The sequence below is a fragment of the Sminthopsis crassicaudata genome, chromosome 1, assembly GCF_048593235.1.
Source record: "Sminthopsis crassicaudata isolate SCR6 chromosome 1, ASM4859323v1, whole genome shotgun sequence".
NCBI lineage: Eukaryota > Metazoa > Chordata > Mammalia > Dasyuromorphia > Dasyuridae > Sminthopsis > Sminthopsis crassicaudata.
In genome coordinates, this window is record NC_133617.1 from 204851168 (window position 1) to 204995346 (window position 144179).

Here is a 144179-nt window from a genome sequence, read left to right on the forward strand (position 1 = left end):
AAAGATTAATGACAATTTAAAAATCCATAATTATTTTTTTTTGGCTGGTACCTGTGTCTAGAGCAACTCAAGAATTCAAAGATTGGAAATTATTTTTTGGCTCCCTATTATCTGCTGATAGGCAACTGGGAAGTTAAATATATACATATATATATTTAATTTAAATGGCCTGATTCACTATCAGCATGCTATCAGTGCTCTCAAAGGTCAGCCTTATATTTCATGATAAATGATGTATGGCACAACATTTGAGAAATTACTTGAGGTTTCCATTTTATGAAGAAAAGAAAAAAAACAATTTGTCTCATGGCAGAGGACACAGAAAATACACATGACATATTTGTGAAAACGTTATGAATGATCGGTAGAATGAAGGATGCTTACTATATATTATTAGGGAAAACTTATAATTTCAATTATTTTCTTCATTTATTATTTTTAAGAAATTTAAAGAAAAGTATCTTGGAACATATTTTAAATCATTTCTAAATTTATTAGTCACCAAAACTCAATGTTATATGTTATCATGTTCTTTAATTTAGGTGGTTGGAGAAAAGTCAGAGATACATGATATATAATCAGTAAATGAGTATTATTCATCTGTTATATTTCAGCAACATGTAAAGGATTTTCAGAATTAAAAAAAAAAAGAGATGGCCTGGAACTCATGGTTGAGGAAACACAATTAACACTCATAAACCAGTATTAAACAAATCAAGAAAACATATAATTAAGGGTAAAGTTCTATAATATAGGCTGAACATACAATAGAAATTCAGATGTTAATGAACTGTTAATATTTTAGGTTTGCAATTGGCAGGCATTTACTTCAAAAAATTTTTTTGATATCAAAAATCTCTGTTTTTTGATACCAAAAATCTCTATTATTACTTTATAATTAAGCCAGTGTCAATGATCATTATCCATGGATACATTTATAGTTGAAAGAGAAACGCAGTAATCATTCCTCTATCTACTATTTGAAAATTTTCATCCTCAAAAAGTGGGCAATATCCCACAGCTTCTCCCTTACAATTTATTTTATCTGTTATATAGTTTTTAATTAAATTTGTAATATCATTTATAAATTAATTTTTCTTCATACATATATATATATATATATATATATTCTTCCTATCACTGTCAACCTGATATGTTTTATGTAGTAGGTTTGCAATTAATAATATAAATGAATATGACATCAAAATGTCTAGCTTTTAATCACTTTATAAATTTAAATCATACTTTTTTACTTCAAACATGCATATTATGAATTGTTTTAGAAATTAATTTCCATATGAAAATAACAAGTATTGGGATCTAACAGTTGTATGAGCGTAATTATATATTTTTACCAAGTTCTATAGTGATGAACTTTGATTTGATAATGGTATTATTTCCACCATAGTCAGAGAGTCAAAACTTACTCCTTTTCTTACCTCTTTCTAAATGGGCAGAACACTGGCTCTGTTATCAAAAACTCTTATGTTCCAACTGACCTCTGCTGTTTTAGAACCTAGTGTGACCTTAGACCTTAGACTTTAGACCTTGGATTCCTCATTTCAAAATGAATAGATTGGACTGGAGGGACTCTGAGATGATTTCCATATTCAGAACAATGGACTTAGAATATGGAAGGAAGAACTCTTGGTTCCTGCCTCAGGCATTTACTAGATGTGATATTATGGACAATTCACTTTACCTCTCTCAATATCTGTTTCCTTCACTGTAACTTGGGGATAATAATAATATTACCAACCTGCTAGGATTGTAATGAAGATCAAATAAAGTTACATGTAAGGTTCTTTAAAAACCTTAAAGTGCTTTCTTTCTGCCTTTTTCTCCTTCTACCTCTTTCTGCGTCTCTGAGTATAAATGTGTACAACACACTTGACACACAGAGAATGATTATGAGTGTGTGTATACATGCATGCATTATATGTGTGTATACACCTACAGAGAATGACTAATTAAATGTGAATATGTATGTATGTGCATGTGTGTTGAGAGAGAGAAACAGAGGTGCAGAGAGACAAAGAGAGAAAACTATGTGGTTTGCATATATAATATGTATATATGTGTACATATATAAGCATGTGTATGCATATATATATATATGTATATAAACACACACATACTGGTTACTTTGGATCTAATATCATACAGTGATATTACATTTGTTTTTTGAGAAAATTTGGTGAAATTCCATCATAGTATCAGTAAGATAGAGGTTTATTGTCAATATGTTAATGAAAATAATTTTTTAATGAGTAGGAAACTGAAAAAAGAAGCATTCAGATATATATTTTATCAAATAAATGCTACTATGTTATGCAATCCTGTCCTCAAATAATAAACAACTCTCTGATGTTTTGGGCAAAGATGTAATTTATATTTAGGTAAATTAGTAGTTAGACAATTTTAAGTTATCCATTTACCCTGTAAAAAAGGAATTAGGAACAAAGTTCACCATTTTTCTAGGAATCAATTATACAAATTGTTTAAATTAAATTTCAAAAAAGTTAACATTCATAGGAATTTGCTTTTGCTAGGATATGATTATATATATATATATATATATATATATATATATATATATATATATATATATATATATATATCTTGCTTAATGAATAGAATAAGCATTTATAAAAAGAAAAAATATAAATTGTTTTCTGCCTCAAATATTATTTTTTTCAATCATAAAAGCATATTTTTTTTCTAGTAAGTAAAACTTTAGCAGAGGATTGCAAGTGAATCTTCTTTTACTTCTTAATAAAAACCTCATGCATTTGGGCTTTTGCTTTAAAATTCTACCATAAATACAGGGAATCTTAGAGAAGATTTTAACTAGAGGCTTTGGAGTCTTTCCTATTTATCAAGGTTTCACACATGATTTACTATATTATATCACTAGATGATTTAGATATAGAGCTTTACATTTTTATTTTCTTCAACAAGATACTGATTTTCTCATTTTTTTAAATTTGGATTTATACTGCATTATCAATCAAGTTATGTTTTGCTTCATTTTAAGCACAGCAAAACTAGGAAATGAGGTATTCTCTTTTTCCTACACTTGAATTTTTAAGGTAATAAAAATCAAATCTAATTTCTTCTCTATTCTCTCATAACACAGTAATGTCTCCTATGATTCCAACTTTAGCCAGTTTCTCTATTTCTTCTTCATCTTCTCTACATTAATAACAATATATAGCTGGACCATCCAATAAGGACAAAAATAATAACCAAATAGAAGCCAAAATGAATTACACCCAGACTTTATCCCTGGGGAGGTTTGGCATCCACAATAAGTGATATAAGAATGAGAAAAAGTATAATTTATTTTCATTTAAGCTACTCAAAATTTCAAAGAAGTTAATAGGCTGAAATTTCTCATATAAGACTTTTGTGAATTTGCCTGTGACCTAGGATTTATCTTTAAAATTTCATTCTTTGTAAATCCATCTACTCTATGAAATCCAATCCATTTGTCTATCCATTATTTAATCCATTTCTTTAAATGATTCATTTCTCATCAAACCTAACATTCAGGGGCTAGAGGATAATTACATCCCTATCACTGCAATGTACTATGTACAGTTACATATTGATCTTTCTTGGACCATCTCTGGTCATTTCATGTATTTATTTAATTTTATTTATTTGCTTCCTTTCTTATCATTTTTATGACTCCCTATACTTACAACTACATTTAAAGAGGAAGTGGTCAAGATGAAGCAGGTTCAGTTAGACTAAAAATAAGAATTTCCTATTAGCCTCATTTGTTAAAATATATGTAAGAATTTCAACTTCAAGTTAATTTCATATCTAAGCTTCACTATAAATAACAGTCTTTAACTTGGGATCTATGAGCTTTATTTATTATTATTTTTTTTTGATTAATGTAGTTTTCCTTTGTAATCTATGTGTTTTATTTTATATTTTTCAAAACAGTCCATGAAGGTAGTCCATAAACTTACAATTTTTTTTGTTTTGTTTTGTTTTGTTTTTTTATTAATTTTATAATTATAAAATTTTTTGACAGTACATATGCATGAGTAATTTTTTTAACATTATCCCTTGTATTCATTTTTCCAAATTTTCCCCTCCCTCTCTCTACTCCCTCCCCTAGATGACAGGCAATCCCATACATATTAAATGTGTTACAGTATGATCTAGATACAATATATGTGTATAAATCCAATTAAGAATTGGATTCCGAAGGTATAAGTAACCTGGGTAGGAAGACAATAGTGCTAATAGTTTTCATTCAATTCCCAGTATTCCTTCTCTGGGTGTAGCTGTTTCTGTTCATCATTGATCAACTGGAAGACTCACAAAATTGTTAAAGGGCCTAAGATACAAAAAAAAAAAAAAAAAAAAGTTTAACAATCCACTACATTAGTGCTGAAATCATTATATTTTCATTATAAATATCTGTCTTCTCCTTCTGAGTTTATGCTTTTAAAGCATGAGTAATTGAGTTACTGAGGAAGCACCATTATCACTAGGCTAAACTATTGTGTTTTCAATAAGTGTACTCTATGCATGACTATCTCAATATAATCCTAGAGGCTGATTGTTCTATTTGTGTACAGTAGAGAAGAGAGAGCTAGTATCCCTGGACTAGAAAGAAAGGATGAAAAACTTACTTTTCCTGTGAGTTATGTTTTCAGTCTCTGCTGTGAAGGTCATTCCCTTTCTCCTAAATCAAGCCTCTTTAAGCTTTCCTATATTTGGACTCTTTCTTTTCTAGGGTTATTATTATCACTATATTATATTCTGTATATATGACAATCTTTCCCATATTACATTTTGCTTCAATATCCAACACAATCTTAACTACTTCCATAATAGGCCTCTGTTATAAAATATATTTTTTGTCTTCTGTAGTTTATCATAGTATATTTTTATAATAATAATTAAAAATAAAAATAAAATAAAACCATTTTTTCTACAACTAAACTAAATCTTCATAGTCCGTTATATTGGAAAAATATTGTTTTAAACAAATAAAACTGAAAAAGAGTCATTCCTTTCCTCAGGATTTTTAGTTGGCAAGATTAAATCTGAATGAAATTTTGGGTATCACTCTGATCAGAAATTGCATTCATTAACAAGTTCTTATCTTCATAATACTACACCCCAATACTGTGTATAATCATGGGTGTCCTAAAATCAGAGACAGAGTATTCATATTCAGCCTTCTTTAAAAATGAACAAGAAACCCAAAATACTCAGGAACTTAACATACATTCTAAATGCATCATTCAAAGGAAGTTGAGCCACTCATTAACTGAAACAAATATTGTGAAGAAATATATCAAGACAAAAGATGTGGAAAATATTAACTCAATTAGGGAAAAAATTAAAAGATAGGACTAGAATGTATTTATTCAATTTTTTATGAATCTAATCTTGTCCTCTGCTGAGTAATAAGGAAGAAAAATTCTAAATGGGATATTCTGTTGATTAGAAAGCTCCCTGCCTTACTTATTATAAGTAAATCTCCTAATACCCCAAGGCTTATTTTAAAGAAATCCCATTAAAAGTTTATACCATTTTCAATCTTTTTCAAATGCTTTCATTTATTTTCCTTTACTTGTATTTTTCCTCAAAATGAATCTAACCAACTTAGAATCCTTTCTCCTGATCCATTCTTTGCTAGAGCAATTTAAGTCCTATTTTCATTTTCATTCCATTTAATAATTTCAGTAAGCTAACTTAAAAAACAACAACAACAACAACAACAATAATTCCCCAGTTTTTTCTATCCATAGACAGTGTACTTCTATTCTGTAAGTATGCTAACACAAGTGCACATTTCTTCAGTCAAGGACATCATATACTTACAGCTCATATATTTTTAATGACATTAAAATCCTTAACAGCAAACTTTCATCACCTCAGGGAAAAATTAGCTACCTAATTTGGAAAGAACAGACAACTGTAGGATAGCATATATGTAGATTTCCCTACAGACTAGTACAAATATGCACAAGAAATCTGAGACCATCCTAAATGAAACTCATTAGGTACTGCTAATACCTTTAGAGCAAATAAATTGACCTTGCATATTTTATACTTTATAAATAGAAATTTCCAATGATAATTTTGCAAAGCAGAAATTCCAATTAATGAAGCAGGCAATAAGTACTCTCAAAATTTATGGAATCTTAATAGTTAATTCAAATAGTCTTGATGAACTTGAGTAAAGAATGATAAATTAAATGATTTCTAAGGATTTCTTCTAATCTTGTGATCTTCAAAGAGAATTAACATATCTTAGTGGAAAGAGTGTTAGATTTCAAGACAGGCTAATATGTTGTGATATGGGAGCCACTTGCCAATGGCTACTTGAGGTCTAACCCAGACCTATATGCTCCACATTTGGGTGCCATATGATATGTGCTTTCTAGAGCCTCCAAACTGGGGTGCCAAAATATACTGTCTGGACTAGCTCTCTGGAGGATCTCAGGGCCAGCCTTGGTCTTAGTAGAGGCATGCAGAAGGCAGGAGACTCACAATGATGCTCAAAGATGGAATCATCATTTCAAGTTTTCTTAGTCCTTAAATACCTTGGTATGATTATGTAATTTCAGCACACTATGTATGTGCCAACTAGAGAACCATTATATCATCACATTATACTGAGCAAGTGCTAACTATAAGCACCCTACTATTGACATGATGATATCTTTCCTTGCTTCAAGTAGAACACAGGTGATCAGGCCCTCCTTGACTTCTTGGGAAAGGTGAAAGCACCAAAGGGAAATGGTCATGCCCTCCCTGACTTTTCAGGAAAGGTGAGAACCCATAGGGGAGATGGAGAGCCAAACCAGACATTGTCAACAGGTTCACTCTGGTCTGAAGGATATACCTTACTCAGAGTTACCCCATTATCTGCTACCCTCTACACTAATATGATTGTTAGTCCTGCCTTTCATTCTTGCCATCAGTGTGTCCATAAAGTCATTAAACCCCTCTGAGATTATAAAGTCACTTATCAAATGAGGATCAAAATAATTACAAACTTTTATCTGTGAGGCTCAAGTGAGATAATCTATCTCAATCAAAAAATATTTAAGTGCTTACTATGTCCCAGATACTGTGCTCAAGGCTGGGAATACAAAAAGAGATAAAAATCAGTCCATAGTCTCAAGGAGTTTACATCTAATGAGGGAGACAACATGCAAAGAAATAAATAAAAAGCAAGCTATATACAAAGTAAATAGGAAAATAATTGACAGAGGGAAGGCACTATAATTAAGAGAGGATGAGGCAGGCTTCTAGTAAAAGAAGAGATTTTATTTGGGAACAAAGGAATGTAGGGAGGTTAAGAGGTAGAATAGGGGAGGGAGAGCATTCCAGTCATGGGAAAAAGGCAGAGAAAATGTCTAGAGCTGAGATGGAATGAATCATTTGTGGCACGTCAAATAAGCCAATGCAACTGGATTGAAGAATCTATGTCAGAAAGTAAACATAAGAACAGTGGAAAGGATGGAAAAATTAAATTGTGAAGGGTATTTAATACCAAACAAATATATATATATATATATTTTTTTTTTTTTACTTGATACTGGAAGTAACAAGGAGACATTAGCATTTATTGAGTAAGTAAGTGACATGGTAGACCTGTACTTTAAGAAAAATCACTTTAGTAGCTGAATGGAAGATACATTGGAGCAGTAAAAGACTTGAAACAGGCAGACACGCAAGCAATCAATCATAATATTCCAGGCATTTAATGATAAAGGCCTGCATTACAGTGGGGGCAATGTTTAATATATAAAAATGGTAACTGTTATCAATATCAAGCAAAGTTGGACCAAAAACATAATGTTGGCATTTTAAAAAATGGAATTATATCAGCCTATACTTTGTAAAGAAACGCAGCATAGTATAATGAATAGATACTGTGCCTCAGAATCTGGAAAGTCTGTGGGCAAGATATATACCAGTTATATATAAACTTGGGTAACTATATATAAATATATATGTGTGTATATATGTATATACATATATATATATATGTATATATATATACATGGATATATATATATAAATTGTAGAGAAGTTGCTGACTTTTATTAGTAGAGGGAATTTATTCACCTGGGATTTCTCTATACAAAAGAAATCACAGTTTCAGCTTACATTTATACATACTCATACACATACACTTACATATAAATCTAAACACAAATATAGACATACAAAGGTATCACACAAACATGTATGTGTCTTCATATATACATATAGACACATATAAATCTGGATAAAATATAGACAAATATTTATATACATATATATGTATAAATACAGATACACATATTATAATGTATTTTTTTCATAAATGGGATAATATCAAGTTTCCTGGATTAAATAAATTTTTGTTCAAGAAATGAAACTATTCACAAACAAGAATGATCTCTACCTTAGTGTTGACCTAAATGATTTTTAACAGTGTCATTAAATTTCCTTTGATATCACCTCTAATAGAAAGAGTATGTGATAAAAATGATAACTAATAATAAATAAAAAGGATTAAGTTGCTAAGGAGAAAAGATTGAACCTCAATTGTCTTAAGAAAAGATAGAAAAACACTTTTAGAGTTCTTATTAACAGTCTGTTGCCAAACAATTTAATAATCCATATTTTATTTTAGTGACATTTCTTAGAAAACATACCTCTCAGTCAAAACTGATCTTTCTTATAGCACTGTGTCCTTCTTATGCATTTATTAGATATTTAAGAGTATATCTTATCCTTTTACTAAATGAAAATAACAGTAAGTAGTAGGTAAAAAATAGCTGACAAACTTTTATTAGGTGCTAGCTGTCTACAAGATACTGTAACAAATACTAGAACTTTTTTGAAAAATTCTTAATTAAAAGAATTTTTATTCTATTACAACTATACAGTGCTTCAATATTGACAAATAACTTGTATTACTTTTCTCTACTTTGAAACGGGTAGAAGGTAGCATTATATTTACTTTGCAAATATTAAAATAGAATTTCTGTAATTTGCCTAGATTATTCAGTCTGTAATTATAGGAGCTTGGGTTCAAATTCAAATGGCCTGACATAACTTCTAATCTTGAAGGCCTTTTTTTTTCCTTTCTTTTCTTTTTTATTACTTTTTTTTTTTTAATTAAAGCTTTTTATTTACAAAACATATGCATGGGTAATTTTTCAACATTGACACTTGCAAAACCTTCTGTTCCAAATTTTCCCCTCCTTCCTCCTACCCCTTCCCCAGATGGTAGGCAGACCAATACATATTAAATATGTTAAAATATATGTTAATCCATTATATGTATCCATATTTATGCAGTTATCTTGTTGCACAAGAAAAATCAGATCAAGAAGGAAGAAAAAAAACCTGTGATAGAAAACAAAATGCAAGCAAACAACAACAAAGAGAGTGAGAATGCTAGGTTGTGGTCCACATTCAGTTCCCACAGTTCTCTCTCTGCGTGTAGATGGCTTTTTTCATCACTCAAAAAGTGGAAGTAGCTTGAATCATTTCATTGTTGAAGAAAGCCACATCAATCAGAATTGATCATCGTATAGTCTTGTTGTGCATAAAGATCTCCTGGTTCTGCTTATTTCACTTAGCATCAGTTCATGCCAGTCTCTCCAAGCCTTTCTGAACTCATCCTGCTGGTCATTTCTTACAGAACAATAATATTCCATGACATTCATATACCACAATTTATTCAGCCATTCTTCAGTTGATGGGCATCTATTCAATTTCTGGTTTCTAACCACTACAAAGAGGGCTGCCATAAACATTTTTGCACATGTGGGTCCCTTTCCCTCCTTTAAGATCTGTTTGGGAAGACCTTTTTCTTAAGGAATCAACATTCTGAGAATCTAGCACAATATTCTTCACTCAGGAACTTTTATAAATAATCATGGGGCTAAATGATAATTTTTAAAAATAATAATAATACAAGCTTTTTATTTGCAAAAGAAATGCAGAGTTTTCCTCATTGACTTTTGCAAAACCTTGTGTTCCAAATTTTTCTCCATCCCTTCCTCTCAACCTCATTCACCTAGACAGCAAGTAATGCAATATATGTTAAAACATATACAATTCTTCTACACATACATCTAGATTTATCATGCTGCACACACATAAAAATTCAGATCAAAAAGGGAAAGGTGAAAATATTATGTAGCAATCCACATTGGATCACAGGAATTGGACTGAACCACCTCATTGTTGAAGAGCTAGTTGATCATAGTTGATCATGACATAATCTTGCTTTGTACAATGTTTTCTTGGTTCTACTCATTTCACTTAGCATCAGCTCATGTAAATCTCTCCAGGCTTTTCTGAAATCATCTTGTTAATTATTTCTTATAGACTAATAATATTCTATAACGTAAATATACCATAACTTCAATACCTATTCTCCAACTGATGGGCATCCATTAAGTTTCCAGTTCCTTAACACTATAAAAAAGAACTGCTACAAACATTTTTGTGCATGTGAATTCTTTTCTATTTTTATGATTTCTTTCCGATACACTCACTAGAAACATCACTATATCAAAATGTATGCACAGTTTATTAGCTCTTTGAACATAGTTCCAAATTGATCTTCAGAATGGTTGTATCAGACCACAACTCCACAAAGGGTAATACCCACTAAGAAGGTATTACTGTCCCAGTTTTTCCCACATTTCCTCTAACATTTATCATTACCTTTTCCTGTCACCTTAGCCAATCTGAGAGGTGTTCTACTTTAATTTGTTTTAAAGAAAAATCTTTCTATGTTACCCTCATGTTTATTTATCCATTTAAAAGGAGAGCATTAATGACTCATTTAAAATTTGCAAATCCATAGTATAATAAAGAGGAAAATTACTCTGATATCTAGGGGTGTCAGTTCAATTCTTGTAACCTTGACCTAATTATTTAAACTCCCTGTGTTTCTGTACTGTTATTTGTACATGAGGAAATTGAAATCAATGCACTCTGAGATCTCTTGTAGCTCTAAATCTGATTCCAAAATTGAAAACCCCAGAAGTGCTAAATTTGAAATCTGAAATCCATGTTCAACCATGATTTTACAAAAGAAAGGTAAGATAACAAACAGCATACTACCTTGTCCTTAGGTATTATTTAAATTTTCCTCTCGTTAGAGGATACTTGATATATCCAAGTTGAAAATTTAAAAATATATATATATGTGTGTGTGTGTGTGTGTGTGTGTGTGTGTGTGTGTGTGTGTGTGTGTGTGGTTGGATGTGTCTGTATGTGTGTGTATATACACATTCACATATGCGTATATGAACTTATTTACTTGTGAAAGATGCAAAGCCAAGTAACTTTATGGGAAAAAAGAATTTGCATTCATTTTGAACTTTAAATCCTTTCTTTAAAGGCATCCTTATAGTTCATGATAAAAGATTGTCTCCTTTGGTTTCTCACTACATAAAAGTATGGCAGAGTTCAATTTAATAATATTTCTTTTGGCTCTGCTCACTTATTATTTTTTCTTATGATTTCTTCTACATAGACATCTACATAGAAAATAATGTGTTCATTATTTGTTCTTCTCATTAACAGAAATAGGAGTTTTTCTAGGTAAAAATCAACCTTCAGATTTTAGTCCAGAAAGAATTTTCAGTGGATATTCATGTATTTGTAAAAGGAACAAATGCAGCATTGAACTGTCCCTCAAATCATTGCACCATTGACTTTGTGTCTAGTTCATCTTCTGGATCAATTTCATTTGTTTCCCTGGAAATCAACTGTTTCTTGCACCAAGTCAAGTCCTTTAATGTAATGCCAGAGAAACTGAGGCAAGCTACAGATTAGAGAGTTTTTAATATTTTATTTGAGAGATAATATTATATTGAAAGAGAAGAGATTGTGCTAGGGGCAAAACAGGATCCATCTTACTCCTAAGACTGAATAAGTCTCCAAGTATCCAGCAACGAATGTAAGTTTACCATGAAATATATACTCTAAATAGTTGGGTAGACCAAAGTATCAGAGTAGCCAGCTACAACCCTAATTACCTCAGTTTTAATGATCAGAAAAGGAGGGGGTTGCACCCAGGGGGATTGAAGCAGAACAACTCAAGGAACTGAGGCAGAAAAATTAGGGAAACTGAGGCAGGACAATTAGGGAACTGTGGCACAACATTACTATTCTCAACATAGTACTTGTTTCTAGTGAATGTATATACCTTGGCTTTGCTTTATAAGACCATGACCTTATGATAGTCTTTTTCTCTTTAAAACATCTAATTATTTCCAAACAAGTGAGACAACATTCTACCTTGTTCATATGTAGATTTGACCTTTTTCTTTATTCCAAAGATGCTTTTATAATACAAAACTGTTTAAATTCCATGTGAAATGTATGGGGTTTTTTGCTCATTATGTTTTTTTTTTTTTTTAATTAAAACAGTAAGATTTTTAAAATTTAAAACTTTAAAATAAATATTTTCATGTATACAATTTTTCCACTTTCCTTACTAAATTTTCCATATGATAGGAATAGCATAAATACATATATATAGATACTTGCCTTATGCTTTAACTAAGGAAAAAAATCATTGCCTACAATTTTTGCTAGAATCATTACCTTTTCTAAATAAATCATTTGTTGTCATTGTTATTCTCATTTTGCTCTTTTAGTATAGTTTGCTGGCCATTGTGCACAGCTACAAAGGTCTTTTGTTTAAACAAACTTTAAATAAAAAAATATTAATTATCTACTTCTCCAAATCCCCAAGAAGATCTTAGTCAGCTGGAGAATAAGTTAATAGAAAAAGAAAGTGCTCATATTCACAATAAGCTTGAATTAATGCTTTGCAAGTAAAAAGCAGTCCCTCCTCAACATGGAGCAGGCAAAAGGAAAAGACAAACAGAGAAACAGAAAGGGAAGCACTTCCAGTTCTCATGGAATCAATTTTTACAACACATTTTTTAAGTGTCATTAATCTTCACATCAGAAGAACTATACTCAAAGGTAAATGCAGGTATATATAAGAAAGCCAAACAAAATTGTGGCTTCAGTTATTTTTATAGAGAATTAACCACAAAGTTGTTCCATTACATTAGCTTATTTAATGAAAAACAGCATCATAAACTATGGCTTTCTTTCATAAGCTTTTTATACAACAAGGAATCTTAGTAAAAGACACTGGCTAGAGAAATCCACTTTGATTTGCATTTAAAACAAATGGATGTTACCCCCTTTTTAAGCTTTCCTTACTTTTTCATTAATAATACTTATCTCTATGTTGTGACTATTTTCTGTGACATTTTGCTATGAGAACTTTGCCAATTTTTTAACGGAAAAGAGGAACAAAAAAGTCCTCTTTTTTACTTTTAAATATGCATAATTTTAGTGTCTCTGAGGAAATTGCACCCATTTTATTCAGAGAAAAGACAGCACCAGGAATAATAACCTTCCTTATTGCCCTTTGACATGTCTTCATAATTTTCTTTCAGGCTTTAGGTACATAAATATGTTTGTACAGGAGCAATTTTAGTTATATATATATATATATATATATATATATATATATATATATATATATATATGAGTAGCATTTACATATTATTTTGAATTTGCGAAAAGATTTGTAAACATTTTCACATTTTATTCTCAGAACAAATCTGTGAGGTGGATGTTATTATCCCCATTTTAAAGATGAATAAATTGATGAGAAAAGGTGAGAAAGTTTGAATTCATTGGAAAGAATGTCACACAGTTAGTAATTTAATAAGGATCCTGGAATGGATCTTCCTAAGTCTGCCTTTAGCATTGTGCCTCCTATTTGCCAGCTTCATAGGCATAAATGTTCATAGGATATACATGCATTCATGTGTGTTTATATATATATATATATATATATATATATATATATATATATACATATATATATACATACATATATATATATATTCTTATATATATATATACATATATGTATATATATATATATACACACACACACACACACACACACAAACATTTATGTATCTACATGCACATATTATGATGTCATACAGCATATTAGTTAGAAGACCAGTTTAGGAATCAAGAATAATTACATTGAAATCTGTTGCTGACAGCTATTAACAGTTTTGGAGAAGTAACTGAAGTTTTCAATGGTCCAAGCATCTCTTCTATCATAAGCTACAGATGATCTACTAATATGTGTTGCTGCATGGAGAGAACTCTAAAGTCCAGGATGAGGAATTCTCTATATTGACAAAATCATATGTGGACATGATAAATAGCTAGCTAGCTAAATGGATGGATATCATATATACCTCCATAAATTAACATTATATTTAGCTCTCTATATATTTTAATCTTATATATGCATAACAAGAAGTAGCTCTAAAGAAACCAAAGAAGAAAACAAGAAAGTGTTTATTTTGATTCACGACAAGCATATAGATAGACTGACTACTTTTTGATATTCTATTCTACCAGTAAATATTTGAATACCTTTTTATGCAAAATTTTGTGTACTGTTCTAGGATCGCAAAGATTAAAAAAAATGAAAGTCAGTGACCACTTAGAGGTTATGTACTAAGGGAAAATAAATTGAATATTTGATGAGGGAGCTTTCAAACTTGGATGGACAAAACAAAGAATGAATTAAGGAAAGCCTTGGAAAAGAGGTTGCACATCTCAGCTAAGTATTAGGGAAAAAGGACTACAAAGATATTAAAGCTCTTAGACAAATATAACTTAACAGGAACCCTATATTTTAGCTTAAAATTATAATAATTACTTTTTACAGTTTTATTGAATAGCAGTATAAAAAGCAAATGCCAGTATTATAATCACAAACTGCCAGTGAGGCTTCAGGAAAAACTTTTATCACTTTGTAAAAGAGGTCCCATTATCCCTACCAGCTGGCTTGTTTTATATATCCTTAGGTCAGAAGGACACAAATTTGGGACCAAAGGTGGTTATGAAATTTATAACTCCAATACTCCATCTTATGATTGTAAGACAGATATAATAAATGAAATCATCAATATATTTTCAGTTGTGGAGACTGGGGATCATCAGAGAAGGTAAACAAATGAGCTGATTACATTTAATATAGGGACATGATTTCAGGCAGGAGTTTGATTTAAATCTGAGAAAGGATAGACAGGTTCATTAGTAATGTTGAATATAAAATTGGAATTAAGATGTAAAGGACAGACAGGAAAAAGGAAAAATGCAAAACATGTTAATATTTTGACACTGGTGATTATTTCAACAGCCCTCCTGAGGATTGATATTATTTATATTCTTAATTAAAAGCTGCTTCTCTTGGCTGCATGCAAATTCTCATGAGAATTCAAATGTTGTACTAAAAAAGCAATGAGCAATCAACTTTCATGGCTTTTACATATGACAGGCAATCCTTACTTCCCTTTATAAAGCTTCTTTTAAATGTCATGAGATAGGATATTATTTAAATAAGTTGCTAAACTCATTGTTGGTGTTCTGAGTCCGACTTTAGCAAGATGAATACAGCACTGATCTTGAAGTCAGAAGATCTGGTTTCAAATATTATTCCTGATCCTTACTTTATGTTGAACTTTGGACAAGTACTTCACTTATCTCTGAAACGTCCATATAAATACATACACTAATCATAGTATAAAGATATAATAGAAAATATGCAAACCTTAAAGCATTATATAAATTTAAGCTTTTTTTCAGAATTTAACAGAAGCCCAAATACAGAAGCCCTTAACTTTTACTTTATTTACCATTTATAATTATAGATAATATATATCTAATTATAATTGTAACAATTTCGTCCCATTAATCTCTCCAAATAATGGATGACAAAGTAAAAAAATGTATTATGTTTGGAGTCAATGGATTTGGATTTAATCCCCAGTTTTTCAATATTTTACAGGAGTGACTTTGGTCAAGATAATTTATTTCTTTGAATTTTATCATCTATAAAACAAGATACCTGAACTAAGGAACTTCTGAATTTAACTCTATGAATTGCACATTTTGCTAATGAAACTTTTAAGAGTAAAAAAATAAATCCAATGCCAAATTGACTTTTATGTCTTCAAATTGTCATGAAAAAAGCAATTCCCACAATCCTCTGGCCAATAACAACTTATATTCTCTTTTCTCATATGTCAACCCCATTCTGCTTTAGTGCACTTTTCTAATATAGTTCCAGAATGTTGTATAATATATAATTTGGAATTACATCCAACCAAATGGAGAAACCATGATGGAGATAGTTTTATGGAGTAATGTAGAATATGAGAAAAACTGGATTATATATATATATATATAAAGAAAAACAACTTGAAAAGAATTTAAAATTCTTATCAATGCATTGTCAATCACAATTTAAAGGACTGATGACAAGTGGTAGACTTCTTTTATCTATCTCTATCTAACTATCTATATGTCTGCCTTTTGATTTCCAGTCAAAAGTATTATCCCACCAAGAACAAGTATGTTCTATGAAACAGAAATTAGCCTCTTATAGGAAAAGCATACAATAACAGATTTAGAGTTGGTAAGACCTTAGAAGTCTCAAATTTAAAGATGAAAAACAAACAGAAGTCCAGAGAGTTCATGTGACTTTACTATAGTCACATTAGTAAAAGTGGAAGCTCTAGATTCAAATTAAGGTCTTCTGATTCCAATTCTCATGTGATTTTCACTCTGCCATGGAACCTCCAAGGGAAAAAAATGAAAACAATTACCAAAAAAAAAATGCTAGCATATATAAAGCATTGTTCTGTTATTGTGATCTCCATTTTACAGAAAAAGAAAATTGAAGGCTAAATGCCTCAGGAATATCACATTAATAAATATATGAAACTCCCAGCTTAAAAAACAAACAAACAAGCAAACAAACAAAAAAACAAATAAAAAAAAACCTGGGAGGTTCGTATATTTGATTGATGCCATGCGTTTCATGTATAGTTTCTCCTTCAAGGTGAAAACAAAACTCTTAATCAGAAATATAAGAGGATTTTTCCATAAATAATATAGACTCAAGTCATCCTTGTCTAGTTCAATATCAACTTATCACGTTCATTTAATGCCTAAAATATATTTTAGCTGGAATTATAGATTATCATTCAGTTAATTCCTTAATAATGTATTAATGATATTTAGAAATTTAAAAAAAAGAGGCTCCAAAATATCAAAATAAGTAAAACATACTAGATCATTATCTGTTTAAGTGAGAAATTCCCAATGACATTTTTCCTGATAGTTTCTAAATTATATATTGATATAATACTAATATCAATGTTTCAAATGCAGCTGTTGCTTTAATTATTCCTAATTTATCAGATTCTTCATTAATGAGACACCTGAATATAATTCAAGAGGTGGCTTTCTGAAAATAGTTTAATTAATATTATAATGAAGGAAAAATGCACCAACTGACAAGAATTCATTTAATGACACTATTTTTGCTCAGCTATACATGATTCATTTTCTACCTGTCAGTACTCTTCAGATTGGACTCCATCATGGCCACATCCCTGGAACTTCATCAGGAAAACATTCTGTGATATTGTATTAGCCTTGGTACTCATACTTGATCAATAATCTCAGCATTTAGGCCCTGTTATTAGAGACCAGAGTAAAGAACTCAAAAATTCTTAATTTAAAGAGGACTCCCAGACCAATCAATTTTTCATTTCCTACAGTTCTACTTTTTTGGACTGGCCTCCATTATGATAATGTTTTCCTGCTGGGTATCTCCTCCTTTGTCATTTTCCATGTTTCCATTTTCTTTTCCCAATAGATTGTATACTCTTTGAAGGTAGAGAATGATTTTTTTTTATAATTTTATTACTATAGTGCATTGAATCTAGTTGTTACTATAAATGTTTATTGACTGACTCTAGGTCCAGCGCTAACACTTAGCTGCCTTTCTAGTGACCTTAGTGATGTAGGCTAAAAATTTGTACTGGAATTCAGGTTTCTTGATTTCCAATCCAATCCACCTTAATAGAGTCTCTTCATAGTTTTTTATTTCCAGTTTTGAAATTTTGTATTAATTGAAATGCTGATGAAAAATAGACTACCCTGATTTAATATTGGAGTGCACTGGATATGACATATATTAACAAAGCACCTGCTGTGCTCTAGGTTCTTAAAGAAGGAAAAGCACACTGCTGTGTCAGCATATCTTTACTGCCTGTATGACTTAACTACCTCTGTTAGCAAATCCTTATAATTATAGTTTGTCCATTATGTTTCCACAGACAGCTTTGACACCTGGTTTTAAGAATTGGTATTCTGTACATTTGGAATCTCAGTAATAATGTACTTCAAGATCTTGTACAGCTATCTTTTCAGCATGATTCAATTGAAGCTGACCAAGTCTACTTACATCTGATTACTGTTTGTTTGTTTTTTTTTTTGTTTTTTTTTTAATTTCCTTGACCAAATTAGTTATGTGACATACAGGAAATGTAGAAAAGTATCTTCTCTCTGAATTATATAAAAAAGTGCCTAGTCAATGTTGTAAAAATTTCCCATGCATATGTTCTGTCAATAAAAAGCTATAATTAAAAAAAAAAAAAAAGAGAAGTTCCTAAAATTGAAGTCCTATCTCCCTTGGAAGTAAGGAAAAAGCACTGGACTTGGAATCAGACAACATGAGTATGAATCATGGCTTAGATCTTTTCTTTTCAAGCTATGAAATTAAATAAATCAGTCCCTTCTCTGCATACCAGTTTCCACATATATATATATATATATATATATATATATATATATATATATATATATATATATATATATATATATATATATATATATATATATATATATATATATATATAAAATTGCACAATTTGGTTTACAGGGCTATTATAAATAAATCATTTTGGAAATTTTAAAGGTTCATATATTTCCACATTAAGGAAAGTATATATATATTTGGATTCCCTCCCCCCATGGAAATTTTGACTTATGGAAAATTTTGTAGATAGATCTTCAGACATTTATCTAGTGATATCTGAAGTTCAGAAAAGTTACAAGATTTGCCCCAACTCACATAATTAGGAAGTAACACAGGAAGGATTTAAGGATCTTCCTGACTGCAAGTTACTTCTCAAAGTAAATACACATAATACATACATTACTATACATATTGTTCTCTGAAATAATCTTTTGTTTTTTTTATTTTGTTGGAAATTATCTTTTTGAAATATTAAGATTTATTTTTCTTTGAAATTGTGGAATTAAAAAATGTGAAAAAAAAGGAGAAGAAATCACAAATTGAACTCACAAATATACCTAGTTTGAAATGAAATAGATGGGGCAAACACAGAAATGGCTGAAGAAGATGGTATATTGGAATTGAAATAAGAAGATCCATGTCAGACTATGGTTTAGCCACTTGGCAGGCAGGTGATCATGTTTCAGTCAATTGAACTTTCTCAATCAACAATGTTCTCTTCTTTAAGATGTTTGTATCTTTAAAGCTGTGACTCTTAAATTTTTATTTAAAAGGAAAAAAGGAATGTGCAAAGATATTATATACATGTATATAATGAAATATGTGTTCCACATATTTAGTAATTATATCGTATAACTGTCTTTTTAATTGAACTTAATTGTAGCTAACCATGAAATGTTTATATATGTATATATGCATATCTATGTGTATATATACACATAGACATACAAACACACATTCATATACATGTAAATATATAATTCACATGTAATATACATTATTTTGTTTTACATACATAATTTAGGATTATATTTATGCCTAATATATGTGTATATACATTACCATATTATATATAATATTTAATAGAAAAAGGGAATTCATCACATCCACTATACCCTATAGTAATTAAATTATATGTGGAGTTTTACACTAAATTCTAGGTCCCAGAGTGGCAATGTTCATTGATATTTTGTTATTCATCCAGAAAAAGCCATTAAGACTCATTAAGTAATTAATAATTACGAGGTATAAAATCATATTACATAGTATTGATGAAATAGTTATATTTAAATTGGACAAGTAGAGAATCATAGGACATTGATTCCTTTGAAGGATTTTTCTGAAGACTTGTAGTTCTTAAGGGAAGAAGAGGTAGAATAGCAAAAATAGCAGGGAGGTAAATTTTAGCTCAATATAAGGGAGAAGTTCATAAAATTAAATGGGCTGAATTGTGAGATTGTCCATAGCTGTCACTATTTAAGTAGATATAGGATGCTCATTTCCCAAGGATATTGTAAAAGGGGTTAATGCTTCAAAATCTTTTCTTACTATGATTCTCTGCATATTTATAGATGAACTCATTAGAAATATATTTTACCAATGGCCATTTAAACAATCTAAAAAGTAAATCTCATTTATTAATTAAATAATAGTATTTGAATAAAATATGAGGAGGAAAAGGAATGGTATAAAAATTTTCCAGAGAGCTAATAAGTAGAAATGTTTCCAAAGAAATTATTATGTAAGTTGGGAGATGTAGTAAAGAGGCCTATCACTTTATAAAAACATTATACATATAAATTAAAGATGTAAAGTATTAGATAGCATCATCCCTACCTTCATCAATGGAGATAGTTATACTATATACTACATGTATTTTCCTTTTGCCTCGATGTATTCATAAGGTATTTGGGAGGATGTCAGGTAGTAAAAGAAAGGTAAAGTTTGATTTGTATTTGAGAATTCAGAAAGAGAAAGAGAAAGGAATTTTTGAACTGAGGATCTCATATCTGTGATCTCTTCAGTGAAATTTGTGGTTGTTCAGTCTGTCCTACTGGTTTGTCATTTCTTTATCCAGTATTTAATGCAAACAAATTAAGCAACTTGCTTAAATCAGGCAGCTAGTGAGTGTCTGAGATTGATTTGTACTGAAGTCTTTCTGACTCTAGGCCCAGTGCTCTATCTACTGAGCCACCTAGCTGCCTCCAAAGCAAACAAGTTAAATAATATTCCCACAGTAACAAAATTAATAAGTACTAAGGCTGCATTTGAACTCAGATCTTTCTGACTCTAGCCATAGGACTCTAACCACTGAGCAATCTATCTGTCTGTATATTATGGATTCCAAACCTAATCATGTTGTCCAATTATTGTCCATATGTTACTATCAGTTCTTTTTTTTTTTTTTTTTTTTTTTGCTTTTTTTGCTTTTTTGGGGGTTAAGTGACTTGCCTGGGATCATATATCTAGGAAGTGTTAAGTGTCTGAGGCCAGATTTGTATCCTGATTTCAGCCATCTAGCTGCCCCATTACTATCAGTTCTTAAAAGGAATTTTACTCACTAGACCAAAAGTTTTTACCTAAATTGCATGTAGGAAAATGGATGGGACAGACAGTGTCTGTCAGTTATGCCTTTCTCTTGTTATATAAATAAACAAAAACTCTTTTTTCTAGTCACACTTCCCTCTAATGATATCTTTTATTCTACTTCTATTGTGCCACCTGCTCATACTCACCATGTGCCTCTTTTTTATCTTGAATATATAACCTCAGTTATTTCTAACAGATCAAGGAGTAGACTTGTTATCAACTCACCAAATTTCAGCACTCTGGGACATAATAATCCTGACAAGTGTTCCCTACTTCAAATTATATAAATAGCATGCCATTTTTAGTAAGGCAATGAAGCTATATTACTTCCTAGTATGACTTGTCCAGACTACAATTAGGAGACTTGGTTTTAAGCCTATTTCTGGAAAGTTGTCAAGGAGTCTCAATTTTTGTTGACTACTCTGTAATATTGCCACATCAACAAAGATGAAGAATTAAATTAGCATATATGATGTTTAAAACATCTCACCATCAGCAGTAGTGCATTTTCTTTTCATCTAGAGTGGCTTGCAAGTTAACTGCAACTATAACTACCACAACAGCAAAAATACTCTTTTTTTTCTTGTGAATTTCTTTTTTTGGTAGTGTATGAATTTACATCTCATTTGTGACAAATGGGCAACTGAAAAGACAAAGCATTCCTACCTTAGAGATAGGGATTCAAAAAATGTCAAGGAATTTTATAAGACTTGGGGAACAACTAAGATAATGAAGGAAATTTGTCTCATCTAATTTTTCTATTTTCCCTAGCAACAACCAATACAATGTATATGCTTAATAAAAGCTTGTTGTCTAGGAAAAAATTGGATTAAATTGACCTAAGACCATTAGCAAGGGGACAAGTAGAGAAATAAATCTTTGTTATAGAATTTCAGTAACCTAATATGATTGGAATACTTACCTCTATCAGAATTAAGTTTTGGGGGTTTTTTTTGTGTATTAAAAGACTAATTCAGGACCATCCTCAGTAGCCAGGATCTAATATTATTCTGAATAGTCTTGTCTACTCTTGAAGAAAAGCAGTGGAAAAAAATGGAAAACATGGGGAACAGTTCACTGAAAATGAATTAGAATTATCACACCCCAGAAGGTTGTTGACACACAAAAGAGATTCATACATTTCCAGGAATACTCATGTAATGCAATAGGTCAGAATATCAAATAATTAAATTTAGATTTGTTGTAACAAAATAACGTGATTTGTGCAAGGATAAAATGGACCTGCTGTGCGAGGTAGTGAACTCTCTATTGCTGGAGGTCAAAGCAAAGGTTGGCTGGCTCCTTCTTAGGAGATGATGTAAAGAAGATATCTGTTCAGGTATGAGCTAGATTAAATACCTCTGAAGGACTATCTTCACTGAGATTATAATACTGATATTCTGTCTTTGCTAGAGCCTATGGTATAATAGATTAATATTTGAGATACTGGTAAGTCACAAGATCCTTACACAAAAAAAATGTCAGCAAATGAATTTTAGTTTTTTTTTGTTGTTTTTTTTTCCCCCCATCCTTTCAGATTATGTAATTCTTATTCCCTCCTACTTCACTTGGAACTCAGAAAAAACAACAACAACAACAACAACAACGGCTAATTATTATTTAATTACATTTTTCATCAGTTTTCACTTCTTATACTATAGTTCACCCGAGACCCAGGAAAACCCCTTATAGAAAACTCATGATCCTTCAAGGTGGAATCAGCTTTGAAATTCACTCTTCCTCATATCCTCTGTCTCTAACTAAAGAACTGGAGAGCCCAGGGAAAACTAAAACTAAAAAAAAAAAAAAATCCAAAAGCCTTCATTTAAAGAAGACTCCTCAACCAGCTGTCTCCTACTAGTTTAAACTCCTTGGACTAGGTATTATCAGGCCCTTATTTCCAGTACCTTCTTTTTCAATCCTACCCACTCCTACCATTTCAGGTTCTTATTGTGTTGTTTCCCCTCAGTATTTTGTAAGCTCTTTAAGGGATAAGACTTTTTCATATCTTTATCATCAATACTTAGTACAGTGTCTGGCTGTAGTGGGCACTTAATGAAAAGTTACTAGTTGACTATTGACTCATAGTTAACTGTAAGAAAGTTATCTTGGGTCACTTTGTCATTGTTGTTGGGAATTCAAAGGAGACAGAACAAATGAGTGGATCTAAATAGATATGGATACATGCTATTGTTGTCATGCCAAAACCAAAGATGATAGAAAAAAATCCAGACTAAAGAAAAATACTTGAGATCATTTGATGATGACATTATTTACTAATGAGATTACTTGCCTGGAAGCTTCTATTCCATATCTTAAAGTGTACACAACTTTTGAAAGAATAAAGAAAGACATTTTACATTTTACAAGTTCAGTTTATATTATAAAATGTTTAAACAACACTGAAACTTTTCCTTCTTTTTCTTTCAGCAAGTAACTTAATGAGCTAGAGGTTGAATTTAGAAGTTAAAAAGCAACCTGCCTGGAGTCTAGGTTCTCCACTTCAATCTTCTAGTTAAATGACCCTAATGAAATTAATTCTTATGATCTAAATATGTCTGATTCACTTACCTTCTAGTTTAGGAGTCGATACATTATGTAGCATTTCAAATTGACTGAAAGATTTTGTGCAAATTGCAAAAATGACCCAAAGTTGAAACATATTAAAAATAATGTCTTAAAAAATCAGTCCTTGAGTTGTTTTGCTATCCTCAGTCAAGAATATGGTAGAAAAATAAGACTATAATTATTATATATTTAAAAATGAGCTATCAATATATCCTTCTATCTGGACATTGTGCCGAGCATCTTCTAACATATTGACACTATCTTACTCGATATTAATAATTAGGCCATTCCCAAATAAAATGACTTCTTTCCTTGTTTTTTTTTTTTTTTTTTTTTTTTTTTTTTCCCAAGAAAACGTTCACGATTTCATCATGTTTGTGTGCAATACCTTATTGGCAAGACTTGAGAATGATGTTTGTGCAGCCAAATATAAGTTTTAAATAGGCAAGAAATAATAACCTCAGTTGTCTTGTATTCTCTGTGTTGTAGAAGCAAATGTGTGACTATAAAGCTTTGGTTTGATAATAAATCTCCCCAAACCTACCTGTTCACTTTTTATTTTAATTACCAATTATACTTTTCATATAATAAATATTAAGATATATTTACATTTCTTAAAAGCTTTAGAAAGACAAGAAAGTAGACTTTATGATGACAACTTATATAATAGCATTCATATATTGCTTTAAGGTTTCCAAAGTGTTTTATAAATTGTATCTAATTTTATCCTTATAATAATACTGGATGCTATTATTATCTCCATTTTATTGATAAATAAATTGACGCAGGCAGAGGATACTTGATTATGATCACAAAGCTAATAAAGTCAAAAGATGATTTTGAATTTAAGATTTTCTTGACTCCAGGCCCAGTACCCTCTCCATCGTATCATCTAATAATTTCTGACTCTAATTAGTAGTTATTAATATTTTATTAGTTTTTTATAGCATTTAGGTATTGTTTTTGTTCAATTGTTTGAAAACCTATAATTTTTTCTATTTGTTATTTTCCTCTTTGATCTATTTTGTAAATCGATACTTCACTACATTCTTTTTTTCTTTTTTATTGTAGTAAGTTTATTTTTAATTCCATTGCTTTGTGATTCATGTTGGGAGAGAAAAATCAGAGAAAAGGGAAAATCATGGGAGAATAATATCGGATTTATCAATGCAAAAGAAGTCAAAGTAAATTTGGAAAAGGACTTTTTTGAAGAATAGAAGATAGTCTGGCACACACAAAAATCTCATATGAGCTGTCTAAGCATGAAATAAAAAACAGGACATTAAATGATGTAGAAAAATTTTAGTTAGTTAGCACTAGGCCAAGTGACCCAAACTTAAACAATGACACAAACTGATAAAAAACTAAGAAATGAAACATCATGATTTTAACAAATCAAAGAACACAATACATGAACCTGGAGTGAAAAAAAAAAAAAAAAAAAAAAAATATATATATATATATATATATATATATATATATATATATATATATATATATATATATATATATATATTTAATAATTGATTCACCATATGCCAATGACAGTAAAAGAGAATAGAATATTTACTCCTTAGATTTTAAGGAAATTCAGAAAAAAAAAAAAAAAGATTCTCAAGAATAAGTGGAAAGCAGAGAGAGGAAGTGAAATGAAAGGTTTTTTTTTTTTTTTTTTTGAGAGCAATTTAATCTCATTGATTTTACAGTGATAAAGAAAAACCTGTAAAGTGAGAAGAAAAGAAGGACTCAAGTAATAGTTGGCCAAGACTTAAGGAGTTAAAAAATCTTTTAGTTTCATTTCTTTTAGGATATTGATAATGAGAGAGAGCATATTGAGAGGAAGGATGCAGAAATAAAGAAAAATGAGAGTTGATTACTCCCAGTAAGGGGAAATGAGGTGAACAAAATGAAATGAACCCCTCAGATGAGAATACAGGTAAGTTTTCTGGGGAACTTCAGTAGATAAGATTTTTCGGTAGAGTCTAACATGTCTTGGTATGAAGTCCCATTTGTTTAATTGAAAAAATTTCCAATTTGTTTTATATTCATTTTCAATACCAGTGTAGCGAGTCAACCTCTGAACCTCAGGCAAATAATTTTCCATTTTTTTTGTCTTCAATTTCCTTTTTTATGAAATCAAGGGGTTGAGTTTTTTTTTTTTTTTTTTTTTTTTTTTTAAAGAAAAAATAGAAAATGTTGGAGAGACTGAGATCATAAAATCACAATCTGGAAAACAACTTGAAACTACATTGCAAAAGTCACTAAACTATGAATACTCCATAAGTCTATGACACTGCAATTTGCCAAGTATCCCCTCCAAAATCAAAGAGAGATAAAGGACCATATAAACAAATTTTATATATAGGCACTTTTTGTAGGAGAAAAAGAAGTGAAAAGAAGTGGGCAATGGCCAAGCAAATTATAGTATATGATAGAAATGGAATATTATTTTGTAAGAAATTATAATGTTATGTAATTTAGAGAAGCCTAAGAACACTATGAATTTATGCAGAGTGAAATTGCAAGAACTATGAATATACTTTGTATAATAACAATTTTATGAAGGGAAAGAACTTTGAAAAGCTATTAAAAACCTTATAGAAAGTGTTTAATCATGATTTCTTATGATTGATGATGAAAGTACTATTTCCTTCTTAGTAGAAAAGGGAGAAATTAGACATGCAGAATGAGACAACAATGCCAATAAATTTGTTGCTGGTGTGTATATATTTTATGTATTATATTTGCAGTTTTAACATCTATATCATTTTGATTTTGTATTATGGCCCAGGAACACATCTTTTCAAGAGTTATGATTCTGGGCCAGCTAGGGAGTATAGTGGATAGGATACCAGCCCTGGACTCAGGAGGACCTGAGTTCAAATCTGGCCTCAGACACCTAATACTTCCTGGCTGTGTGACCTGGGCAAGTCACTTAACTCCAATTGCTTCAGTAAGAAAAAAAAAAAAAAAAAAGAATTATGATTCCTGTCACCTCTTCAAAGGTAAGTGATAGACGAGAGATGCAAAGGGAGATATAAATTCTCAGATATAGTCAGTATGCTGATTTGCTTTGCTTAAATGTATATTATTAAAATAATATACATTATTGGATATTATTATACTATAGCATATTAAAATTATATACATTTAATACACAATAATTATATATATATATATATATATATATATATATATATGTATATATATAAAAAATATACCTCTCTTCAGAGATGGAAGACAGAAGAGTAGATAAACTGATAGTTACATATTTGAAACCTAAAGACCACCAATTAAATACATTAAAATGTTGAAAAATAAAAGTGCAGAGGACAACAAAAAGAATAATTTTGTTACTGCTATGTTAAATTGGATGATAATTTTATTACGTTTTTCCCATTGTTTTCTAAAAACAACCTATTACTGTTTTTCTAATTTGTTCTTTAAACTAAGTACTATTCATGGAATTAATTTTAGTCTTCATAGGCATATCTATGATTATCTATAACTGATTCTGTGTTAAATAAGTTGAAATAATAAGATGGGAAGTGGTAATGGAATGTAGGAGAGTCCCATTTCTTGAAATGGTCCATATTCCAAGATTTAATGCCAATTATGGGAGAGGTTTGTCACTGTGATGAAATCTTTGAAATAATCATTCAGAAGTCCTTATAAAATGTCACCAAACACTAAGTACAGAGACAGCAACTGAAATAAGGAACAAGTGTATTCCTTTTCCAGCTATATGTATATGTATATGTATATATATTACATATATATGTAATATATATATACATATATATATATATATATTCATATGTATAACATATGTATATATGAGCCTGAGTATGGATATAGGTATCATAAATGATTGGTAACAATGTGATAGTTTTGACTTTTTAAAAATATTATAGCCCTCCCTAGATCTTCACCCACATTTTTTATATTGTAATACAATACATCAACATTCAAACCAACTGTTGAATTTCTTATCTATCATTTTTGTTTATTTTTTTTTGTTTTGCCAGAATTTCATTTAAAATTTTTCCTCTGATGTTTTATTGGTGTAAAGAGGTGATATTAGTTTCTCAAAAGGTAAGTCAGTGAAACATAAGGTCTGGCACATACTACCAAGTTTGAAAAGCTTCAGATATGTCTGATACATGTGACTTTGTAAATCAAAAATGTTTAGATTTTTTTGAAAGTCTTATTTATTTGCTGTAATATATTTGTTGTAAACTGATGCTGAGTGAAATGAGCAGAACCAGAAGATCACTGTACACTTCAACAACAATGCTGTATGAGGATGTATTCTGATGGAAGTGGAAATCTTCAACATAAAGAAGATCCAACTCACTTCCAGTTGATCAATGATGGACAGAGGTAGCTGCACCCAGAGAAGAAACACTGGGAGGGGAATGAAAATTGTTAGCACTAATATCTGTCTGCCCAGGTTGCATGTACCTTCGGATTCTAATGTTTATTGTGCAACAAGAAAGTGATATTCGCACACATGTATTGTACCTAGACTATATTGTAACACATGTAAAATGTATGGTATTTCCTGTCGTCGGGGGGAGGGAATAGAGGGAGGGGGGGTAAATTGGAAAAATGAATACAAGGGATAATATTATAAAATATATATATATATATATAATAAAAAAAATATATATATATATTTGTTGTAAGATTGTATGGATTTATGTGTACACATATCTATGTTGTGTATGTGTATAAAGTACATATACACATATAAATGTGTATATTATATATCAATAGATGTATACATATTTCCCTTTCCCCTACCCCATTACAATCTGAAGTTCAGAGAAATATCGTCAGATCTAAAAGAAAAAAACAAAGGAGAAATCTAATGGGTGAGATCTGGTACAATAACCAATCAAATGAGTCATTGGAACCAAAAGGAAAAGTTTTTCACACATGATACAGCATGCCTATAAATAATAGTCAAACATTTTGTTCCATTGACCAGAAATTTTAGAAAGCTTGATTTTCTAGGTGCTTTGCTCTGGAATTATCTATACTTACTATCCTTATTTCATTTTTCTTGCTTTTCCATATTTATAGTGACTGGGATGAATCTATACTTCCATTCTTCTCATGATTTCCTTAAACGTATTCATATCATTCAAGTGTTAATTAAAATAATACTCTGATTGTTAATCCTTCATCTTATTGAAGAACAATAATCATTATTGAGTCAGAGTTAATAAAACTTATCTATTCAACTTAGCTTCATAATATAGGTCTTCTTTGGAAGCTCTGTTTTTTTTTATAAAAAATGTTTGAAGTATGATTTTGTATTTTACAACTGAAGTTTCCTGCATTCTTCCTAATCTTAACTGAATTTATTTTGTCTGTGTAAACTATTTTTAATTTAATATAACTGAAATTATCCATTTTATTTCTAATGAGTTTATTTTTTATTTGGTGATATATTCTTCCTTTATCTATATATGTAATATGTAATATTTCTAGGATCCCCTAATTTGCTTACATCACCTTGTATGACTAATTGTCCATTTTGACTTTATATTGGTATATATATTGGTTAGTACAATGTTTGATCTTATGTTGTCATGTGATACTATTAAATAGATATTAGTCTATGCCTAATTTTAATTAAATTGCTTTCTAGTTGTCTCAGCAATATTGTCAATTACTGTCATCTTGCCCTGAAATCTTGGATCTTTTTTATTTTATTTATTTATTTTTATTATAACTTTTTATTTACAAAACATATGCATGGGTAATTTTTCAACAATGACCCTTGCAAAGCTTTCTGTTGCAACTTTTCTCCTCCTCTCCACCCCTCCCCAGATGGCAGGTACTCCAATATATGTTAAATATGTTAAAGTATATGTTAAATCCAACATATGTATACATATTTATACAGTTATCTTGCTGTACAAGAAACATTTTATTTAGAAAGAAAGAAAAAACCTGAGAAGGAAAACAAATGCAAACAAACGATAACAGAAAGAGTGGAAATGTTATGTTTTGGTCCACACTCATTTCCCATAGTTCTCTCTGTGGGTGTAGCTGATTTTCTTCATTACTGAACAATTGGAACTGATTTGAATCATATCATTGTTGAAGACAGCCATGTCCATCAGAATTGACCATTGTATAATCTTATTGTTGCCATGTATAAAGCTCTCCTGGTTCTGCTCATTTCACTTAGCATCAATTCATGTAAGTCTCTCTGAAAGTATTCTGCTGGTCATTTGTTACAGAACAATAATATTCCATAACATTAATATACCACAACTTATTCAGCCATTTTCCAATTGATGGGCATCCTTTCCAGTTTCTAGCCACTACAGCTCCCTTTCCCTTCTTAAAGTTCTCTTTGGGATATGAGCCCAGTAGTAACACTGCTGGATCAAAGGGTATGTACAGTTGGATAACCTTTTGAGCATAGTTCCAAATTGTTATCCAGAATGGTTAAATTCATTCACAATTTCTCAATAATGTATCAGTGTCCCAGATGCACCCCATCCTCTCATACATTTGTCATCATCTTTTCCTGTCATCTCACTTTAGTCAACCTGAGAGGTGTGTAGTGGTATTTCAGAGTTGTCTATATTTTCATTTCTCTGATCAACAAATGATTTGGAGCACCTTTTCATATGAGTAGAAATAGTTTCAGTTTCTTCATCTGAAAATTGTCTCTTCATATCCTTTGACCATAATCTCTAGTCCCTGGGCTACATAATACCAAAGTTCTAATTCTAGGGTAATTAAGCCTTCAGCAAAAGGCCCAACTGGCAAGGAGCCGTCATTATATATTATATTATATTATATATTTATATATACTTATGTGCTTAATATAATATTGTAGTACTGTGGAATATATTTACTAGACATATAATACTATACTAAGACATAGTAATATAACACTATACTGAGTGTAGGCTCTCCCCACAGTTCATATATCTAATACCAGAATCCACAAACTAAGGAAAATCAATTGGAGAATGATTTGATTTCTTATAAATTTGAGTGAATTCTCTATATATTTTGAATATGAGGCCTTTATCAGAACTTTTGACTGTAAAAATGTTTTCCCAGTTTATTGCTGATGGGTTTGTGCATACTGTTTCTAAAAAGACCCTTCAGAATTAGTAGTTTTAAATGTAAATGTGGATAGGGGGAACTCTCCCATAAAGCAGAGGCAGATAGCAGAGTGGATTAAAAGACAGAATCCTACAATATGTTGTTCACAGGAACCCCATTTAAAGCAGAGTGGAACATAAAGAGTAAAATTTAAAAGCTGGAGGAGAATCTATCATGCTTCAGGTGAATTGCAAGGGTAGCCATCTGGATCACAGATAAAGCAACAGCAAAAGTTGATCTAATTAAAAGGTATAAGAAAGGAAATTATATCTTAAAAGTTACCATAGATAATAAAGCAATATCAAAACTTAGCATATATGCACCAAGTGGCATAGCATCTTTCTATGTTCATAATCTTTTGCTGTTGTTTTCTTGTTTTCCCAGCCTTACTTGACTTTAAATCTTTGTTAAAGCAGGACTCTGTTTCCAAGATGGAAAGTGTAATGTCCCAAATTTCAGGGATTTTGTGCAGCTACTTTCAGAGATCTTTCTAGGGACCTCTAAGTTTTCAGTTATTTCAAGGTATTATGATCCAAGTAGAAGTATGTTTAAGTGACAATAAACACTCCCTTTTGTCTTGAAACTGTGAGGAGGGTCCCTGCTTTAGTGTGCCAAAACAACAGAATCCTTCCTCAATACTAGTAAAAAGACTTCCTTCTAAACAGTTGCATAATCTTCTTACCATTTATGGGTTGAGATCTCCTGAAGCTGCCACTGCTACTGCTATTGCCACCACCCCTACTACAACATTTGTCATCATTGCCTATGGTTTCCCAAAGCTCTCCCACCCTAGAGGGACAAAGCTTTCCTATCTACCTTCCAATTCATCTTTTGTGTCTCTAAGCTAAGAGGTCTAGAATCTGCAAATACTGTCAGTGATTCAGAGGCTCCTATGCTTACTCCTCTTTTTTTTTTTTTTTTTCCCCCTGAGGCTGGGGGGTTAAGTGACTTGTCCAGGGTCACACAGCTAGGAAGTGTTAAGTGTCTGAGACCAGATTTGAACTACAGTCCTCCTGAATTCAGGGCTGGTGCTCTATCCACTGCGCTACCTAGCTGCCCCATCCTACTCCTCTTTTTCTGGGGCTGGGGCGATGTTGGTATGGACTGCTAAGAGAGTGCACTGGACTCCCACTCTGAGACAACAGATCTTTCCTACTGACCTTCTAAATTGTCTTTGGCTGAACTGTTCCACTCTATTTTGTGTGTGTATTGATGATCTAAAGTTTGTTTAGAATTATTATTTAAAAGATTTTAGAGGGATCTGGGGGAAAAGTTCAGATGAGCTCCTGCCTTTACTCTGCCATCTTAGCTCTATTTCAAAAAATATAATTTCAATAACTTTTGTTTTCATATCTCACTCTCCTCACTGGAAACCATTTAAGAAAAGGTTTGACTTAGAATCTCTTTATTATTATTATTATTATTATTATTATTATTATTATTATTATTATTATTATTATTATTTAATTTTGACTTACATTTAGGGTGCGTATGAGGAAAACACTCCATGAGATTTTTCCATTCCATTAATTAGATTAGCCATTAAATGATTACAGAGGTTATTTCACTTCAATATTATCTCGTAAAGTAAAAGTGCTAAATGTGAAATAATGTTGTGATCTTTTAATTTTTAATTAACCTGTTAGATAATTTTACTATTTAACATCATTAGTTATTTTTAATATACTAAATATTTTGAGGATTTTAAATTTGATTCGATATTCATAGCATACTACCCTAGTTATATTAGTGAAAGTGCTGTTAAAATTAAAATACTTGCTCTACTTTTACTTAGTATATCAATGCTGAACTGGATTTCATTCTAAATCAATGCTAAGATAGTCTTGTTAGTTTCTGCTTTAACCAGCAATAATCTCTGTACAAATTTTATTTATCCTATGTAATTTATCCAATCCTTTTCCTGAATCATTTTCTAATGAAACATACCTGATTTGCCATAATATTTCCTGTCATATTCTTTAGTGTCAAACAGGGGTAATGAACTATCTCATTTATCTATGTGAAATTTCTTATTGTTACATGATCATCCAACTTCTTTTTCAAGTTATATATCTCAAATAATTTTAGTGCTTTTTTTGGTACAAGATGTCATTGGAAAAATATCAATACAAATATGCTATAGCTTATTTGTGAAGGGATATGGGCTGTACAAAAGGATTAGCATCTCTGATGTGAAGTTTTGTGGAGCTCTTTTCAAAGCTGCACATTGACCTTTGGTGTCCATCTGACTTATCCAACCCTCATCTCTATTCCTAAAAAGCTGTAGCCCTTCCCAGTGGTCATACCATAATAAACCATTTTGCTAGATAAGATGAACCCTGTTGAGGGTAACCAACAAAACTCAAATCTGTTGGTGAGTTTAGGGGAATGTCTACACCAAGAATATAATAACATCCCTGGTAGAAAGGGTTTATAAGAACAGCTTGTCCAATGGCCATGAAGATAGCTAAGGCAACTTGCCAGTCATTTTTTTTTTTTTTTTTTTTTTTTTTTGTCCTACCTTTGGACTTTGATAATTGAGGAAGAGAGAGTAAGGCTGATTTCCACCTCACTTAAATCGAATTCACTCTAGAGTCAAGCTCTGATGTCACTGGCCCTCTTCCAAAACAAAGGACAAATAAGTATATTTATGCCATCCATTTTTCACTATCTTCATTTGGGTTAATTTTAATTCAGGACAATTGATCATCCCAATTCAAATAGGGTTTTTCAGTGTGCTTTTGATTATTTTTTATGTCTTCTTCTTTAAAAAAAAAAAAATAGAACAAACCATGTCATAAGTTTGTCGTTAGAATAATCTTTTATGGTCACCCCTCTCAGCCATGGCAAAATCCTCAGAATTGTCTAAATCCTGCTATGAATCAAACTTGATATATTATTGCTGCTACCTCTCATTAAGCTATATAGCTCACTCTGTGGTCTTTGGTCTAAGCATTGGGATCTGGACATTTTAAAGCAACCCCCCCACTCCACTATGGGGTGGGGGTTCAGCACTTGTTTGCAAGTCATTTCCCTCACTTTGAAATTAAATTTTTGTTTAATTCCTGACTCTGCTATTATTAGTTTGTTTTGTTTGATTCTGGATACATACAGGTTAGACGCTATTTTTTTGTAATTTACAGAAACTGGTGTAGGAAGCAAGATTGGGAAGCAGCTAGATGGTGTAGTGGATAAAGCACCAGGCTTGGAGTCAGGAGGACCTGAGTCCAAATCTCCTCTCAACACCTTACTTTTACTAGCTGTATGATCTTGAGCAAGTTGCTTAACTTGCAATTGCCTCACAAAATAAATTAAAATAAATATTAAATAATAAATACAATAAATTAAAAAATAAGCAAACAAACAAAAAGCAGGATTAGGCATGAAACCAGGACATTAGATATCCAGTAGTGGTAGAAATGGATTAGGTGCCACTGGATATATATTTCTCTGGAGTCTGACAGTCCCTCATTAGGTGAGTTATCTGCCCTTGTTCATGCTTCAATCTCTGAGCTCCTGTCTAGTTAAGCTCTCCATTCTTTGTAAAAAACATGGGGATTTTTCAGTGACCCTATTTATCTTGGGTCTCACTGATAAAGATATCCTTTCTGCTTTTCTAAATAACTATTTGCATCTACTTTTTTTGACTCTAGCTCTGCAGGATGGGAGGCTCTTACTCTGCTGTTATGACTTCAGTAATCCCCAAATCACAAAATAAGAGATTGTTTGGTTATCTCCATGTCTCTGTTAAATCAATAAACATATGTTTGGCTATAAATTATAATGGTGTGTATTGTTCTATAGTTGTATCTGTCTTGTTGTTTTGTCTTTGTACCTTTAGAAAATGTAAAATGACTGTGTCATGTAAATTGTCTTTGTAACTCCATTTTCTTGAAATATATTAAATATAGCCAGTCAGAAAAAAAACAAAAACAAACCAAAACAACAACAACAACAAAAACAACAACAATACAACAACAACAACAACAACAAACACTTCCAAGGGTTGTAGCCAGAGAATTTAAAACACTGAGAAGGATTATTAGCTTTCCTAGTTGAACCAATTTTCCCAATAAGCAGGATTAACTTCCACTTTAGCCTTTTTTGTAGAAAATTGGGTTATAAGAAAAGAGAAAAATGAGGGAAAAAAAAAAACCTGAAGGACATTCTTTGCCCTCTCATTTCAGTTTTAATTATGATGGAATAACATAAATAAAATCAGATAATCAAAGTTTGTAAAACAAAAACAATGTATTTTAGAACTTGAATATTTATCATTTTAAAAATTGCAGGCAAGATTTCCCAAGACTTTGGATAATTACAGGAATTCACTCCTTTCCGAAATATTTTTAGTTTTAGGATACACTCTGTAGAATTTAAGGAAAAAATAAAAATCAAATATTTAAAGTTTTAACAATAAATGTCAAGATTAATTACCTCATTGTTCTAGGGGAAAAAAATGGTGCTAGTTTGAAAGAAATTCAGTGAAGAAGACAAATAAAAATGGGGAATGGATTTCACCTGATAGCAACTGCTTTTAGCCATTCCTTGGCATTTTTGAAGTATGAAAAGAGAAAAGATCATTTAAACCAAAAAAACAAAAACAAAAACAAAACAAAAGAAAAACCCTCTGACTCTGACAGATCTACCTTTTAGCCCTTCTCATTCCAGATCAGAATCCCAAATACAGGTGATTGAAAAAATATTGCCAGAAAGAAGTAGAATAACTTGAATTTCATTCTGCCCCTCTAGCCATGCAGTTCATTGCTCAGAGTCCATTTGGTGAAGGGTGGCAGAAACTGCAGTGCCCCCCCACATACACACACACACACACACACTGCCAGTAGCTCCAATGGTTTTGTGCCCCTGGAAATCCTGCAACTTGTTCCTGTAGGCAAGCCAGGAAGCATTACTCAGGTATAATACATCCTTCCCTCCATGCCTTAGGATCTGCAAATTACTTAAGTCCCAAAGATGCAGCAGTCAGGGATGGATGTATCAGGGCCCAAGGCTTACAATTACTTAGCCTATCACCAGGAATTAAAGTCAATGAATAGGTCCTGGCACCAGCCACTTAAGTTTCTGGAATAGTCATTCTGTAGTCAGTTCCCTTTGGTATACCACCATGCCATCCTCCCATCCAAATCCCAGTCAGTGCTTCCACTGTAGGCCCAGTCCTCATCAGGCCCTTCCCAGCTGCTGCAGAGGAAGTTTCTGCTGCAGCTGGTAGTGTCAGTGAGGTAGTAAGAGGTGTATAGGAGAACCAGCTTCTGTCCTTGGTGAGCTCTTTGCTTCAGTTGTAGAAATACATTAGCTGTGTAATTTTAGGCAACAAATTTTATTTTTGTTTACTCCAGTTTTCTGGTCTGTAAAGACAAAAATAATGGTGAAACTCATCTCTCAAGGTTGTAGGGAGTTTGAAATAATATAATGATTGTAAAATGCCTAACACAGTGATTACCATTATTTCTGTCATTGAATGTAAATATTTCATACCTGATAAATCTAAAATGATTGTAAAATACCAGTGGTAATAAGATCAATGATGTTTTAAAATACAATTAACTAACTGAGTCAATGTCATCTGAAGTTTTATTTCATGTTTTAAATATAGGATATTTGTGCTACTGTATTTCTAAGGTTTTTTTTATGTTGTGAAATTTGAGATGCCATTTTAACAGAAATGCTGTTAGATGAAACAACTTTTTTAATCTGGATGATGTTACACATGAATTGGGCTTTTAAAAGGATATGATAAAAACAGATATTTGAAAACATAATTTATGAGGGTACATTTTGTTATAAAGCTAATAATAATAATACATTTGTTAAAATAGCAAATTTTCATTGGAAATTCTTGGTTATTATGAAAATATATAAGGTGTTTTAAAGATGTAGCTTCAACATATTAATGATAAATCAATTATCAGGTATTTGTAATATTTTTGAAGCCCCAGAATAAGAGTAATTTTAATGTTTAATAAAAGGATAAATGAAAGGTTAAATGTTAGGGAAAGATAAGAAATGATATTCAATCACTAAGCTGTGTTTAATGAAATTTTGCTTTTTAAGGTAAAACAATTTAGTACTGTAATTTATTATTGTTTGAGCTTTGATTACAGGAATAGTTACATGAATTTTCATGAAGCTAATAATAGAAAATGGAATGTGGAAGTCTATGCTTGAGAAAAGTACTGGGGATGACCACAGATATGGCCTAGCTAGGGTCTTTCTGACTATTTCCCCAGAGTACTACTTCCTTTTTTTGAAAAGGAACCTTCCCCACCTGGTTAATCCTGAGCCTTTTTTTTTTTTTTAAACAATCTATGACTATAAGAATGGTTACCAGATATGAATTATGACTGGAATAAAACAGAACTAAGGAAGTTTTTATCTACAATTATGATATATGAAATTATTTTTAACTGTGCCACTTTTTACTTTTATAGCTAATTTCTTATTTAAGAAGTTTTGTAAGCATAATACTAAATCTATTAAATTATATATTGATATTAGAACATACAAAATTATCAACTTAAAAACTTAAGCAGTATGAAGTTGTTATACCTAATTTTCAGCTCATCATTGTCTGCAGTTACCTTGGCAGAGTCAGTCCAAATAATTTTGAAGGCCTTATGTAGCCCACAGGCTGGATATTCACCACTCCTGACTTCTTAAAATGTTGTATATATCTTGTCACCAGATAAATTTAATAGACCTGAATAAGGTGCTTTCACTCTTACATTTACTTACATGACAAGAAGGAATGGAGAGAAAGCCTTTAGACATAATTCTGCCAACAACTGAGAAGGAAACACAGTTGATACTGAAAACCCAAAAAATTCAAGACAATCAGTCCAATAGAGTATTCAGAAGCAACTGAGAAGAAATGATCTAAGATTGAGCAATGACCTTGGTGTATATATTGCAAATAAGTTCTGGCTGTCCTCTAAAGATTCTTTTCACAGGTCTAAATCATAAAATACTATTATTCCCATAGTTCTCAATTGGAATCTGTTAATATATATATGCTTAACAAAAGGCCTAAATCTCCTGGCCATAATCTTGATAGATAAGTTCATATTTGTCTTGAAAGTAATAGGCTAGTTCAAACAAAAAAAAATCTCAAACTGAAAGGTTTTTTTTTTTTATGTTAAACTTTTTTTTCCAAGTAACTGGAGAAATTACATATTAAATATGAGAAAAAAGAAAAATTTTTTAATTGACAGATTTATATGGCAAAAGATATATTATTGAATGTTTCTTTCCTAATCCCATCATGCCTCTTTGGATATTCAGAAAATTGTTTGATATTTAGAAAAGCTTGATATTATGAAAATTCAAAAGTTCATTTGAATATCTGATTAAATCATCAATAGTAAAATTAATCAAAGAGATTCAAAAGTTTATAACATTTTAAAAATATTTTAAATAATTTCTATCCTAAATAATTTAAAATTTTCCAAAAACTATAATGAATGTTGAGTATCTGTCATTGACACATTGCAGTAACGGTAGCATCTGTTATGTATTTTGACAATTTTTCCTTATGTTTTTACAAACTATTTGGTAACAAATTCTTATTAGCATTCTCTTTGAGAAGAATTTTCACATAGCTGACAGCCACTTTTTAATATGAATTACATAGTAGGCATCAACAAGGAATTCTAAATTGTTGATACAGAAACTGACATAGTTTTTTAATCAATTTCCCCTTCATTTTGTTCATTGGATTTTCCTCGATGTCATGATCTAGATAATGTAATTTGTTGAACAATGGTTATTTCCAAATGCTAAATTGGATACTTGATAAAAGTATGTTCCTTGATTAATTCCCTATAAGATGATTTTGATCTAATGATGAGCAAGTAGCAAGTGAATAGTATTTTTAAGGGATGATAAATAATTTATTTAGGCTTTACTGCTGCCATTCAAGCCAATTTGTTGTTAAAGTGGTAATTTTCATCAATAACGTGTATTTATCCCCTTACTTGTATAAAGAATTATAAGATATCCCATTATAAAAGACATTTCAGAAAAGAATTGGCAGTTGTCTCAAGTTAACTTTGTGATATTCTTCCAAAAGTTTCCATAATGCTATTTTTTTTTTCTTTCTGAGTAATTATATGGTCTAAATCATCAGAACCAAAAAACAATATGTTCCTAAAATAATGGAATGTTTCATTATAAGAAAATGCCTCATATTTCAGTTCAAGTACACCAGACATATACAAATATGCTACTTTCTATCTCAATTGACACAATCATGACAAATGTATTGTATGCATTAATTTAAGATTAACTATGCAAAGTTTGTGTGTGGGGTGGACAGAGACAGAGATAGAAAGAGAGACAGTCAGAAAGAGATAGAGAAAGAGAGATTGAGAGGTAAATATGGAACCAGAAAGAGTGAATGTTTGAGAAATGAAAGGAAAGATAAAAATAACTAGAAAAAGACAGAGAGATAACAATGAAGAGGAAGGGAAAGAAGGGGGCAGAAGGAATTGCAGAGCCTGCCTCAGTGGATAGAGTACTGGCCAAGGAATCAGGAACATAGATTCATATTCTACCCTCAAAATATATTTGCTATGTGATCCTGGGAAAATTACTTAAATTTTGTTGTTTTAGACTACTATCTAAGAGTATAAATTGATGAAAATAAAATAATATGCACTACTGAAAAAAGTTCCTTATACCAACAGTGATAGTGATATGAGGAAAATATGTTCCCATTATTTTCATTCATATTTTTCTTTGTATTTAAATCTATTAAAAGGCTTTATAAGGTATGACATTGTGTATATTCCACTGATATCATCATGAGGTCAAGAAACAAATAAAGATGGCCTATATAACATTAGCTAGATGTTTTGCAATTAAATAGAGGACCCTGGCAAGATTTAAATAGCATGAGAAACCATGGGTAGAATACAGCCTTTAATTTTGAATGTACCATCAATTCCATTTTTTTATTTAAGAAACTAGTGAATTTATTAAAGAGATTATATGTTTTAGGAAAAAATGCTGTATGTGAAGCCAGAAGCCTTTGGTCTTAATTGCTGACTCCTCATCAATAAAACAGAAGATGAACTAGACCATCACTATGACAATTTTATATGTAAAGACTGTTCAGAATCAATACTAATACGAAAAATATATATCAAAACAACTTTGCAGTTTTACCTCAGTCTTAAAATCTTATGATTCAAAATGAGTTTCTATGGAATTATCCATTGTTTATGAATAAGGCAAATCATTAAGTGAATCCACCATTAAGTGAATAAAATGACCTACCCTTCAGAATTTTATTAATTTAATTGTCTTCATTAAAAGTGCTTAGCACATGAGAGGAGTGCTAAAATGCAATAAATCTTCAAAGAAACAAAGGAATGTTGGCAGACTTAACAAATACTTTTGATTTTCCTTAATGAAGTCAATAAGCATCCTTCTTGACAAACTAATTTGTGGGAAACCAGAGTATCAACAAAGAAAGCATTTGTTAATTGTCTTATGGATCCTGACTTTCTAATGAAATGTTTAGATAATTCTTATTTATGTCTTGGTATTCGGAATCTCTGATATTTTAGGCATTTAAAATTATTTTGATTGAGATTTCCAATTCATCAACTCAATCCTGCCTTTTGTTGTTACTATCTGGAAACATTGTGACTTTTCACAAATTGATTTTCCATCCAGATATTTTACTGAAGCTATTGTTCCAGGTTATTGAACATTTGACCATATTTCCCACCCCATCCCCTACTCAATAAATTCTATTGACTCCCTATGGCATCAAGTACATCTTTTAAAACTATACACAGCCTGGCCCCTTTTTGCTTTTCCAGTTTGTTAAAATCTTTATTATCCCCTATATATTCTTTAATAGTTTTGATGTGTACAATGATGTTTCTCTTATACCCGACTCCATCTCTCAACACAGAATCTTTTCTTTAATTGTCTCTGATGTCTGGAATCTTCTCTCTCTTTTCCTTTTAGAATATACCCTCTCACCTTCCACATCTTAGATTTCTTAGCGTCTTAAAAAATTCAGATCAAATCCTACACATGGCTTCTCTTCATTTCCTTTTTTATGGGATATCCCTCATTATACATACACACACACACACACACACACACACACACACACACACACACACACACACACACACACACATATATATATATATATATATATATATATATATAAATAAACATAAATAAATAAATAAATAAATAAATAAATAAGATTAAATAAATAAATAAATATGTATATATACACATACACACATATGTACATGTATATATGTATCTATATCTTTATATACATATGTACACACATATACATATATGCATATATATATATATATATATATATTTTTTTTTTTTTTGACTTAACTCCTCATTGGAATTTGAGCTCCTCAGAGCAATGACTATATTTTTTGACTTTTAATCCCCAGTACATAACACAGTTCTTGGTATATAATGCTAATTAATTGATTGATTGTTTCTTTCTTTGTATATTCTCTGAATTTTTTTTCTAAGTAAAGTGCATGCTATCAAAAGAAATAATTTTATGTCCTTCTTGCCAATATTTATACTTTTAAAGATTTTCCTATATCATACTGGTATCACTACAATTTTACTTTCTTTCCTTTCTTTTTTTTTTTTTTTTTTCCCCCCCTGAGGCTGGGGTTAAGTGACTTGCCCAGGGTCACACAGCTAGGAAGTGTTAAGTGTCTATGACCAGATTTGAACTCAGGTCCTCCTGAATTCAGGGCTGGTGCTCTATCCACTGCACCACCTAGCTGCACCCAATTTTTAAAACTATATAAAAATATTAGATCAGAGGGGCGCCTTGCTTTACTCCCACATTTTATTGTGAAAAATGACTAGTGTTTCTCATTGCAAATTATGGTTATGCCATGTTCATTTTACTATATCAATACATTTTTTTAAACCTGTGCTTATTAGAATCATTAATATAAATACATATCATCAAAGGCTTTAGTTGTGTGAAGTAACATAATAACAAGGTTTTGTCTTTCTTTCATATTATTAAATATAATTATTGTTTTTCTAATGTTGAACCTGCCTTTCATTTAAGATATAACTCCAACTTCATAGAAAATATTTTTCTACAATATTGTTCTAGTATTTTTGCTAGAATTTTATTTTGAAATGTGTTTTCTATATTAATTAGTGATCTTAATCAATAGCTTTTTTCCTTTTTTCCCCCTCTCTATCATTTTGATTTTATTTCATAAAAGGAGTTTTGTAAACTGTTTTCTTTTTCAGTTGCTGATTATAATTTGTGAAGAATTTATATTAATTTTCTTTTAAATGTTTGAGAGGCATTAGCTGTAAATTTCATAAGGTCAAGTTAAAGCACATATTGCATTTTGTAATTTTTTCAAAGGACTTTTAATACAACATTCTTTTATATTAAGCATATATTATTTTTAGTTTTCCCCTCTGGGTGATCATGAACTGACTCATTCTGGTATTCCATTTGAGGGAATTTTTTTTTTTATCAGTTGCTTTGGTTTTGTGCATATTTCCTTTTATATTTACTACCACTGACACTGCAAACATAATTTTAGCTCTGAGAATTGTAAATAAATCAATACCATAATTGCTCCTGGAAAAGCTGTGTTGATCAATTCGTCTGTTGCTACACTCATCATTCAAAGCATTACCTGGAGTAAGCCATATTTCCTTGGCTACTATTCATATATGGGCTATTATCTCTTAAGAATAAGACTTATTTTGCTTTTGTATTTGTATAACCATCATGTTAATATTTGGCATATAGTAAGCATTTAACAAATGCTTTTAACTTAATCATTAACATGTCTACAAAGGGATTCCAACCAAACTCTGTATATTGTCACATTTTAAGGAGATAGCATTGTGTTGCTTTTTTTCAGGATAATACAAAAATATGCTTTTCGTCACCAATGCTACTTTAATGGATTTGCTTAAGTCAGGTCAGTCCCTTATTAGGTTAAATGTTTAAAGGAAAAGAGACACTACTAAGTCTTTCAATATAGAACAAATTGAGGTTTATATAATCATGACATAGAAAGGATATTCAATGATACAGCAGTACTTAACTTGAGTAGATAAAACCTCTTCATTTTAACTGGGAAACAGAAGGGTAAGATGTGATGGATTGGAAATTGTTTGAATATCTGCTAAGTATGAAAAGCATGGACTTCATTTGTGTGTAAAATTTTGTGCACTTGGGTGCCCAGGAAGCTATATCAGTAGAAATGAACAAGAAGCTGCAATAAAGAAAGCAGAGCCTTAGCTATCTGTAGAAACATCTTTGCTTCTTCCCAGGGGAGAAATAGAAGGGAAAAAAGAAAACAAAATCACATACACATACACACACACACACACATACACACACACACGCACGTGCAGACATATACACATATAATCATATTAATAAATGTTGGCTGCTTTTAAAAAATATATACATAAATGTATATTGTCAAAGACTTTTCTTTATCTGTGGATATAACCATACGTTTTTGTGATTTTCCTGGTAGATGGTGAGATTTGCTTAATTACATAATTGAAAGATCATTGGTCTGGCAATAAGATTTGATTTCAGATTTGATTTCTGATCGTTATTGTCAAGATAGTGGGAAACACCCTCTTTTTCAGAGCCAAAATGCAGCAGCAATTTGTGCCCAGAACTTGGCATAATAAAAATTCTATGTTCACCCTCTGATGCAAAATACCAGAATTGCTTCTGGACATAAAGCCCTTTTTTGGAGCAAACTTGTCACATTATTGCTGTTCTCTTGTAAATATAAGGGCTACAGCTCCCTGCTCAGATATTATTATAAGTATTGACATCTCCCTACATTAAAGCAAGTCTCTCCCACTAGGGACAATATTCCAACATATGTCTTTGTTTACAAACCATTTTCCTCACTTTGATATTAATCTTCTATATGATGTCTGACTCTCCTGTCTCTAGACTGCTTTGTCCTGCTCCAGTCACCCATAAGTTAGAGGCTAGTTCCACTCCAGTTGATATTTAAATTGGTGTCAGAACTGGTATGGACATAGAACCAGGCCATTTTACTCTCCAGTACCAGTGGGAATGAACTAACCTCCACTGTAAATTATTATTATTATTTTTTTTTTTTTTTCCATCCAACACTCACTTATCTCTATGGGCTCACTCTTTAGTTGATCTCTTCTTTCTTTGTGAGGAAAACTCCTCAGGCCCTTACTTAATCTGAGTCCTCCTGAATCACTCTGGTAAGGATATTCTTTCTTAATTGAACATTTCTTGTTAACTGGCCTTTTTGTGTGCCTCTGATTCTTAAGGTATGTTCCTGCTAAGTTTGAAAATAGTGCATCCTTTATTTTCCTCAGAACTAGCTTAAATTAGCATGTAATTGACCATTTTTAGAGTTCTTTGTATCTTTCTTGTCATTTTTTTTCTGTTTCTATTTTGGTAAATTGTAAAATACCTATGCCATGTCTCTGTTATGAGTTACATTCTTCTACCTTGGGATAGTTAGAATACTGGGAAAAAATAATAAATTTTCATAGCAGTAGCAATTATCCCAGTAAGTAGCACTAACATCCACTTTAGACTTTCCATGGGAGATTAAGTTATTAAAAAAGAGCAGAAAAACTGTAAGACATCCCCCCTCCCCATCATTCATCTTCAGCTATGTTGGAATTATAGAAATAAAGTCAGATAATTTAAGTTTGCAGAACTAATTAAAAAATCTTAAAAGATTAAGGAGTTTGAAGATTAATCATTTAAGAATGAGAAAACTCCTGAGATTTACATTCCAGAAAATCACTCCCTTCTGAAATATTGTAGTATGTTTTGGTGTTCCACTCTGTAGATTTCAAGTAAAAATAAGGATTAAATTTTATAAAAGTTTGAAAAGTAAATGAAAAATTATTAATAGCTTCATTGGTCTAGAGCAAGGACAAAAGGCATTTAGTTTGGTAGTAATCTTAAAGTGAAGAAAGAAAAAAAATAGTTAAATGGTTTGCACCTCATATAAATTTCTTGTTAACCCTTCCTTGCCATTTCTGATCATGTGTAATGTCCTGGTTGGTTTTCTGAAGATCTTTGGAGCAGCCTTTGTTTTAGCAGAGTAATCACCACGAGAATATCCAGGGATAAAATCCAAATTCTTTATTATCTTCTTTACAGTCTAGTTTCCTTGCCTGGGGCTTCAGCTAGATTTCTGGAGGTCCTCCAGAATGTGTCTTGGTTTCTGTGGGGGAGGCAGGAGGACCACCAGAGATTTTTGTCTTGAAATCTGTCTCAGTCCAAGAGCTTGTGCTCCAGCCTCCAGCCTTCCATCTTCTCTGAGTCTGTCTCTGAGCTCTTTCTGTTTCTGTCTCTGGCTCAGACAGGCCTTGGTCTCAGAAGAGAAATGAAGGAGGACAGCTCTGCCACCACAGTGGTGTGAGATAGAATGAATGAATCTGGCTGAATTATATACTCTATTATAATTACATTATCATAGATATGAATCTTGTAGAATAGGTGTCAATCTTGTAGAATTATATTAAGCATTAAGTACACATACTGAACTAGGGTACTATTAATCACCATGCTAAACTATGTAATCATTGTCTTATCAATTCCACTGAGTTAGCACCTTGTAAGAATTTTTGTTTCAAGTACAGAGTTCTGGCCTATAACAATCATGAAAAGAGAAAAGATTGTTTAAGCCAGAGACTCCTGTGACATTTACAAGTTACAGACCCTTTCTCTGTTAACCTCTTTCATCCCAGATCAAATTCTCAAATATAGATTTTGAACAATAAAAAAGGAAGAAAGAAAGAATACTGGAAAGTTGTGTGGAAACTTGAATCATGTACTATACCTACCTCTGCAACAAGCAACAGTGCTTCTGTACCCCTGGACACCCTGCAACCTACTTTTCATTAGCAAAACTGGAACTTCATTTAGGTGTAGTACATTCTGCTCATCATTCACCAGCAGCTGCAAGTCACCCCAACTCCAGTAGTACCTGGCCCTGTAGGTACAGCTGTCAGTGGGTGAGGGTTCAAGCCCCATATCTAGAATCTACTTTCTCAGCCATCAGAAACCACTACCAGTGGAAAAACTCTGGGCACCAAGCACCCTTGTGTATTCTGCATCCAGGTTTCTCTGGTGCATCCTCCCAAAGCCTAGTCAACATCTCCAGTGCAGGCCCACCCTTCAGTAGGTCCTGTCAGCTATATCCTAGGAGAGTCCTGATGTCCCTAGAAGCTCCTGATATGGCAGAAAGACATAGAGGGCAGGGAGACTCTGCCCTTGGTGCTCTTCTCTGTGTAATCTCAGGCAAATAATTCTATCTCTGTTTGCCCAGTTTCCTCATCTAATAGTTTTATAACTACTTAACACAATGATTGGTATATACTAGACACTATATTATTTTTAACTGAATGTAATTGTTCCATGTCTAATCACTCTAAAGGAGTTTTAAAATATTAAAGGTATTAAGATCAGTGATTTTAATATGTGATTATCTGGAAATGAATTGATGTAATTTGAAATTTATTTTGTGTGCTATTATTATTGTATTTCTAAATTCTTTTTTATTGTGAAATCTGAGATCATTATAAGAGACATTATGTTAGACAAAACTTTTTAATCTTGATGCTATTAGATTATGAATGGACTTCTCAAAAATGTAATAAAAATAGAAGTTCAAAAACATTAATATTTAATTCTTGGGGGACTGTAACTTACTATTGTTTTGAATTTTGATTACAGGGATAATTGTATGAATTGTCATGAAGTCAGTAGTAGAAAATGGCATTGCTACAGTCTGGGAACTGCTAAAGATGAATGTCTACACCTAAGAAAAGTTTTGGGGATGACCCTGAATGTGGACTAGATGGGATCTTCTTGACTTTATTGCTCCATTGTGCTATTTCCTTTTTGAAAAGGAAAATTCCCACCTGCTTAATCCTGAGCCTTGTTTTTTTTTTTTTGTTTGTTTGTTTGTTTTTTTGTTTTTTTTCCTGAGGCAGTTGGGGTTAAGTGACTTGCCCAGGGTCACACAGCTAGGAAGTGTCTGAGGCCAGATTTGAACTCAGGTCCTCCTGACTTCAAGGCTGGTACTCTATCCACTGCACCATTTAGCCACCCCTTTAGCCTTGTTTTTTAACACACCTTGACTACATGATTAGTTGTCAAATATAACTCATGCCTGAAATCAAATGGAGTTAAGGGAATTTTCACCACTTTTTATGATAATGACATTATTCTAATTGTGTACCTTTTTTTTTTTTCTAAGTAAATTTCTATAATGAAGTTTTGTAAGTACAATACTAAATTGTTTACTAATACTAAATTATTTAATAAACCAATACTGAAACATGTCTGAGCTACTATAATAGGATAAAAGAATGAATATTTTAAATTCTAATTTACATTTGTGGTCATATAGTTCTACAAGATTGACACCTATTTTACAAGATTCACACCTATGATTTAGTAATTACTTTCAGAATTCTAGTTTGGAAAACAACTGTTTTGTTATATCATCTTGAGGTCCGTCTATTATAATTATCCTCCTTTCTTCTTTTAATATGAATTTGGTTTCTACATTTTATTTTTCTTGGTTTCAGATTTCCTCAACATCATCTCACTTTCCTCATCATAAAATGAATTTTAACTTTCCTTAGATATCACCCTCATATTCCTAAAACCTTGTACTTATGCCCCAAATGATATCACCTTACTTATTCATGTTTCAATCAATCTTTGTTACCAATCATCTTACATAGGGTATAATACAACACCCAACTATTGTGAGTATCTCAGCTGCCCTTGTTAGGGAGTTTCAGAGGGACAATGCTATTTCTTTTCATTTACTAAACCATGACGCCAGCCACCTGGTAACTGCATTCTTTATTTCTGAATTCTCAGCTAATTATTTGACTGACTCAGCTAAACCCTGAAGTGCTTTAGTAATGGTTCCATCAGGAGCAGTATTGCTTGGAATGAAAGTGTAGCATACTCCTCCTGGGAGCATTTTACATACATCACCTTGTTTTGATAGAATCATATCTATTGCAACCTATTTTCCCAAGTCATTCTGCTAGTTGTATCCAATTGTCTGGCTATGTCCTTGACTACATCTCTTATATAGTTAATGAACCTTAGTAGATATAGTCGATCCAATCCACATTCTTTTTGATGGTTGACCACCAAAAGAGGGAGGATTCAAATTCTGATGCTATTGATTCTTTGCTTTGAAGTCATCAGGCACCCCACATTGAACTCCAATAGTAGCCAAATAGATTCTGCCATCAAATGAATCATGAGGATTTTCAACATCCCCTTTCCTTTTCTTATTCCTTTGACCACCCTCACCCTATCAAGGGGCTTGATACACTAGGGTGAATTGGACAACCAATTGGACCAGTGCACAAGTACTTGCCCAGCCAAGAGGGAGAGTAAATGGCAGTGTTTTTCCTCCACAAAGCCACCATAAATCTTTCATGGAATAGTCATTCTCTATCCACTGCTGGATAGATAGAGTGGGCCATTCTGCCTATGTCCTGAAATCTTTCCCCCTATCTTGAAAGGCAGGCAGATGATTGCTGATCCCAGAGATAATGGCAGGAATACCCTTAGAGATATCTCTCTTGACTGGTGAAAACTGGAGATAAAGTGAAGAAGTACAATTTTTCACAGTACTATTGAGAATAGCCCCCCCCCCCCCAATGCACTTAAACTCTGTCCCATGATCATCCAGGCCTAAGGGAAATGGTACTACATGTACTGCTGGTCTGCCTGAAGTAGAAGCATAACAATTAATTGCCCTTATTCAGGCTTCTAACAGTGTATTTGACCCATTCCATTCAGGTATTAGTATCCCTGTATCTTGTCTTTTTCTACTGCCTTCTGTAAGTCTTTCATTTCTCTGAACTTGACTCTTTTGATGTCATTTATAGGAGTGTCTTTTACATCTATCATTTCTCCAGTTGGTGGTTTACTGGGTCCAGAGGAGTTTGTGGTCTGGCCTGCAAACTGAGGATGGGTTGGGGCTCATCAAGCCCTAGATGGTTCCTTCTCACTATCGTCCATTCTCATTCCCAACGTTCCATTCACTCTTCCATCTGCTCTTTTGATTGTTTTATATATATATATATATATATGTGTGTGTGTGTGTGTGTGTGTGTGTGTGTGTGTGTGTGTGTGTGTGTGTGTGATATTGCACACTCTCTCTCTCTCTCTGTATATATGATATTGCACTCTAGGTTCCCACCCCTAGGGCCTGCCTAACACTCCCTAAAGATTATTTTCTTATCTTCTAATTTCTGTTAAGGGCTCTTCTTGATAGTCTGAATCAAACTCCTATACTGGGTCCATCATACATCATCCCAAGCTAGACAAGGTAGATGAGGGGGGGAGGGAAAGAGGGAAATAGGGGAAAGGGTTATACTTTCCATCTGGAGGTTCCACTGGTTTCTTGTCCACACAAATGTATTTATGCTCACTTCCAGCCTCCTTTGGTTATCAAGGCCTCCACATTCAATTATTTGACACCTTCTACTAGGATCTTTTGGGGATTCCTTGTTTTTGTTGAATTAACCCATATCTTAAGCTTACTTAGAAAACTCTCTCCCAGAGTGTACTAAAAATGATAAACCCTATCCTCCATCCTTAACTCAGCATTTTCTTCCCTTGAAATAATACTCAAAATTCTCCCTCATTCCTAATTCCCCTGGTCTCTCTCATCTGCCTTTCTTCTGCCTGAGAAAATACTGGGGGTGTCATGAACAAAGGAAGTTCAGGTGCTATCACCAACATTCTAACCTCCTCTTGATTTTCACTTCTTTTGCTACCTCATCTGCCAAGCAATTTCCCATGGCCTCAGGGAAAGATACCCTCTGATGCCCCTTACATATACTACTCATATTTCAATCTGTCCTAATAGATTTTCCAACACTTATTTAATTCCCCATGTGCCAATTCTTTCTCCTTACCATCTCTTAGTCTTCATTTTTCCAAAAATTTTCAAAAAGTATGCACCATCCCTAAGTATATTTGGAATCTGTATAGATTGTCCCTTCCCTATTTCTTAATTTCTTCAGAGACTGATTTAATGCATCAATTCACAAATTTGTGTGCTGACCAATCTTTCAGAGGGGTTCCTGTTTCAAGAGTTAAACTATACTTCCCATGTGAAAGAAAAAATCTCTTTGCTACTACATCCAACCTACATGCCCAGAAATCATCTTTTAGATCTATTGCACTAATCCACTTGAAGGTACTTTATTTAGGAGTATATAAAAATTAAGCATCTAAGGGTGCCTATCTTGTACTATTTTATTTATGGCATTCAAATCCTGTACTACTCAATATGACCTGTCTGACCTCTTTACAGGCAATATTGAAGTATTATATTAACAGGGTTATTATAATCCATATTTAATCAATTTCTCTATTTCTGACTAAAGTCATAACCTTCCTTCCATAGTGAGTAGTTACTGTCTAATACAAACTACATCTTCCTGAACCTTTAGCTTATTAAGTTCAGTGGGATACTTCATCTTCCTCATTCTCTTCTCTAGCCCAAATCTCAAGGTCTATGTCTAATTCCTTTTCAGCACTCAAGTGGAGTATTTTAATCACTTTTTTTATTTTAATCTTCCACTGCCAATTTCAAGTCCAGTGCCACTATCAGATGCCTACCTGCTAAAGTGCAACCTGTTTCCAGTATGTAAGTGTTGAGATCCCCCTCATAATAAAGTAAATTCCTATCATTAGGAGCTATTTTCCTCACTTCAAATTAAACTTCTTTTTGATTTCTGACTCTCCTATTTCTAGACTTCTTTGTTCAGCTCCAACCACTTACAAGTTAGTAAGGTTCATTGACAGTATTTAGGTGATTTTTAGAGGATTACGTGAAGTCTTTGAGACAAAAAAATAATTTTTAACAAAATAGGGATAATCATAAAATCACTAATACAATTAAATAATTAAAAGTAAGTAGCAGGTAAAAATCTAAGGTATCATTTTTATAATTATCTGTCAACTTTTTTCATTTTGGTTAAATATTAGTATATCTCTTTATATTTTGTGGGTAATGGAATTGTTTACCTTGTTATATACTTATCATAGAAAACAATATAATAAATATGTTGGCTCTAAAGTCAAGAAAAACTAGGCTCAAACTCACATTGCATAACACTAATTATTTTACTCTTGCAAAATCACTACTTGTCAGTACCCTAAGTTATTATCTAAGAACTTAAGATGTGGAGAAAATAGTGATCCATTTTGGTAGAGTATTTTTTCTCTAGAAATTTTCTTTATCAATAAATTCACAGGTCCAGTTCACTTCTAGATCTACAGTGTGACTTTAAGTGTAAAAAAGGATGACTAAAATAGTTAAAGGATAGCAAAATATATCATAGGAAATAATGTCATTGAAGGAATAGGAAAAATTTACCTTGGTGAAAAGACTTAGGTAAGACATGATATCTAACTTTTAACATTGGTATCACATAGAAAATTACTAATTTTGGTTTTGTTGATCTCCAGTAGGCAAAACTAGTTGAAAAGGAAGAAAGCTAAATAAAAGCAGACTAAACTTTGCAACAGTAATAGTTGTCCAAAGGTGGGAAAGAAGTCTCAAAGAGATAGTGAACCCTTTGTCATCAAAAAGTGGGGGGCTATTTGGTAAAATACAACACCCATTTTTAATAAAAATACTAGAGGGCATAGGAATAAATGTTTTCCTTAGAATGATAAGTAATATGTATCTCAAAACAACAGAAAACATTATATGCAATAAGGATAAATTAGAAGCATTCCCAATAAGATCAGGGTTGAAGCAAGGTTGCCCATTATCACCACTATTTACTATTTTACTAGAAATATTAGCTTTAGCAATAAGAGAAGAAAAATAAATTGAAGATAATGAGGAAACAAAACTATCATTCTTTGTAGATGATATGATGGTATATTTAGAGAATACTAGAGAATCAACAACAACAACCAAATAAATCCTACTAGAAACAATTAACAACTTTAACAACAAGATTTCTGTTTAGATACAGTCTTATGAACTTCTGAATTTCCTTCCAAATCTGTTATTTTTCACTTTTGCATAAAAAGCAAAAAGATTCCTATTTTATTATCACCAAGACTCACAGGAAGGTCAATCTTTCACAGTCCTCCCCTGTTAAGCTTATTCTCCCGTAACTAATGCTAATCAGTCCTTATCCCTAGGCCTATCAGAGAGAAACTGGTAAATAGACCCCCCCCCCTGAAAAAATAATAGTAATAATAATAGCCCTCCACTCAGTAGGGATCTAATTAAATATTTAAATACTTTGACAAATTAGAACCATACAAATGCAAGGTGCCATTTTAAAATTATTAACTGCTTGCTTGACATCATTTTATACAATGACTAAGAAGTAGCATATTTCTTTATGTTCTATTTTTTAAGGAACATTTCTTACTTTCATTTCTAACAAGCCAGTGACTGAATTAAATTCTGAGTTCTAATACATATCTGAGAGACAAAGCTCTTTGGCTGTTAAAATAATGATTTAACTGAGAAGGGCCTTTTTGCTGACCTGGTTTTATTACATCACTTGCTGATGATTTAAGGAATCCACTGTAATAAGAACAATATTCTCTATATCTACAAACTTCTAGATTAATCTTAAAATGCTAAACTGTATTCATGGGAATCCATCAAAACATTTGTTTTCCTGAAACCTGTGCCATGAAATGTTGGATTTTACGTTAAGACATAACATAAAATTTATGAATAATTTATTTAATACATATTTTACTTATCTAATATACTTAGTGTAATAATTATAGTATTTATCAAATAGATAAAATTTACCTATTGAACATACATGACTATCTCAAAACATCACAGACTTTGTGCTTTCAAGGCAACCAGTGAAAATTTTTGTTCTCATTGAAGGAAAGTTGAGTATTTACAGTCATTTAAGAACTATTGCATTAAAGGAAAATATATATCTTGAAGTCATTCTTACTGGGGTATTTAGTACAAAGTAAATTCAAATCAAGTAAGACAGTATATCATTGGGATTGCAGATGGGGAAGATTGAATTTGGGCAGCATTGTGGGGAGGCAGCATAAAGTAACTAGAGAATAAAAGAAGTACAGGATGAAGTACTAGATAAAATAATGTATTGAGATTAGATAACAAGACAGCAAGGTTCCAATCCAGATTCTGTCATTTACTAGCCCTATGACCTTGGTAAAAATAGTTTAACTTTTTTGGGTTAAACTTCCTTCTTCCTTTTTTAGGTGTAAAATATGGAGTCTTTCAAAGTTCTAAAATTCTAAAATTCTAAATTCTAAAAGAATAAAATGTGTGCCAAGAAAGTTTATTCTTCATAAATGTTCAGTTTAATATTTAATAATTTCTTCTCTAAATCCCTTATTAGAAACTTCATTTTCACATGGCCTGTTAAAGGCTATAACCAGTCTGCACTATTTGGAATGATAATGGAATAGTCTGTGTATTATTCAAGTTCATCCAGGTTCAGATACTTATACCCAATTATTGCCCAACTGGCATTTTGTTTGTTTTTAAACCACAGTGAATTAGAAAGAATATGTACTAAGAAACACATCTTTTCTCTATCAATTCAGAGAACAATTATTGGGATGAAAACAGTGTTCTTTTGAACCCTGAATTTGAAATGCCAAAGCATAGAATAACAGACTATTGAACCTTATCTGCCATAACAAAACTGAGGTGAACTTCAGAATTCATCTAATAAATTTTATTCATGTTATTTATAGCAGATGTAAGGCTTGGAGTTTACACATACACACACACGCATATGAACACACATACACACACATATACATACTTCATTGACTTTACTCCCATAAAAAGTTGGCACTAAGCATTACTACTGCCGTTTGTCTCCAGTGTGATTATCTTTTGAAAGAATAGGTTTTTGAGGCATTTCTAAAGATCTTCCCCCAAAGTAATGAGTTTCTCCAAAGAAAAACAAAATCTTAGACTGCAGTTTAAAAACTGATCAAGAGAAAAGTTATGTAACAATCTTTATAAAGAAGCGGATTGTAGAAAACCCAGTTTGCAAGATACAGTTGAATTTTCATTCCAATTTTTAAGCTATCCTTGTATCAACTCTGTGGTCAAAGTTTTCTGAAGATGAATGTATCTGACTTTTATATGCCTGGGTAGTTATGATGTTTTTGTTAAATGATTCATTAAAGTCTGTAAATCCAGAATGAGGAGCTAGTTAAGGGAGGGACAGTATTCCATACATGCTTGTTAAGCTCTTTCTTTCCATAATGAGCAGAGTTTCAAAACTTTTGGCTCTATTGCTAGTAGGAATAAAATATTTTTCTAAGTTGTGTAGGGTACAGATTGCTACTTCTTGAACATTTTTGCTGTATATAATAATGAAACTATAATTAATAGAGCACATAATATTTGCCAAATGCTATATTAAAGCATTTAACAAATATTATTTTATATGATCTTTGGAGCAACTCTGTGAGATGGGCTCTTATCCTCATTTTATAGATGAGGATACTAGGAAACCAAGGCAAAAAGAGAATTAGGGTTGCCCAAGATCCACAAAGTAAGTGTATTAGCTGCATATTCCAAATAGGCTTTTCATTGCTCTAACTTCCTTAATAATAAGAACTTTTACACATATATACATATAAAGGATTTGGATATCTTATAGTATATAGTACAAGCTTATCTATAAGATGTATAATATACATAATATATTATGTAAGACAAAATGCTTTGCATACCTTACATTCATATAGATCATTATATATATATATATATATATATATATATATATATGTATATCATTAAGACATAAATTGTTATATAGGTATGACTGAGGAATGCAAAACATTATATATTTTATATATTTTGTGTAAATATACATAATTTTATATATTTATATATTTTGATTTCCACAAGATATATTTATTTCCAATTTACAGGTAAGGAAACTGAGTCTATGAAAATTCAGATTAATTGCCCAAGGACATATATCTATTAGATGACTAATGATATTTGCTGTTTCTAAGTACAGTATTTTATTCACTTTGTCATCTAGCTTCCTGGAACCTTAAAATCTCAGTACCTCTACCCTAGGCAAAGAAAAGGCATGTGAGGATAGAGGAGATAATTTGTCCTCAAATTTAGCCTGAGATGATTTTCTCAACTTTCATAATTTACTATGCCATGTTTTCATGAAGCCAAAGGAAAAAGTACACATTCAGAATTGGGATAGGGCAACAAAGCATAAAAAGGGTTTTATGAGATTCTGTCTTAAAGAGGAAATATAGTAGTTTGGGGGAGAAATGTGTGTCAAATGTGTGAGTCAGATAACGGGAATTCAAGTTCTTACCTGATATTCTCTGCCCAAGTGACATTTGACAAGTTACATCTGGTTCTCGACACATAAGACTCTCATAGAAAAAGAAAAGGCTCTCACAAGGGAGCTAGAAGAAAAAATGGGAAAAGCAAAGGGAAGCTTGGCAAGAGAGTATGAATAGCTCTCTAAAAATAAAATTAGCAAAATGGAAAAAAAATTCCATAAAACAAAACAACTCATTTAAAAACTCAATTGGACAATTAGAAAAAGATATAAAAAAGTGAGTAAAGAAAATAATTCATTAAAAATCACAATTGAATAAATGGAAATGAATGACTCAAGGAGACACCAAGAATCAGTCAAGCAAAACAAACAAAAAAAAAATGAAACAATGGAAAAAAATTGTCAAATACCTTTCTGAGAAAACAACAGACCTGGAAAATAGATCTAGGAGAGATAATCTGAGAATTATTGGACTCCCTGAAAAATATGATGAAAAAAAAAAAAGACCCTGGACACTATTTTCCAGGAAATTATCAAAGAGGACTCCCCAGATGTCACAGAAACAGAGAGTAAGATAGACATAAAGAATTCATCAATCACCTAATGAAAGGAACCCTAAAATCAAAACTCCAAGAAATATTGTGGCTAAATTCAAGAACTATCAGACCAAGGAAAAAAATATTACAAGCTGCTAGAAAAAATCAATTCAAATATAGAGAAGCCACAATAAGGATTACGAAGGATCTAGCAGTGTCCACATTAAAGGATAGAAGGGAGTGGAATCTGATATTCCAGAAGGTTAAGGAACTTGCTATGAAGCCAAAAATAATTTACCCAGTGAAAATGAGCATTTTTTTTCCCAAGAAAGAAGATGGACATTCAATGAAACAAGTGAATCTCATCTATTTCTGATGAAAAAACAGGAACTAAACAAAAAGTTTGTTTTCCAAATATAGAAATCAAGAGAAACCTAAAAGATAAAAACAAATCTTGGGAGCTATATTTCTACTATAAAGATATATAAAGAACACATGTATAATTTGTTCTAGAAACTAGAGGTGGAAAGGAAATTGTACTAGAAAAAGGGTAAAGTAGGGATACTACATCTCACGAAGAGGCAAAGGAAACCTATTATATCTGAGAGAAAGAATGGAGAGGGATATACATAGTGTTTATCTTACTCTCATCAGAATTGGCTTAAAGAGAAAAATATTAAACATATTCGATTTATGGTGAAACTCCTCCCACTTCATTGAAAAGTGGGAGGGGTTGACCCAGCAGCATTGCTACTGGGTTTATATCCCAAAGATATCTTAAAGAAGGGAAAGGGATCTGTATGTGCAAGAATGTTGTGCAAGAATGTTTGTGGCAGCCCTCTTTGTGGTGGCCAAAAACTGGAAACTACGTGGATGCCCATCAATTGGAGAATGGCTGAATAAATTATGGTATATGAATGTTATGGAATATTATTGTTCTGCAAGAAATGACCAAGATGATTTCAAAAAGGCCTGGAGAGACTCACATGAACTGATGCTGAGTAAAATGAGCAGGACCAGGAGATCATTCTATACTTCAACAACAATACTGTATGATGATCAATTTTGATGGACATGGCCCTCTCCAACAATGAGATGAACCAAATCAGTTCCAATAGAGCAGTAATGAACTGAATCAGCTACACTCAGCAAAAAACTCTGGGAGATGACTATGAACCACTACACAGAATTTCCAATCCCTCTAATTTGTCTGCCTGCATTTTGGATTTCTTTCACAGGCTAAATGTACACTATTTCAAAGTCAGATTTTTTTTTGTTCAGCAAAACAACTGTTTGGTCATGTATACATATATTATATTTAATTTATACTCTAACATATTTAACATGTATTGGTCGACCTGCCATCAGCAGCAGGGGGAAGGAGGGGAAAAATTGGAACAAATGGTTTGGCAATTGTCAATGTTGTAAAATTACCCATGCAAATATCTGATGAATAAAAACTATTAAAAAAACAAAACAAAAAGAAAAAAGTGGGAGGGTAAAAGTGAAAAAGGGGAGGAGTAAACTAAATGGAAGGGAATACAGAAATTGTGAAGAAAAGGGGTAAGATAAGGGGAGGATCTCTAAGGTGGGGGGAGGAATACTAAAAAGGGAGGGTTGTGAGAAACAAGTGATGCTCACAAGTTTAATACTGGGGAGAGGGGTAAGGGGGAAGGAAAAGACAAAAGAATAAGTAGGGGTTAACAAGATGACAAATAATACAGAATTGGTAATTTTAACCATAAATGTGAATGGGGTAAACTCCCCCATAAAGAGGAAGCAGTTAGCAAACTGGATTAAAAGCAGAATCCTATAATATGTTGTTTACAGGAAACACACTTGAAGCAGGGTGATACATACTGAGTAAAGGTAAAAGGTTGGAGCAGAATATATTATGCTTCAGGTGAAGTCAAAAAAGCAGGGATAGCCATCCTGATCTAAGATCAAGCAAAAGTAGAAATTAATCTAATTAAAAGAGATAAGGAAGGGCATTATATCGTGATAAAGGGTAGCATAGATAATGAAGCAATATCAATACTAAACATATATATACCAAGTGGTGTAGCATTTAAATTATTAAAAGAGAAATTAAGAGAGCCGCAAGAAGAAATAGACAGCAAAAATATAATATTGGGAGATCTCAACCTTGCACTCTCAGAATTAGATAAATTAAACCACAAAATAAATAAGAAGTAAAAGAGGTAAATAGAATACTAGAAAAGTTTGATATGATAATTCTTTGGAGAAAACTAAATGGAGACAGAAAGGAGTATACTTTCTTCTCACCAGTTCATGGAATCTATACAAAAATTGACCATATATTAGGAAATAAAACCCTCAAACTCAAATGCAGTAAGGCAGAAATAGTAAATGCATCCTTTTCAGACCATGATGCAATAAAAATTACATTCAATAAAAAGCCAGGGGAAAATAGACCAAAAAAATTGGAAACTAAATAATATCATACAAAAGAATGATTAGATGAAATACCAAATCATAGACATAATTAATAACTTCACCCAAGAAAATGACAAAAATGAGACTTCATACCAAAATGTGTGGGATGCAGCCAAAGTGGTAATTAGGGGAAATTTTATATCTCTAGAGACCTACTTGCATAAAATAGAGAAAGAGAATTATGCTTGCAACTAAAAATGCTAGAAAAGGAACAAATGAAAAATCCCTAGTCAAACACTAAATTTGAAATTCTAAAAATAAAAGGAGAGATTAGTAAAACTGAAAGTTAAAAAAAAAAAAAGTACACCAAGATAAGATCAAAATGGGTCCATGATTTAGGTATAAAAAGTTATAAATAACTTAGAGGAACATAGGATATTTTACCTCTCAGACTTGTGGAGGAGGAAGGAATTTATGACCAAAGACAAACTAGAGATCTTTACTGATCACAAAACAGAAAATTTTGATTATATCAGATTAAAAACCTTTGTACGAACAAAAGTAATGCAAACAAGATTAGAAGGAAAGCAACAAACAGGGAAAACATTTTTACCGTTAAAGGTTCCAATAAAGGCCTCATTTCCAAAATATATAGAGAATTGACTCTAATTTATAAGAAATCAAGCATTTTCATTGATAAATGGTCAAAGGATATGAACAGACAATTTTCAGATGATGAAATTGAAACTATTTCTACTCATATGAAAGTGTTCCAAATCATTGTTGATCAGAGAAATGCAAATTAAGACAACTCTGAGATACCACTGTACACCTGTCAGAAAGGCTAAGATTACAGGAAAAAATAATGATGAATATTGGAGGGGATGCGGGAAAACTGGGACACTGATTCATTGTTGGTGGAGTTGTGAATGAATGCAACCATTCTGGAGAGCAATATGGAATTATGCCCCAAAAGTTAAGAAACTATGCATACCCTTTGATCCAGCAGTGTTACTACTGGGCTTATATCCCAAAGAGATACTAAAGAAGGGAAAGGAACCTGTATGTGCCAAAATGTTTGTGGGAGCTCTTTTTGTAGTGGCTAGGAACTGGAAAATGAATGGATGCCCATCAATTGGAGATAGTTGGGTAAATTATGGTATATGAATGTTATGGAATATTATTGCTCTGTAAGAAATGACCATCAGGATGAATACAGAGAGGCTTGGAGAAACTTACATAAACTGATGCTGTGGGAAATGAGGAGAAGCAGGAGATCATTATACAGTTCAACAACAATACTATATGAGGATGTATTCTGAGGGAAGTGGATATCTTTGACAATGAGAAGATCTAATTCAGTTCGAATTGATTAATGATAGACAGAATCAACTGCACCCAGAGAAGGAACACTGGGAAATGAGTGTGGACTGATTGCATTTTTGTTTTTCTTCCCAGGTTATTCTTACCTTCTGAATCCATTTCTTCCCTTGCAACAAGAGGGCTGTTCGGTTCTGTACACGTAGTATATTTAGGATATACTATAACATATTTAACATGTATAAAACTACCTGCCATCTAGGGGAGGGAGTGGAGGGAGGGAAGGGAAAAGTTGGAACGGAAGTGAGTGCAAGAGATAATGCTGTAAAAATTACCCATGTAAAAAATATACCCATACTGTATAATAAAAAAAAAAAATTACCTAAAAATAATATATAAAAATTCTGACTACACAACCAGGGAAAGTACCACAACATGGTACCATAATACCTAGTGAGAAAAGATAAATTAATAACTCAATACCTTTTCTTGCACTCAATTCCAATCCCAGGTAGACTGATGACTTTTGGCTGATTAATTTAACCTTGCTCTTAGCAGCACACAAAATACACAGAGCCGCTCTCTACTCTGCTATGAATAATTAATTGTACTCCACTGTAAAGCTTTTTATCTTTGTTATAAAGATATAAAGAGCCACTAGAAAAGAAATTTTAGTAGTTGGATCAAAGAAAATTTCTTACCATTAGTGGGGGGAAAATTCAAAGTATATATCCTAATAATGTTGAATCAATGCATGATCTTTAAATATAAAGGCAAGTATTAAAGACCAATTAAGTAAGTGGACTTCATGATAATAGAAACTGCTTTGTTTTGTCAAAAATACCTAAATGATATGAGTTATAGTGGAATGCTTTGTTTTTTTATAATATGTTTGACATGTATTTTCTCATTGAGTCCTTACAATTGTCCTGCGTGTCAGGTAATATACAAATATTACATTTCTCCACTTTACAAGTAAGAAAACTGAGAAACAAGAAACAGAACTGAGAAACAATTTAATCTCATAGGTGTGAAGTGGTATCTCATAGTTGCTTAAATTTGCATTTTTCTAGTCAATAGTGATTTAGAATATTTTTTCATATGCCTTAAGTAGCATTAATTTCTTCATTTGAAAACTACCTTTTGATATCCTTTGACCATTTATTAATTGTTGAATGAATTGTATTCTAATAAATTAGAATTATTACTATATTTTAGAAATAAGTACCTTATCAACAAAAATGATTAAAAATTACTCCCAGCTTTCAATTTTTCTTCTAATGTTGGTTAGATTGGCTTTGTTTGTACAAGAGCTTTTAAAATGTAATATAATAAAAATGATCCATTTTGTATTTCATGACATTCTCCATCTCATGTTTGGTAACAAATTATTCCTTCTCCATAGATCTAACATGTAAACTATCATTTGCTCTCCTAATTTTTATGCCTAAGTCATGAATCTATCTTGACTTTATCTTAATATATGGTGCAAAATGTTGGTCAGTGCCTAACTCCCACCATACTACTTTCTAGTTTTCCAGGTGCTTTTTGTAAAAATAGTGAATTTTTATCCCTGAAGGTAGAGTCTTTGAATTAAATTGCATCAAATAGTCATTGACTGCTATGTCTGCTGGATCTAATTAGTTCCACAGGACTGCTGCTCCATTTCTTAGCCAGTACCAAATAGTTTTGATGATTGATTATTTATAATATAGTTTTAGATCTGGTATGCATTTTTTTTTCTCATTAATTCCTTTACTTTCTTGACCTTTTGTTCTTCCAGAAGAATTTTGTTATTATTTTTTCTAGTCCTATAAAATATTTTTGGTAGTTTGATTACCATGGCACTGAATAAGTAAACAAATAAGTAGAATTATCATTTTTATTATATTAACATGACTTATCTATGAACAATTAATATATTTCCAATTATTTAGATCTGACTTTATTTGTGGAAAAAGTGTTTTGTAATGGTGTTTGTATAGTTCTTTGGTATACTCTTAAATATTATATATTACCTACACTTATTTTATTTTATTTTTCTCAATAGTATTTTCTTTTTCCAATTATATGTAAAGATAGTTTCAATACTTATTTTTTGTAAAATTTTGAATTATAAATTTTTCTTTCTTGCTCCCTTACCTCTTGACTTCTCAAAAGAATAAGCAAGCAAGATTTTGAATTTTGGAAAACTTGAACAATGGGTCAATTTGGACTACCTATTTGTCCCTTTATAGTATCCCCCTATTATCAGTAGTTAATGGAAATGTTCTTATCACATTATTATGAGCAAACTAGTCTTAGTTTCTATTTTATTATTCGATAAAGTCCTCAATATAAAGTTATACCCAAAAGAGGAGTTTTATGATGTCTCCACAAAGAAAGTTATTTCCAATAATCACGAGTTATGAGTTTTTCTCTTTGTCATATCTTTCTAAACTTAAGCTTATTTTTTTCCCTCTTGGATTCTGCATAATTGTTAAAAAATATGCCCCCAGAAGATGGCGGAGAAGAAACACACAACTCAGTGAACGTCCTCACTCCCTCTCAACCAATTAGATAAATTAAGTCTCAAAATAAGCCCAGGAGTGACAGATACCACAAGGACTGGAAGCACGACTTACCAGCTGAAGAGAATCTGGAGTTTCAACAGAGAAGGTCAGTTTCCAGGGGAGGAAGAAGAGAGGCCAGCACAGACGGTGGGGTAGTGGCACACTGCGCCCATTGCGCTGGGAAGGGCTCTGGGATCAGAGAAGCCACTGAGGTAAAGGAATCTAGCACAGGCCATTAGCTCTTCTCTGCTAATTATTTAGCAATTCAGAAGAGAAAGCCAAAATATTTTAAAACTCAGATTAGATTTTCCCCTGACCCTGGAGGTGACTCAGCAGATCTCGGCACCAGGGGGTGTGGCCTCAGCTACCACCTGAGAATAGTTAAGAGATTGACAAGTGGGTGGATACGGCCCAAGGCAACACACACTGCCTAATTTAGCTGGAGGGAGTGGAACTCAGCTCCCAGAAGTCCCAGAGAAGCGGAACCTTTGAACTAGGGACCGCGGTTTCTGGCAGACACTTCCAGTTTGAGCACAGGGGCTTTTCTTTCACGTCACCTGCTGCAGACATCCACGCCCCACCCGGACACATAGGCTGGGCTTTGTGCTATCTTTACAATTCTATGCCCTCGAAGCACAGTAGTGCTAATCACCTCTGAGGCACCTCCAGGGAGGGGGTGGGGAACTCTCTCCCAGAGCTCTCTTATAGCTCAGGCGCAGGGCCACTGCATCCATCCGGTCTGGGAGGAAGCTGGTAAAGAAGTAAATAAATAATTTCCTACCCCAGGGACAGACCCCAAAAGATTTTTTTTAAGTATGAGCAAAAAAGCCAGAAAAACCATAGATTCCTTCTATACAGAGAAAGAGCGGGTATCCAACCCCGAGGAAGTTAACAGCAGAGAGACAGCAGATAACAACCTAAAGGGGAATGATTCCTGCCCCCCATCACATAACTCTCTCCTAGAAGAAACTCTCAAAAAATTAAAGAAGTTTGAAGAAAAATGGGGAAAGGAAAGGGAAGCTATGATAGAAAGTAACAACGTCCTGAAATTGGAGTTGGAAAAAATAAAGAATTCACAGGAGATGCAGGGAAACAAAATTTATGAATTAGAAAAGGTTAAAAAAACACAGGAAAGTAGGATTTCTGAATTGGAAAAGATAAAAAAGTCTCAAGAAAATAGAATTTCTGAATTGGAAAAAGAAAATAATTCTCAAAAAAAAATTAGGGAAATGGAAAAAAAATTCAATAGAGCAAAATAATTCATTTAAAAACGAAATTGGGCATTTACAAAAAGAACTAAAAACTGTGAAAGAAGAAAATAACTCCTTAAAAGTCAGGATGGAACAAATAGAAATGAATGATTCACAGAGAACCCAAGAATCAGTCATACAAAACAAAAAAAAACGAGAAGCTGGAAAACAACGTCAATACTTACTGGGAAAATCTATAGACCTGGAAAATAGATCTAGGAGAGATAATCTGTGGATCATTGGACTTCCAGAAAACTATGACCAAAAAAAGAGCCTAGATTCTATTTTACAGGAAATTATCAAAGAGAACTGTCCAGAGATAATAGAAACAGAAGGGAAAGTAGATGTGGAAAGAATTCATCGAACTCCTTCTGAAATAGACCCTAAAAAAAGAACACCACGGAATATTGTGGCTAAGCTGCAGAATTACCACACAAAGGAGAAAATCCTGCAAGCAGCTAGAAAAAAACAATTTAAATAAGAGGTGCCACAATAAGGGTCACCCAATATCTGGCTGCCTCCACATTAAAAGATAGAAGGGCCTGGAACCTGATATTCCGTAAGGCAAAAGATCAAGGATTGCAACCAAGAATGAACTACCCAGCTAAGTTTAGCATCTTTTTCCATGGAAGAAGATGGTCATTCAATGAAACAGAGGAATTCTATAGGTTTCTAAGAAAAAAACCACACTTAAACAAAAAATTTGATCTACATCCACAAGACTGAAGAGAAACAGAAAAAGGTACACAGAACCCTTGAGAACTGTAACTCTGTTGTGGGTATATAAAAAGTACTCAAGGATAATTTGATTTTACTGATATAAAAGAAAAAAAGGGGGGTGTAGTAAAGGGAAGGAGGTCGGTTCAGAAAAAGGGGAAGGAATGATAAAAAGAGGGAAACTACATACCAGGAAGAGGCATAGAAAATACACCATATCTGAGGGAACTTAGTGAGGGGGAGAATCATTGTGTGAATCTTACTCTAATCAGGAGAGGCTCAAAGAGTAAATAATTAACATATTTGTTTTTTAGAGAATTTTCTCTCACCTCATTAAAAGGGGGGAGAGGAAAAGGGAAAAGGAAAAGGAGAATAAGTGAAGGGACTTGGAGGGAGGGGGGAGGGATCCTAAAAAAAAAAAAGAGGGAGGGTTGCGTGTCACAAGGGGGGTCTGTAAATTAAATATAGGGGAGGGGGATCAGGGGGGTCAAGGGAAAAAGCATAATCTGGGGAATAATACGATGGCAGGAAATACAGAATTAGTAATTTTAACTGTAAATGTAAATGGGATGAACGATTCCATCAAACAGAGACGGATAGCAGATTGGATCAAAAAGCAGAACCCTACAATATGTTGTCTACAGGAAACACACTTAAAGCAGGGAGATACATACAGAGTAAAGGTAAAAGGTTGGAACAGAGCCTATTATGCTTCAGGTAAAGCCAAAAAAGCAGGGGTAGCTATCCTTATCTCAGATCAAGCAAAAGCAGAAGTAGATCTCCTTAAAAAAGATAAGGAAGGCAACTATATCCTGCTGAAAGGTAGCATAAATAATGAAGCCATATCAATACTAAACATATATGCACCAAGTGGTATAGCATCTAACTTTCTAAAGGAAAAGTTAAGAGAACTGCAAGAAGAAATAGACAGTAAAACTATAATAGTGGGAGATCTCAACCTTGCACTCTCAGATTTAGACAAATCAAACCACAAAACAAACAAGAAAGAAATTTAAAAAGTAAATAGAACATTAGAAAAACTAGGTATGATAGACCTTTGGAGAAAACTGAATGGCAATAGAAAGGAATATACTTTCTTCTTAGCAGTTCATGGATCCTATACAAAAATAGACCATATATTAGGACATAAAGATCTCAAAATTAAATGTAGGAAGGCAGAAATAATAAATGCCTTCTTCTCAGATCACAATGCAATAAAAGCTACATTCAGTAAAAAGTTAGGGGTAAATAGACCAAAAAGTAATTGGAAACTGAATAATCTCATCTTAAAGAATGACTGGGTGAAAGAGCAAATTATAGAAACAATTAACAATTTCACCCAAGATAATGAAAATGATGAGACATCATATCAAAATCTTTGGGATGCAGCTAAAGCAGTAATAAGGGGAAATTTTATATCTTTAGAGGCTTATCTGAAGAAAATAGAGAAAGAGAAGATAAACGAATTGCGCTTACAACTTGAAAGGCTAGAAAAAGACTAAATTATAAACCCCCAACCAAAAATTAAACTTGAAATACAAAAATTAAAAGGAAAAATCAATAATATTGAAAGTAAAAAAAACTATTGAATTAATAAATAAAACCAAGAGTTGGTTTTATGAAAAAGCCAATAAAATAGATAAACCTTTGGTAAATTTGATCAAAAAAAAGAAAGAGGAAAATCAAATTGATAGTCTTACAAATGAAAAGGGGGATCTTTCCACCAATGAAGAGGAAATTAGAGAAATAATAAGGAGTTACTTTGCCCAACTTTATGCCAATAAATTTGATAATTTAAGTGAAATGGATGACTTCCTCCAAAAATATAGGCTCCCTAGATTAACAGAGGAGGAGATAAATTGCTTAAATAGTCCCATTTCAGAAAAAGAAATAGAACAAGCTATTAATCAACTCCCCAGGAAAAAATCCCCAGGACCAGATGGATTCACATGTGAATTCTACCAAACATTTAAAGAACAATTAGTCCCAATGTTATATAAATTATTTGAAAAAATAGGGGATGAAGGAGTCCTACCAAACTCCTTTTATGACAGAGACATGGTACTGATACCTAAACCAGGTAGATCGAAAACTGAGAAAGAAAATTATAGACCAATCTCCTTAATGAATATTGATGCTAAAATCTTAAATAAGATATTAGCAAAAAGACTTCAGAAAATCATCTCCAGGATAATACACTTTGATCAAGTAGGATTTATTCCAGGAATGCAGGGCTGGTTTAATATTAGGAAAACTATTAATATAATTGACCATATTAATAATCAAATTAATAAGAACCATATGATCATCTCAATAGATGCAGAAAAAGCATTTGACAAAATCCAACATCCATTCCTACTAAAAACTCTTGAGAGTATAGGAATAAATGGACTATTCCTTAGAATAATCAGGAGCATATATTTAAGACCTTCAGTAAGCATAATATGCAATAGAAATAAACTGCAACCTTTCCCAGTAAGATCAGGAGTGAAACAAGGTTGCCCACTATCACCATTACTATTCAATATAGTACTAGAAACGCTAGCCTCGGCAATAAGAGCCGAGAAAGAGATTCAAGGAATTAGAGTAGGAAATGAGGAAATTAAACTGTCACTTTTTGCAGATGACATGATGGTATACTTAGAGAACGCCAAAGACTCTGCTAAAAAGCTACTAGAAATAATTCAAAATTTCAGCAAAGTGGCAGGATACAAAATAAATCCACATAAATCCTCGGCATTTTTATATATCACTAACAAAATGCAACAGCAAGAGATACAAAGAGAAATTCCATTCCAAACAAATGTTGAGAGTATAAAGTATTTGGGAATCCATCTACCAAAGAAAAGTCAGGAATTATATGAGAAAAATTACAAAACACTTGCCACAAAAATAAAATCAGATTTAAATAATTGGAAAGACATTCAGTGCTCTTGGATAGGCCGAGCGAATATAATAAAGATGACAATACTCCTCAAACTAATCTATTTATTTAGTGCTATACCAATCAGACTCCCAAGAAACTATTTCAATGACCTAGAAAAAATAACAACAAAATTCATATGGAAGAATAAAAGGTCGAGAATTGCAAGGGAACTAATGAAAAAAAAACTCAGAGGAAGGTGGTCTAAGTGTACCTGATCTAAAGCTATATTATATAGCAGCAGTCACCAAAACCATTTGGTATTGGCTAAGAAATAGACCGGTGGATCAGTGGAACAGATTAGATACAAAGGACAAAAAAGGATACATATATAGCAACCTAATCTTTGACAAACCCAAAGATACCAACATTAGGGATAAAAATTCATTATTCGGAAAAAACTGTTGGGAAAACTGGAAATTAGTATGGCAGAAATTAGATATGGATCCACACTTAACAGCATATACCAAGATAAGATCAAAATGGGTCCATGATTTAGGCATAAAGAGAGAGATAATAAATAGATTAGAGGAACAGAGGATAATCTACCTCTCAGACTTGTGGAGGAGGAAGGAATTTATGACCAAAGGAGAACTAGAGATCATTATTGATCACAAAATAGAAGATTTTGATTACATCAAACTAAAAAGTTTCTGTACAAACAATACTAATGCAAACAAGATTAGAAGGGAAGTAACAAATTGGGAAAATATTTTTAAAAACAAAGGTTCTGACAAAGGTCTCATTTCCAAAATATATAGAGAACTGACCCTAATTTATAAGAAACCGAACCATTCTCCAATTGATAAATGGTCAAAGGATATGAACAGACAATTCTCAGAGGAAGAAATTGAAACTATATCCACTCACATGAAAGAGTGTTCCAAATCACTACTGATCAGAGAAATGCAAATTAAGACCACTCTGAGATACCACTACACACCTGTCAGATTGGCTAAGATGACAGGAACAAATAATGATGAATGTTGGAGGGGATGTGGGGAAACTGGGACACTAATACATTGCTGGTGGAGTTGCGAAAGAATCCAGCCATTCTGGAGAGCAATCTGGAATTATGCCCAAAAAGTTATCAAACTGTGCATACCCTTTGACCCAGCAGCGCTACTACTGGGATTATATCCCAAAGAAATACTAAAGAGCGGAAAGAGACCTGTATGTGCCAAAATGTTTGTGGCAGCTCTTTTTGTTGTGGCTAGAAATTGGAAGATGAATGGATGTCCATCGGTTGGAGAATGGTTGGGTAAATTGTGGTATATGAAGGTTATGAAATATTATTGCTCTGTAAGAAATGACCAGCAGGAGGAATACAGAGAGGCTTGGAGAGACCTAAATCAACTGATGCTGAGTGAAATGAGCAGAACCAGAAGATCACTGTACACTTCAACAACAATACTGTATGAGGATGTATTCTGATGGAAGTGGAAATCTTCAACATAAAGAAGATCCAACTCACTTCCAGTTGATCAATGATGGACAGAGGTAGCTACACCCAGAGAAGAAACACTGGGAAGTGAATGTAAATTGTTAGCACTAATATCTGTCTGCCCAGGTTGCATGTACCTTCGGATTCTAATGTTTATTGTGCAACAAGAAAATGAAATTCACACACATGTATTGTACCTAGACTATATTGTAACACATGTAAAATGTATGGGATTGCCTGTCATCGGGGGGAGGGAATAGAGAGAGGGGGGGATAATTTGGAAAAATGAATACAAGGGATAATATTATAAAAATATATATATAATAAAAAATTAAAAAAAAAGAAATATGTATTAGAAGAATTGCACATGTTTAACATATATTGGATTATTTACTAGGACAGGGGGTGAAGGGAAGGGAGGGAAAAATTTAGAATACAAGGTTTTGCAAAGGTGACTGTTGAAAATTATCTATGCATATGATTTGATTATAAAAAGCTTAAATAAAATAAAAAAGAATAAAAAAAAAATAAAAAAATAAAAAATGTGCCCCCAGCTTGTGTTTGTTTTGTACCATATATTCAGCAAATGCACAAATTTAAACCTTTTAAAAGTTCCTCTGCCCCAGTAATTGATGGAAAACACACTTAGAAATGTTCCATAGGCAATAGAACTAGAAAAACAACTCCAAGTCCCCAGGGTTTTCCTTAAATTAACTACTCTTTGAAGATTCAACCTAACAATGGGAAGTGGGACATGAGACAGAAAAGAGTCTTTGCTTTATATGTCTTCATGATCAACCACTTGAAAATGGATTTTATTTTTTAATAACTAATTCCTCTATGAACCTTCTCTTCTTAGTCTTCTTTCTTTTTCCAGTTAACATTCAAATATGTATTGATTCAAATATATTTCTCTGTTGAAATCTTTGTGGGTGCATGTGTGTGTGTGTAAGTGTATTTTTAGTACCTAGGTTAACTTCATATGAAAGTGAGGTTCTTTAGTTCATGTGTAGTCTGCTCTTAATTTTTTTTCATTGTATAACTAAATTTATTTTATTTTTAATAATAATGACTTTTTTCTTTTCAAAATGCATGCAAAGATATTTTTTCAACATACACTTTTACAAAATCTTGTGTTCCAAATTTTGCTCTCCTTCTCCTCAACTTTCCTCTCTCCCATTTTTAAAAATTTTATTAATTTTATAATTATACATTTTTGGACAGTATATATGCATGAGTAATTTTTTATAACATTATCCCTTGTATTCATTTTTCCAGATTTTCCCCTCCCTCCCTCTGCTCCCTCCCCTAGGTGACAGGCAATCCCATACATTTCACATGTGATACAGTATAACCTAGATACAATATATGTGTATAAATCCAATTTTCTTGTTGCACTTTAAGTATTGGATTCCGAAGGTATAAGTAACCTGGGTAGATAGACAGTAGTGCTAATATTTTACATTCAATTCCCAGTGTTCCTTCTCTGGGTATAGTTGTTTCTGTCCATCATTGATCAGCTGGAAGTAAGTTGGATCTTCTTTATGTTGAAAATATCCACTTCCATCAGAATACATCTTCATACAGTATTGTTGTTGAAGTGTACAGCAATCTTCTGGTTCTGCTCATTTCACTTAGCAATCAGTTGATGTAAGTCTCTCCAAGCCTTTCTGAATTCATCCTGCTGGTCATTTCTTACAGAGCAATAATATTCCATAACCTTCATATACCATAATTTACCCAACCATTCTCCAATTGATGGACATCCATTCATCTTCTAGTTTCTAGCCACTACGAAAAGAGCTGCTACAAACATTTTGCACATACAGGGTCCCTTTCCCCTCTTTAGTATTTCTTTGGGATATAAGTCCAGTAGCAGCACTGCTGGATCAAAAGGTATGCACAGTTTGATAACTTTTTGGGCATAGTTCCAGATTCCTTCTCTTAATTTTTTGTCTCTGTTTCTAAAAGCAGCTGTGACACAGTAAAATCCAAACTAAATTTGGATTTCAATACCTGAGTTTTAAATCTTTTCTCTAATATTTAGTAGGTAAGTCATTTAACTTCTTTTAAAATCAAGTTTTCTTGTTCGTAAAATGAATGTAATTATAGCACTGAGGTGACAGGAGTGTTGTAAGATTCAAATAAGATAAAGTAATAATATAATATAAAACATTCTATAAATGTTAAAGTAGTATATAACTATGAGTTATTATTTGAATAACATTCTTCTTCTATATCTTGATTATGTAAGTCTTCCTAATTAATTTTCTCTTATATATTTCTCTACTTCCATTTTTTCTTTTTAAAGTTAAGATCATCAAAATAAAACAAAATTGTCCCCAAGGCTTCTGACATTTTTTCCCTCCATAAACTTTAGAGACCATAACAATTGAAAGGAGGGTTTGTTTCTTTTGGCACAATTATTCATATCAAAACATAAAAAATTTCATTATTGTGTAAACCTTTATATTTATCCAATTATGCATCTTCCTTTGTTCTTTTTGTCTGAAATGCTTCATTTAAAAGTTTATACTCAATTCTGTAATGGTCATAAAGAATACTTGAAAGCTATTTCATTAAAAGTTCACTTTCCCTTATATTTTTATGCTCAGCCTTGCTAGATAAGTTATTTTTAGTGGAGAGGCTTTAACTTCTCCCTCTTTTAAAATAAAATTTTCAAAACTTTGCACTCCTTTATAGAACAAGGTGAAAGGTCTCATTTGATTCTGATTTTGCTCCTTAAAATGTGAACTATTTATTTTCTATCTCTGCAGTATTTTGTCTTTAATCTGGAAACTCTAGATTTTGACTATGATATTGTTGGGAATTTTAATTTTAGAATTTTTTTTCAGAAGGTGATTAATAAGTTTCTCTTATTTATATGTCATTCATTTGTTAATTTATTCTACCTTGTGCACTAGTTTCCTATCAATCTGGTCAGTTTTCATTCATAATTTCTTGAAAAGAAGCATATAGTTTTTGTTTTTGTTTGTTGTTTATTTTTAATAATAAAGGTTTTCAGGTAATCTGATGAATCATTGGTTATCTCTCCTTGACCTATTTTTCAGAGAAATTATTTTTGATAATAGCAAAATATTTCCATATACTTTTATTGTCTTTCAATTTTATTTCCATAGTTTTTTATCTTATGCAGACATTTGCCTGTCTCATCTAACCTGTTATTAAAGCTGTTTGTTACTTGAGTAAAATTTTGTACTTTCTAAGTGAAGCTCTTTATTCTTTTTCCCATTCTTTCCTCTATAGCAGGGGTCAGCGCACTATAACCTACTGGTCAAATCCAGCCTGTTTTTTTTTTTTTTTTTTTTTTTTTTTTTGATCAAAGCTAAAAATTTTCAAATATATATTTCTAAATAAAGCAAAATTTTATTTAATGTTCTGCTGAACCTGGAGTTTGCAAATATCTGCTTTAGAATAGTGGTCTCAAACAAATAGAAATAATATCATCAAACTATACAAAAGATTATCTGCAAATCTCACATAAACATAGACCAGCACACATTAACATTACATATGTTCTACAATACTTTTATTTATTTTTAAATATTTCCCAAATTTATTCAATAATAATTTTATTCTTGTCCACGTACCATTCAAGAGAGTAGAAAAGCATCAAATTTGACTTGTCTGCTCAAGGATAGTGATTTTCTTTCTTATTCTTTGTTTTAAGGATTTCTTTTCATTTATATGATAATTTCTTAAAGCTTTGCTTCATTTTCTTTTAGGAGTCTTTGAGGCTTTTCTTATAGATGTGAAGTTTCTTGTTTTATTTTGTTTTATTTTTGATTTTTTAAAATTTTTATTCTGTTAGGCATTTCTTCTGAGTATCTCTGGCACTATACAATTTCTTTATTATTGATGTTCACCAGTTTTTACAAATTTACTTCCTGAATTTTGATTTCGTATAGTTCGGACTATCAGAAATGGTTAAGACTTTACTTTTTATTTCATTTATTATTATTGTTATTTTCATTGATCTGTATTACTTGGAGGTTCAGATATAGGTATTTGAATTTTGAATAATGAGTTTGTCAAGGGCTACAAGAGAAGGTGCATTCTGTGCATTTTGTACAGGATTTTTACATGGGAAATCAGATTCATAAAGGAGTAGTTTAAGCATACTCTGATCCAGGATAGTCCCTGATAATTGGCCTCCTAAACTGAGCTAAATCCAATTTAAATCAGAGCGATCCAGTTGCAGGATACAGGAACTATTGGTCGAACCCAGATATGTCTTTCCCTACTTCCATGATTGCAGGTTTCCTTTGCTTTGCCCACAGTGTGTGTGTGCTGAAAGGCTTTTGTGTCACAGAGCTTTTCTGCCTGATCTTTTCTATAAGAGCAAATCTAGGCTGAAAACAATGAACTTAATTGTAGTTTTGTGCTTGAATTTATTAATCATTATTAATCAATCATTTATTGTTTTTATTTGATCTTTGTTAAGGTAGTTATAAGACAATTTAGATTCTCTAATCCTAAAAGTTTGGTATCATAAACATCAAACCTCTTCTATAACATTCTTTAAAGTTTAACTAAGAAGCTAAACCCACATCAGATTGCTGAAGGAAAAAGAGGACTCTGAAAAGAAGTTGTACTTTAACAATTTTTTCCCTTCAGTGAAGTCTGAAATTCTCTTTCTTGACTAAGATGAATTACCTCACCCTAAATGGGAGAATTCCTTTGTACTGTATTGTCTGGAACTTGTTCTTGTATATATACTTTGATTCATGTTTTGCTACTAATTTGAATAAATAAGACTGTTATGTGTGATGGTAAAGAGCCTTCATTTTAAATCTTAATTCATTCTTTCCTCATTAAGAAAACAATGATCAGAAATGCAACTTGAAATTGAAAAGCCATATCATTCAGACTAATATTATTTAAAGGAGAGACATATAATTATAGCCCAGTACTCTCTCTTTTGGAGTAGTTAGGTGGTGCAGTGAATAGAGTGTGAGCAAGTCAGAAAAAACACAAGTTCAAATCAATTTCAGAAAACTTCAGAACTTTGTAAGCCTGATCATACCACTTAACTCTCTCAGTTTCCTCAACTTCATTTTAAAAAATTAATTTACTTAATATTTTCTGCCAATTACATTTAAAATAATTTTTTGCATTTGTTTTTAAAAAAAAATTTTGAGTTCTAGGTTTCTTTCCCTTTGCCCCACCCCCAATTTAGAAACCACATGTGAAGTAATGCAAGGGAGAACTGCTACAAATATATATATATATATATATATATATTTTGTACATTAGTTATTTTCCTTTTTTATTTTTTCTTTGTAATCCTCTTTTGATATTCATGCCTAGTAGTGGTGTTTTTAGTTCAAAGTATATGCATGAATTTATAGCCCTTCGGGCATAGGTAATATCTTTAGATCATTTATCAGTTGGGGCAAGGCTCTTATTTTATTTTATTTTATAAACTTTATAGTTCTATATTTGAGAAATGAGGCCTTATCAGAGAAACTTACTTCAAAATACTTTTTCCAATTACTGTTGCTAACTGTATCTCTCCCCATTTATTCTATTCTCTCTCTCCTTTCATCCTGTCTGTCCTCAAAAATATTTTGCTGCTGAACATTCCCTCTCCCTCTTTTATCACCGCCCCCTTCCTGTATCCCATTCCTTTCTTATTTTCCTGCAGGATAAGATAAATTTTTATACCCATCTTGAGTGTGTATGTTATTTCCTTGTTGAGCCAATTCTGATTAGAGTTAGATTCACTCACTCTCTCCTCCCCTTTCTTTCCCTCCACTGCAAAAGCTTTTTCTTCCCTATAAAATAGGAAATATAAATTATAATAGATAATTTACACCATTCCACTTCTGCTTTTCCCTTTCTTCCCATACATTCTTCTCTTACCCCTTAATTTTACCATTTTTAAAAGATATTTCTCATTATTCAACTCATACCTATACTCTCAGTCTGTATATACTTCTTCTAATTGTCATAATAATGAGAAAGCTCTAATGAGTTATGAGTATCATCCTCCCATGTAGGAACATAAACAGATAAACCTTATTAAGTTCCTTAAGATTATATTTTGCTGATTAACTCTTTATGCTTCTCCAGAGTTCTGTATCTGAAAATCAAAATTTCCATTCAGCTATTTTTCATCATGAATGCTTGAAAATCCTTTATTTCATTGAATGATCACCTTTTACCCTGAAGGATTATACTTAGTTTTCCTGGGTAGGTGATTCTTGGTTATAATCTTCGCTCCATTGCTGTCTAGGTTATCATATTCCAAACCCTTTGATTCTTTAATGGAGAAGGAGCTAAATCTTGTTTTCCTGACTGTGGCTCCCTTATATTTGAATTGTTTCTTTCTAGATGCTCCTTGATCTCAGCATTTTGGAATTTGGCTATAATATTCCTGGGAATTTTTATTTTGGAATTCCTTTCAGAAGGTGATTGGTGGATTCTTTCAACTTCTATTTTACCCTCTGATTCTAGAATATCAGAAAGTTTTCCTTGTTAATTTCTTGAAAGATGATGTCTAGGCTCTTTTCTTGATCATGACTTTCAGGTAGACCAATAATTTTTAAATTATCATTCCTGGACCTATTTTCCAGGTCAGTTGTTTTTCCAATGATATATTTCACATTTTTTTCTATTTTTTTGGTCTTGTTTTATTATATCTTGATTTTTCATACAGTCATTAGTTTCCATTTGTTCAATTCTAAATTTTGAGGAATTATTTTCCTCCATGATCTTTTGTACCTTCTTTTCCAATTGTCCAATTTTATTTTTTAAGGTATTCTCCTCATTAGCTTTTTATATTTCCTTTTGGACCCCTCTCAATTCTTTCCCTTATTTTTCCTCTATCTTTCTTACTTGATTTTCAAAATGCTTTTTTGTTTTCTTCTATGGACTGAACCCAATTCTTATTTTTTCTTGGAGACTTTGGATGTAGGAACTTTGACTTTGTTATCATCTTCTGTGTTTTTAGATCTTTATATCTATGTGTTCATTCTCCTAGCCTATTACTTGTCTTTTAACTCTTTGTTAAAGTCGGGCTGTTTCCAGGGTGGACTTTTTATCCCTAACTTCAGAGATTTTGTGACTGCTTTCAGAGCTCCTTCTAGGGACCTGACCATAAGCACTTTTTTTTTTTGGTCCTGGAACTGTTATGAGTGCTACTCCCCTACTATAGCTGTAAGATCTAGTATGCCAAAACAACAGTCTTTTTTTGCAGGAGTTGTGACTGGAGCTGTAACTGGAGCTGGAGCTGGGGCTGGGGCTGTGCTGAGATTGTGCTGGACTCCCACCCTATTGCTTAGGCATATTCTGCTGATCTTCCAAGTTCTTTTGGGTGTCTTTGGGCTGATGGGTCTAAAAGCCACAGGTACTGTCACTGATTCGAGGTCAATAGACCCATAATTGTTTTACTGGCGTGGAGTTGGAGCAAGGCCAGTTCTGCGGCCAGGCTGTGATGACCTATACTGGGGTAGTGTGATGGGTTCCTGCCCTGGTTCCACAAAATCTTTTCTGATGACTTTCTAAATCCTCTTTCATTTATATGGGCTGAGATGTCTAGAAACCATTAGTACTGAAGTTGATTCAAAGGTCCCTAGACCCATTTCTACCTTACTGATCTAAATTGTCTCTGGCTAGAAAATGTCCTATTTCATTTTTTTTCCTGTGCTGATAGTCTAAAATTTCTTTAGATTTATTATATAAAGGAATTTGGAGTGGTTTGTGGGAGAGGTTGGGCAAGTTTCTACTTATACTCTGTAATCTAGGTTCTGCCCCAAGTTTCCTCTACTTTAAAATGAGCTGGAGAAGAAATGGGAAACCACTGTAGTATTTTTGTCAAGAAAACTCCAAATGGATCATGAATAGTATGGCATGACTGAAACAACCAAACAACAATAAAACCCTCTTTCTTTGAGGATAGTAGAATAGTGAGCTTCTAGCCCCAACCTCCTTCTTCATCTCTTCAAAGCAAATAAAATTTCCCTTGAAGAAAGGATCGGTTAGAGATATTCATCCTGATTTCCTTCAACCCACATAATGATTTCCCATGTGACCAAATATAGGATATATAGTAAATAAATAAGAGAATTAAGGCATTAATCACTTTTTCTGGCCAGATAATGGATTCGAATACAGAAGGACTTGAGGTAGGCAGACCCAACAGAAGGTAATTTCAATAGTCTAGGTATGAGATAATGAGGGTCTGCACCAAGGTTAAATTCTGGTTCTTTCACACATAATTTTGCAGGATTAGACAAGTTATGCCATGTTCTGGCTTGAGTGGGAGATTTCTATAAATCAAGCTGCTAAAATTCCTTCCATGTTTATATAAAATTTTAAAATAGTAGCTCCTGGCTTCATAATAAATTAAAATTCCATCTACTTAGACAATCTATGGAATGAATCCTTGGTGTGCAATAAGTTAATTATTAAATTTCACAACTTGTCCAGTAGAAAAATTTTCACTTCTTTCTATTCCATCATTCAAAAGAAACATAATGCTTCCTCTTATCTTTACTCCTTAATCTTTTTTTCCCCTCTCTAACCATTAGGGGGGAAAGGAATTTGAAAAGAAAGTGATGATGTTGAATTACTAGAAGATTAGATAGATTGATAGGTAGACAGATAACTATATATGTAAATTACCTACTGATTTTATCATCACCTATTACTCATTTCTGAAGTCTCACTTTGTGAAATTTTGAAGGTCTTAATTTTTTCCAGTTATTGTCTACTTACATTTCAGTTTCTTGACAAGACAATTCCCTAGATCTATTTATGTATAAAGTACTGGGAACTCCTATAGTTGGCTATTATGTCAATACTTCATTCTGACTTCAGATACTTATTAGTTGTGTGACCCTTGGTAAGCTACTTAATCCTATTTGCATCAGTTTTTGTAAAATGTGCTAGAGATGGAAATGGCAAAAGGGTATTTTTGTAAACACAGCAAAAGAAATATTGTCATGAAGAATTATACAAAATTAAAATGACTCAATGACAACAAAAACATCAACTTAATTATTCTTAGGAACATTTATATTTTATATGAAACTGTTTTGAAATGAAAACCAAGTTCCCAGCCATGCCTGAATCATTTTGTTTCAAATTCTGCTAATGGTGGAAAGACTAATGTCCTTCAAACTGCATGAAGATTGGAATGTTTAAAGGATAATCTTGTTCCTATACAGAAAATATGGTCAAAAATTTTCTTTGGAGGGACAGAGCAAAAGAAACAGAGAAAGAGAGAGACAGAGAGATGGAGAAACAGAGAAAAATAATGATTGGAAGCAGCAAATATGTAGGCAAATTTGGTGCCTTAATATATTCTTGATTTTTATTTTGTGTCCCTAGAGAAATTGGGTAATTTTTTCTTTGCTAAGATCAATGCATGGATATGCTGAAACCTTCTTTTAGAAAGTCTAAAGCTGATTATTACATTTTGTAGAATTTTTTTTCCTCTTTAATGTTAATAAATCATTATTGCATTAGGACCAAGATTTTTTCCCCCTTTCTACTTTATCAGATCTACTACTATAGGAAATCTCTGTAAAAGATATGCCTAGCCAAGATAGCTGTAAATTGATCAAAGACAGTAAAAAATTCTAAATATGGACTAATTAATTCTAAGTTTGTGTTTGCTCAGACAGATCTGGAAAAACATGAATCCTTCCTTTTGTAAGACAGATAATATGAAAAATTTTTAAGTCTCTTTGACAAAGATTTGGCTTATAAAAACCACATATCCTAACATATATATGCCAACTAGAGTGATTATATCATTATATCAAACTAGAGTAATTATATCATTATATCATGCTAGATATATGTGAACTAGAAAACCATTATCTCATCAATACCACTGTGTTAACATTTTGTTGTAAATATTCTTGTATCAAGTATATTTCTCCAGAGTTCCAGCCCTCTACATTGTAGGATTTATATTTTTACTTTCTGGAATTTAAAAATCACAATTTTTGTCTCCTCATTCCTCTCTGCTTTTCAGCCCCCCTTTTTTTTTTAACTCCTCAATTAAAATGTGAGGTCCTGGAGGATACAGACTGTCTTTTGCTTTTCTTTTTTCTCTCCAGAGCATAGTACAATACTAACACACCATTAAATGTGTTTAGATTCAGACTTCTTTCCTCTCTTGCTCTTTTTCTTCTTTCATTTCTTCCTTCCTTTGTTCCTTTCTTCCTCCCTACCTTTCTAGCTGCCTGACTACCATCCTCTCTCCCTTCCTTCTTTCTTGTTTGTTCTTGTAACTTAAGGGAGATACACAGATAATTAAGGACCATTTATTTAAGGTCCTTATTATCAATGAAAATAGGTAAGATTTGAATGCAAATGAACAATTTTTTTTAAGAGGAGGAACACTTTTGAAGTACAGATAAACTATGTTGAGATTTCAGAGCAATGAAAGCTATTATCAGTCCAAGAAGAAGTATTCTTGAAGAATATGGTATTTGAAAATCACAAAGCTATGTGAATTAGGGCTGAAAAACTGAAGATATGTGTGGCCCTAATTGTGATTACTCCAGTTTTGCTAAAGCAGGCAGATTATGGAACAGGCTGGTAGAAAGAACTATAAATAGAAAACTAGGATAGAAATTAATGAAGACCATTAATGCTAGGATGTAAAATTTGGAAGCTACTGTGCAAACCAGGGGCCCTTAATCTGGAGTCCATAAACCTCCAAGTGAGCTTTAGACAGATTTCATGAATCCTATGAACCAAAAAGAGAAGAGAAAGGAGTTGAATCTCTATTTTTACAATACTTTATTTGAAATTTGGCATTTCCTTTAATTATAAAAGGAAAGTGGTAACATTTGCCTAATGCATGTGTGTATGTCTGTGTATGTGGGGGGAGGGGGGCAATTTGAAGAAAAAGATCATCAATGGCTCCTGGTAGTCAAATCCTAAGGAAAGAAAAGAAAAAAAAATAAAATTGAAATAAGTATATGCTTCATATTGCTTTTCAAAAGACAGCATTAAGAATTGATGAAATAAAAAAAAAAAGAAAAAAAAAAGAATTAATCAAATCATCATGAAAGCCTTCCTTTTTGATTATAAAAAAGGAAAAGGAGCCACATGTACAAAAATGTTTTTAGCAGTCCTTTTTGTAATGTCAAGGAAATGGAAATTGAATGAATGCCCATCTGTTGGGGAATGGGTGAATAAGTTGTGGTACATGAATGTAATGTAATCTTATTGTTCTATCAGAAATGGTTAGCATTCTGATTTCAGAAAGCCTTGAGAAGTCTTATATGAACTGATGCTAAATAAAGTGAGTAGAATTTTTATTATTTATTTTTAGTTCTTCTTGTTATTGTCTGGCATTTTAAAGTGAAGTTTGTCTCTCCATCCTATCAAAGTAACAAAATAATTTTTAAAACCAACCTATAACCATGAGCATGCATAATTTTTATTAGCACTGGAAAAGACAAAAATAGTACAATTCCTATAGGTCACTGAAAAATTCCCCTTGCCTTTCATATTTACTAGAAATGAGGCCACCGTTCTGTTTTATTTGTTGGTTTAACTAATTAATTGATTAACTAATACTTTCAGATTATAGATCAGTCAAGTATAAGTATTAGAGTTTCAGTTGCTAGTAGTCCTAGATTGACACATTTTTTTTTCTTTTACAGGACTTCTTGCTTTTTTTTACATTTTATGCAAGCTTACTCAGCTACTTTTGATTGGCAGTTAGCAGATACTTGTCAAATCATATATATATATTTTTTTTTAACAGAAACTTCTCTTGTTAGACTTGTGTGACACCTTCCAGAAAAAATAGAAATGCAATTAACAACAAAGAGTTATTAAATTAATCTAATTTCCTATCTCTTATCTCCTTATCTATGCTGTTTGTTTCTCTACCATAATAGTCTCAGAATAAAGGATGGCAACAATCCAAAGGGCCTACTAAAAAACAAAAATTCTAAGGGGAAGAGGTAAAAGTTGGAATGTCCTAACAGAAAAGGCTTTTTTTCCTCTGAAGGAAAATATGAATAATGGGAAATTATGCAAACAGTATTCACTGACACCTCATTAAAGTTTTAATAAGAAGATAACACTTTATATTTTCAACTTTGCCAGAATATGAAATATTTTTTCCTCTTAAGCTTACAAACACTAGGAGATATTGGGCTTTGTTAAATTTCTATTAAGAATGTCAGATAACTCAACAATGATTTTCAAGCATCATCGCTTCTGCTAATAGCCTGAACTCTGACCCAGTCTGAGAAAGGCCTTAATCATTTATACATCATTTAATGAAAACCTATCTCTTATGAAACACAATTATTTTCTTAGAAACAATAGAATGTTTTCATTATGAAATTTTGTGTGGTCTGTTCATCATGAAATAGTCCCCAACAAACACCAGATGTTGTATAGACGTGGTTTTGAATGCAAGTCAATCAATACAGAGGCATAGCTCTGTTTGTGTTTAAAAACCAAAACCAAACAATATAAAATCTACTATTCTAAATCTGTAGCTTGATTAAAAAAATGATAGAATTGCTGAAGCAAATTTTGATTTTCTTTGAAAAAATATTAATGCTACAAAAGCAATAGTTAAAGTCCAAAAAAAAAAAAAAAAATGGTGCCACACTGAATAAAAGGTGTATTATTGATTTACAGTACAGAAAGCTAAAGCCAACTTGTAATCTATTCAGCTCAATACATAATCTCAATACATAATCAGTTTAATTCAATTAAAAATGGCATTTCTTAAGTATTTACTATGTGTTAGGCATTGTGCTAGATTCTCAAATTAGGAAGACAAAAATAAAACTGTATCTCCTCTCAAAGAAAGTGATATAATAGTACTTAAAAACATGATGGTACCTTCAGCCAAAATTGGAAAGATTTGTATAAAGGAACATGGAGAAGCATAAAAAATTGAAGAAATGAAGGAAGCTCTCTTTGGAGATAACACAAGTTGATCTCTTGGGGTTGCAAGATGTAGAATGCATTACAGGTATTTGGAAAAGCCTATGAATAGCAATGAATATGAGGCATTAAATATCATGAGAACAAGTCCATTACTGAAATATAAAAAGCTTTAGAAGAAATAATGAAAAAGTACCCTGGAAAGATGGGAAGGGGGATAAGATACTGAAGAGTCCTTAATTATTATTTTAATATTGTGCTAGAGATAAATTTGAGTATGTAAGTACCATATTCTGACTTAGTGGATTCCTTAAGCACTTAACGACTGTTTTCCAAGACAAATTCACTCTGTTATCATATCAGCATAAATAAAGAAGAAAATTGAAATACTTAATTTGAGTTCTATCTTTCCTTATATTTCTAGTTTTCCTATTTTTATTTTTCTCACGTCCAAACTTCATTAAAAGGATTAGAAACTAAAAAATATTGATATCCATTATAAAGAGCATTGTACTGAAAGTAATGAAACTGGTTTAATATCTTGCACTGCTGCCATTGGAGTGGCCTTAAATAATTCAATTAAACTTTCTGGGTCTTCATTTGCAAACTAAATTATAAAATGTCAGTCAGTCAGTAGGCATTATAAGCACATACTATGTGCTAGGCATTTTCCCAAAAGCTGGAAATAAAACATAAGAAAATAAAATAAGAAAATTTTAAAAAATAGGTTCTTTCCCGTAAAGAGCTAAAATTCTAATTGGGAAGAAAATATAAAAATATTATGCTCATATATTAAAGATGATCATGAGGAAGAGGAGAATGAGAAGTAGGAGAATGATGACAATGGCAATAACTAGGTTGCATAGGGTTTTTTTTTTTTTTTAAGTTTGTAAAGCACTTTATAAGTAGCATCTTTTTCCCCTTACAACAATCATGAAAGGCAAATGCAATTATTATCCTCATTTTACAGAAGAATAAACTGAGGCTGAGAGAAATGATATATCAGCATCACCCAGCTAATTAGTGTCTGAGGTTGGATTTAAAATTAGGTCTTTCTAAATACCAAAAACTTTGAACACTTTACTTCAGTAATTATTCTACTTAGTAATTCTTGGGATGTCATTTCAATCCTTGCTGTTGTCTCTCTTTAATATGAGAGTAAAAACATTATCCAGAAGCTATAAAGTGTATCATGTAAAGATTGGCAAGTCCCTTCAAATGAATCTTACCATGCCTATAGTGTAACTTAACTTAGGAGGAGATCTCTTCAATCTTTTTCATTTCTGTTGAACTATTCTGTTCTAACTATGATGTTTATATATTTAGAGTAAATCTTGATTCTTCATTTTCTTTCTACTCTCCAATATAGAGCAATTCTTATATTTTGCCAATTACATTTTCATGTAAATATCAGCATTAATTCTTCTCTCCACTCATTATTTGTTTATAATATAATCACCTTTATTTTACATTATTGCAGTAATTTTGTTACTATTCATTCTGTCTCCTGTATCTCTGATATGTAATCTAATCTTCCAAAATCATTATTAAAGCACAGATATATCCAGGTTATCTTTAACTCAAATATCGTTTTTTCCTCCATACTTCCTCAAAGATAAAATACTTATTTCTTAGACTGACATTTATTTTATTTTATTTATTTTATTTTTAAAGCTTTTTTTTTTATTTTTAAAACATATGCATGGATAATTTTTCAATTTTTCAACATTGAACCTTGCATAGATTTGTGTTTCAGATTTTCCTCTCCTTCCCCCCACTCTAGATGGCAAGCAATCCAATATATGTTATACATGTTAAAATATATGTTAAATCTAGCATGTGTAACCGTATTTATACAATTCTCTTGCTGCACAATCAGATCAAAGAGGAAATAAAGTGAGTAAGAAAGAAAATGCAAGCAAACAATATCAAATAGAGTGAGAATGTTATGATCCACATTCTGTTCCCACAGTCCTCTCTCTGGGTGTAGGTGGCTCTCTTCATCACAAGATCATTTGAATTGCCATCAATCATCTCATTTTTGGAAAAAGTCTCATTCATCAGAATTGATCATCCTATAATATGTTGCCATGTACAATGATCTTAAAGAAAAATAATATTCCATAACATTTGTATATCATAACTTTTTCTACCATTCTCCAACTGATGAGCATCCACTCAATTTCCAGTTTCTTGCCATTACAAGGAGGACTGCCATAAACATTTTTGCATATGAGGGTTCCTTTCCCTCATTTAAGATCTCTTTAGGATACAAGCCCAATAGAAACACTGCTGGATCGAAGCGTATGCACAATTTGGTAACTTTTTGAACATAGCTCTAAATTGCTCTCCAGAATGGATGGATCCATTCACAACACCACCAATGTATTAGTGTCCCAGTTTTCCCACATCCCATCCAGCATTTTTCCTTATATTTTCTAGTCATCTTAGCCAATCTGAGAGGCATGTAATGGTATCTCAGAGTTGTCTTAATTTGCCTTTTTCTTATCAACAGTGATTTAGAACACCTTTTCATATGACTAGAAATAGTTTTAATTTCTTCAGCTAAAAATTGTCTCTTCATATCCTATAACCATTTATCAATAGGAGAATGACTTGAACTCTTATAAATTTAAGTCAATTCTCTCTATATTTTAGAAATGAGGCCTTTATCAGAACCCTTAAATGTAAAAATATTTTCCTTTTGCTTTCCTTTTAATCTTCCCTGCATTAGTTTTATTTGTACAATATCACTCTTTAAGTCCAAATCATGAATTCATTTTGACCTAATGTTGGCATATTCAAGACTTTCAAGGGAATTAATGAAAAAAAAATCAAATGAAAGTGGTCTAGCTGTACCATATCTAAAATTATATTATAGAGTAGTGGTTACCAAAACCATTTGGTACTGACTAAGAAATAGACTAGTTGATCAATGGAATAGGTTAGGTTCAAAGGACAAAATAGTCAATAACTTTAATAATCTAGTGTTTTACTAACCCAAAGACTATAGCTTTTGGGATAAGAACTCACTATTTGACAAAAACTGCTGGGGAAATTGGAAATTAATATAACAGAAACTAGCCATTGACCCACACTTAACACTGTATACCAAGATCAGGTCAAAATGGGCTCATGACCTAGGCTTAAAGAATGAGATTATAAATAAATTAGAGGAACATAGGATAGTTTACCTCTCAGACCTGTGGAAGAGGAAGGAATTTATGATCAAAGAAGAACTAGAGATCATTATTGATCACAAAATAGAAAATTTTGATTATATCAAATTGAAAAGATTTATACAAGCAAAACTAATGCAGACAAGATTAGAAGAGAAGCAATAAACTAAGGAAAACATTTTTAGAGTCAAAGATTCTGATAAAGGCCTCATTTCCGAAATATATAGAGAATTGACTAATTTATAAGAAATCAAGCCATTCTTCAATTGATAAATGGTCAAAGGATATGAACAGACAAATCTCAGATGAAGAAATTGAACTTTTTCTAGCCATATGAAAAGATGCTCCAAGTCATTATTAATCAGAGAAATGCAAATTAATATAACTCTAAGATACCACTATACACTTGACAGATTGGCTAGAAGGACAGGCGAAATGTTGGAGGAGATGTGGGAAAATAGGAACACTGATATATATTGTTGGTGGAATTGTGAGTACATCCAGCCATTCTAGAGAGCGATTTAGAACTGTGCTCCAAAAGTTATCAAACTGTACATACCCTTTGACCCAGCAGTTTTACTACTGAGCTTATATCCCAAAGAGATCTTAAAGAAGGGAAAGGGACCTGTATGTGCAAGAATGTTGGTGGCAGCCCTTTTTGTAGTGGCCAGAAACTGGAAACAAAGTGGATGCCCATCAATTGGAGATTGGCTGAATAAGTTATGGTATATGAATGTTATGGAATATTATTGTTCTATAAGAAATGATCAACAAGATGATTTCAGAAAGGCCTGGAGAGACTTACATGAACTGATTCTGAGTGAAATGAGCAGGACCTGGAGATCATTATATACTTCAACAACAATACTATATGATGATCAATTCTGATGGACGTGGCCCTCTTCAACAATGACATGAACCAAATCAGTTCCAATAGTAATGAATTGAACCAGCTACACTCAGCAAAAGAACTTTGGGAAATGAGTATGAACCACTACATAGAATTCCCAATCCCTCTATTTTTGTCCACCTGCATTTTTTATTTCCTTCTGAAATTAATTGTACATCATTTCAAAGTCCAGTTCTTTATGTATAGCAAAATAATTGCGTGGATATATACCTATATTGTATTTAACAAATACTTTAACATATTTAACATGTTTTGGTCAACCTGCCATCTGGGGGAGAGTGTGAGGGAAGGAGGGGAAAAATTGGAACAAAAGGTTTTGCAATTGTCAATGCTGAAAAATTATCCATGTATATATCTTGTAAATAAAAAGTTATAATAATAATAAAAAAGTAACCATCCATCACAACCAAAATTGGGCTTCATTTTGTTATTCTTTATTGGGTTATTTTATTGGTTATGCGTTTTTCACAATCATCATTCTTATAAATGTGAGATATGTGAAGGTAGAGGCTGAGAAACGGAGGCAGTATGAAATCCATACTTATATTTTATTTCAGTTAAAATTATGTTTTGATCCATAAATGAATGAGGCAATAAATATAACAATTAAATTAAGCTTGAAAGGAAACAAAGTCTTCTCAAAATATGCATATCTTGTTAACATTTTGTATTATATTCAACAAGAGAGGTAAAATATTATTTTATTATTAGCCTGAAGATAGTTTATTTTGAGAAAAATGGATCTCACAAAAATGAATATTAATTTTCCTTTATGAAAATATTTTTATTTTTATGCCATCATTTGCCTCTATACCATGAAATGCTATCATTTTTGAAAAGCAGTGTTTAACTCTTATGCTAAAGTAAGGATAGGACAATATTGAGTGAGTTATCAAATATTCAATGCCAAATTGACACAAAAGATCTTTGTAAACCTCAATGGAGTCACTTTTGTTTGAGTTTATAATCTAGTATACATATTTATCACTAATACAAATATAAAAACACTCCCAATAATAGAATAATAACAGTGATGGGAAATAATAATAATATTTAAAGCATTAATGTGGAACTTCATGATTTGCAAAGCGTTTTATATATCTTATTCGGTCTTCACAAAAACCTTGTGAGGCAGGTGCTATTAATAGTCACTATTTTACAGATGAGAATGGTGCAAAAAAAAAAATCTTAAATGATTTGTCCAATACTCAAGATATTAAATGGCAAGGATAGGATTGGACTGACTTGAAGACAAGAACTCTATCCACTCTGCCTGTTCTAATAAATATTTCTATTATATAAATGAAACTTAAGTGATATTAAAATTACTGAAAAATGAGTAAATAAATATTAGGAGGAAAATGGGATAAATATATTTCAAGAGGAACTGAATAAAATGACATGTAATAAGTTTTTAATAAGATAAAAAATTGTCCCTCAAAGTCATATGATAATTGGAGGAAGTCAAAAGCCCTGGAAAAAGGGAGGGGAAAAGCATGAGCTAGAAAATCAGTAAAAACAATCTCTTTAAATAGCCTAAATGGGATACCTCAACAAATCAACAAAAGCTGTCAAAACATTGTTGTAAATAAAATGTTATTGCCTTGAAAAGTGAGCTACTTTGTGCATTAAAGAGGACCTATTTGTGCCTTCATTCTCTCTCTATTGGAAGGCTGATATGATCATTTGGTAAGCTTCAGATTTTCTGAGAAGATTAACATTCTAATCAGCTCATGTTTTCATAGAAGAGAAGCTAAACTACCCCAAAACCTTTGTACTTAGTCATTAGTTATCTGATATTATTAGATGAAACATTAGATATACTAGTTGGGTAATTGGTACTTGTAACAAACTGTTTTATATCAGATTTTCTCTACTCATTCTCTACTTAGATCTCAGAATAATGCAACCAGATAAAGCACAACCATAAGAACATGAAAGGTAAATTCTCAAATAATGCATTAAGATTTTACTCAGTTTTGATAATTATAAATTTATAAGTCTATAAGTGGAAGGGACTTTTGGGGTAATCTTGCCTCCCCTCTCAAATGCAATTAAAGTCTAGAAAAATTAAAATTTTAGAAAAAAAGTGAAAAAGTATAGAATTTGATAATATAAGACCTCTGTCATATGTTTAGTGAAAAATCTGCTACAACTCAGTATATTATTAATAAAAAATATTGTCTTACACAATGTTTCTTAATGGGAAATTCCCATCTAGTATTTCATTTGCTCCTCCAAATGACTATGAAGTGGGAAGGGGAGAGGTATAAGGAAGAAAGCAAAGAGCTTAAATCTTAAGAAGAAGAATTTCTTAATTTACCTGATGAGATAAGGAGAAGGTCACAAAGTGAACTTTTTAACTGAACTCCTTCATGCAGAGGGCTGAAACTCCAAAAAGTGTGCTTGAATCAGACAACCGAGCACTTAAGGCAAATTACCTATTCCATGTGAGACAATGGCTCTATATACATATTTAGATGAGATGGTGATGTGATAGTTCTCCTCACCATTGGTGCTTGCTGAATGTTTGGTGGTGAGATAATCATAGGCAAGGATTGGAGGGTGGAGGAAGAGAAGTGAGAGGCACTTGGTTGCAGGACAAGAAAGAAAGAGGCTGGAGACTCTGGACTCTAGAATCCAGGATATTTCTTTGGCAAGCCACATGGCAGCTTGCCTGCTTCCTTCACTTCTTTCCCTGAATACCAAGGACTTTGATTTATCCTGCCTCTGGCTGACCCTGAGGCTCTTCAGGGAGCTAGTCCATACTTTACACCTTGGAAAAACTATTTATAAAAAGTTTCTTCATTTCTTTTTTCAGATCTTCTTTTTTAAATTTCAACTAACATTAAGCTCATCACTCAAATGAAACAGATCTCAACAAATTAAGCAATGCCAAATCCAATGGAGATTCTTAAGCTTCATCATTCTTGATGTTAAACAAAGTATTTAAGATGATTAAGCCCCTTTTCCCATTAGCACTCTCTTTTATTGATTTTTACACCCAATGTTTGTAGTGAATACTATTTTCTCTTAAGACTCTTTAACTTGATTATCTCATCAATTTTCATAGATTTTGGTCTTTTCCCTATGCATGTGACTCCAATATCTATAAATCCATTCTAGGCTATTTTGTGAGCTCCAATCCCATATTTCAAAACACATATACATCATTTTGAACTGATTGTTCCTGAGTTGTCTCAAGCTCAATTTTTTCTAACACAGAAATCAATTATTCTTCTTCTCAAACTTACCATTTTTTATAACTTTGTCATTAACAGCTCCAGTAAAGTCTTTCAGTTACCCAGATTCAAAACTTTGGAGTCATTCTTGACTTCTCCCTAAATTTCCAATTGGTTGTCAAATCCTGCCTTTTCATCTCTATATCTTTCAGATATAATCTCTCTCTTTTTTAACTCATATGGTCACCATCCTAAATATCACTGTTATCAGCTCTTGTCTGAATTATTGCAACTCCTTATTGGTCTGACTAATGTTCCTTTATAGGCCAATTCAACCTTCACAGAACTATGAAAGTGATTTTCTTAAAGTATGAATCTGCCCTTACTCGATAATCTCCTATGTCCCTCTATAACATTTTGAATCAAATATGAAAACCATTTTCCATTAAAAACTCCTTACAATTGTTCCCCTTCATATATCTCTAGTCTTTTAACATACTATTCCCTTCCATTCATTCTATATTGCAACTTTACTGCCACACAGCTTGCTGCAGTAGGTAATGAACACTTGGTCCGGAATCAAGCCCAATTTAAAGCTCAGACACTTATTAGCTATGTGGACCTGGACAATTTATATGATCTTTGTGTTGTCTCAGTTTATTTATTTATAAAATGGGTTTGTTCATAGCATTTACTTCCTAACATTGTTGTGAGAATAATATAAGCTAATTTTTATAAAGTACTTTGGTACCCTAAAAATACTTCCTGAATGTTAATGATGATGATGACAGTGATGCTCTATCTTCCACTTCTTTGAACTTGTACTGAATGCCCACTAGAATGGTCTAACTAGAATGGTCTCCCTTCTTAGTTTATATTCTTATAATCTCATATTTTCTTAATACTTAATTCAAGCAACCTCCTTCTCTATGACATCTTTACTGATTTCTCATATGTCAGGCTAAAGTTATTCTTTTTCTAGTTGAATTTCTAACTGAAAAAGCAGTTTTGAAGGCCATGAGGATCTTTAATGTGGCAAAGCATCTGGTACTGATTCTATACCATCTGAAATTTATGGGGCATGGACCCACTACACACACAAAAGCAAAGTGAAATGTTCTGGGTTATATGGGAAAAGGAAGTTAGCCCTAAGAGTTCAAAGAAGCTTCACTGTCCATTTCTATAAAGGAAAGGAAGTAGAGTATCCTGTGACAATAATAGGGAGGTTCTCTCTCTCTCTCTCTCTCTCTCTCTCTCTCTCTCTCTCTCTCTCTCTCTCTCTCTCTCTCTCTCTCTTTAAATTTTAATAGTTTTTATTTACCAGATATATGCATGGCTAAATTTTACAACATTGACAATTGCCAAACCTTTTGTTCTAAATTTTCCCCTCCTTTCCCCTCCCTCCGAATGGCAGATTGACCAATACATGTTAAATATGATAGAGTATAAGTTAAATACAATACATGTATACATGGCCAAACAGTTGTTTTGCTGTACAAAAAGAATCAGATTTTGAAATAGTGTACAATTAGAGGTTCTCTCTCTTAGTCATTGTGGGCAATATTCTTGCCAGAATTCTGATTAAAGAGGCCTCCTGATTAAGCTGAATAAGAGAACATTGTATACAGCAAAAACATGATTATGTGATGATCAACACTGATGGTCTTCACTCTTTTCAACAATGAGGTGATACAAGGCAATTCCACTAGACTTGCAATGATTTGCTGAACTTTCAGCTGGAAGATTATTATATATTCAGTGACCAAGGAATGGTCAGTTTGGAGTTTGCTGCCCAACTACTCCAGTAGAAATGTCAGGAGGACAGAAGACCATATAGAATATATGTTGATGTGACTAAGGCTTTTGATACTGCCACAACATTCATATGTGGTCCAATTGATTAGCAAATGAAAATCTTTTTTAATGTTGTAGATAAGTTCACTTTATGAGACAGTGTAGTTTCCAGGATTGTACACATAAGTAATGCACACATTACTGTAGCAAGGTCAATGCTTATGATGTTCTAAAAGAAAGAATGGGGGAGAAAAGGTATTGGTCTGCCTACCAAACTGAAGTTCTATAAAGCAGTTTTTGAATACTGTTATTGTTTGTCTGTGAAAAATGACAATTTATAGCATCATGTCAAGAAATTGAATTGCTCCCATTTGAAATATCTTAGGAAGATTCTGAAGATTATAAGACAAGATAAGGTATCAAATATGAAAGTTCATTCTTGAGCTTAATTACCAAACATTCAAACCCTACTGAAGAGAGTGCAACTCCATCTTCTGACTCCATTGTTTGAAAGCCAAACACATATTTGCCTAAAATATTCTTTTGCAGGGAGCTCACATAATGCAAGCATTTATACAGAGGTCAGAAGAATCAGTACAAGGACATTCTCTACACCTGTCTGAAGAATTTTGGAGTTGATTGTGAAGGATAACACTGGCATAGGACCATCCAGCATAGTATGCCCACATCATAAAAGTTACTATTATCTATAAGCAAAGTTAAATTGAAATAGGTCAAATGCCATGTGAGATGCAGGAATTTAGACATATCTCTACTTCAAACAGACCATTTGTGCCTGACCTGTGAATATTTTACTATATGACTATTTGAATCTTCTAAGCCAGTTGATCACCCAGGTGATCATATCACCTCAACATGATGATATCATGTTGATCTGCAAGTATGAAAGACAACAACCAACTACTAATTAAAACAAGGCCACAAGTGCAGAAATATCAGATACTAAGGCCAAAATTGAAATCAAATATAAGGAAAGATATTAAGGGAAAGATGGGATTTGATCTGAATTTTGAAAGAAGCTATGTTAGGTCAGATTTGGAGGAAAGAAGAGACAGTATTCCAATCATAACTAATAGTAAAGTAGAAATACTCCAAATTTGGTCAGTGAGAAATAGTCCAACTGTTATTGTGTTGATATATTACTTTTTATTCCAGATAAACAAAATATATATTGAATATAGCCACACAATACATATAGATTATAAAGTATGTGGGAAAGAGGAAATAAAAAAAAAAACTAAAAAGCTGGAGAATGGATTTAAATGATATGGAATTTTTACACTATCCCAGAAGTAATAATAACATTAGAATTCCTTACATGGAACATAACTTTTGCAAGAAAATCACTTTGTCAATAGAGTGAACAGTGGATTGTAGTAGGGAGATAGTTGAGACAAGCAGATTAATAAGAAGACTTTTGCAATAACATAGGAGAGAAGCCATTAAGAGCTTAGAAGACTTGTGTCTACCATAGTGGAAAGGGGACATATATTTAAAAAAGTGAAGAAAATAAAAACAAGATTTCTTAACAAATAAGATGTATGAAGTGAGTACATAAATGCCACACAGAGTCTGAGAAATTGATTGGGAAGATGCTATTGGCTGTGTGTACTTACATGAGAGTGCAATGCCTGGTTTAGAGTTCTAGGCCAGAGGGGAGAACTGAAGAAAGATCTTGGCCAGAGCATCATAACATATATCCTAACCACATATGCCAAGGCCAAAAGTGATCATACCAACAATCTGCTACAAAATGATCAGGCAAAGGAGAAAGATCCCAACCATAGATTGTCAACCAATAAGAAAAAGAGATCCAGAATCTTAAGGAAGAAAATGACTTTTTGAATACTAGAATTGGACAAAGGGAAGCTAGCAAAGTTATGAAACCAAGAAATAATTAAAAAAAATATAAAGAATGAAAAAGTAGAAGAAAATGTGAGATATCTCATAAGAAAAAGAAATAAATCTGGAGAACCCAAATTAAAACAGGAAAACATAAGCATAATTGTACTAAATGAAAGTATAACCAAAATAATCTTGATATAATGATACAAGAAATAGTTAAAGAAAATTATCCTAAAGTGTGAGGAAAAGAGAAGAGAAATGAAAATAAAAATGCATCCATTTACCACTTTAAAAAAGATCCTTCAAGGAAATTCTACAATGTCAAAGCTAAATTCTTAAAGTTTCAGACCAAGAAGTAAATACTTTAAGTTAAAAGAAAAAAAATTCAAATATGATGGAGCTATAATTAGAATCACAGAAGACCTAGCAGCACCTTCATTAAAAGACCACAGGTCTTCTAAGATTATGTATCAAAGAACAAAAAAACCTATGATTGTGGCTAAAAATATCATGCCAAACAAAATTAAAAGAAATCCTGAATAGAAAAAAAAGGCTATTTAATGAATTATCAGACTTTCAAGATTTTGATGCAAAAGACCTGATATTAACAGAAAATTTGGGATATAAGGTCCAAGAGAAAGATCAGTTAAATATTAAAGATCAATTTCAAGGGACTCAATAAACTGTTTACACTTTATATATGGAAATGTAAATCATACATCTAAGCTTTTCATTAGTAAAGGGATATTTCAAAGAAAGATTTGAGTAGAGCTGAATATGATATGATTCTAAAAAGCAAATCCTCATAAGAAAAAGTATATAAAAAAGAGTAATTAGATTATAAGAATGAGGTGCAAGAACAAGAACTGACACAGAAGAATTAGATGGGTTGAGGAGGACTGATAATTTTGGAATGATATCCATATCTGTAATGGCTTAAAAAGTGAATAATACAAATATATTTAGAAGAATAAAAAAAGTTTTCTAAGTTTATTAAAGAAATAAGAGGAGGAGAGAAAAACATAAGTAGGAGTATAGAAGGTAGTGTTGTGGGAATGGGCTAAAGAAGGAGAGAAAAGGTGGGAGAAAAAACTAGGGGGAAATGATAAGGAAGAGATCCTTGGGGGTGGGGATGGATTATGTAATAGCAAGAAAAGGTTGCAGGTAGAAGTATAGTAGAGGAATCAGCAGGGAAATGAAAAAAAAAAGAGATATACACAAACATGTTCAGGATAGATTTTAACAGAAAAAAATTCGGTAGTAATTATTCATCTCAGACAAAATTAAAGTTAAACTAATTTTAATAAAAGAAGAAACACAGGGAAACTATACATATGTCAGCTATATAAATTAATACTGTTTTAGACTATTTACAGCAACTAGATAATATAATATTGAAGTATTGATGTGGGGTAGGAAATGGAGCTGATTTTGAGTACCAACATACAAGACTTTAACTTTAAATTTAAAAGTCTGTTCATTTATACTGTCTACTTAAGAAGCTGCATATCAGTGTTAGAATAGAGGGAAAATGAGACGTGAAATTATGGTTAGCTAATTTCCTTGAATAAATAGTGAAAACATTTTGTTGAATTTTTGGAAACATTTCCTCTAAGTTGGATATACATAGTACAGAATAGCTGTCCCTAACTTATCTGTGAAGATGATAAAACCCCATTTTTTTACTGTTTGGCAGAAACAAAAAAATCATTTGTGTTAGCCATGTGAATCTATCTATTTTATGTGATTTGAAAAATCTAGAAAGGCGTTCCTCTCTAAAATAATTTCTGCATTTAACTGTCATGACACAACACATTCATACATACAAATACATATATACACATATACATATACTTATATAGATATATATAAGTGCATATACAAAATGTGTGTATACATATATATATATAGCCTAGACTGAGAAAACTAGGAATCAGAAGAATACAGATGAACCCATCACCTTAAAAAGAGCTAAGCCTGATTCAGAATAACAACCTGACAAATGGAAAGGACCACAGGAAGAGTCATCTGCGTTCACTCACACAACAAAGATTCCCTATAACCATTCCTGAAAAGTTGTTAGTTTTGCTTTTGCTATTGCTGTTTTTTCCAGCCTTTGTAATCTCTCTCTCTTGAGGCTACCCATTCCTCCAAGGAAATATAGACCAAGAAAAATCCTTCCTCTACATGTCAGCCTTACAAAACTTCGAAAATAGCTAACATGCCACTTTTGATTATGTATTTTTTGGTCTAAAAATGCCCAATTCTTTTAATGTCATGAACTTAATGCATTTCAATAACATTATTTAAACCCCTTCCGGACACTCTTCCTATTTGAAATGCTATACCTAGAATTTGCATGAGGTCCACTAGATCAAAGTAAAGTAAGGTATATTATCTACACATCATTAATCTTTATTTTTTTCTCTTCTATAATATACATTGCTCAATATGAGTTTAAGAATAACTTAAATCTACAGATCTTTTTTTTTCATAACAATTCAAAAAACATGCTTCCCCCAATTTATACTTGATTTTGAATACCAACATACAATACTTTAAATTTATCTTTACTAAATTACATTTTATTAGATTTAGCATAATGATCTAGTCTGTGGATGTCATCTTGGATCCTGACTTTCATCCAACTCTTTTTGTTATTATTCTCAGTTCTGTGTCAATACCAGTTTCATAGGTATCCTCTAACCATGAGCTTCTTAAACATATGTCCCCATATAAGGTTTCATGACTGAATGTGGAAGGTTGTGAAATTATGATTAATTTTGATAATTATTTTATTGCTATACCCATATCTGTAAATCTGGGATCATGTAAAAATTTCCCAGGCAAAAATGGGTTGCAAGCAGAAAATGTTCAAAAAGTGCTGTTCTGAGTCCCTTCACTTTAAATCATTTCAATTCAACAAATATTTTTATAAGCCTGAATCCTAAGGATATAAGTATAAGCCACTGTCCCTTTAAGCTAATGCCTTTTCATGTGGAGAAATTTACTGTCAAAGATCATGAAAAAGAATAAGTTCTGAGTAAAATAAAACTGTTAATATGCATTTAAGTGACAATTTTTAGGAGGATATTTGAGACAAAAGTATTTGTGGCATAAACATGCCAGTATGAATTACCTTCTAAAGGAGGTAGAGTGATGCCATTTTTATTTGTGAATAGTTTGATGGTCAAAAAAAGTAAATAAATTTTCCTTGTTGAAAAGCATCAAAAATAATTTTAAAGAGAAAGACTATAGAAAAAAGACCATATGAAAGACTAATAAATGTCTACAACTGCCAAGTCATTGTGGTCACTCAATTTATTTTTATATAAACTTTTAAAGACATAACATTGCAAAATACACAAAATCATATAAATGATTTGTCATTGATGGATGATAAGAGTATTGATTTCAAAGGGAATATTTTATTAGTTTTTACTATATAAGCAAAAGGTGATTCACTGAGTACCACCAATTTGACTCATTGAAAACATAGTCAAGATAGCTGAGTATCAGGTGTTGTCTGTGTTCTTCCTCAGAGACCTCCAAGTACTTTTAAATAATGACCCTAAACTAATTCTAGAAGCAGCAGAACCCACAAAAACACCAAGTGAAACATTTTTTTCCAGCCCAAGATAACTTAGAAGTTTGATAAGAAAGGTCTATTGCACCAAAGTGAGAGAGGAGCATAGTCTAGTAGTCTTGTCAAGTGCACCCAATAAACCAAGAGTGAGCCTTGGGCAACTGAATCAGTAGCTGTTTCTACACCTCTCAGTCCACAGACTCCAAAGACAGTTTAGAATGTTGCAGGAAAAGTCTATCACACCTGGGTGACAGAGAAGCACAGTAAAATCCATTGCATTCACTGCATTTTTTCCATTTCACAAATTTTAATTTTAAGTGAATTAGTATCTTTTTCATATCTCTTTTGTAGGGCATTAGATGCTTTTTCCATTCCTTCTTGCAATGATCTCATTTCATTTCCCAATATTTCTTCTCTCTTTTAAGATCCTTTATGAAATCTTGCAAGAAAGCCTTGTGAAATAGAGACCAGCTCATGTCTCCTTTTGGGACTTCACCTGGAATTGCTTTGTTTTTAGGAACCTCAGGATTTGAAGTCTGTTTTTCTCTCTCTCCATAAAAGCTGTCTATGATGAGAGCTCTTTTTTTCAATTCATTTTTTTAAAGATTTAAGGTCTGGTTAAATGCTTTCCTTTGCCCTGGGCGAATTCTGCTGCTTGTTTTCCAGTGCTGGGTAATGGTGGCTAGGTCCAGCGTTCTTCCAGAGCTCAGTGGCTTACAATCTGCCAAATTTTACAAATCTGCCAAAACACCTGCTTACAAACAGGACAGAATGGACTAAGAGGGTCACAGAAGATTCCCAGTTGTGTGGAAGTTTCAATACTCTGACTCCTGTCCCAGCTCCTTGTCCCATCTTTCTGGGCTGTGGTTTGGGCTAAGGCAGACTGTCCCCCTGCCTGTTTGAAACAGACCTGTTCTGACATTCTTCCAAGGAATCTTCTGCTGGTAATGTGCTCTAGAACCAGTTCAGAGGCTTAATCTGCTGTATGTTTGAGAGAACAGAGTGGATCACAGAAAGTGGCGACTGCTCTTCTCCAGTTTGTCTCCCTGAAGTATCTTTGAAAATAGCTTTTTGAAACCTCTGAAGTTTGAGATGCATTATTCTTTCTAGAAGCAGAGCACTATTTCAACAAAGAGTTCAAAGTCAAGTAATATTCTGAGAAAATGAGCAAAGTAAAAAAAAAATTCTGATCATAGAAAGTTACTATAGTAACACAAAAGATCAAAATACACACTCAAAAGAGGGTAACAAAGTCAAAATTCCCAAGTATAAAGCCTCTAAGAAAAATATGAATTTGTCTCAGGCCATGGAAGAGCTGATTTTTTTTTAAATAAGGTAAGACAGGTAGAACAAAAAGTAGAAAGAGAAATGAGAATGATTCAAGAAAATCTTAAAACATGAATTTAAAAAGCAAATGGGGAGAAAAATATTTTATAAAAGCAGAATTGGTCCAACGAGGACAGGTAAGGTGAAAGGACAGAGAAAATAGAATAAATTGGAGGAATACAGTTAGAAATAGTAATTGTGGGAAAAAAAAACATTGAAGCAGATTTCTCAAATGAGCTCATTTCTCAAAAAATTATGAATAACATAAATCATCAGATTTTTATAAATAAATTTTATTCCTCAACTGATAAATCTACAAAAGGTATATACAGTTTTCAGGTGAAGTCATCAAAGCTATCCATATTCATACCAAAAAACTCTTTAACTTACTATTGATTGGAGAAATGAAAATTAGAACAATTTTGAGGTACTACCTCATACTTATTAAGTTGACTAATGGGACAGAAAAAGAAAATAATAAATGTTGGAGGGGATGTTGGAGAAAAATGAGACATTAATACACTTAGTAGAGTTGTGAACTGATTCAACCATTTTGTACAGCAAGTGGAAACTATTCTTAAAGGGCAATAAAACCATTCATATACTTTGACTTAACAATAACACTACTAGGTCTATATCCCAAAAAAGATATAAAATAATAAGTGAAAGGAACAATATGTACAAAAATATTTATAGCAGCTCTTTTCTGGTAATGAAGAATTTAAAATTGTGGGGATGACCATCAATTGGGAAATGATTGAACAAATTATGGCATGAGATTATGATGGAATATTATCGTGCTGTAAAAAAAATGATGTATAGAATGCTCTCAGAAAAAAACAAAAAACATGGAAAGACTTCCATGAACTGATGCAAAGCAAATGTAATGAGTAATATTAAAATGACCAATTATGAATTACTTAGCTATTCTCAGCAGTACAATGATTCAAGAAGACTCTGAAGGAGTCATGATGAAAAATGTCATCCATCCAAAGAGAAGGAACTGACAGTGTCTGAGTATAGCATACTAAAAAAACAAACAAACAAACAAACAAAAAAAACCCCTATTTTTATTATTTTTTTTTTTGGTCAATGTTTTCTTTCACAACATGAGTATCATAGAAATGTTTTATATCACTACACATATATAATCTATATCAAATCACTCGCCTTCTCCATTAGGGGATGTTGGGAGGGAGGAATAATAAATATATGTAACTCAAGAGTTTTAAAAACAATGCTAAATATTTTTATGTGCAACTGTTTAAGAATAAAATACTAAATAAATAAAAATAAATTATTTCAATAAAAGAAAACATGATGAAGAGATTGAAGAAGCATAGTTAGGAGACCAGGAATATACAAAAGATGGGGGAAATGAAGTAAGAAAGTCAGATATGTAAAGAAATGACAGTGAGTCAGTCATTCAGTCATTCAGTCAGCTGACTGAAAGCTTCAACTATAAGAATTCTTTTTGGCCCGTTGTTCTTCAGTGTTAACTAAATACTGAAAGAGATGAAAATCCTTCAGTATGCATCTTACTCTTCTCGATTCTCTAGTTTTGAAAGCAAAGAGGTAGCTTGATGGTAAAATGGGTTTAATACTGAGCCTGGAATCAGGATTTTTAAATCTGAATTTTAAATCTGGCCTCAGATAATTTTTAACTTTCGAATCCTGGCAAGATACTTAATTTCTGTCTGCCTCAGTATATGTAAAATGGGAAGAAGAGTAGCACTTGTATTTGGATTATTATAAGGATCAAAGGAGATAATCATTGCAAACCACTCAGTATAGTGCCAGATATAAAGAAAATACTACATAAACACATACATACAAATAGACTGTGTGTGTGTGTGTGTGTGTGTGTGTGTGTGTGTGTGAGAAAAAGGACAGAGGCCTTGCTTTTCTTTATAAGAAGAGATACTGATATAATTGAATACTATAAAATACTAGTGAGGGAATAGCTGTTAAGGATTATTCATGTTAATTGGAGAGCAGAGCAGTTTGATGAGCAGTTCTTTGGCTTAAAAATAATTCCTAGACTAAACAATAAGAAACACTTTTCCATCACCTAAGGTGATTGCAATTTAAAAAAGCTATAGTAGGGGCAGATAGATGGTTCAGTGGATAGAGCACCAGCCCTGAAGTCAGGGGGACCTGAGTTTAAATCTGACTTCAGACACTTAACACTTGTTAGCTTGTTGTGATAAGGGAGCCACCTGCCAGTGGCTGCTGGAGATCTAACTCAGAGCTGTAGAATGGATCAAGTGAGAAGATGATGATGATACAAGGCAGTTGTGTTCTCTGACCTCTCTTCTCTTCTTCCCTCTTGCCTCTAATTTATTTCATTCCCAGTCCACAAGGAACATTTGCATTAGTAAAGGCAGCTTAGCAACTCTTTTAGGGGTGTTATGATTCACAGCTGTGGAGGCTCTTGGAGAATTTACCTGCTCCCTCACTTAGGCATGGCTCTTAACACTAGCTGTGTGACCCTGGGCAATTCACTTAACCAAATTGCCTCAGCAAAAAAGAAAAAAAAAATTTTCATCTCTTTTAGATGATTAAAAGAGAGGAAACTTTTCCACCTGAAGAGATATGAGGATCAGAATGGAAGCGGTGAGTAGAAAAGGTGCTGCTTGTGGTATACAGAACTTTCTGAAAAGACTAATGGTAATCAAAGTCTGGAGTCCAGAGTTGTGAATTATTATTATGTAATTTCTTCCTTCATGTGATTCTCTACCATATTTTTTTGGGTTTTCACACTTCCTCAGAAATAGTGAGTGCATTGATAGGAGAAAGTCATTCAAATTTTTTGTGTAGCTTGTGATATAGTCAATATTCCTATATTTGCTTTAATGTATGAATACCTCCAATATTAGTGTTTCTTCTGCCTTTTTGCTAAACAAATGTCTATTGTGACGATCTAGAAGTGTTATTATGAGTAGCCAATTTACATAAATTGAAGCCCATAAATGGAGGATAATAAACTAAGATGATGAATCAGGGGATACATCATTATGACAACTGCATTGAAGGACTAGAGGGTAGTTATTAAAAACAATATTTTCGACTAGATGATTTTTTCCTAAGACTGACTAAATACTGCCTCAGCATATCCATTACCTTGGTTTTATTATTATGAAAGTGTAGTAAAATCCATTTGACTGAAAGTTATAATTCAATTGAAAGATCTCTAGATATAATCTTTAATGAATACAAATGAAATACTAAGAACATTAGCAACAACAGAAATAGTTCCTTCCAATAGCTTCATCTTGACAATCATTTCCAATTTTATAATTATTATTATTTCTGTGTTGAGAATTTTTTTTGTTTTTATTTGAGGTTATCTAATCATTAATCAGAAAAGTCTTTGAATCTTATGATTTTATTTCCACAAAATAACATGCAAGTTAAACTACATTCAAGTTAAAGATATAAGTGCAGAACTGCCATGTCTTGCTTTGACTTCACTAAATCTGCCCTTTAAAATCATATGAAAGTGACGAAACTTATCAGCCTCAGACATAATATTTAAAAGAATATCATTCATTGATCTGCTTATTATTTCCTCATTGCAATTGTCGATCTGTGCAGATTTCTAAAAAGACCACAAAGCAGATATCTAATCATGTGGTGCCATGCATTTTTCCTTTTAAAAATAATAGGATTTTATTCAAAATATTTCTTAATTTTTTTTTAAAAAAAGATAACAATTTATCATGTCATTACTTTACAGATAGCTTTAGACCATAGATACGTATGCCTCATTTTGACTAAAATGTCTTAAAAGTTTTGTGGCTAATAGAAATATGTAGCATAATGTCTATAAGTAACTTTATAAATTGCCTGTAAGACAGAATTTTTGTGGGAAATAAAGCATGGGATATCAACATGTTAACTAAATAAAGGAACTCAGAGGGAATATTGTCCAATACCTTACTGATCTCTGCATAGTACCTTAAAAGACCTAAATGACACTATAAAGAACAATTTTCTGAAAAACAAACAAAAAAAAAAGACAAAAAAAATTCCATCTTCAATTAAAATTTTCTCTCTCTTATAAAGGAAGGTACAACAAACAACTTGGGGAGTCATTTCCATTTGTTTTTATCAAGGATCATACATATTTGAACTTCATCATGCCTTCCTTACCCTGGAAAAATAATCAGCAGGGAATCTCTGTATCCTGCAAAAGTGAATTTTCCTGATTTCTGATTAAAAAAAAAAATTACTTTCCTATAGTCATATGAAATGCTCTAAATCACCATTAATTATGAAAATGCAAATTAAAACCACAAAGATCAGAGAGACAGTTTTTTTTTTATATCAAAATTTGATATTCCTTGGTAGAGTCATAAGCACCAACTACTTATATTATTATAGAAGACTGAATCAGTGTTTTGTAGTTGCTGTTCTTGTTTGTGTATGTGTGTGTGTTGTTGTTGTTGTTGTTTTTAAAAGCAGTCAGGGTTATGTAACTTGCCCAAGGTCACATAGTTAGTAAGATTCATGTCTCTTAAGTCAAATTTGAACTCAAACCCTCTCGACAGAGCTGCTCTATCAGAGGTACTCTATCCACTGCTCCACCTCAGCACTTTAAAAGTAGCTCTTAATTATATTCTGAATAAGGCTTGTTTTCCTTAAAACAGTATGATCTAATACAATTATCAAAAATGTGCCAGTGTTTAAAGATAAGCTACACAAAGTTACACAAAAGTAGTTAGATATGAATCTTTCCCCCTAGGAGCTTGCATCATGTGTAGAGATAGAGAAAAACAATTTTTAGAAACAAAAACTCAAAGGGAGAGTAAATTATTTTATTATGCATAAGTGAGTGAATTTTAGGGGCATTCAATTGGGGTAAAGTAGGTTGGGAAAATAATAGAACAGACTTCTGTAGCTTTGGAAGTTCTATAACTTTTTAAGTGGAAATGAGTATGTCAAAAACCTTGTAGATCCTCAAGGCAACTGGCTCTAAAGAAAAAATATGAGTTCAAATTTGACCTTAGACATTTATAATTCTACCTAATTTATTTGACCTCTAATTTATTTAATTTATTTTAATTTATTTGTTTAACCTCTAATTTATTTAACTTCTATTTGACATAAGTTTTTCAACTTTAAAATAAAGATAAAATAATAACTATCTTGGGCATCTACCACCAGGGATTTTGTTTTTTGTGTTAAATATTTACAAAGCATTTAGCACAGTGCCTGACACATTTAAGGTGTCATACAAAAACTAGTTATTATTATTTGCTTCTCTACAGTCAATACTGGAACCCATAAGGAAGGATGAAAGGGGGAAAAAAAAGGAAGGAGAGAGAGAAGAAAAGAAACAGGTAAGGAAACAAGCTTTTCTTAAATGCATACTAAGATAAAAACTTTACAAATATCTCATATACTCATCACAAAACTGTGGACCTAGAAAGTGCTGTTATTATGGTTTTTTTGGTTTGTTTTTTACTAGATTTCTTTCCTAAGTGTAAAGGGCTGAAACTCTTAAAAGATGTGCTTGAATCAGAAAGCTGAGCACTTAAGGTTAATTACCTATTGGACAATAACTCTATTAGTATATGTTTTGAATTTCTCTTCTCACAGTTGATACTAGCTGAATGCTTGGGGTTAAGAGAATTGTAGGTAAGGATTAGGGATGGAGTGAGAGAGGTAAGAAAACTTCACTTGGCCTCAGGATAAGGAGGAGAAAAGTGTGGAGATTCCTGGAGATTCTGGACTCTAGAATCAAGGAAGGATCCTTGGCAAAACTCCTGACAGTTTTGTCCATCTCCTTCACTTCTCCTAAAGACCAAAGACTTTTGCTTATCCTCACTCTGGCTGACTCTGAGGCTTCCAAGGAGTTAGACCGGACTTCACAATGAAGGACCAGGATTTAAAACCAATCTGATTCTAAGTGACCAAGCCCCTTTTCAGTCACTATTTGAGTGCTGATTGATTCAGATTAAATATAAATAGCAGACAGTTTTGCTTTGGGCAGAAACCTTGATGGCCTTTCCCTCCTAGATTCATTCATTCATTCATTTATCCATGCATTCATTCATTTAGAATTTATTGGACTAAGTGAATTTGCTTCAGTGTTACCAAGACTTAATCACTGAAGGGATGCTGCTTCAGTAAAATTGAGATGAGTTGAAGACCTTAGTTTAAAAAGGCCAAGTTTTCCTATTTCATTCAGGGCTATCTTCAGCCATTTTGATCTATAGCTTACCACTGTACACAGATGGCTCTGGAGGGGAAAGTGAAGGAGGTAACCTTGCACAGCCCTCCTTCATTTAAATCCAATTGACCTGCATGTCACAGTATCACTTCCTTGATGTCAGAGTCCTCTTCAAGAACAGAGGAAAAACAATAACAACAGCCAAGGAAACTGAATTAAACAGAGTATAAGTGACTTTTCCAAGTCCACAAAGGAGGCAAGTATGCAAGATTGGAATTGAACATGTTTTCCTGACTCTAATATCAATTTTATATTTATCTACCTGTACCATATAACCATATTATTTATGTGATCAATAATTTTTTGAGCAGGTGGTATAAATTTAGAAAAAAAAAAAACAAAGGTGGAAGTTAGGAAAAGGAACAAGATGAATATATGAGGCATGATCTACAGTGAAAACTGCATAAAAGCAGAGAAAAGAGTGATTATAAATGCATAGAGAGAAATTTTAAAATTATTTTCAGAGTGTGAGGGGACTAATTCATACCTCAAAAGTTCCAGATAATTAAATAAAATATTTCCTAAGAGTTCTACAAGTATAGAGTTCAGTATTTCTAAAATATATTATAAATTTTCATAAAATATATTGATTTAAAATCATACCTTCCCCTATTAATTGAAAAGAAACTAGAAAAATTCAAGATACCAATTGGATTCCAAAATGTCAAAGTTTGAGTACATATTTCTCAGGTGCATATTTTTAACGATTAAATATTATTAATATTTTTGAAGGTGTAATCATGTTAGTCAGGGTCATTTGAAGTTATTTGAGAATGGGATTTCTATTTGAATGATTTCTGCAAAATGACTTTTAGGTGTAAGGCCAGGAAATTGTTTCATAACTAGGCTAATATTAGACATTATTCTTTAAAGCTACATATAAAGCTAAAAATACAAGCTAATGAAAACTTCACTATACTATGGCAGTCTTTCCAAACAGGTCAATTAAAAACAATCACAATTATATGGTAGTTGTACTTTTTGTGTAAAAACTATGGAAATTTAAAAGGTGTTTAAGTGAACAAAAAGTAATTTGCTAACATTAAATAGGAAGACTGTGTTATTATCTCAACTGTTCTCTCAGATGGAGTCAAAACCACTGTTAACTTCAACCTTTCTAGAAATTCTAAAGGAATATAAAACCTTTTTATGATCACAGAATCGGTAAAAAAAAAAAAAAAAAAAAAAAAAAAAAAAAAAAAAAAACTGGGAGGGGAGGGTGACATAGATGTTGGAGGGGGAAATAGCATTATTTTCATTTATTGTAATTAATTTCTTAAGAAAATGTGTATGGAGAATTTTTCACATTTGGAATAAAATGTTTCATTTCAGAACACTATTCATGTTCTTTGAAACTATCATTTCTTAAATCAAAAATAAATTGATATCTACAGTTCAGAGATATCTGTGATGGTAGTTTTTGGTAATATGGATTTAAGCGTGGCAAAAACTCTAAGAAAGCAAAATCCTATAATTTAAAAAAATAAAAATCATATCCAGCTCTTCTCTGAAGCATTTACTTATTTCTTTCTCCAGAAAGTCCTACAACAATTTCTATTTATTTCCATAGAAAATAAGCAAATCTACAGATCTGTATGTATTTTATGACTGTGAACTCTTTGAGGATAGCAACCATATTACTCATTCTGAATTTATTCATTATTCATTCAGAACCTAGTATAGTGCTCTGGGCAATGGATATATATTTTTGGAATTTTAAAAAATAATTAAAACTAAAATTTATGATTTATGCACTTTATGGTTTGCAAAATCATATCTTATTTGACAATCAAATGAGGTAGTTCTATAAACATACAGAATTGAAATTATTTTTTAAATCATGAATTAATTAAAATATTAGTTATCATTAGGATAAAATATAAGTATTACAAACTTTTCTCTAGTACTATGGCAACTTACAAAAAATTGCAGACCCTAAAGAATTGAAAAGAAGGAATAGGTTTTATATGGTTTTAAAAATAAATGAAATGTGCAATATTTTGCCCCTTGAGCAACTGAAGTTATAAGAATAAGAGATTTCATTTCTAAATTGTGTGGCTCAGTATCACAAACAGGCATATCTATCAGGCAGAAATGGAGATTCTCTTTCATAGTTGCCTAAATAGAATTTTTAAATCTTGCTGTAGAATGACTGGACGTAGAATTAGATTATCAAAGGAAGATATGGAATCTCTCTGTGTGCATTAAGATATAAATCACCTATTTTAGTTGATTTAGGCATAAAGCAAGCTGGAGAAGGTGAGATGGTATCTACAAATTCTTTCTTAGTTCTGTAATTCTTTCTCTCTCTCTTAACAGAGATTGTTAGATGATGAAAATGAACTTCCCTAGAGCAAAGATCTATCTCATTTTTATTCTATTACATGTCAGGAAAGTAGGTGTGATAATATAATTTTAAAATAAGGAGGAAAATGACATTTTAAATCAAGGGGAAAAAAGAAGTTTTGCTTACATCCTACTCAATTATCTTCCTGCCAAGTTAGAATGATAGGAAGAGGGTGAGAAGTAGAAATACTTAGATCTTACAGCAATAAAATTATCTTTCCATTTAAAGGGAGGCTTTGTGGTCTTGTAGTACTATGAGGACATTGTAGTATATGCAATTTCTTGTACTCTTGCAAAGACTAATTTGCTTTTAAATAACCCACATATTGAAAAGCCTTGGGAAATGTAAATTCATTTGTCGTTAACACTATGATAATGTAGACAGGCTAATTATCTAAGAAGATCATAAGGTTTCTGAGAATATGAAAGCTGTTATACTTATTATTACCTACAGCAGCTGCCCAGGTAGTAGGTGCTTCCAAATACTTGAAACAAATGATTGACTTGAAAAAGAAGCATATTTTAACAAGACTTTCTGGAAATCTAAGAATAAATCAATGGTCTATTAAAAATCAGATCCCAGCTTCCTTGATACCAGCTTATTTTTAAAGGCAACTATTAAATAAATCACCTTTTTTCAAAAGCATCTTAAAATATTCTGTTCAGATATTAAGATGATATCAGTCTCAAATCTATTATTTGTGAATTCAGTATCATTCACTGATACATTCAGTTTTCAGATTTGCCATGTCAAGGTCTGAAGTCTTGCTGTTCCAAGATTAATAACAGCTATATATTTGTTCTTGTGGATGGAAGAAGCCACCAAGGAGATTAAATAAATCTTTTTTAAAATTGGAAAAATTTTGACTTTCTAGAAATCAACATTTATAAACTCCTCTCACTTTCAGCACTGGAGATGCCCAACTAAAATTCAGTCCAAAAGAAAAGCAAGAGACAATATTCTCTTTTTGGGGTCCTCAATGAATCCTATAGTGACTGAATATCGTACTCTCATTAAGCCTAGAGTTGAGATTATTATAAAAGTGAGTAAGTAAGTTTGAGATGCTTTAACGTTGTTTTGTTTTTATTTTTACTTTGCATTGTCCTTACTAGAAGAGACTTATAGTAATAAATTGTTTATTGAATTGTTTTGTTTTGGTTTTATTTTTCTAGATGGAAGTTAACAGTTTCTTTAGACAAAGAGCAGAACCTTCATAAACACTACCACATTCAGCCTAATCCATCTGATTTTAGTAGCATGATCATTTTAAATAATAAAAGACAAAAACACTGAGAAGTCTTTTTTTTTTTCTGTTAAAAGAGGTATATTCTAATCCTAATTGTTTTCTTAAGTACCAATGTGACATTCATTAAGTCACTAAAGAGTTTATGTATCCAATTTTCCACAAATGAAATAAGGAAATTAAAGTAAATTGGGAATTCTTAATGTGGACTCTGTGGAGTTTAAAAAAAAAATCATTATATTTTAAAATAATTTATTTTCTTTTCAATTCTACATATTTTATTTTACTTTCCCAAATGTTTTACTCTGAGAAAGGACTTATAGGCTTTACCATACTGCCAAGTGATTCCATGAAACAATACATTTAATGAACCTCCACAACAGGTAATCTCTAAGGACATTATCAGTTACAAATCTATGAAGGTTTTAAGATAATTGATGTGGCATGTTTGGGGATGACTTTATGACTTTCTACTTTCTTTTTTCTTTCCTATTGGAATTACTGGGGGGCATAAAAGTATGTGCCTTCTTGATGTGTGCATGATATTAAATAGCACTGGTACCACAGGGAAATTGGAAGAATAAAAAGAAAACAAGAAACTACAAAAGGGAGAAAGTCACAGAAAGAAAAGAAGATTCAGTAGATTTTTGTCTAATTTTGCATAAAGGATATGGACATGAAAGATTCAAGGATTTAAAAGTCATTCCAGCCTGGCCTGAGATATGAATATCTTTAGTGAAAAATAGGGAGAAGAAGCAGAGAGATTGTTCTGTGTGTATGTGTGTGCGCGTGTGTGTGTCTATGTCTGTGTCTGTCTGTCTGTCTCTGTCCTGTGTCTCTCTCCATCCTCTAAGTGAAAAGTAGTAATCAAGAAACTGTAAGTCAAGAACAGAGTATGTGTATATTGTTGTGTTCAGGGATAAGTTTAAATTTCATATTTTGAATTCTGTGTTACTTTTGGAGATTTACATACATTTTAAAAATTAATGGCTACTCATTCAAGCATCTAAATTCTAATTCTGTTTTTGTTCTTTATTTAATGAAATATTCTTCAGCAATGTTAAAAATCTGTTTGCTTGTAAATTAAAAGTTGGTTTGAGTATACTGAATTGACATGCAAACACTACCCCTGATTTCCTAGTTGTGGGTTATAATGCAAGGCAATGAGATAAACTTGTAAAGTTTGTTAATAACCATAAGGTCATGAGATCTCTGCTAGGAGTGCTACTCTGGTGCATTAAACATTTAACTATAGCTAAAAATCTGTATTTTTCCTCTCCTTATTTTCTCCTTTACATAAAAAAGAAAAAATCCCTATCCATTCTAATGCACCTAAAATATTCAGAAGCTGATTAATACTGTTGCAGTGGCCGTTTTTTGTTGGGTAGCCTATTAAAGGAAACCCTACATCAAATGAAGCTGCAAACTTTGAAAGACTTACATAACAAAGAGTTCTCTCTTGGATGGTAGCCATAGATGAGAGATTGAACAGTCAGTCCTTTGCAGTGAAAATTCTTGTACAGTGCAATTAAATTCCATAAATTAGATATGCAAGCATTATAAAGCCAAACATGAAAAATATATTTTAATGAAACATATTATGTATGTACAGTCATTGTGAGTATTAGTAAGACAATTTGCATGTATATCTTGTATCCTTGATCAAAAAAACCCCCAAACAACAAAAAAAAACCCTTTTTTTCTCTAGCTTAAATGTGGAACTTCCCCATCCCCACTTAAGTTTTCTGTCTTCATTAATTTTAACAGGGCCTGTGAACTTTGAATTTAGGTGCTTATGGAACCAGAATGATCAAGTAGGCACATGGGAAGTCTATTGCAATATTCCAGGCACATGGTAATAAGGACATGTAGTAAGATATTCATAGTGGTAGTAAATAAGAGCTTATAGATTTGAGAGGTTAAATCAAAAACAAATGATGAAAATATTGATATAAAAAGTAGAGGAGGAGGAGAGATGATATAAAGATGCCTTAAATATTGGAGACTGATTCAATAATGGTACTACTGGTAGAAAAAGCAAAGTCAAAAGGAAGAGAAAAGGACAGGGCTATCCAGAGTAATTATTTCATCATTCTCTGACAATCCATCTACCAGTTTATATTAGATGTTCTGCAAGTTATAGTTTCACAGAATTATCTTAGGCAATTAAAGATTAAGATACTTTCTCAGAGTCATATAATTAATATATATTTGAGATAGAACTTGAATTTAGGTCTTTCTGACTCCAATTTTGACTCTATTTGTACTATTACTGTTTAAGAGGTAAAATGGGAAAGGGAGATATAAACTCAAGTTTGAAAATTTTGAGTTAGATATACCAATGAGAAGAATACACACACATACACACACACATAAGGAAAAGACAGACAGAGGCAGAGATAGATAAAGAGAGAAACAGACAAATAACGGTAGGAGGATGGGAGGAGAAGAGAGAGGAGAGGAAAGAAATGGAGAGGAGAAAAGAAGAGAAGGGAGTGAAGGGGAGGAAAAGGGAAGGGAGGAAGAGGGAAGGAGAGGGGGAGGAAAAAGAAAGGAGACAAGAAGGGAGGGGAAGAGAAAGGATGGTAAGGGAGAAGAGATGGGAAGAGGAGATCTGAGAAGAGAGGAGAAAAAGTGAGGGGAAGAGAAGAGAGGGGAGGAAAGGGAAAGACAAGGAAAGGGATATATATATATATATATATATATATATATATATATATATATATATATATATAGATAGATAGATAGATAGATAGATATAGATATATAGATAGATAGATATATAGATAGATATAGATATATAGATAGATAGATAGATATAGATAGATAGATATGTATAGATATATATATGTATAGACATATCTATACATATATATATATATATCTCAACATGTAATCCCTCTTTAGCATCATTCACTAGTGATTATGCCTTCAATGCTTTAACTGTTCTATTTGAAGGAGAAGCCATTTCACTTCTGAAGTGTGCTAAATGTGAAGTTCCTTATAAGTAATAAGTATAGTAAAGGATTGTGGTCAATCACATTATAGGAGTAAAATTGATTAATAAGTAGTCCATTTAATCCAAGAATATACACGTAATGTGAAATATTAAGAAGAAAGGTCCTAGTATATGGGTAGAACACTGCCTCTCCATTCCCTTGGGCAAATTATGAGAGGGGATCAGTAAAATTTCTTTGCCACAAAGACTCTTCTGATCAATAGATTTTATACAGTCTTCCTGTTTATAAAAAAGGAATTGATTTCCTTAATTCATAGTGATTAGATCTTCTTCAATAAGTCTTTAATTAAAAAGACTAGGTGATCATTTTTTTTTTGGAAATACTGTAGAGCAGGTCTTATTAAGTGTATTCTCATACACTTGTGTGAACCTGAACATGTTAATCAACTTCTATTTGCCTCATTTTCCTCATCTTTAAAATGAGGTTAATAATAGTACCTATTTCTTAGAGTTGTTGTAAGAATCAATTGAGCTAACAATTATAAAAGGCTTGGCACATTAACTGGTGCACAATTAAGTACTACATATCAGTAGTCATTTTCATTATCATTACTAACATCTTCCTTATAATTATTATTATTAGTGTCACTGGACAGTCTGGTTAAGTTTACGGAACACTGTAAGAATAATAGTTTTAAAATCCATAGAATAAAATATGTAATGTTATAAGGAACAAACAATTATATGAAAACAAAGTTATCACTTAAAAAAAAAAGATCAATGAAATTCCAACTGAAGCACCTCTCTATAGAGAGATATGAATCGGGTAATACAGTTTTTAAACTTTTTCCTAACTATGAAATTTTGTGAATTTCAGGCTTTGTAGATAAAAGAAACAGATATGGAAGGAAAATTCTATACAAAGATTGCACACACTTCAAAAATTACATTTATTGAGTAACGGTTTTAGAAAAAAAGGTTTGTATTAGAAATGGCAAATAAATAATATATTTTCAGTTCTCCTGGCCCTCTCTATTAGAAAGAAAGGAAAAGAAAAGGTCACCCATGAAATGATTTCTATGGTAACACTATCTTCAGAAGAGAGGTGTATGTGTGTGGCGGGGGGTATGTGTGTGTGAGGTGTGTGTATGTGTATGTGATGTGTAAAGAGAATTCATTCCAAAATAATATTAAAAGTTCTGAGAAGATTGTGGCAGTCTTTTTTCCTTGCAATGTAAAGGACAGAAGAAAATCCATATAGTTTATGGATGCAAAAGTTTATGTCTTTCTAGGAGAAATAACCATGTGGAGAAAGAAGATGGAAGTTTCTGGGAATGAAGACCATAAGGAGTACAAGCCAATTACTGGGGGAAAGAATATCTGCTATTGATTAAATATTTATTTTTGGAGGAAGTATTAAGAGGAAAGGGTTGTTCTTTTTTCTAAAGAATTTATTGAGGAATTCTACTGTTAGATTTTTTTGTTTATTTATTTATTTTTTTACATTTCGAACATCTAAAGATTTCTTACTCTGTAAAGATATATTTTGGACAAAGTTAGAAATATTAAGTACAAATAAAAATGTAATGATATCAGAAAAAACAGGCATGAAAAATTTCACATCTATAGCACACTCTCCTCCTCCCATCTCTAATTTTTATAACAATAACAGAAAATTATTTTCTCTGCTTCCTACTTCCTCTCCCATTGGAGAAACAGTGAGAAAAGAAAAACAAAATCATTGTAATAAATACGCATATTAAAGCAAAATACATCAATATGCATTGTTAACTGTACTAAGAAGTTTTAGAATAATTGCAGGAGCTGCACAAATGTAATCCCATAATACACAATATAGGGTGTCATGGTACCAAAGGAGAAATAACAGAGAAATAGTGATACAGAATAAGACGTATTATTAGAATGTAAAGAGAAAAAAAAATTTAACTTATATTGGACCAGTCCCCAAACCTGCTGTAGTCAGTTATAAGACAGGAACTCATCTAGCTGATACTCTTGATTTAAGCAGGGATTATGACTCAATTTTTGGTAGAAGAATATATTTGATAGGGAGGAGGAAGAAAGAAATAACTTTCACCAGAATGTAGGCTTTAACTATTCCTCTATTCCTTCGATATCCAGTCTAGGCTGGGAGTTTTTTTTTTGTTTTTTTTTTTAATGATCTTTACATATTTTAATAACTAAATCCTCATATTTAAATCGTTTTAGAGTTTGATGATTTCTGGGGAAGTAAAGATAGCTAGTAGAGAAAATGTCATAGCCTCTGGCTAATCAACATTTAGAGTCATGCACAAGGCAATTAAAGCTAGAGGAGAGACATTCCTTTTTACATTCCTAGATGAGAATACAGATAATTACTCCATACAGGTTGGCTGATCAAATAAAAATGTAAGCAGTAGCAAAACAATAGTCACATGGTACATTGTATCTTTATAATTTTTTATTATACCTTTTTATTTATAAGATATATGCATTGGTAATTTCTCAGCATTGACCCTTGCAAAACCTTCTGTTCCAACTTTTCCCCTCTTTCCCCCTACCTCTCCCCCAGATGGCAGGTAGACCAATATGTGTTAAATATGTTAAAGTATATGTTAAATCCAATATATGTATACATATCCATAGTTATTTTGCTGCACAAGAAGAATCGGACTATGAAATAATGTAAAATTCACTAGAGAAGGAAATAAAAAATGCAAGTGGACAAAAACAGAGGGATTGGAAATGCTATGTAGTGGTTCACACTCATTTCCCAGAGTTGTTTCTCTGGGTGTAGCTGGTTCTATTCATTATTGAACAAATGAGACTCATTTGGTTCATCTCATTGTTGAAGAGAGCCATGTCCATCAGAATTGATCATCATATAATATGGTTGTTGAAATATATAATGATCTCCTGATCCTGCTCATTTCACTCAGCATCAGTTGATGTAAGTCTCTCCAGGCCTTTCTGAAATCCTCCTGCTGGTAATTTCTTACAGAACAATAATATTCCTTAATATTCATATACCAGAATGTATTCAGCCATTCTCCAATTGATGGGCATCCACGCTGTTTCCACTTTCTGGCCACTACAAAGAGGACTGCTGCAAACATTCTTGCACATACAGGTCCCTTTCGCTTCTTTAAGATCTCTTTGGGATATAAGCCCAGTAGTAACACTAATGGATCAAAGGGTATGCATAGTTTGATAACTTTTTCAGCATAGTTCCAAATTGCTCTCCAGAATGGCTGGATGTATTCACAATGCCATCAAACAATGTACCAATGTCCCAGTTTTCCCACATCCCCTCCAATATGCAGCATTAGCTTTTCCTGTCTTCCTAGCCAGCCTGATGGGTGTGTAGTGGTATCTCAGAGTTGTGTTAATTTGCATTTCTCTGATTAATAATGACTTGGAGCATTTTTTCATATGGCTAGATATGTATCTGTATCATTTTAAAAGATATAGAAGGACCTCCCCATTCCATTAAGCAGGTGGGATAAACTTCTGTAGAGGACTTATAGAAGGTCATGTGAAATATAGTCCCAAATCTTGATCTCTATGCAAGGTCTCAGTCTTTGTGTTCATTTTTGTTAGGGACTGTTACTACTTTAGTGTTTAATAAATACTTGTTGGATCATCTTGGTTATTCCCATTTCTATAGCATCAATCTTAAAGTCATTTTTTACTCTTCACCTTATCCTACATATCCAATATGTTTACAAATTCTCTTGTTCCATTTCCCTGTAAAATCACTCAATTCAATTTCCTTTTTTTCACTTCAGTCTGAATTACTTGAGCTCATATCTTCAGTTGTTTTCTCATTAATTTTTATAACATCCTTTTTTCTGCCTTCATTTTTTTCCTTTTATATGGGAATGTATGTGTGTTTATAATGTTTAAAATGCATCTCTAATATGTTGTTCATCTATTCAGAAATTTTCTAGCATTACCTGCCAAATCCTATCAATCAAATCACTATTACCCTCCACATATGGAATATATTTACTTTTAGCCAAACAAAATTACAAATATTCTACCAACCCTCAAATACGTATGGCACATTATCCCTTTTCTCATCATTTTCTCTGGAGTGATTTGTAGGTTTTTTTGTTTTGTTTTGTTTGTTTTTCTGCTGAGGCAGTTGGGGTTAAGTGACTTACCCAGGGTCACACAACTAAGAAGTGTTGTGTTGGAAGTCAAATTTGAATTCAGTTCCTCCTGACTTCAAGGCTGGTGCTATATTCACTGCACCATCTAGCTGCCCTTTTGGATGGTTTGACTCAGATATACTCACTTCCTATATAACATGGGTCTCATCAAGTTTACTTCTAATTGTAACATCACTATCAGTTAAGCCTGTCTTATCTACCAGTGAACTTGGTATGGAAGGTTACTTCTTATTCTTTGTGATAACAATGCTGACATTGTTTCAAAACCAGATTCCATAATGATCAGATTCTTGGTAACTACTTTTCTGATCTTTAAAAAAACTCACAGGAAACACTAATGAAATGGAATTAGTGCAGAGACAAAGAGCCAAAGATCATTTCAAGGACTAGCCTTGGCTGTGGAGAAAACCCATGGCCTCTTTTGTCTCTCATAAGATGGTGTTATTTGAGGAGAAAAAATATATATAACTATGAGAGATAATGAGATAGAACCTAGAGAGAAATAGTCAAGGATCTGTTTTCTAGTGCTTTTTGAAGCCCCTAATCCCATCTATGTAATTATTTAGAAAGATTTCTCTACTTGTTTCCTGGTTCTCTGAGTAGAACTACTTACAAAATATTTCTATATACTCAAATTTCTCCAAGGCATTTCTGTTACACATCAACACAACTCTCCGGAAAGCAGGTTCCTCCATCTTTTCCAAAAGATATGGTGAGACCTTTTCAGAGTTCATCTCTATGTGCCATAGTCCCATCCTGTATTATTTCATACTCTCCATTTTTTCTGGTTTCTTATATTTGTATTTTGTTTACATTATTACCTATGTCAAACAGGATTCTATCACAATCTCTTGATGACTTGTTTATTCCCTCCTACCCTTAAGATCCAACTAACTGCCATTTCTTACAATGAAGTCTTCCTTGTAATATTTCTCCCCATATTTTCCACATGTTGTATTTGTTATTTAAAACTAAATTTTCTCGTATAAATTTATTTGAAATGTTCTCTTGATTTACCCATTGCTCATTTATATAGGATATGATATAATACACATATAGAACTCAAATATCAACGAGGAGGAAATCACATTTATATGTTGCTTTCAGATTCACAAATTGTTTCATTTTTCCAACACTATGATTTAGGAAGCACAAGTACTATTATTTCAATTTTACAGATAGAAAAATTGTACATAGATTTAACCCTATCATTCACATTTCTAGAACTATTACAATGGTGTCTTTTTTCATATAGAATTATATCATACTGTTACACTGACTTTTAAGAAAGTCATATAGCACATGAGAGAGTATAATATATTGAAGTTAAGCTTTGAAGTTAAAACTTTCCTTCTGATATCTCCTGTCTGTTTAATATCACTTAACCTTTTAAAGTCTGAGACAATATTCAAAGACCCCAAGATCCAAAATAATTGCTGTAATGAACTTATAAAGTTTTCTCCCTGGAAACTCATTAGGCTGATAAAATCAGAGGTTTAGACTATATTCTCATTAATTACCTATGAATGCTAATAGCAAACAAATGGATATATTCCTCAGATAACAATCATAATTGAGAGGAGGGGAAGTAATAGCAATAGCTATCTTATGTTTATATCCAATGAAAACTACTGAAAGCATCATTAACCACACATAGATTATATGTTGAAAACATGCATAAAAAGTTAGCAGTTTGACATCAATTTCATCTGAAGTTTCATAAAAATAAAAATGCACTTAAGGATTTTTGATGAATTTCTTCCATAAAACAATTATTATGTGTCCAAAATTTTGTATCTTTAAACAGATGTTTCAAATTTCACTATTTTAGATTTTATTATCTATTCATACTTTTAAAGCTTAGCAATGCGAATTTATTGTCCGTATGTCTAATCAAAAAACCTTCTACAAAATTTTATGTTGAGACCAAGATAAAATTATATCATTATACATACTCTTCTCTACATTTATATATACATTACATACATTTTCCTCTACATTTATTTTGTGTTTTATTACTGAAACAGATTTGCATTAATACAAAGAAGTCATGAGTGTAGACTATTTCAAAGAGTAAATATTCAAGATTTTCTCTAAAAATTGGATATAATTAATTCTGAAGGTTTTGCAACAAGAACATCATATTCACTGATAGACTCTATAGGTATTGGAAGAAAGAACCACCGATTTAGATAAGGCTGAGAGCAAAAAATTGAAATGAGGAGGAAAAATGTTTACAGTGATCTATAAAAGGAGGTGAAGACATTTACTTTTATTTAACATATTGGTGATAAGCATTCAGGAAACCAATATAAAAAGAAATATTGGCCTTGTCAGCATTTTGGGGAATCTCATCTTAGTATGTATACAACTCTCCATTTATATGTGAATTTATTTATCCATTTATTTCCCTTATGTATTCTCCATACATCTTCTGTAAGGAAATCCATTTTTTAGTGTCATTTTACAAAAGAAGGTCTATATACCTAGGGAGGCCAGAAGACTGAATGTTTTGAGAACAATATGATCACTTAATAAATCAGAACAATAGTTTAGTCTTCATTGTTTGTCCTATGATTTCCCAATAAACACTTTATCTATTAGGCTCTTTTTTTTAATTCATTTTTCCAAATTATCCCCTCCCTCCCTCCACTCCCTCCCACCGATGACAGGTAATCCCATACATTTTACATGTGTTACAATATAACCTAGATACAATATATGTGTGTAAATACCATTTTCTTGTTGCACATTAATTATTAGCTTCCAAAGGTATAAGTAACCTGGGTAGATAGACAGTAGTGCTAACAATTTACATTCACTTCCCAGTGTTCCTTCTCTGGGTATAGTTATTTCTGTCCATCTTTGATCAACTGCAAGTGACTTGGATCTTCTTTATGTTGAAGATATCCACTTCCATCAGAATACCTCTTCATACAGCATTGAAGTGTACAACGATCTTCTGGATCTGTTCTTTTCACTCAGCATCAGTTGATGTAAGTCTCTCCAAGCCTCTCTGTATTCCTCCTGCTGGTCATTTCTTACAGAGCAATAATATTCCATAACCTTCATATACCATAATTTACCCAACCATTCTCCAATCTATGGACATCCATTCAACTTCCAGTTTCTATCTACAACAAAAAGAGCTGCCACAAACATTTTGGCACATAGAGGTCCCTTTCTGCTCTTTAGTATTTCTTTAGGATATAATTCCAATAACAGCAATGCTGGGTCAAAGGGTATGCACAGTTTGATGATTTTTGGGCATAGTTCCAAATTGCTCTCCAGAATGGCTGGATTCTTTCACAACTCCACCAACAATGTTATCAGTGTCCCAATTTTCCCACATCCCCTCCAACATTCATCATTATTTGTTCCTGTCATCTTAGCCAATCTGACAGGTGTGTAGTGGTATCTCAGAGTTGTCTTAATTTGCATTTCTCTGATCAGTAGTGATTTGGAACACTTTCATATGAGTGGAAATAGTTTCAATTTCATCATCTGAGAATTATCTGTTCATATCCTTTGACCATTTATCAATTGGAGTATGGTTTGGTTTCCTATAAATCAGGGTCAGTTCTCTATATATTTTGGAAATGAGACCTTTGTCAGAACCTTTACTTTTAAAAATATTTTCCCAATTTGTTACTTCCCTTCTAATCTTGTTTGCATTAGTACTATTTGTACAGAAACTTTTTAGTTTGATGTAATCAAAATCTTCTATTTTGTGATCAATAATGATCTCTAGTTCTCCTCTGGTCATAAATTCCTTCCTCCTCCACAGGTCTGAGAGGTAGACTATTTTCTGTTCCTCTATTTATTATCTCATTGTTTATGCCTAAATCATGGACCCATTTTGATCTTATCTTGGTATATGGTGTTAAGTGTGGATCCATATCTAATTTCTGCCATACTAATTTCCAGTTTTCCCAGCAGTTTTTTCCAAATAATGAATTTTTATCCCTAATGTTGCTATCTTTGGGTTTGTCAAAGATTAGATTGTTATAGATGTACCCTTTTTTGTCCTTTGTATCTAATCTGTTCCACTGATCTACCAGTCTATTTCTTAGCCAATACCAAATGGTTTTGGTGACTGCTGCTATATAATATAGCTTTAGATCAGGTTTAGATCACCTTCCTCTGACTTTTTTTTCATTAGTTCCCTTGCAATTCTCGACCTTTTATTCGTCCATATGAATTTTGTTGTTATTTTTTCTAGGTCATTAAAATAGTTTCGTGGGAGTCTGATTGGTATAGCACTAAATAAATAGATTAGTTTGGGGCGTATTGTCATCTTTATGATATTGGCTCGGCCTGTCCAAGAGCACTGAGTGTCTTTCCAATTATTTAAATCTGACTTTATTTTTGTGGCAAGTGCTTTGTAATTTTTCTCATATAATTCCTGACTATTCTTTGGTAGATGGATTCCCAAATACTTTATACTCTCAAAATTTGTTTGGAATGGAATTTCTCTTTGTATCTCTTGCTGTTGCATTTTGTTGGTGATATATAAGAATGCTGAGGATTTATGTGGATTTATTTTGTATCCTGGGATTTTGCTAAAATTCTGAATTATTTCTAATAGCTTTTTAGCAGAGTCTTTGGGGTTCTCTAAGTATACCATCATGTCATCTGCAAAGAGTGATAGTTTGATTTCCTCATTTCCTACTCTAATTCCTTGAATCTCTTTCTCGGCTCTTATTGCCAAGGCTAGCGTTTCTAGTACTATATTGAATAGTAATGGTGATAGTGGGCAACCTTGTTTCACTCCTGATCTTACTGGGAAAGGTTGCAGTTTATTTCTATTGCATATTATGCTTACTGAAGGTGGTAAATATATGCTCCTGATTATTCTGAGGAATAATCCACTTATTCCTATGCTCTCAAGAGTTTTTAGTAGGAATGGATGTTGGATTTTGTCAAATGCTTTTTCTACATCTATTGAGATGATCATATGGTTCTTATTAATTTGATTATTAATATGGTCAATTATACTAATAGTTTTCCTAATATTAAACCAGCCCTACATTCCTGGTATGAATGCTATTTGATCACAGTGTATTATCCTGGGGATGATTTTCTGAAGTGTTTTTGCTAATATCTTATTTAAGATTTTAGCATCAATATTCATTAAGGAAATTGGTCTATAATTTTCTTTCTCAGTTTTCGATCTACCAGGTTTAGGTATCAGTACCATGTCTGTGTCATAAAAGGAATTTGGTAGGACTCCTTCATCCCCTATTTTTTCAAATAGTTTATATAGCATTGGGGCTAATTGTTCTTTAAATGTTTGGTAGAATTCACATGTGAATCCATCTGGTCCTGGGGATTTTTTCATGGGGAGTTGATTAATAGCTTGTTCTATTTCTTTTTCTCAAATGGGACTATTTAAGCAATTGATCTCCTCCTCTGTTAATCTAGGGAGCCTATATTTTTGGAGGAAGTCATCCATTTCACTTAAGTTATCAAATTTATTGGCATAAAGTTGGGTAAAGTAACTCCTTATTATTTCTCTAATTTCCTCTTCATTGGTGGAAAGATCCCCCTTTTCATTTGGAAGACTAACAATTTGATTTTCCTCTTTCTTTTTTCTGATCAGATTTACCAAAGGTTTATCTATTTTATTGGCTTTTTCATAAAACCAACTCTTGATTTTATTTATTAATTCAATAGTTTTTTTACTTTCAATATTATTGATTTCTCCTTTTAATTTTTGTATTTCAAGTTTAATTTTTGGTTGGGGGGTTTTAATTTGGTCTTTTTCTAGCTTTTTAAGTTGCAAGCCCAATTCGTTAATCTTCTCTTTCTCTATTTTCTTCAAATAAACCTCTAAAGATATAAAATTTCCCCTTATTACTACTTTAGCTGCATCCCACAGATTTTGGTATGATGTCTCATCATTGTCATTATCTTGGGTGAAATTATTAATTGTTTCTATAATTTGCTCTTTCACCCAGTCATTCTTTAAGATGAGATTATTCAGTTTCCAATTACTTTTTGGTCTATTTACCCCTAACTTTTTACTGAATGTAGCTTTTATTGCATTGTGCTCTGAGAAGAAGGCATTTATTATTTCTGCCTTCCTACATTTAATTTTGAGATCTTTATGTCCTAATATATGGTCAATTTTTGTATAGGATCCATGAACTGCTGAGAAGAAAGTATATTCCTTTCTATTGCCATTTAGTTTTCTCCAAAGGTCTATCATACCTAGTTTTTCTAATGTTCTATTTACTTTTAAAATTTCTTTCTTATTTGTTTTGCGGGTTGATTTGTCTAAATCTGAGAGTGCAAGGTTGAGATCTCCCACTATTATAGTTTTACTGTCTATTTCTTCTTGCAACTCTCTTAACTTTTCCTTTAGAAAGTTAGATGCTATACCACTTGGTGCATATATGTTTAGTATTGATATGGCTTCATTATTTATGCTACCTTTCAGCAGGATATACTTTCCTTCCTTAACTTTTTTAACTAGATCAACTTCTGCTTTTGCTTGATCTGAGATAAGGATAGCTACCTCTGCTTTTTTGGCTTTACCTGAAGCATAATAGATTCTGCTCCAAACTTTTACCTTTACTCTATATGTATCTCCCTGCTTTAAGTGTGTTTCCTGTAAACAACATATTGTAGGGTTCTGATTTTTGATCCAGTCTGCTATCTGTCTCCATTTGATGGGAGAGTTCATCCCATTCCCATTTACAGTTAAAATTACTAATTCTGTATTTCCTGCCATCATATTATCCCCAGATTATGCTTTTTCCCTTTCCTCCCCTGAACCCCTTCCCCAATATTTAATTCATAGACCCCCCTTGTGACGTGCAGCCCTCCCTTTTTTTTTGTATCCCTCCCCCCTCCCTCCACGTCCCTTCCCTTAATCTCCTTTTCCTTTTCCCTTTTCCTCTTCCCCCTTTAAATGAGGTGATAGAGAATTCTCTGAAAAACAAATATGACAATTATTTACTCTTTGAGCCTCTTCTGATGAGAGTAAGATTTACACAATGATTCTCCCCCTCTCTAAATTCCCTCAGATATGGTGTATTTTCTATGCCTCTTCCTTGGATGTACTTTCCCTCTTTTTATCCCTCCTCCCCTTTTTCTGATACTATCCCCTTTCCTTTACTACACTTCCTCCTCTCTTTTCTTTTATATCAGTAAATCAAATTATCCATGCGTACTTTCTATATACCCACAACAGAGTTACAGTTCTCAAGGGTTCTGTGTACCTTTTTCTGTTTCTCTTCAGTCTTGTGGATGTAGATCAAATTTGTTGTTTAAGTCTGGTTTTTTTCTTAGAAACATATGGAATTCCTCTATTTCATTGAATGACCATCTTCTTCCATGGAAAACGATGCTAAACTTAGCTGGGTAGTTTATTCTTGGTTGCAATCCTTGATCTTTTGCTTTTTGGAATATCAGGTTCCAGGCCCTTCTATCTTTTAATGTGGAGGCATACAGATCTTGTGTGACTTATTGTGGCACCTTGGTATTTAAATTGTTTTTTTCTAGCTGCTTGCAGGATTTTCTCCTTTGTGTGGTAATTCTGCAGCTTAGCCACAATATTCCGTGGTGTTCTTTTTTTAGGGTCTATTTCAGAAGGAGTTCGATGAATTCTTTCCACATCTACTTTCCCTTCTGTTTCTATTATCTCTGGACAGTTCTCTTTGATAATTTCCTGTAAAATAGAATCTAGGCTCTTTTCTTGGTTGTAGTTTTCGGGAAGTCCAATGATCCGCAGATTATCTCTCCTTGATCTATTTTCCAGTTGTATAGATTTTCCCAATAAGTATTTGACGTTATACTCCAGCTTTTCATTTTTTTTTTTGTTTTGTTTTGTTTGACTGATTCTTGGGTTCTCAATGAATCATTCATTTCTATTTGTTCTATCCTGAATTTTAAGGAGTTATTTTCTTCATTCACAGTTTTTAGTTCTTTTTGTAAATGCCCAATTTCGTTTTTAAATGAGTTATTTTGCTCTATTGATTTTTTTTCCATTTCCCTAATTTTTTTTGAGAATTATTTTCTTTTTCCAATTTAGAAATCCTATTTTCTTGAGACTTTTTTACCTTTTCTAATTCACTAATTTTGTTTCCATGCATCTCCTGTGAATTCTTTATTTTTTCCAACTCCAATTTCTGAACGTTATTCTCTATCATAGCTTCTCTTTCCTTTTCCCATTTTTCTTCAAACTCTCTTAACTTTTTAATAGTCTCTTCAAGGAGAGAGTTATGTGATGGGGGGGCAGGAATCGTTCCCCTTTAGGTTGTTATCCGCTGACTCTCTGCTGTTAACTTCCTCGGGGTTGGATACCAGCTCTTTCTCTGTGCAGAAGGAATCTATAGTTTTTTTGGGCTTTTTGCTCATACTTAAAAAGTCTTTTGGGGTCTGTCCCTGGGGTAGGAAATTATTTATTTATTTCTTTAACAGCTTCCTCCCAGACAGGATGGATGCAGCGGCCCCTGCACCTGAGGTAAGAGAGAGCTCTGGGAGAGAGTTCCCCACCCACTCCCTGGAAGTGCCTCACAGGTGATCAGCACTGCTGTGCTTTGAGGGCGCTGTGTTCTAGTGGCTTCCCTGAGGTTTGAGATTGAACAGTAAAGGCAACACAAAGCCCAGCCTATGCGTCCCGGTGGGGCGTGGATGTCAGCAGCAGGTGACTTGAAAAGCCACTGCACTCAAACTGGAAGTGTCTGCCAGAAACCGTGGTCCCTAGTTCAAAGGTTCCGCTTCTCTGGGACTTCCCGGGCTGAGTTCCACAGCCTCCAGCCCAGCCAGGCACTATGAGTTACCGCCCGCACACTTTTCAATCTCTTAACTACCCACAGGTGAAAGCCTGGATTGCCTATGTCGGCCACACCCACAGTGCAGAGATCTGCTGAGTCACCCCCAGGATCCGGGAAGATCTAATCTGGTTTTAAAATTTTAAAGTGGCTTGATTTCTCTTCTGAACTGCTGTATTATATGCAGAGAAGAGCTAACAGCCTGTGCCAGATTCCTCTATCTCAGTGGCTTCTCTGATCCCAGAGCCCTCCCCAGCGCCATCAGTACAGTGTGCCACCACCCTACTGTCTGTGCTGGCCTTTCTTCTTCCTCCCCTGGGAGCTGACCTTTCCTGTTGAAACTCCAGATTCTGTTCAGCTGGTAAGTCGTGCTTCCAGACCTTGTGGATTCTATCAGTCCAGCGCTATTTCTGAGGCTGATTTTATCTGGTTGGTTGTGAGGGAAGAAAGGAGCTTACACAGTCGCGTGTATCTTCTCCGCCATCTTGGCTCCGCCCCCATCTATTAGGCTCTTAAAAAAACATAATGAATCTTTTTTTTTTTTTCCTTAAGACATACATGATGCAAATAAATGATGAATTTTCCCCACTAAAGAATAGTAATACTTTTAAAACCATGCCTGGTTATAGTTAATTAGCATTCTGAAAACTATTGGCTTTTGTTTTTTAATACTTATATTTATACCATTGACTAGAAAGTAAATGGAATTCTTAAATGTCAGCATTGCTCAGAGAAAAGAGTGAGGGCTTTGGAATCAAAAAGGCTTAAAGCCTTATCCTTCTATTTAACACCAGTTGTGATATTGGGCAAATCATTAAAATTATGGGCTTTCTTTATAAAATTAAAAGCTCTGAATAGATGACTTCCCAATTTTCTTAGAGCATTGGCACTATACTTGAAATAAAATACTTTAACCTTAAAAGTTCTAGAGTTCTAGACTGAAAAAAAAAACTTGTATAGGCTACCTCTATCTTTAGTCAGTCTTTTGAACTTGAGAAAGCACCTATTAAAAAAAATTGCTAGAATCACTTTGAGCTTTCAATGGATATGTGACCTCACTAATGTAATATTCCCTACAAAGTTTCTGGCTGTAATCCATCCACAACATGGCATGCTCTATGACACTTGCATATATAAATATCCTGATATTTTTTTTTGCAATTTTTCTATTCAAGATTCTGTGACCTGCAAATTGTATTCTCACAATTGAATTGATGAAACGGAGCCTAACAACTATGCATTGATTAACTATGCTATTATAACATGATCAGAGTTTTTTTTTTTTAATTTTTTTTTTAGTATACATCTCTCATGGTATCCTTGATAACTATGCTCATTCATTTTCTCTTTCAGAAACATTTATTTAACATTTACTGTAACCAAAGCACTGTGCTATATTTGTAGGTGCTAGTGATCCATCATATTCCTTTTTGCTGACCATTTGGTAACACTTTAATTTCTCAGAGACTGTGATATTCTGTGAACTTCTTATAGATAAAAATAAAATATATTTTTATTAAAGAAATAGATATTTCATTTAGAAAAGGGCATGGTTTTAAAAGTATTACTATTCTCTAATGGCAACAGTCAATTCTTTTACTGATTCAATCTTGGGAAGATTCATCATTTATTTTCATCATGTATATCGCATATATACAATATAGGCTTACTTGTGTCATATATACTCATATATGATAACTTTTCTATCAAATTTTTAAATCAAATCTTGTTAGTGGTAATAATTGGTTTGATAGCTACTTGATAATAAATATTTTAAGTAAAATATGAGGATATTCATGTTTCTGGGCCTTGAGGCAATCATCACAATTGCATTTACATGCAGAAGAATGATAAAATATCAACATCTATATTCATACCATTCCCATTTGAATTCCATGAAAACCTCTCTTCATGGTGGTGGTAAAAATGTTAATATATAAATGTAGTCCTGTAGTCCTGTTTTATAACCACAGCTATTAATAATCAGAGGTTCATCAAACAAGTTTTCTTTACCATATCTTACAAGAAATTATTATTTTTTCTTCTACAAATGAGATTCACCTTGCCTCTGAAAATTATATTATTACACCAAAATCAGTACCTTGTTATAGTAAACTCTAAGCAAAGTGAGATTTTTCTTTGAATCAAATTATCATCATCATCATCATAAAAACATCTATTTGGAAATTAATTTGTAAAGTGTCTGGAATATATTAATATAAATCTAATAGCCCTGTGAGATAGGTACAATTATCAAAATTTTACAGATGATAAAACTGTGTTTAAGGGAGTTTGTGACTCTCCCATGGTCTCCAGCTAGTATCAGAAGCAGCGTTAAAATAGGTATTCCTGATTCTGAGTTCAGTCTTTTCTGTGTTCTACTTTTGAATATGATTTGAAAAAGTTTTCAATTTTCCAATATATACACAGTCCATATGTAATTTACTCTGTATTGAAAATATCTTATAGGGAATGAAAAACAGCATCTGATTTAATAATTATTATTATGCTGGTTGCATTACCTAGCAACAATGAAATCTGACATTTTTTCAAACTTTAATATTTCTTATTTTATTTCCTGAACTTATCCCTAAAAATCATATATATATATATATATATATATATATATATATATATATATATATATATATATATATATATATATATATATATATATATATATACATATATATATATATGTATATATGTGTGTATATGCGTGTATATATATATGTATATATACACATATATATGCCTATATATATACATATATATGTATATATAGGCATATATATGTGTATATATACATATATATATATATTTTTTTTAATCCCCTATAATTCACATTTTCTTAATAGATACTTAAAATTGTGTTACCTCCAAGGAAGCCTTATATAACCTTTAAATCAATTTAAAAATTAGTAAGTGCTTTCTAAGTGCTAGGGAAATTGCTAAATGCTATAAAGTGACGAAAAACTGTCTCTGGGATTTCAAGTAGCTTAAATTAAATGAAGGAGCAAACACACATACATATACATACATAAAGCAAGCAATAAAAAGGTAAATAGGAATTAATTAAAAGACTTTAATAGATCTTAGAGAATCTTAGAGAAAGCATTCTGTAGAAGGCAGGATTTTAGTGGGTACTTAAAGCAAGCCAAGAAAGTCCTTTTTTTTTTTTTTTTTTTTTTTTTTTTTTTTTTAACAGTAGAGGAAATGAATCTGGGAATGGGGATGAAAGATGACATGAATAACAGGATATCACATAAGTTACAAAAATAATTGAGAGACAGTGAGTAGGGTATTGCTTTGTCTAGATCATCGTTTTTATGAGCAAAAGGAACAATTTTGTAATATTTTTTCTAAATTATTTTTCTTTGCATCTTTCAAAATGGTTTCACAGATTCATCCTCATTATTAAAAGGATTTTATTTAATCTTATTAATGTAGTTATTCTCTCCTTCTATGCAGATCACAACCAATCAATGCAGATGCATCCTATGAAATTCTTCCTAATATTCTTCCATAGATTCTCCACAGAAAATTAGGCTATATAGCTTCTTCAGGCTATTGTTCTACATTTATAGGTCCTATTCAACTGATTCCTACTATGTTTTGCTTCACTACATTTAAGATCAAATGTAACTTTACTCAGAGACTATATTTTTTTATAACATGTACAATCTTACAAAATGATCAGGAGAGTATTTTCATTAAAAAATATAGACTTTTTAAAAATAATTTTTTTTTAAAATTCTGGTATGGATTATCACGTTTTGGAGACTGGAGTTTCAATTTGACCTCTGCCTCCCCCTGAATATGTGATCTTGGGTAAATCATTTAATACATCTGAAACTAAGGTCACATCTATAAAAAGAAAATAACCGATGCTGTTTTAGAAATAAATTTAAGGGAGTTTGGATTCACAGACCCTTTCCCCTGCATGATTTATGCAACATAACTTATGTGCTTGAGGGTAAAAGGTAAGAATCAATAGGGAAAAGCACAGTAGGATCAATTCCTTCAGATATCATTTTATAGAATTTCACTAGCTATTTTAAGAAATCTCAAAGGGGAAAGTTTTATGTAATAGGTACTGCTTGAATTGAGACTCTAAGTTTTAATGATGCAATTGACAGAACATTCTCAGTGTGCATAACTCTATCTCCCTTTGGTATATTTGAGGATTTTTCCACTTTTAAATTTCTCACAGTTAGCTTTTTCCTTCTTTGGAATGTTCCCAAGTAAGACATATTTTTAGGCAGCAAAGGAAGAAGTGCATATGTATAATGCAAGTAATTAAAATGTGCAGGACAGACAATGGAATATTTCTGGAAAGTGGCATTTTTAATAAAGCCATTCATTTTGATAATTTAAATGTTGAATAAATAGTGCAGATTTGTATGAATATCTGAAGATATTGCTAAAGAAAGTTCTGCGAACAGATGCCAATCTTTTATTTCTTTTTCAAAGAAAACTTTTACTAAACCATCAAATTTTGATCTACTATTTATATACAGACTTAGAAAAACAATTCAAAAAAAGAAATATTTTGAGTTATTTAAAAATACACATATTTTCCTCTATATTCCATAAAGTCATACCCATTCTCATTACATTGAACTTTCATTAACTAGTCAGTTCTCTATTATTTTTTTAAAATATTCAACATGGTTGAATTTTCCTTCGATAAGAAGATGTCTCTCTAGAATGAGTTAAAATGCATTTGTTGGGTTTTTTGTTGGTTTTGTGTTTTCCTTTTTAAAAAATTTTCCCTTTGAAATAGAGCATTAACAGATTCAGTAAAGAATAACTATTTGAAAGGGAAGCTAAATAGTAGTAGGGAAAATAGATAGATTATGAGGCTTGGAATCAGAAGATCTAAATTTGAATCTTGTCTCACATATATCTCACTTGTGTGATGATGGCCAAAACACTTAACATCAAATAATGTTAGCCTCAAAGGGATCCCAAGATCATATTTAACATAAGGATAAAGTTATATACATTATTTATTTTATTCTTTTTAGTGGGGAAAGTACTGTGTAAAGGAGTTATTATTAATATTCTAGGTTCTCTCAAGAAAGAATATTAAAGAGAGATAAAGAAAATTGAGGGAGGGAGAGAAATGAGAGGTTTCCAAGAGAAAGGGAACAGTCTAAAAAAGTGTGATGTTCAAATGACTGAAGAAAATTATTTCTTAAAAAATACAATTGGCAAATATATATATATATATATATATATATATATATATATATATATACATACATACACACACACATACACACACAATTGGCCAAATTGGGGGAGGGGAAAGTCTACCAATGAAAACAACTCCTAACAAAATTGAATTAAAGAAATGGAAAAAGTAAAAATGCTAACTAAATAAAAAACATTCCTTAACAACTAGAATTGAGCAAATGGAAGTTAATGATAGTATGGGACATGAAGAATCTGTCAAACAAAATTAAAAGGATGAAAAAAAATAAATAACATGTAAAATATTTCATTGAAAAAAACAAAAACCATGGAAAATAGATCTAGAGGAGATAACAAGAATTATTGGACTACCTTAGATTTATGACTAAAAAAAGAACCTGAACAACATATTTAAAGAAATCGCCAAGGAAAACTGCCCTAACATCCTAGAACCAGAGGATAATAAAAATATTGGAAGAATTTATTGTTCACCTCCTAAAATAAATTCCAAAATGAAAACCCCAATGAAAATAGCTAATTTTCAGAATTATCAAATCAAGGAAAAATATTACAAATAGCCAGAAAAAATTCAAATAAAGCCATATCTAAATGTTTTTTTGGGGGAAAAATGGTTTAGCTATGTGAATACAATAAAAATGATAATTCTACCTAAATGAATTTACTTATTCAGTACCATACTAATCAAACTACCAAAATTCTTTTATAGAGCTAAAAAAAGGTAACAAAATTTATTTGGAAGAACAAAGGGTTAAGTGTCAAAGGAAGAAATGAAAAAAAGTGCAAAAGAAGGTGGACTAGTCACAACATATATAAAACTATATCATAAAGTGACAATCATTCAAACTATTTGGTACTGGATAAGAAATATCCAGTACAGGGGATTATCCCAAAATAGGGGATTAATAAATCAGTGCAATAGCTTAGGTAATCTGATTTAAAAGTCAATGGTTATGTGACAAAAATTGTTGGAAAACTGGACAATAGTATGGCAGAAAGTAGGCACTGACCAACATTCCATATCATATACCAAGATAAGGTTAATATGGCTATATTATTTAGGCATAATGGATAATATCCTAAGCAAATTAGGAGAGCAAGGAATAGTTTACCTGCCAGTTCTATGGATCAGGAAAAACATTTGACTAAATAAAAGATAAATAATATAAAATAGGTACTTTATTTATATTAAATTTAAAAAGTTTTAGCAAAAAGTCAATTCAACCAAAATTAGAAGGGAAGCATAAATCTGAGAAACAACTTTTACAGTCAGTGTTTTGCTAAAAGCCTCATTTCTAAAATATATAGAAAACTGAGTTAAATTTGTAAGAATACAGGTCATTTCCAAATTAATAAATGGTCAGAATATAGTAACAAGAAATTTTCAGGTGAAATTATAGCTATCTACTATTATTTGAAAAAAAATCCCCACATCTACATTGATTAAAGAAATTCAAAATAAAATAACTCTGAGGTATGATTTTGCAACTATCACATTGGGTAATATGACAGAAAAAGAAAATGATAATTGTTGAAGATGATATGGGAATATTGGATGATTAATGCATTATTGGTTGAATTATGATCTCATTTAAACCTTGTGGAGAGCTATCCGTGTCTATGCACAAGAACAACCCTAATGGGCATACTCTTTGATATATACCACTTTGGTTTAAACCACTACTAGGTCTGTACCCTAAAGAGATCATTTAAAAAGGGAAAAGGACTGATATGTACAAAGATATTTAAACCAACTCTCTTTATGGTGACAAAGAATTGAAAGTTGATGGGATGTACATCTACTGATGAATGCTGAACAAATTGTGATATATGATAGTAATAGTATATTATGTTTTATAAGAAATGATAAGTAGGTGAATTTTTGAAAAATAAAATACCCTGGAAAGAATTCTGTGAACTAATTCTGAGAGAACTGAGCAGATCCAAGCATGGAACACAGTAACAGCAAAATCGTGTGATGATTAACTCGGATAGACTTATTTCTTCTCAGCAATATAATAATCTAAGATAATTATAAAAAACTAATAGTGGAAAATGCGATCCATATCCAGAGAGTCTGAATATAGCTTGAAGCATACTAATTTCACTTTTATATTTTTTCTTTCTTTCTCATGGTTTTCTTTCCCCTTTTGTTCTAATTCATTTTTTTCACATCATTGATGTGGAAATTTGTTTAATATGATTTATTTCTTGCTATCTTGGCAGAGGAAAAGAGACCAGATTGGAAATCAAACTCTAATAAGAGGAAAGTTTAAAAATATTGAATAAAACATTGAACATTAAAAAAATAAAGTAAAAAATGCTTACTGACATTACAACCTGTTGAATTTATAAAAGCATTCATTTTGGCAGAGGAAAACTATAGTTTAAAGGCTTTTTTTTCTATACAGGTTTCTTCCTAGAATACACTAAAGTCATTCAAAATCTCTGGAAAGATAATATAAATTATGTTGCTTTATGATTATGATTATTAATGTTGCAACTATTAAGGAAATTGTGCTCTTTGGACAAAATGTAATGGAATTATATATTTATTATGAGAGTCTACAGATACTCCTGTTTGCAAACAACAATGAATACTTATGATACCAAATTCCAGAAACATCCCCAAATCCCCTGGATGAAAGGCATAATTATACAAAAGGTTCAGGCCCATTTGTCTTGTAGATAAAACCAAATGGATTAAAACTACCTATTTTCCAGGTTATATGCAACATAGGTATCTACAGAACTCTGGGTTGGTGTCTTCAAGTATTTCTGAGATATCATTGTACAGTCTAAGCTACTGATCTACATATATTTGTGAGGACAGACTCTAAGCTGAAGTCAAAATTTAGTAAAAGAAATATAAAAGATTGAAATGCTTTTCAAAAATTGTATAATCCTCTTATTGACCCTATGTCTCTTACTGAAACAAAATACTATCAATTTGACCTTAATCATTTTCCAATGATATTTTATGGATTGTAGTCATGCAATCCATAATCTTGGAAGACTTGAAGTTGAATGTCACCTAAAGGGCATTGGAGACATGAATACGGGAAAGACCAGGTTACAACGCATAATTGAAAGGAAGAATACAAAAGGTGACATCAGGGAAATATATGCAAAGAAAAAAAAATTTATCCTAGTTACCAAGCAAAATTGAGGGTTAATTGGTAGACAGCTTGAATATCCTAGTCATATCCATGTGACACCAAGAAAATACAGTAAAGGTGGAAACATTTAATAACATAGGCAGGTATAAATTAATTGAAAAATCTATAATTAGAGTGTATACCCATATCAGATATGCACTGTAAGATTGCATTATGTTAGTGATTTGGATTTGTGTGAGGATTTATTTTTATCTTTGTTAGATTCATCTTGATGCAGAGCAGCAATAGTAGTACTTGAGAGAGTACTTCCAATTTGACAAGAATTTCTAAGAAATCTGGAAAGATTTTTGGCAAAATAAACTGATTTAGGTTAACACCTTATACTGTTTTCAATACTGAAGTCAAAATGGGTATATGCTCTCTATTAACAATCATACCATAAACAGAAGAGAACTAGATCAGGCAAATGTCATGCTATGGTTGTTGAGAATCCTTAAGCAAATTATTACAACAGATGCAATAAGTGTTTCTATTTAGTGACATGTAAGAGATTTTCTGTCATAAAATATATTTTCCATATATGAATTAAATGTCAACGAGCAAGAAGGGAAGCAGTTGACTGAAAATATTTCCTTAAATTAGTAATTCTGAAATTCACCTGATATTCAGTACATATGAAAAACTAACACAAGTATATAATACTAATTTCATTCCTTAAAGATTCATTTTCTTTTAAAAATATTATACTTTTTTTTATTTACAAGATATATGCATGGGTAATTTTTCATCAGTGCCACTTGCAAAACCTTCTGTTCAACTTTTCCCATCCTCCCCCCACCCCCTCCCCTAGATGGTAGGTAGATAATTACCTGTTAAATATGTTAAAGTATATGTTAAACACAAGATATGTATACCTATCCATACAAAATGTGAGCGGACAAAAACAGAAGGAGTGGAAATGCTATATTGTGGATCACACTCATTCCCCACAGTTCTTTCAATGGGTGTAGCTGATTCTCTTCATTATTGAACCAATGAAACTGATTTGGTTTATCTCATTGTTGAAGAGAGCCATGTCAATCAGAAGTGATTGCCCTATAGTCTTGTTCTTGAAGTGTATAATGATCTCCTGGTTCTGCTCATCTCACTCAGCATCAGTTCATGTAAATCTCTTCAGGTCTATCTTCTCATCAATCATCCTGCTGGTCATTTCTTGTAAAACAATAATATTCCATAATATTCACATACCACAACTTCTTCAACCATTCTCCAACTGATGGACATTCATTCAGCTTCCAGTTTCTGGCCATTACAAATAGGGCTGTTACAAACATTTTTTCACATACAGGTTCCTTTCCCTTCTTTAAGATGTATTTCAGATATAAGCCCAGTAGTAACACTGCTGGGTCAAAGAGTATGCACAGTTTGATAACTTTTTGAGTATGGTTCCAAATTGCTCTTCAGAGTGTTGGGATGTATTCACAGTTCCACTAACGATGTATCAGTCTCCTACTTTTCCAATATCCCCTCCAACATTCAGCATTATCTTTTCCTGTCATCCTAGCCAATCTGACAGGTGTGTAGTGTAATCTCAGACTTGCCTTAATTTGCATTTCCCTGATTAAAAATGATTTACAGCCTCTTTTCATATGGCTAGAAATAGTTCCCATTTCTTCATCCAAAAATTATTTATATCTTTAGATCATTTATCAATTGGGGAATGGCTTGAGTTGTGTTTTTTTTTAATAGTTTTTATTTACAGATATATGCATGGGTAATTTTACAACATTGACAATTGCCAAACCTTTTGTTCTATTTTTCCCACCTCTCCCCCCCCAGAAGGCAGGTTGACCAATACATGTTAAATATGTTAAAGTATAAATTAAATACAATATATGTATACATGTTCAAACAGTTTTTTTGGATGTACATAAAGAATCAGACTTTGAAATAGAATACAATTAGCCTGTGAAGGAAATCCAAAATGCAGGAGGACAAAAATAGAGGGATTGGTAATTCTATATAGTGGTTCATAATCATCTTCCAGAGTTCTTTTGCTGGGTGTAGCTGGTTCAGTTCATTACTGCTTTATTGGAACTGATCATTGTTGAAAATGGCCACATCCATCAGAATTGATCATCATATAGTATTGTTGAAGTATACAACAATCTCCTGGTCCTACTCAGTTCACTCAGCATAGTTCATGTAAGTGTCTCCAGGCCTTTCTGAAATCATCCTTTTGGTCATTTCTTACAGAATAATAATATTCATATGCTAAAATTTATTCAGCCATTCTCCAATTTATGGTCATCCATGTAATTTCCAGTTTCTGGCCACTACAAAGAGGGCTGCCACAAACATTCTTGCACATACAGGTCCCTTTACCTTTTTTAAGATCTCTTTGGGATATAAGCCCAGTAGTAACACTGCTGGATCAAAGGGTATGCACAGTTTGATAACTCTTTGAGCATAGTTCCAAATTGCTCTCCAGAATGACTGGATGTATTCACAATACCACCAACAATGTATCAGTGTCCCAGTTTTCCCACATCCCCTCCAACATTCTGCATTATCTTTCCCTATCATTCTAACCAATCTGACAGGGGTGTAGTGGTATCTCAGAGATGTCTTAATTTGCATTTCTCTGATTAATAATGACTTGAAGCATCTTTTCGTATGGCTAGAAATAATTTCAATTTCTTTATCTGAGAATTGTCTTCATATTCTTTGACCATTTATCAATTGGAGAATGGTTTGATTTCTTATAAATTAGAGTCAATTCTCTACATATTTTGGAAATGAGGCCTTTAACGGAACCTTTGACTGTAAAAATATTTTCCCAGTTTATTGTTTCCCTTGTAATCTTATCTGCATTAGTTTTGTTTGTAAAAAAAAAAAAAAAAACATAAAACTTTTCAATTTGATATAATCAATGTTTTATACTTTGTGATCAATAATGAACTCTAATTCTTCTTTGGATATAAATTCATTCCTCTTCCACAGGTCTGAGAGGTAAACTATCCTATGTTCCTCTAATTTATTTATAAGCTCATTCCTAGGTCATGAACCCATTTTGACCTGACCTTGGAGTACAGAGTTAAGTGTGGGTAAATGCCTAGTTTCTGCCTTATTATTTTCCAATTTTCCCAGCAATTTTTGTCAAACATTGAGTTCTCATCCCAAAAGCTGGGGTACTTGGGTTTGTCAAACACTAGGTTATTAGAGTTATTGATTATTTTGTCCTTTGAACATAACCTATTCCACTGGTCAACTAGTGTATTTCTTAGCCTGTACCAAATGATTTTGGTAACCAATGCTTTATAATATAATTTTAGATGTAGTACAGCTAGGCCACCTTCATTTGATTTTTTTCATTAATTCCCTTGAAATTTTTGACCTTTTGTTTTTACATATGAATTTTGTTATTTTTTCTAGGTCATTAAAATAGTTTTTGGGAGTCTGGTATAGTGCTAAATAAATAGATTAGTTTAGGTATTATTGTCATCTTTATTATATTTACTCTCCCTATCCAAGAGCATTTAAATATTTTTCCAGTTGGTTAGATCATACTTATTTTGTGTGGAAAGTGTTTTGTAGTTTTGCTCATATAGTCTCTGATTTTCCCTTGGCAGATAGATTCCTGAATATTTTATACTATTGGTACTTACTTTAAATAGAATTTCTCTTTGTAACTCTAACTGTTGGATTTTGTTAGTGACATATAAGAATGCTGATGATTTATATGAGTTTATTTTGTATCCTGCAACTTTGCTAAAGGTGTGGATTATTTCTAATAGCTTTTTAATAGAATCTTTGGGATTCTCTAAGTATACCATTATATCATCAGCAAAGAGTGATAATTTGCTTTCCTCATTACTTACTCTTAATTCCTTTAATCTCTTTCTCCACTCTTATTGCCAAAGCTAGCATTTCTAATACAATATTGAATAGTAATGGTGTTAGTGGGAAACCTTGTTTCACTCCTGATCTTAATGGAAATGATTGCAGTTTATCCCCATTACATATGATGCCCACTGATGTTTTTAAATAGATGCTACTGATTATTTTAAGGAAAATTCCATTTATTCCTATACTCTCAAATGTTTTTAATATAAATGGATGTTGGATTTTATCAAATGCTTTTTCTGCATCTATTGGGATGATCATATGATTTTTCTTAATTTGGTTATCAATATGGCCAATTATACTGATAGTTTTCCTAATATTGAACCAGCCCTGCATTCCTGGTATAAATCCTAATGATCATGATATATTATCCTGGGGATGATTTTCTGTAGCCTTTTGCTAATACCTTATTTAACGTTTTAACATCAATATTCATTAGGGAGATTGGTCTATAGTTTTCTTTCTACCTGGTTTGGGTATCAGTAACATGTCTGTGTCATAAAACTAATTTGGTAGGAGTCCTCCATTCCCTATTTTTTCAAATAGTTTATATAGCATTGGGGCTAATTGTTCTTTGAATGTTTGGTAGAATTCCCATATAAATCCATCTATCTCTGGAGATTTTTTTCTTAGGGAGTTGATTAATAGTTGTTCAATTTCTTTTTCTGAAATGGAACTATTTAAGCAATTTACTTCCTTCTCTGTTAATTTGGGAAGTCTATATTTTTGGAGGTAGTCATCCATTTCACTTAGGTTATCAGATTTATTGGAATAAAATTGGGCAAAGTAACTCCTTATTATTTCTCTAATTTCCTCTTCATTGGTGGAAAATTCCCCCTTTTCATTTTTAAGACTAACAATTTGATTTTCCTTTCTCCTTTTTTCTAATTAGATTTACCAAAAGTTTATCTATTTTATTAGTTTTTTTTTTTTTATAAAACCAACTCTTAGTTTTATTAGTTCAATAGTGTTTTGTTTTTTTTACTTTTAATATTATTAATTTCTCTTTCTAATTTTAAATTTCAAGTTTAGTATTTGATTGGGGTTTTTTAATTTGCTCTTTTTCTAGCTTTTTAAGTTGTAAGTCCAATTCATTGATTTTCTCTTTCTCTACTTTATTCAAGTAAGCCTCTAAAGATATAAAATTTCCCCTTATTGCCACTTTAACTGCATCCCACAAATTTTGATATGATGTCTCATCATTGTCATTATCTAGAGTGAAATTATTAATTGTGTCTATAATTGGCTGTTTCACCCAATCATTCTTTAAGATGAGATTATTTAGTTTCCAATTACTTTTTGATATATGTACCCCTAACTTTTAGTTTCATGTAGTTTTTATTGCATCTTGATCTGAAAAGAAAGCCTTTACTATTTCTGCCTTTCTGTATTTGATTTTGAGATCTTTATGTCCTAATATATGGTCAATTTTTGTATAGGTTCCATGAACTGCTGAGAAGAAATTATATTCCTTTCTGTCACCATTCAGTTTTCTCCAAAGATCTATCATACATAATTTTCCTAATAATCTATTTACCTCTTTCATTTCTTTCATATTTGTTTTGTGGTTTGATTTATCTAATTCTAAGAGTGTAAGGTTGAGCTCTCCCATTATTATAGTTTTGTTGTTTATTTCTTCTTGCAATTCTCTTAACTTCTCCTTTAGGAAGTTAGATGCTATACCACGTGGTACATATATATTTAGTATTGATATTGCTTCATTGTCTATGCTATCCTTTAGCAAGATATAGTTTCCTTCATTATCTCTTTTGGTTAGATCAAATTTTGCTTTTGTTTGATCTGAGATAAGGATGGCAACCCCTGCTTTTTTTACTTCACCTGAAACATAATAGATTCTGCTCCAGCCTTTTACCTTTACTCTGTATTTATCTCCCTGCTTCAAATGTGTTTCCTGTAGACAACATATTGTAGGGTTCTGACTTTTGATCCAGTCTGCTATCTGCCTCTGCTTAATGGGAGAGTTCATACCATTCACATTTACAGTTAAAATTACTAATTCTGTATTTCTTACCATCATATTATTCCCAAATTATGCTTTTTTCCCTTTACTCCCCTGAATCCCTTCCCCAGTATTAAACTTATGAGCCCCACTTACATCACGCAGCCATCTCTCTTTAGTATCCCTACCTCCTCCCTTTATATCCCTTTCCCTTTCTTGTACCCTTCCCTTATTATTCTTTTCCTTTTCCTTTTTCCTCTCCCCCTTTTTAATAAGATAGGAGATAATTTTCTGTAAAACCAATATGTCAATTATTTTCTCTTTCAGCCAGTTCTGATGAATGTAAGATTCACACAATGTTCCTCCCCTTCTCTAACTTCCCTCAGATATGATAGGTTTTCTTTGCCTCTTTGTGGGATGTATTTTCCCTCTTTTTATCTCCCCTTTTCCCTTTTTCTGATGCTATCTTCTTTCCATTTCTACTTCCTTTTTGTTATATCAGTAAAATCAAATTATACATGTAGTCTTAATGTATATCGACAACACAAATACTGTTCTCAAGAGTTCCTTTTACATTTTTCTGCTTCTCTTGAGTCCTATGATTGGAGATCAATTTTTTTGTTTAGATCTTTTTTTTTTTCCCCTTAGAAACAAATGGAATTCATCTGTTTCATTAAATGTCCATCTTCTACCATGGAAGAAAATGCTAAACTTAGCTGGGTAGTTTATTCTTGGCTGCATTTTAAGTTCTTTTGCCTTTCAGAATATTAGATTCCAGACCCTTTGATCCTTTAATGTAGAGACATCCAGATCTTGAGTGGCTTTTATTGTGGCACTTTGGTATTTGAATTTTTTTTTTTCCTGGCTGCTTTTGTAATATTTTTTTCCTTAGTCTGAGAGTTCTGAAATTTGGCCATAATGTTCAGTGGAGTTTGTTTGTTTGTTTTTTGTTTTTTAGGGTCTTTTTTAGAAGGTGTTTGATGAATTCTTTCAATGCCTATTTTACCTTCTGGTTCTGTTACCTCTGGGCAGTTTTCTTTGATGATTTCTTGTAAAATAGTATCTAGGCTCGTTTTTTCATCATAACTTTCGGGAAGCCAGATTATCTCTCCTAGATCTATTTTCTAGATCTGTTGTTTTGCCAATTAGATATTTCACATTTTTCTACAGATTTTCATTTTCTTTTTTCTTTCTTTTTTTTTTTTTTTTTTTTTTTTGTTTTCTTTTTGTTTTGCTTCACTGATTCTTGGTGTCTCAATAAATTATTCGTTTCTATTTGTTCAGTTCTGATTCTTAATGAGTTATTTTCTTCATTAACTTTTTGTTAAACTTCTTTTTTATATGTCCAATTGAATTTTTAAATGAGTTGTTTTGCTCTATGGAATTTCTTTTCATTTCACTAAATTTGTTTTTTAGTGAGTTTTCTTTTTGCAATTCACAAATCCTATTTTCTTGGGAATTCTTTATCTTTTTCCAATTCACAGATCCTACTTTCCTGTGATTTCTTTACCTTTTCTAATTCCCTAATTCTGTTTCCCTGCACTTCCTGTGAATTCTTTACCTTTTCCAAGTGACATTTCAGTATGTTGTTACTCTCTTGCATAGCTTCTCTTTCCTTTCCCTATTTTTCTTCTAACTCTCTTTTGAGATTTTTAATAGTCTCTTCTAGGAAAATGTTATTTGGAGTATTGTCTGGAGGCTGTTTGCTATTTGTCTCCTTGGGGGTTAGAAACCCACTGTCTGTATCGTTCTCTTCATTTTTAACACATTTTTAAAGCCTTCAGGGTCTGCCTTCAGGGCAAGAAAGCTAGCAGCTTCTTCTGCAGAGCAAGGATGGGTATATGGACAGTTTGTCCTCTCAATCACTGCTTTATAATATAGTTTTTGCTCTGGTACAACTAGGCCATATTCATTTATTATTATTTTAACATTTGCTTTTCTTCTTTTTCAACTTATGTTTTCTAAATTCTTTCCTTCATATTCCTTCCTTTTCTCTGATGATAAGCAATTAATATAGGCTATACATGTAACTCATACAAAACACATTTCCATATTACTCAAGTTGTAAAAGAAAATGCAAACTAAAAAAAGAAAAAAATAGAAAATATTATGCTTTGATCCATATTTATTTTTTTTATTGTTTTATTTTTAATACACATTGCTTGGGAGTGGAGCCAATATGATAGAGAGGACACACATATTCTTCTGACCTTCTCCCATGACCCTCAGACTAATTAGTAAGTCTAGTCTTTTTATTAGTTCTGGACTGGCAGAATCCACAAATATTGGAAGTGTAACAAGTTACCAGCAGATGATAATTTCAAAGCTCTCCAGAAAAGGTCTGTTTCAATCAGATATGGAGGGAGGTGAGCCAAGCAAAAGCAGGCCGAGCACAGATGTCGAGTGCAGGCAGCACACAAACCTGGGGAGGCTTGGGCTCTGTGCACCAGAGAATCTAAGGGGAGGAATCAACAGCACTGTTGGCTACTCTGTGCTGATGCAATCCGGTACATCAGCAGAGAAATTATAAAACATCCAACATAAACACAAAAGGTAAATAGTGAATCCCAAAAGCCAGAATTCCACAAGACCAGGCCATGTCTAGCCAGCAGCTGAAATCACTCAATGCAACTGCTGCCACTTGTAGAGAAAGGTTGGACAATCTCCCTTGCCCTAAAAGCTGGTCTCAAATTAAAACAAAACAAAACAAAACAAAACAAAAAACTTGATATAATCAAAATTTTCTATTTTGTGATCAATAATGATCTCTAGTTCTTCTTTGGTCACAAATTCTTTCCTCCTCCACAAATCTGAGAGGGAAACTATTCTATGTTCTTCTAATTTATTTATAATCTCATTCTTTATTTCCAGATCATGAACCTATTTTGACCTTATCTTGATATACAATCTTATGTGTGCATCAATGCCTAGTTGCTGCTGTACTAGTTTTTGACAGTTTTTGTTTCATTCAACATCAGTTCATGTAAATCTTTCCATGCATTTCTAAAAATCAACTCATTCATCATTTTTATGCAACAATAATATTCTATTAACTTCATATATCACAACGTATGTAGTCATTTCCTGATTGATGGCCATTCATTCCTTTTCCAATTCTTTACTACTACAAAAACAGCTACTTAAACATTTTTGCAATGTGAGTCATTTCTCCTTCTTTAGGAGTTCCTTGGGATATAGTCTTACTAATGACACTGCTGAGTCTAAAGGTATATAGAGCTTTACAATTTGATGGGAGAGAACATTAAAATAAATATATTATAAGCAATCAAGATAAATAGGAAACAATTAGCAGAGGAAAAACACTAAAATTAAGATGGATTGAGAAAGGCTTTCAATAGAAAATAGGATTTAAGTTGAGACTTAAAGCATGCAGGAAAGTCAGTAGTCGGAGTGAAGGAAGAAAAATGTTCTAAGCATGGGGAAAAGCCAGAAAAATTTCCTGGAGCTGAGAGATGGATTGTCCTATTTATATTAAGCAGGATGTATGATTGTTTTCAAACATTGATCAACAGTCACTATTTGAGGCAATGATTTTCTTCTCCCATTACAGCAAAGAATCCTAGCATAGTCAATTCATTGGAACACCTTGTCATGTATCACCTTAGTTCTATGAACCTTGAAATCTTATGTTGGAGGCTTTAATAATAGGGAAAATGGTTCTGCTATTTTCAGCAACAGACCATCTATTTATCATCACATAATACATCCTTGGCAAGAGTCAGCATACATCAGTAATTATGCTGTACAACAGGGCAGGGTAATAGTGAGAGCATTGTGAGAAAAAGGCTGGGATCCAAGTTGTAATTTAAGCAAGTAAAAAATTCCAGAATCTGTAAATATAAGTGCTTTGTTAGTTTTCTTAAAAAGGCTAAAATAAGTTGAGGGAATGTAATTTCAGGAAAAAGAGGATCAGGATGAAAGGTCTTTCTAGAAAAAAAGAGAAAAGATAGAGTAAGAATGGGGTAGCTTATGTTTTGTATAATGCCTCCTTTCTACTCAGAGCTTTATCATAGATGCTTGTAATGATTGTTGGCATCATAAGATGATTATTTTATTTACAGACAGGGTCTTCTGAACTTCCTATTACCTTTAACAACCGTGGACTCAGATGAAAATTTCATAGAGTAACACAGTTTACAGAAATTACCCCTCTAAGACATATTATAGTTCAAAAATTTCTTGAGAAAAGATGTACCGTCTGATCTTTAAGAGCAGCAACCCTTACTTCAGTTTCTTAACTGTTGTTAGAACCTATGAGTGCTAACTGATTTTTAAAATCCAACTACACTCATACATAGACACAACAAACTTGATTAGTCATTTGAAAGTACTAGTACATGTAGTAATCAATTTAACTAAAAATTGATCATATTTGATGGGGCTGATTATGAAAGTAGAGTATCTATATTTTTAGTCACTTTTGGACTGATTTTTACTCTGGGAGTATGAAATCCTGTGCAGATGCCTTGATGAAGTAGTGGGGGGGAGACATCTATAATTTTAACAATAGAAAAATAAAGCAGTTAAAAGTCAAGCCATAATATTCTGAAGAAATAAAATCTTATCAGGGCCTTTCTGCCATTAATAGTTCTCTAACTCCATCACTAGCAAATGGCAGGAACTCTTCCACATTAAATAAACAACTTTTTTTCTTAAATTTAAATTTAATGATTCCTAAAGCAAAGAAGTAGAAATTTGTTACAAAAAGGCTAGTCTTATTCAGTTGATTAAAATATTTTACCTCCTCCATTTTCAAGGAGCACAAGAAAGCCTCAATATGTTTATTTAAATGAAGCAATTTATAAAGAGATTTCGCAGGCACATCCTGAGGGCTTCCTATTGCTCTCATGTCTGGCAGATCTTTCACTTTTTCCTATCCCTTTTTGTCTCTCCAATTCTGACCTAGTGCTCTCCTCTGCTTCTCCCTGAGAGCTTCTATTTATCCCTTTCATCTATTTGACATCCTTACTTTACTAAACTCACTGTAAGTATTGTTACAACCTCTGACTTGTTCTCATTTTCCCTATGGCTTAACATATTCCTTTATTTCTCAGCAAAGGTCTTTAACCTGAGTCCCTAAAGTAACTTTCCAGTAAAAACTTCAGTCCTTTCACATTGCCCACATCTTCACATAACTAACGGACCACACCTATCCTTGCCTTTGTGAGTTGGCCCCAGCAATCACAAGGGTCAGATTCAGCCAATTTGAATTCAGTCTGCATAAATATTCAGGTGCCCTAAGGAGGAAGAATGGAAGAAAAAAAAAAGTAAGCAGAAACATAATAGTTAACGGCTAACTTGCACAAATAAGGCCAAGGAGAGGCCCATTATAAGCTCACAGAGCATCTTCAATATACTTTAACAAATAGAATTTATAAATAATTTGCAAATTAAAGGGAGACCAATAGGAATGAGTGCTGTGATATTTCTAGGTCAATTCAGAGAAATGTTCCAAATTATTTTCTATTAGTCGTTGTCTCAGTGGCATTTAATGTGCAACATAAAGAAAGTTGTGGCAAAATTATATTCAACATCTATGTTTATGTCTTTGGATAATGTTTGTTGGGAATCTTTGATTAAAAAAAGTAATCAAGAAGCCATTAATGCAGCTTGTTGGTAGACATTTTCAAAAGAACCTCACTATGGGGTTAATTTAATTGGGTCTCATTTATTTCATAATGGCAAATTACATACTCAAATCAACACATTATGAAAAATGCACAGTCAGATTCACCAAGTAGGAATGTGTCCAACATTTTCAAATGTAATTTATTTATAAATAATTAAATTATATCTATGCTTCCCTAACTACAAAAACACAATGTACTTTATAAGTCAGAATATTTATTTTTTTAATCATAGAGTTTATTGTTAGTTGTCAAATTAAATGATCTGAATTTGGGCTTCCAGTCATTAGTACAGATATTCAAGGATTCCCTCCTGTAGACTCTCTAGCTGAAAGTTTTTTTTTTAATGTATAGAAACATTAATAGTTATTTCACATGACACAATCACATTAATATAGACATAATGGGACAGGGGCTGGTTTGGTGGAGAAGTAAGAAAATTTTGGAGCTGAATAATTTTGGATTCTAGCTAGGATTCTGGAAGATAAAGCAGACTTATGTAGAGAGGGGATCGAGTTTAGAGAAGTCAGCTAAAGCAGAAAACAGTAAGCAGCAGGAGAAAAAGAATTAATCTAAACTGCAACAGTAAGTGACAATGAAACTATTTACAAAGGGCTTCTCGTATATTTTCTCAGTTCAATTTCACAAAAACCTTGTAAGGCAATGCAACCTGACAAAGGAATGTAGATATTTTCTCCTTTTATAGAGTATGAAACTTAGATTAAATACTTTAAGTGACCCATTTAAAGCCAAAGACTCAAACTCAGAATAAGCAAGAAGCTTCTAGGAAGGAAAGCTAAATAGTTTTGGAGATCTGGGTGGAGTGTGGGCAATTCTGAGTCCCTATACCTTTCCTAAAGCTGGATGTTAAATAGAATACAAGCTACCCACACTTCCAGTTAATCTGTGTATCCTAACTTTATAGACACAGCTAGTCCCTAAGAAATTCATAGCATCAAAGGAACTTGAATTTATCAATTGAAGAGATTTCAGAAATATATATAATTCAACTCAATTATTTTATAGAAAAAAATTGAAGCTCAAGAGGTTTAAGCAACCTTGCATAATTAACACATCAGAGTCAAGCTTGATTTCAGATCCTCAGACACTCAATCAAGTTCTGTTCTCTCCACATTGAGCCTCCTCCTTACAAATCTATGATAATTATTTAAAAATGGGAAACTGATTTCTCCAGAACATTTTTCCAATATTGAAGCAATGACAAAATTTGAATAACAAATAGAAACTGTTTGCTGAAATGAATATTATAAAA